General features: G+C 40.0%; 2 protein-coding genes across 8 annotated transcripts; both read right to left on the reverse strand.

The window, feature by feature from the left end:
* Positions 1-6,904: 6,904 nt before the first annotated feature.
* TBC1D4 (TBC1 domain family member 4) lies at positions 6,905-115,951 on the reverse strand. Of its 6 annotated transcripts, XM_048295592.1 has the most exons (22): positions 115,871-115,951; positions 107,658-107,751; positions 48,595-49,197; positions 47,139-47,228; positions 43,857-43,961; positions 41,185-41,317; positions 39,270-39,361; positions 38,389-38,499; positions 37,612-37,731; positions 34,018-34,092; positions 32,815-33,041; positions 30,787-30,936; positions 24,616-24,776; positions 23,478-23,687; positions 21,570-21,572; positions 19,755-19,913; positions 18,269-18,427; positions 17,580-17,824; positions 14,706-14,865; positions 12,617-12,786; positions 10,767-10,943; positions 6,905-9,175 (listed from the first exon to the last, which is right to left on the reverse strand). In XM_048295592.1, the coding sequence occupies exons 2-22, from the start codon at positions 107,712-107,714 to the stop codon at positions 8,948-8,950; spliced, it is 3,435 nt and encodes a 1,144-aa protein (XP_048151549.1). In that variant the 5' UTR covers positions 107,715-107,751; positions 115,871-115,951; the 3' UTR covers positions 6,905-8,947. The 6 variants fall into 6 exon arrangements, with proteins under 6 accessions (XP_048151549.1, XP_048151545.1, XP_048151547.1 ...); XM_048295588.1 differs by lacking the exons at positions 107,658-107,751; positions 115,871-115,951 and adding an exon at positions 103,300-103,876; XM_048295590.1 differs by lacking the exons at positions 30,787-30,936; positions 107,658-107,751; positions 115,871-115,951 and adding an exon at positions 103,300-103,876.
* Positions 113,295-120,881, reverse strand: COMMD6 (COMM domain containing 6). 2 transcript variants are annotated; one of them, XM_048295596.1, is made up of 7 exons: positions 120,812-120,881; positions 120,552-120,610; positions 119,931-119,996; positions 119,685-119,761; positions 118,267-118,435; positions 117,026-117,178; positions 113,295-116,010 (listed from the first exon to the last, which is right to left on the reverse strand). In XM_048295596.1, exons 1-7 carry the CDS (start codon positions 120,858-120,860, stop codon positions 115,960-115,962), a joined length of 624 nt encoding a protein of 207 aa, XP_048151553.1. In that variant the 5' UTR covers positions 120,861-120,881; the 3' UTR covers positions 113,295-115,959. The 2 variants fall into 2 exon arrangements, with proteins under 2 accessions (XP_048151553.1, XP_048151552.1); XM_048295595.1 differs by lacking the exon at positions 120,812-120,881 and having other exon boundaries at positions 120,552-120,744.
* Between the last annotated feature and the right edge of the window lie 2,885 nt (positions 120,882-123,766).

The raw sequence follows: 123,766 nt of genomic DNA on the forward strand, positions 1-123,766 counted from the left end.
GCATGCTCTATCTACTTAAGGCAGCAACAGGAGCAAATCCTTCTCCTTCACCTTGCCCTGCAGCCCCAGGCAGCAGCAAATCCTCCTTCACCTTTCCCTCCAGCTCCAGGCAAAATTTTATTGCTATTCATTTTCCTATTGCACACAGGATGGACTACAGTTTATTTCTGTGTTCAGAGGTTTACACTGAGACTCTCTTCAGACTCAGACTCCTCTGAGATGAGGGGAAAGAAAAGGAAGAAAATAAAAATAGTAATAATAAACCCCCCTGGAACTACTTGCTCAGATGACACTGCGGTTGAAGAGCAGCAGTCGTGGCATGTATGGAGAGAGAGTGACAGCATCACACGTCCCTCTTCTCCTTTTCCTGCCCTCCCCAACTTGGTGACTAGAGATCCCAACTCTGGGGTCTGGGAGCAAGAATGGGCTGTAAAGTCCTATCAGGATTGAAGCTCACACAGGGGAGGGAGCACACTCAAAGGAGCAGAGGATCTGCCACGGCCCAGATAGCCTGAGGGTTCATGTTTTGTTTAACAGCATGTTCATTATAATTTCCCTCAAAGCATGCCATAAATGGAGGTGGGGGGATGGGGGAGAGAGGTTCTGTAACTGAGATCCTTTGGGCGTTCAGTCATGCTCATTATTTGAATCTCCTAAGTATAAGAGTAAACAAAGAGGCTGTGGAAGCTGTCCATGTTACATGTTTCTGCTGGTGGTTTTTTTCCAAGATGCATTTTTGACCAGAAATATGGCTTTTTGTTTCCTTAACAATTGGGCTAACCATTAGGCTATTATATAGAGTGAAAAGAGGTGCTGCACCTGTATGTTTCTTGCTGGTATTTGCAGTGGATGAGAGAGAAGGAAGGAGTAAATGTTTTAGGACCCAGATTAATCAGATTTACTCTTTGCAGGTGTCGCTACAAAGCCAGTGTTGACCCAAAAAAGCTTGATGAAGGTTAAATGAAATCATCCCACCTCTAAAAACAGGCACTTACAATACAGTGGTACGTCTGCCTAAACTGATCATAATTGCCCTGGGCCAGTGCTGCTCTTCCCACTTCTTTGATTTAATGGTAAATTTTTGGGACAGTGCTCATCTTTTGCCATCTTACGAGATTGATGCTGTAGCATCTCTCTAGGCTCTGTTACATCACAAATAAATACAGTTTCCTAAATGCAGGATTCTCCTCTTAGCAGCTTTGCACCATTAGAGAACTTTGGCTCATTGAGTGCTATGATCATTTCAGGTGGTGCTAGGAAAAATATATACTTTTTGTAAAGGGTAAGTAGGACAAATGTCAAGAAGCCAGAATTCCTCAAAAACTGACATGGTATAATGAGTTTTGGTATAAATAAGCTGCTATAAAAGCAGAAGTGTTTGTCACATCTACTTTATGATTTCCTACCTTAATTCCATTTCTTCCTGCCCTCCCACACACAACCGCTTTACACATCTCCAGCCCCCTCAGCTGAAGTGTCCTTCAGGGCTGTTTAACTTCATCAGGCTTTCTTCCACTGACAGACAGTTCAAAATAAAAAACCCAACACCTTCATATACTAGGGATGTTACCAACATCCAAGCCCTGGACCTTTTAATGAGTGGCCAGCTGTGGCCAGGCATAGGAAACATCCTCTGGCATTGCTTGTGCCCAATTTCTGCAAGAGCATGCAAACGAATCCCAAGGAACAGCCACACAAGGCTCTCTGCCTTTTCACGAAAGATGGAAAGCAATGTCACTGTCCATTGAGCTGATGAAAATACATTTCTTAGGAAAACACCAGAGCTTTGATGGAAATACATTTCTTAGGAAAACACAAGAGCTTTGATGCTATGGTTCTCCAGCAGGCAGAGGTTGGTAAGAACACCACGCACAAGCCAAGGAAATGGTCAGTAGTCTCACCCTTCATGAGGAATGCAAACAGGACTACAGTGGCTACACATGTGGGGGCCAGCTGGAAAAAAAAAGGCAGCAGGATCCTGTCCTCCTGCCAAGGATATAAAGTACTAAAAGCAGTTATGCCACTGTAAGCAGTTTAGTGGCTCGGCATTCCTCATTTCCCTTCCTGTTTAGAGTAGGAAGGACATAGCTTTTACTTGTCTAGGGCAAAACATGATAAAATTATGTTCTTCCAAAAGAACTGCTACCTTTCCTCCTTCCACAACATGCAATACCAAAACTCAGGGCAAAAATACCCATTTCAGCCTATCAAAGCCCTCTGAAGTTTTTCAGGATCACCGCAATGGAAGACAACACAAAGGTCACAACTTTTGGTTAGGATAATGGCTTGACATGCATCCAGCCTCAATAGCTGTGACTGCTCAGCAGGCAAAGGGCTGCAGGGAATCACTTCTCCCAGGACTGTGTAACCCCATCCCTGGGACTACCAGGACCCCAGGCTATGCAGTATGAAGGCATGTCGGTCACTGAATTTTTAAGATATTCTCTCCCTCTCCAAAGCCTTAAGCACTACTGAAGTTAACGTTGTTCCTAATTATATCTTAAATAAACATGTGACATCAAAAAATTACCCTGTAGATTCTCCCTCATCTATATTTACTCAGGCATAATAGCAGCTGCCTACACGATTTTTGTCTTGCTAATGCACAGCAATAATCATAGAACCACCCACAGCCCATCTATTTTGGTAGAGTGCAGAAATAGACATTAAACCTATAAATGTCAGAACATTGCCTTCATTTCAGATGTTAGTATTATTTAAATTAGCACTTGAATGATGTTTCCACAATGTGATAGCTTTTCAAATGATGGTATATTGCACATGAAGTGCACTGGCCCTGCTTTAAGCACCTTCAACCCATTAGGCCCATCTATAATTTGGTGCTTTTAGAAATGCAAACGCATTGAAGAAGGGCTGTAGTCTCTTTGCTTATGCCCAGAGGTCCCCAGGGAATTGCTCATGCCATAATTACCTGAGTATGGTTTGAATATGGGGCTCTGGTCGGGAGGTAAACATGTTGTCCAGACCCATTTGGGAACAGCTGTGTCTGGGTGGTTGGAACATCACATTATCTGAACACGTCCTCACATCTCAGAGTGAGCACAGGGCTCCACTGCCATTGGAGGGAAAATGTGTTAACTGGAAAATGGAAGCAGCAAATCATGTTTTTTCTGTAGGTCTAGGAAAATTAGGAGCAAATCCTCCATCTTCCTTCTGACCACTAAAACCCAGTATGATTTAATTAAAAGAAAACCAGGGAAGAAGAACTGATTATTCAAGATTTAGTGGACATGGGGAAGTTTATGGCAAGGAAACCTTATTTTTAAAAGACAAAAAAAGGGTAAGTGTGAAATCAGACAGCAGTTAGACCAGATCAACTTGATGTTGCTTTCAAGAAATACAGATTCTGCTCAAACAGAACTGTACAAAAGGAGACACCTGGGATCAGATTGCTGGGAACAATAGATGCCAGTTTTAGGGTGAAGTGCTTCCATAATTCTCTTGCACAAGAGCAGAGATGAAACACTGTAAGACATCCGCTTCTGAGAAGGCCCTATGTGTCATTTAGTAAGTCCTCTCATTATAATAGAGTCTTTGACCACAAACATCACATTTTATTACAAACAGCATGCAAATAGAGCATCATGCTTCATCAAACAGGACACTAAGTTCATTCTCCTCTCTAAGAGCCACAAAACCACCAAACCGACCCACACACACGAGCTGCATGTACAAAACCAACAGTGACACCTCGTGGGCAATATTCAAGCACAAATACACTAACTACGATTTCTTCCGGAACATCAACTTTAGCAGATTGATCATTAAAAAAAATGAAGGCATATATTCTTTTTTAGCACTAGGGGGAAAAAAAAAAAAATCACCCTTTACTGAGTGCTGTACAGGATAATGCAGACAGCCCAGCAGCTCCACACGGAACTAGTCCTGTATCCTCCGGAAGCAGTACCAGGGGAGTCCTGACTGGCACTGGGGGCCTGCCCACAGCAGCATTTTTCATTAGAATCAGGTGTGCACTTCAAAGGACATCTCCCCCTCACCCCTACTTTCCCCAATTTGGTTGGCATCCCAGTGCTGTCCCAGCACACAACACTAAACTGGAAGACAACATTTGGGAGCACCAACTGCACGGGACAAATAGGCACTCAGTGCACAGGCCAGGCTTGGCCTCACCTGCAGCAAGGAGCCCAAACATGCAGCATGGAGGTGATGGCCAGCCTGCCCACAGACTGGTCCTGGCTGTTCAGCAAGCCAGGCTTTGCATGGTGTTACTGTGGCTGCTTCTGGGCTCCAGCTAGCCTGGATCTGCACTTCACTGTCCCCAGGGTATCTCTAGTCCCCATGTCTGCCGCTGGTGTCAACTAGGAGGAGCTGTGGACTCCCTCAAAGGTAAAGGGACATCTGGATAGACTACAGAAGTGGCCAATCACCAACTGTATGAAATTTAATAAGAGCAAGTGATGTATTCTCTACCTAGGATGGGGCAATCCTGGTCATATGTACAAACTGGGGGATGAGAGGCTGCAGAGCAGTCCTGCAGAAAGTGATCTAGGTGTTTGATGGCAAGTTAAATTTGAACCAGCAACAGTCATGACAGCAAAAGGGCCAACCACACTCTGGGGTGCATCAGGCACAGAATACTTTTCCCTGTGTAAGTTTCAGCAAGAAATAATGTATAGCACTTGTGTCATCTCTCAGCACATGCTCTGATCAAAAATAAAACCTATATAATAAAACCTTCTTACTTTCCTTTATCAGAGTGAAGACTTGAGTAAGCTGCAGTTTGAGCACAGAAACAGCCTGGATAAGCTGCAGGAGGAGTTTTTTTAATGGTAAGACTACAAACAACAATTCCCAAATCTCTCGTTAAAAGTGGCTGCTGAGCAAGAGTTCTGAAGAGTACAGTTAAGGACTGGAAGACTTCTCAACTCAAATGAAATGCCAACACAACGTTTTGGTAAAGGACCACTGCCAGCTCCTTCCTTTGGTCCACAATTAAGGTCAACACTAAAATAAAAGCAAACAGACCAAGTGCCAGTCTGTCCAGATTCTACTACACTGCAAGCCTGTCAGCACACAACCCATCAGCTGCTCAAGGCACCAGTCATCTTTGCTTCACTGCCCAGCTTTTTACTGTCACTGCAGAGTTCAACACGCTTTCAGACAGAGTGAGCTAACGTGTTAAACTTCAGGCACATGAACTCTCTCTTGCACACTGGACTAAGGATATAGCTAAATATTGGATATGTCTTTTTTGAAAAGAGCATTAAATTTTGTTTTTTCTAGTCACTAGAAAGACTGAGGAAGGAGAAGCATATGTTAAATGCATTCAATAGCTAACACTGGCAGTAAAAGATGAAGCACAGAATCAATTACAATTCTTCCAAAGGATGGTATAGCCTGGCATAAATCTTGACATGTTACAGCCTGCACATGCCTGTCAACACCCATCTATGACTACAAAGACTGACTGGATAATCACTATTAACACTGCCTAGGGTTATTCACCTCAGCACAGAAAAGGCTATTCACACTAATACCTATGTGGTTTCAGGTTTAGATTAAGTGTCCAGATGCAGACCCCCTGGATCACACTAGTAATATCAAATTCTTGGATCAAACTGCTGAAATTCTTTTGTACGTTACAAATTGTTCAGCTTTCCTGTAGTGATATTGAGCTAAGAAGTGTCATGTTGAAGACAGCAGAGTCAAACCACTCAACTAGATTTGTAATTTCAACTAAGGTCGATTTTCAGTAAAATCTAATGCTTTTTTTAGACAAAAGTGAACAAATGCAACTTTCAGGCACCTTAAATAAGCATTCCTCTTTTGAGGAGATAAATAAATACTCTATAAGAGAAGAAAAAAAATCCCAAGAAACAACTTTCTGGCCAGATTTTCCACCTGTAAAAGAAGCGAATACCAGAGTCTCCTACATTAGCCCTTCTTACCACACTGACTTATTTCAGCCTATTTATTCCTAGCCAGTTTGCTAGCTAGAAGGACATACATCTCTCCAGACTTTGAAAAAAAGCCCTCTACCAGCAGAAAGCAGTCTAAGTTACCTGTTTCTGAAAACAGCAGATACTTTTTCCTCAAGAGTTAGGTCTCCACAAGTTTAGTGCAAAAACTGAGAGCTCTGTTGTGCTTAGTTCAGAGAGAACAGCAGCTTTATTCTGAGAACTTTTTTCCAATCAGAAAAACAAGATACAGAAACAGAAGAGCAATTTGTCTGATCCCAGGAAATGCCCCTTCTCCCAAGCAATTATCCTTGCAGCTCTGCCTCTGGCCCACTGGACCTTAAGACCTCCCCCTCCTCACAGCTGCACAAGTGCAACTGCACAGAATAGCTGTAAAGCCATCTATACATTAGATAGATGGACTCATACACACATCCAGTTCAGTCTTCTAGATAATCTTGCTCGTTATTCATCTGAAGATGGTGTGGAGGAGAGCTGCTTGAGTGCAGACTTCAAGCTACACAGCCTAGAGATATCCAGTTACAAGGCACTCTTGGGTTCAGCATACAAACACTATCAGAAGTGTCCTGACGCCATGAGGCACTTACCCCACTGTGGTTTTACTTCTGTAGTTTATTCCCATGTGTTGTTGCACTCTCCTCCCACTTCAAAGGTAGATACACAAAGTTCATCAAACTACTATTGTCAACATGCATGTGTACTAACTGAACTGCTACAGAACAAAAATACCTTTTAACAATTTCATCTTCAGTTAAGAACAATGCAAGATTATTCTCCCTGAGAAGAATATATATCCTTGTACTCTGTGTACTTCTACAAATCCTGCAGGTTTTCTTCCCCACAACTAGAAACTAAACCCAGATCCTTTTCATATTTCATGTGAACAGTATTATTGAGAATGAGATTGGTACTTGAAGTGTAGAAAAATAAAACTAGCCAGAGGCTGTGGGAAATGCAGCAATGACGTTTATTGGAATTTCTCCAGGCATTACATGAAAAAAATTTAAAGTGAAACAGACGATAAAGCTCATTCAGTGCATCTTCAAAAAAAGATGTACCTGAATAATCTTGATTCTTTGTAATAGATTCTGCTGCAGTTCCTGGGATTAGTTTTTTATATACACATCAGATAAAACTCACTCTTGAACAAAACTGCAAAGAACTGCCTTGTCACTTGGCATTTCCCCATCTAGTACAATACGACATTCTTGAAATATCTAGACAGATTCCACATAATTTTATACACAGTGTTAAGACCTTTCACCCAAAATGTAAAAAGAGAGACTGTTAAGTAAATCAGTATCTTTAACCAAATAAAACATCATGGAAGTAAAAAAACAACAAAAAACCCAGGAGAGCCAAAGCCCCTAAGTTCCACAGCAGTGTGCAGCAAATAAGCACTGTTGTTGCTCACTTTTATGGTAACATAAAGCGTAATACTTAGAAAGCAGTGATATTCAGTCCATGCTTTCTAAATTGGACAATCTTATGCAAAAAGACACTGCTGGATTTGGCACTTTGCTTAATTGGTTTTCTTACTAAAAAGAACAAGTGTTTCCTGAAATACAGTATAAAGGGAAAGAAATAACATGAGCCACTGTAACACGCAATTAAGGGTTCAGACATGCACTCCAAAATACTTGTCTATTACACATTTGTCTAAGCCTTCTCAAAAATTCACTTGAAAACATTTTCAAATCTATATGCAACTTTTTATAAGTTTACCTCTATAAACATAATTTCTCCCTTGAAATGATCAGAGTTTATCTCACCTTCTGTCCAGAACACACAAATTCATGACTTTTGTTTTAAAAAGAAGACCACAAAGCAGTATTAAAACAGGAATAGCCTGGAAAGCATTATTAAAACTGTGCCTGTACTTCAGGATCCCCTTTGAAATGTATAGCCACTGTATATGTGAAAACTGAAAGGTACATAATATCTGAGACTTGCTTGGTCCTCTCTTGTGCACTCATGCTTAACTTCCTGCAACCTACCTCAATTTTCTTCTCAAATAAAATTTAAAACAGCTTTCTGCATCCCAATATAATTACACAAGGCTTCTTGCAGCATTTCTTTGGTTAAATGAGAACCCCTTACACATCTAACTTACAACAGGCAAATCTCCGGTGGAAAACTAACATCGGAATGAATCCCATCCCACTGCTGGGCTTCCTTCCTCTCCTCATCACGATCAACCCCAGCACAGGTGGAAGCAAAAAGGCCAAGAAGGGAGCAGCAGTCACCAAGCTCTTGCCTTTGCGAGCTCTGTGAGTGCGTGCAGACACCTATTCCTTAGCTCTGGGTGAGGGAGGTGGAGCTATGATGCAATGCTTTTTTGTTTCCAGTTCCAACATGCATGTGGAATCACACTGCTGACTGGGACAGCCCAGGCAGCGGATGGCACTACAGCTCTTTCTGTGCAAAACATGTCATGACACTTTTTCTGCTTATTGGTCTGTGCTCACAATGTCAGTAGAATTAAAAGAGAGGCACGCATGAGTTCACACAGATTTTCCACAGAAGATGTGAAACATGCTGCTCTTTGGAGGGAAAATTACATTCTCCTTTTTCTTTTTCTTCAAGTATTATTCAACATATTCAATATACAGATATAGAAAGACACACTATCCTCATTTCACTACAAGACAAGCACATCCAGAGTGAATTTGCAGATCAGAATTATCTTTCTCTACTCCAATTCCTCTTTTTCTTTAGGTCAACTCTAAATATACATCTACTCATCATAATTACATGTGAGAATCCTTTATTTCCCCCTTGTGATTTATTTACATAACCATAAAAAAATTAATAGCCTGAATTTGCATACTGACACTTGAAGGCCCATCTGTAGCTATGAGTGTCCCAGCACTATTTTTGGGTAATACCATTGCCTATTGCTAAGTAGTTATTGAAAAAGCAGCATACTCATTTTTTCATTCCTTTTTTTTTTTTTTTTGAAGAAATGCTGCCTAGAAGACCCTGGCTTATGGCTTACTCCATATTTTATTATTTGGGTTGTAGTTTACTTCCTTCAGGAGCAGTTCACAGTCAGACAATGATTCCGCTGGCAAATACTTCACTATCTGCTCAAGAGTCTTTTGATATGTTATCTTCTCCTGTTCCAGGGACTGAATTACAGTCTTCATTTTGTTCTCCCGAGTCAAAACAGTCTCCAGGCTGGCTTCCAGACTCTGAATTTTAGCATGAGCAACCTGTAAGTAATAACATCATAATAAATTTATAAATGGGGAATAGTTTTCTTTTAATATTATGATAAGGTATCTGTTAAGGAAAGAATTACATAGCTACTTCTAAAAGACATCTGTGTAGGCAGACAATACAAGGAATGTGCATTGTGTATCATACACCAAACCTCCTCACAGTGACCAGATCAATCTGAAGGATTTCTCAAAGCTTTACAGAGGGAAGGAGACCTACAAGTTGCAGCAAGCAAGGGACAGCTGAAAGTAACAAGGAACTGGAGCTGGAGGGGAAAAAACTAAATCAGCAGCTGGAGTAGTACTGGAAGAAATGACCTGTGTGACAGTGATGGAACAAGGGGAACCCTCTGTGATAAAGTTAGAAGCATGGAGAGGCTGGAGGGAAAGAGAACCTCAACATTAAGTCTAGAAGCAGACTGTGTTTTCTATTGTCCAATTAAAAACCTACAGCTTCCTCTGACTAGTCAAAGAAACCCTTTACCACAGCAGTAGCAGTTCTCTCTGTGGGAACTGGAAGAATTTTGATTGTTCCTAGGAAAGGGTACAAGCAGAGGAATGAAGAAGTTACACAAACAAAAAGGTGAAGAGGTTAAGGAACTGGGAAAGATGCATTATTGTAAGGCACTCTGAAAGAACAGAAAAGCTTTGATAGAGCCTTTCAAATCAGCCACTCAATTATTCTACGCCTTTGGTGCATTTTCACAACAAAGGTAAAAGCCAAAGCTGCAGTAAATAAATAAAGAAAAATAAAAAAGAAAAAATAATAATAGCAAAACATTGAAGTGATTCCTGTTTTCAGTATCAAAAGAACACAGCACAGCACCCTTAACCCATGAACACAAAAATAATGAGGACTTCATCTTTCCTTTTTTTCCTTCCTTCTATTTTCATGTTTCAGAAGCTGAAAGTGCTTTCTGAGCTCTTTGCAATGTTTGTTCAAATTAACAAATATAACAAGAAATAGCCTGGTGATGAAAAAACAAGAACTTGCCTTTCAGGAACATGCAAGACAATACATATTGCAACTGAAACAAGTCTTGGCCAAGCTACAGGTGAACAGTGAAGGAGGAAGGACTTCTTTAAAGCACAACTTTATCAGGCAAAGTCTGGTGGCTTTCAGATGTAGTGAGGTCTGCTAGAAGAGACCACCTTCCAAAAGTAGACTATGAGTTTCAGCAGAAGGAAACAAAATAACACTGCCTACAAAGGCCTGGAGGAAACAAGTCTGCTGCATTATGGATTATTTCTTAAAACTTTCCAACAGGGAACCAAAGAGATGAAGGGACAGAGAACTTATTTTTCAGTAAGACACACAAATTTTGCCAACAGATTTTATGGAAGATAAGGGAAGAGAGGCTTTGGGAAAAAAGAAATCTAAATCAAGAAGGAAAAGTCCAAGGAATGACAAAGGATTTAGAAGTATGCTTAGCAGAAGTGAATCACTATAATTAAGAGAACTGCTCAACTGCACAAGGTCTTGCAGCAAGAAGACTTCTCACACAGACTTATAACAACACTTTCTCCACTATTGGCTGAATCATAGAAATGACTTCTCCATGAGTTTGTAGCCTAAGTCATTTACCTGTAGCTTCTCCAACAAATCCATGTTTTGCCTCTTCAGATGATTGTTTGCCCTCTCCAGCTTCTCCAGGGGTTCACCTTCATCACAAGGACTCACGTTTTCCTGTAGTTCATCTTGAAGAACATGGTACTCTACTTCATAGGCATGGAGCTGTTTTGAAATATCCATCTCGAACACCTGCCATGAGAGAAAAAACATTTTTAACTACAATAGAGAGGACTTATTCCACACGAATGTTTGACTAAGAGTCAGCTCTTCTGGATTAATGCTTTTCCTGTCCCCTTCAAAAAAGTGTTTAAGGGGATGTCTACAGTAAGAGCATTATAACATCGAGAGTTGTAGCCATAATAAATCATAGACTTCAGAAAAAATTGGATCATGCCTTTTACAATTACCAAATACCAGCTCTTACTAGGAGATGTATCAGCAGGAAAATCTTATTCAATCCAAGAATTTTATAATATGACCAAGTTTTATGGACTCTTGCTCAGGAATATTAAGAAGTTCAAGACAAAGTTTTTAAATCTGGGATTCATCAGATCTCTGCCTTCAAAACTGGATCCCTTGACTCCAAGAGCTCATTTACAGACTTCTATAAAAACATTCTGCACAGTTACAGATTCCATGTGCTCTATCTCTGCATGATGACACACTACCTTCTTATTGGGATACTTTAGGGATAAAGCATTGTGAAGACTACAGAACTGAGCCTCTAACAGTGAATGGATCGCATGACCCTTATCTGTTCACACATCTAGTCACAGCCTCTCAGCCTTGGAAAATTACCAAAGATTTTTAGACTAGGATTGGAAGGATGTCTACAGTGACATCTTTTCTGTTCCTTATCCTAGAGATCACAAATATTCCACCAACACAGACACACATAGATTCCCTGAAAAACCAAGTTCTGTATTACTTTCACTGTTCTATTCTGTTCAAATGAGATAAAACTTTAAATTTTGTAGTGTTCAAGCTGGCTAAGTACCATTTTCCTCTACATAGCTACCCGATAAATCACCTGTGTATTACAGATCTGCATGATGTCTACATTTTTCTTTCATTACCCATTATAAGGGGATGGTCCTGGGAACTACCAGAGTGAGATAGCCAAACAACTGTCCCTGCAGCCAGGCTAGGTAGGAACAATGGGATACAGGCAGTCTACACATGAATGCAGATCTGGAAGGCTGCTCAGCATGAGACCACACCACAGGCCAGCTGAGCTGAGCTGAGCTGACCTGCGTGTAACCACATTCAGCTCTGCAGGCAACATAACCCGTTCTTTACTCTATCAGACCTGGCTTTGCACAAAGCCATTTCTACCATGCCCACACAGCACAGCTGCTCTGCAACCCATGCAGTATTAAACTACCATCTCTATCACTGCCAGAATCAACAAGTTGTGACGACAGACATGAAGGTGCCTGACACAGGTTTAGCACAGCAGTCACAGTCAATGCAACAAGGAAATGAAGATTTACATTGTCTAAAACTGAATTCTTATCTAAAAGCACCTGAAAGATTCAAACCTTAACAAGCCACAGGAATACGTAAGTGCTCACTCACACACATGGTTTTCTAGAGCTCTTCTGTTATCTCTGAACTACCACTTGAAGGGGGAGAGCTGCTCCCAGGTTCACAATTAAGGTACTAGACTGAGGCTCATTCTCAATTTGCAGCTTCAGCGCAGAGGAAGTTTAGGTACAGAGATGAAGATTCCAGCCAGAGACAGTATTTCTCAAGAAGGTTTTCATATCTTCTTCTGAGAAGACTTTTGCTTATACTGTAGGCATGATTCTTTTAAAGTAAAATAAATGGGGGAAAAAAAGAAAAGCGAAAAACATCCTTACCTGAGTAATAATTTTTTCCATTTGAGGCTTAGTCATATCTGGAATAGTGGTTTTAAGAAAATCAACAATGTTCTCAAAACTCTCACATCCCATTATAGATGTCTCTTGACTGCTAAGTAGGCTCAGTGCTACTTTAAATATGACTTCTGTTCCTTGAAGAAAAATAATGTCTAAAAGAGAAAATAATTACAGTACCTTGAAAATGGGAGCTAGAGTCATTGGATAAATACATATATTTGCTGGGATGTTCTTCTTTGTAATCAATCACAGTGCAGATATATTCAGTTCAGAAGTGCAATGTCTTATTTCAACAAGAGGATAAAGCATATTAAAGAATTTTCTTTCATCTTACAGATGTGAGAGAGCATTAAAGAAAATACTGCATGCTTGTTATGTCTGTAGCAGTTATCTGCAATAAGCATTTCATCACTGTCTGCCACAGACTGTTAACCAACTGCTAACTGGTTTTAAGTGCTCCTGTGACTGAAAAGCTACTGGGGAGCAGATCACAACACAACTGTTTTTCTACAGGCAGAAGCTAGTTCTTAAAAAACAATCATGTAGATTCCATAACGGGTTATAATATTTTCAAAATTCATGGTAGTGATCTTACTGGCTATAATGTAAGCCCCAAACTCTTTGAGGTATAATTACATGAATAAGAGAGGAAAGTCTGGGCTCTGAAATTTCTGAAATTCCCCCTTCTCAGGTCTATGATGGACATTCAAACAGCATAAATATAAGTATATAATTTGTGACAGGTAGGCAATAGCCATTTGCTCCTGGTATATTACAATGGCCCATAAGACACTGAAAATTCAGGAATTCAAAGCATTAGGAAGTAAAACAATACAATAACTTTGCAATTTTAAAATGGGAACATGCCTTGGTCAACTTATTTACAGAGAATTGACCACCAAACCTCTTTCCCACCTTCCCCCATTCTTAAAAAATTCATTTAGGAAAAAAAAAAAAAACCCAAACAACAAAAAAGAAAGGAACATGAAATGCTCAAGTGTCCCAGAATTCAGTAATCCCAAAGGGAAAGAGATATTCACATGACTGGTACACCACTGAAAAAGAGATACACCAATCATTTGTTCATACAGACAGCAGACAGAAAACATTTGCTGTAAATGGAAAAAACCCTGTATAACGGAGAAATCATTGGGTAAGAAAAAATTAAAAACTTAAAACCAAACCCAAACAACCAAAACCTTCTTCCTGCCCCCAAGACAACACACCACACAAACTGAGAATCTAACACACTCCAGTATTAAAACATGAGACGAAGTCAGGTTGAATTTCTTAAGAAAAGACAAAAGGTGCCATACAAAAACAAAGATCAAAGGGAAAAAAGTATCTGATTTAAGAGGAAGTACCTTACACGTGCATTTAGATTCTTGGTGCATATACAAGTACAGTGAGTTTTGCATTAACAAATAACTTTAAATTTAAAAAACAGGTACATTACTAGAGATTTGACTAAGCTGGCAGTTCTTATGGACAAGAAAAGACGACAAAAAACAATTACTTGACATTCTGATACTGTAAACACTACCAGGCATAATCAATATTTAGGTTTCTGTACTACACATTACCTGAAGAGGAGCATATAATGAAAAAACCTAGCTGAATGAAATCAGAGGCATATTAAGACTTGGAAATTGTTCAATATATACATGAATACCTAAACCAGCCTTTAAGTTCAAATTTGCTTGAATTTTATTAGAAAGCACTTTAGAATCTGAATTCAGAAATGCATTTTCTTTTTTCAGTTTGCAAGTTGGCCAAAATGAACTTTTCTATAGATATAAACTGAATACATTTGCAACAATAAACTTTCTGCTGTTTACACTTCAGGAGTCTCTTAGGTAATAAGAGAATACATAATTATTTGCTCAAGTCTGATGTTTCAAGGAATACCCTTTGGATTTTCCTCTTCAAGGAGCTGACACCCCACCATGAAAAGTGTTGCTACTTGCCACCCACAACAGTCACCCCAAATGTCCCCAGCATGTAGCAAACTACTGGAGAGTTTCAAAACACAATGGGCTGTTTATTATTGCAATAGAATAAGCTTTCTTACCAAATACTCTGGCTACAAATCCTAATGGAAACTGAGATGCGAACAATGTAAGAAACCACGGTGCAGCATAAAGACTAGGACTGATTTCATTTTCTTCAAGATGATTATACAGGTCTCTGTGATAATCATGTAGAAGCCTTGAGAGCTGATACATCTGAATCTACAGTGCATGAGGGGGTTGGGGGGGAAGGAAGTAAAGAAAGAAAAGTTCAGCTTTACTCAGTTTTCCCAATCATTCACATTTCATTCGAGGGAAATTAACTGCAGTACAGATGGCACGGTAAAATGAAGCTTAATTGCCGCCTGGGGCCTCGAGTGGTATCCACTCACATATAAACAACCTGCCACTACTGAATTAAAATCAACAGGGTAGTCAATAACAAAGAACAGTTTGAACCTGATTACTAATGAAGTATCATTTCAGATTCACAGGCTTAAAGTAAGAAGGGAATATATTGCTCCAACTTTGTCAACAAACCAGAATTTTCAGTCTCACAGCAATGAAAGTACAGGTACCTCCAAGATGTCCAAATTCTCCATGAATTACTTCTGACTGAATTTACACATTCCAGCTTTCATTCTCTAAATTTTAGCCTTATTTTTGCTGCATTTAAAACTCTAGTGCTACAGTCATCACTTTAGATAGTTTCTGTACCCACAGAACACATTTTATTTCCCAGAACACCTCCCAGTGGTCCTGAGGAATTTAAGATACTGGTGCAAAAAGTGTTGCTATACAACCTATAAAAGGTTGCAAGAGAAAATGGTTAAAAGGTGCTATTCATGGCTAAAAATATCACTCTGTGGTAAATTATTTCCTTGTGACACTTCTCTCAGAAAGCAGACATATATTGATTAGTTGTCAGGCCCAATTTTGTTGTAAACAGTGCTTTATGCTTAAGGTGAATCTGCTCCTCAATAAGAAAATGACTCATTACATCCAGCTATTTTCCTACTTCTAGAGTTCATGCTTGTTCCCTACCAAAAGCTGAGAGCCCTTGAAGCTACCTGTTTGTCAGCACTGTGTACATGAAGAGGGATCATTCATTTAGGCAAATCAGCTAAATTTGTGCATGCATTTGAGTCCCTGTTTTAATTGCAAAAGATACCAATTAAGCCCAGTTTGGACAGTGCCAATACAAAACACACGTGAAGTCAGAATTGCATCACAGAGTAGTAAACCAACTGGGACAGTTCATTATGAACTAAGGATCTAGATTACTACTTTTTCCAGAAAACAACTAAAAAATCTAAGACAAATAAGTTTTCATTATCTTGAAGAATCATCCAACATTTTTCTTCTACAGGAGTGAAGCCAATTCTGCATAAAAGCTTGCTTGTGTTTCACTACTGTAAATGCAGAAGAATTTGCAATACTCTACTCCTATTAGAAAACAACCCAAATATAGTAAGATCCTCTAAGTCTTCTTGTTTAGTTTGTCTTGAGCAGACAAAATTTGACTTTAACAGAAGAACTGCCTAGGAGCAAACTGTGGGAAAAGACAAGCCATTTATTTTAAAAGGCAAACAGTACTACAAGTGGTAAACCTCTCCAAATTTAAAAGTACTCTTACAATGAAAGAGTCACACTCATTTAAACTATAATGTGAAATCCTGGACATGTGAATGCTCTCAAATCATCAGATGTTGGAAGTCTACAACTGCAGTATAACACACACACACTTAGAGAGCATCTACTAGGGAAAAAAAAACCCCACAAACATGCATTTATCACACTTTTACCCTCACTGGTTTAAAACGTATTTGTGGGGGGAAATGGAACAGGAGGAGGTAAAACAATGATTTTTATGGCTGTTCACAATTCATCAACAACAAACTTGTTATAGCATACTTACATCCACAGTCCTCTATCACTTTTAGAATAAGCACATACAGTTTCTCTAACTATGATCTATTCCATTGCTCTGAACATTTTCCAAATAAGCACCTAAAGAGACTGGTCATGAAAAGTGGGCTAAAACTCTCCCTTAAGTTTTACTTAATTATACCTGTTTGCAGGGAGCATGGGGAAAAAAAAGGAGACTTTTGTATCTGCTGCTTTGTTTTCTCTTCCTCCTCTGTGGACTATAAAAACTCATCAGTGGTATATTCCTTTACATTATAAGGGGTTTATAAAATATAATTATTCAAGTCAGTGGACAGTTGCATGTCAAGGTGAAAGATTTCTCAAACTTTAAACCCTGAAATTCATACAGATCTGAAAATTTTTGTCTCCTTCCTAAACAGTCTTGAGTATCTATAGCTAGCTGCTAAATAATATTGCAGAGCTTGCATCATTGCATAAGCTAATTAAACGATTAAAAATTCATCTGTTTTCTATCTCTGAGCGTGATGGAGTAGAAGACAATGAGAGAAAAAGAGGTGAAACGATGAGTACAAGGCAGGGCAGCCCCAAGTACAAATGCCTGAGGAATACATTGACTGACCACTGTGTGTCACTATTGACTTGACTTGGCCTTACAAGACAGACATCTACATCCAAGTGCTCATGGACTGAATAAAAACAAAATCGAATTAATTTTTAAACTCTATCCATGCACGACAAAGCGTATCAGTTTTTTTCTAGCATAAGGAAGAGAGCAATGAGGAAAAGAAAAGGAAGGGCAAAATAGCAGAAATCAGAATTTCTGAAGGGGAGATGACAGGGATGTGCAACAGGATAAAGTCTGCAAGTTTTAAACTTCTCTGTTTGCAAACTGAGAGGCAGAGAGGGGTTTGACAATAAAATATACATGCACCTTACAACCTCCAAAACAGCGTAAGAAGCTTCTTACGGCCCTGGAGAACCTAAGCAAGCCCTGAGAGCTCAAAAGTGATTTAAAACTCTGGTTTGCTCCAGAAGGACTGACTTACCTGTAGCGACATCATGTCTGGCCTGTACTGTTTACGGAAGCCAAGGTCATACATGAGGAATTTCAGCATTTCAAAGGCCTGTTCTTCACTCATATGTAGAAGCAGCACTCCAGCTACAAAGCTTATACCTTGACAGTAACCCACTTCTTTGTCCAGCAAAGAGTATGCTTTCAAGAGATTAAACAGTGATAGCTGTCCTGCTCCAAGGTGGGCGGAAAAGTAAGGATGCGTAGGGAATGTCCGTCCTGATGTAAAGAGAGAAGAGTAGTTGATATTCAATTCTTCTAAAGAAAACCCCCAAAAAAAACCCCAAACAGCATCTCTCCTCTCTCAGACCATTTCTCTTTTCTTTCATATGCAGTTTGCCTTTAACCAGATCAATCTGTATCTTAACCACTGATTTTAGACTGTACCTTTTGATCTCCTTTAATATTCTCATCTGCACAGAACTTGCAGAAGCAACTGCCTGACTTCTCTTTTCAGACAGATGCAGAAGGGCATAAATATGAATGGCATAGCCTAAGAAATCATCTGCTTACAGGACTCTAAATGGCATACACAGAATGTATCCTGGTGACATAGAAAATGGTGTTCATAGAGCAGCATCTATCTTCAGCAACAGCTTCTATTTTGACTGGTGTGTTTTTCACTGAAAGACCCACAAAACCAGTCAGAAAGAACAGACTTACCTAGATCTACGAGGATGGCATGCTGTTGAGCAGTCAGTTGTTTCAGAAGTTCTTTGTAAGAGATGTCAGGAGGCTGCTGCTTGTTTGGCAGCCTGTGCCTGACTCGGTGTTGCACAGCCAAAAACTGCCAAATTTCTCCCCGACGACTTTTTGGTACACCTGCAGGTCAGTCAAAAAAATAAGAGGCCTAAGCAGGGGGATACTTTTAGTGCTACAACAAAAGAATTTGCTTTGTCATAATCTTGGCTGAACCACTCTGGATGATCCCTTACGAAGTGAACTCCACTCTGCAGTGTGTTCACTCAGTAGCCACAGCTCAGTCCCACAAACTAAACGTGAACAACAAACTTAAGAGCAATTACCCTGAGCAGTATCTTGGGCAACTGAGGTACAGATATCCCTTGCTTTGCCACTTCTGAGCTGTTAGCCTCCAGCAGGAAAAGATGCACAACTACACACAGAATGTAGAACAACCTGTTTAGGAAGTCTGAACTAAATTCTCAAGTGTAAAGTACAGGGAAATCCACCTCCTCTTTCCCTTCTCAAAAGGCTGCTCATGTCAGTCCACAGACACAGAGAAATACATCTCCCTTCTATTTCTCCCTTTCTATTTGAAAGTCAAAATGTCAACTCTGCTAATACCTTCTAGGTAAATAATTAAGAAGAATGCAAGTTTAAAATACCATATCCTTGTTCCCAATTCTGAACTGCTATCCAACAGCAGAAAATAGGGTATCAAGATAAGTAATTTGTTGGCAGACTTCTGAAGGACACTAATAGGAACTGCTTTATATCTACTACAATTTACTTTGGTAGCAATTTAAACCTCCCTTCTGTACCACAGCCAGATCAGGCTGAACTGTTTTTCAGCATCTGTAACACAGATATGATATTCTATGGAAGAGGGCAGAGCAGTGCAATCAGGCCCTACATCTGCATCATAACAAGGCCCTCTGGATACCCTCTTGGCCTATGGCTAGTCCACAGGAAGATCTACTTCAAGACAAAATCCCCAGCCTTTCACTCCAGGAAATGAAATACTAAGTGACCGTATTCCAGGACTCTCCAAAACTTGGCTCTGATTTCCCTAGGTTTTGGGCACAGACCACAGCAGACATTATGGTCCAGCCTTCTCAGTAAGCAAGTAAAATCAGAGCATCTGAAACTCAGAGTCAATTGGACCCACTGATCAGAAACCAGAAGTTCAGAGGTGCAGAGGCTCCTAGTTCAATCTTGGATGTAATGATACACGGAAACAAGATGCTACTTTCAGGGGTGTGACTGTACATGTTTCTGCATTGCTGACATTGCAAGCTGCAGACACAGCAGAACCTATTTTCTGTTTTGCAGGAGAAGGTGAGTGCCTCTGAAAAGAAGGCAATTTTTTGCTTCTGGAAGAAGTGTATTGCTGGCAGATTTCTGTTGGATCAGAAGAAAACAAAAAATATCTTCAGACTTCATAGCTGAAAGCCTCCTACATAAATACCTTCTTTTAAAGTGGAATGAATATCTTCCATGTCACATCGGATTTTGGCTCTGCAGTTTAGTAACTTCTTATCCCAAATATTTATGGCATCTTTCTGACATGTGCCAACTTCATCATAGTCCAGTTTTACTTTTCGTGATTGGAGCTCATCTCTGCTTGCTAGAACACGGAACAAAAAGGAAGAGCACACGGAAAACCAGAATATCAGAAAATTACAAGATAACAACAAATGCACAAACCCCATTCAAGTTAGATCTATCTATCCAATAAGCTGACTGGGGATAAATACATCTACAATTCATTAGTTTATAGCTTAGATGGGGACAGTTGTTGTAAGATGCTGCATGTAACAATTTAACTTCTCTTACTGGGTCATGAATATTAGCAATTCATGAAGCACATAAAAACATTTTTTAAAGCTTGGGGCAAAAAACCCCACATTCAACAAAACCTCACAGCACCTGCTCTGCAAAAACACCTTTGATCATTTTGTTCTTGTTTATATTGAACATTACCATTGTTTTAGTATGGAAAGTCCCAAACATATGAATGTTTGTATTAGAGATTTAGGCAAGCAAGCTAAGCAAGTCTTCTGAACTGAGTCAGTCACACTGGTTCCAGCTCTTACATGTCCCTTAAGAGAGCAAGAAAAGCTCTTGGCACTGCTACCTGGCATCATCGGGCTGAGCAAACAGAATGAACCAACATGAGCCATAGCCAAAAAGATACATTTGTGCTGAAGCACAGAACTCTTGATGTTATAAACTAAAAAGCTTTGCTGCATAGGACTACCTGGTACAAAGTATTTATTACACTACTTCTGAAACAAAGCTGCATTGTCATCCTGGCATTTCACTGAGAAGCAGCTTTCATTTCCATTACTAAGAAATTAACTCTGAGTATTGTATTATTCATGATGCATGTGCAGAAAAACACTTCAATTCCTCTAACTACTGGTACAAAAAACTGAAATCAAGACTTGTACGTGTCTTAATTTAGAGAGATATGTTTAGTTGTCACTGGAGTGGAATGTACATTTCACAACTTGACCTCTGAGCTGAAGTTGATTTTATCCCAAATTTGCCTTGATCTGTGCACAATACTCCTTGCAGAAGCCTCCTTCCTCTTACAAATGTATTCCCTTCCCCACCATCACCTCTAGGTAAAAGCAAACTCTCACTCACATTTTTATACATCCTGCAAAACAAGACAATCTGTTCCTTCACCTACTCACCTCACTTCAGATAGAGTTAATATTGGATCAGTCCACAGGATCATTGCCTAGCCCACTTCAAAAATGACAAATTATTTCCAAAAGCTCTGTTACACCTCTGAGATATTACCCACTCAATACTACAGGGGCCCCTGCAGAAGCAGGTATGCAATTGCAGTATACTGCTATAAAAATGCAAATGTGATCTTACCACAGGAATTTGCAGTTCAGCTGGGGCGATTTCAAATGCTACCCTACTGCTGTACGATTTCACCCAAGAATTCTCACTCTTGGAGGCAGCATGCAACTCAAGAGAGCAGTAACATACTTCAGTGTGACAACAAACTCCCACATTAATTGTGCAGTTAACCCTAGCAAAAGCCAGCAAGTTTGCCCATTGATCATACCTGCTCTACCTACTACACCATCCTTGGTTGTTTTCAGCCATCCTTACATTTTTCCTAATCATTGCTAGGTGGCCTGCTACTTTTTGCAGGTCTTATATTTCTAGATGACCTACTGGAAAAAGGAGCTTCTAGGTTCTCAGAAAAAAAGAAAGGAAAAGAAAAAGAAAGCAAGTTTGCGCAATTGACAGAACTTACCTTCTGTAAAATAAAGAACTAATAGCATTCAAGTCTCCTCGACAGCAAAAGGAATAGGAAAAGAGGTTCTATTAATATTTTGTACATAAAAGTCAACAAATGATTAACAGAAAAACCACTAGAAACAGTTCCACAGCAATTCCAGTCTTAAACCAGTGGAATATATACAACTAATAAATTCACAGCTAGGAACCTGGCTTCAAGTAAAGGTATTTCTGCATTTCTGTTACTACATTTCCCTTTCCTGAGATGTACATTTAATTGTAAGGCCAAGAACCACCTGAACTAAGGCTTGTTTGGAATGTATCAGCTCTGCACATGTCCTGTCCATAAAATGGCCCATGTTATAACAGACCACAGGAAGGAAACCTAGATAGGTGCTAGAATAGTTTACTTTTCACCCTTTGAAAATAAGATGATGAATTCTAGGTAGCCAGAGCACCACTTTCACTAGCAGTACTTACGAACCTGAAAATAAGAATGGAGACATGCTCCTTGGAGCACAAACCAAGAACGTGGGCTGGCAAATGAGTGCCAGTTTGGCATCTCCACTGCCAACACTCCTGTTTTCACCACAAATGATCAGGTAGGAAGAACCTAATTTCTACATATCCATTACAGAATGGAAGCAACTTGTAACTGAGTCTTAAAGGAACTGGACTGATTTAACAGTTTTCAGTACCCTTAGCCACACAGGATGGGTATAGCAAAGAGTTTATCCCTCAGCAGCTTAAAATAACGGAGGGAATAACATGAAATTAGTCACCCCGGCAGATCTCCAGCTTCCTCACCCCACAACAATAGACTATTTGCTAAAATGGTTTATGAAACGAAGATTTTGGCTGAAGTTCTCTCTAGATGTTCCCTATGAATCTAGGAGTTTCCACAGAACTGTGTGCCAACAGGGAGACAAACTGTAGAGAGAAATGGCACCAAGAAATACTCTACGTGTGCAGGAAATACATTCAAGGATGTATGCTTGGAGGGATATGGGAAAAACTTCTGTCCTGATGTTTTTCTTTCCTCTCCCTGCCTTCCCAGTAAGCTAGTCCAAAGAAGGCCAAAGAGTTAACTGACCTTAACAAGATCATTATGTTTTGTCTGAAGACTCAGACTACCGTATATGTTGTACAGCATAAAGGAGAAGATGAAGGCAGCAACTGCAGAGAGGACACTTGGAATTTTCAACTTGCACCAAAAGCTTGCTAGTCTATTTTACTGAAGAACTTCTATATGCTAGGACAGACATTGCATCCTATCTTTTATTTGTGTGAGTCTTGACCAATCATAATAAAGTATCTTAGCCAGAAGCTCAGGCAACTGACAATCAGAACAGTCAACTTTAGACCCCTCACTAACAGCACTCAATTTTCAGTGTACAGTGCTCATGGTTCCAAAAAATAGAACTTTCTGACATACCTCAAGAGCCAGTTGCTCAAAAATCATATTTGGATTCAAGCATTAATAAATTACCACTGTGACGTGGTTAATGAAGAACAAAAAGCCTGGAGAGAAAGGCCATGAGCTGCAAAGGACTGAAATGAGATAGAAAGGGTAAGGTTTACCATACCTAAGTGTTCACACAGCTCCTGTTCTCCTCACTCCACATTACAACTCCTGGACTCAGACAGATACAACAAAGACTGTAGCATCCTTTGTCTAACATGCACTCAAAAAGAAAAATTTATCACTTTCTTCTGTCACTAAGATTACTCATTTAAAGTCAGGTAGACAGAGAATCTGGTAGACTGTGAGACAGGACTAGGAGAACACAGGTTTTTTCTAGTACTGTTAACTGAAAAGTTACAGAACCACATCTCTGTTTGAGGTGCCCAACACCAGAACAGTTTTCATCTTCAGGCAGCAGAATCTGCAATAGCTTTTAGGGGTATTTTCTAAATAGCTAACCTTCCAGCTTCTGGTTTTCTTTTTCCATTCGAAGTAACAGAATTTGTTGATGGATGGCTTTTCTCCACAGACTTTGTAGTTCTTCTGAGTTTCTCCTCTCTCCAGTTTTATCTGGACCATCCTCATTTTGCAATACTAGAACAAGAGGGTCCTCCTCCAGGGGTGGAGCAAGGGGGGATAAGGGTAACAATTCACTTCCATCATGACCATCTGCAAAGAATCAGAAAGCTATTACAGGAAACTCAGATTGTTTGACATACAAAAAATCTATGTCATAGCAGAACAAAAATAGCTGTCTTTTACATTCAGCAGTGAGTTGCTGATTCCAAAGACAGAGAAAATGCAGTTCAACAGTAGAGGATTCTTTTTAAATAAGTGTTTTGCTTACATTAAATAAATTTATATTAAATGAAATAGAGCTAAATAAAGGGTCACCCAGTATTTCAAACCTTTCCCCTGCCAGCTCCTTCCACAGGCCTTACAATGAGGCATTTATCCATAAAGTCTCCTTTACAGCTGAACTTGTTTACTGCTGTGATTTACCATGGGTTCTATATAAAAAGCAACCTTTTCCATCTGCTAACCTACACTACAGAGAGTGCTGTAGCACTTTATGCTCACTAAACATTGAGTTTGTCATTTGCCTATGGTTTTGAATTCTGCCAAACAGGACTTTATCAATAGCATGATTTCAGCTACTTCAGAGGTTTCTACCTTAAATGGCTTAAAGCTGTAACAATTATTAATACACTCAAGAGGTGCTATGTACACCACAAGGACACGACATAAAATTTACCATTTTCTGCAAATACTCCTATTATGTACACAGGCTAGGGTAAAAACTTCCTAACTGTTAAAAAGATTATCTTTGTCAGCAAGAGACCTGTCTTAATTTCCTTGCTACAGCAGCTATGGAAGATTGCAATTCATTTGATTTTGATGCCAAAGGCCTCTCTTCAAAGCAACAAAAACCTAAATAGTCTAAAGCCAAATGAGCACAACTGATCTCTGGCAAGGTTCTAGCATGAATATTGTACCACACTGAGTCCCTTCTCCCTTTCACGTTATCACATGTTGCAGTTCACTACAGTATTAAGTAACAACTGCTTGTTTATTTTCTTTAAAAGCACACACAGACCTGGATGCTGCATCTTGGAAGGCGATTTATTCATAGGTGAAGCTACCTGCAGGAATATTCTCCGCCGCCAGGAGATGCGGCAAGGTGTGAGCGTGGCCCCCACAGCATTTAGAGATTCACTGCTGCAGAAGGTTGATGTTCTTTTCTTTCCCTCCCCATCACTGAAGGAAAGAAAAAGCAGATGGGGTATTTAAAGTCAGTATTCCTTGTAGGGGAAAAAAAAAATCTTTATTAACTCTGTCTAATGTATAACCAAACCTGCAGGAGCATTTGAGGAGAAGCTTAAGAAGGCAAAGCATGCTGTGTGTGAGCTTCACCTTGAATACTCAAGCGCCCAATTGTTTTCTTGTAGCACAGTGCTGTGAAGTTTGCACTGTATACCACCAGGAAGCATCCATAGCATTCATACAGGGCTTAGCTGGAAGCTTAGAATAAAAGCTTAACTTTTGGAGAAGCTAAGAGAGAAACATGGTAATACTTAGCCTCTAACTTTGACAGCAATGGGTTTTGTTTTGCCATACACAAGTCTTCTGGGAGCGATCTGATGTAACACCCCTAAAAGCAGAGATGGTGCTCCAGTGGAGCACAACACTCCATTTAGAGCCATTTTAAATGTCATGCTGAGCTCACAGGTGAGTATTTTATTGGAGACAATGTTCTGCCTTCTCATACAGTCTCTTTCCTAAGCTTCAAGAAGTGGATGCTTCACTTGGATAAATGGGGACAGATGTCCTCATGTTTCATCAGCATCTCCAGCTGTAGGAACAGAGCCCCTGCAAACAGAGGGCAGATCTTCTCTCCAGCTGCCATGTAGAAATATAATTACACATTAATTTTAATAATATTTTATGCTGCTGGAAGAAGTAAGGAGAGGACAGAGGAAAGCTTTACTGGGGGGACACACCAAGCATACCTTTCTACTGACTACTGCCAGAGAAAAAGACATTTAGCTGTCATAAGTACTTGATCCACTTTCAGAAATATTTCAAAATTTTGCATTTGTGGTAGTAAATTACGTGCAGAGATATTATATAGCAATGGGTACATTGATTATCTGCCACAAATCCTTTCACATAATGTCAACAGCACAATTACAAGCTTTTAGGAAAAGAGCATCAAACAGGGGGAGCTGTTTATGCAGCTTCACCTTCAATACAGGGAATACTGATGTATCAAAACAGTAGCCACACTTAAACCTTCATCCTGTAACAAATTTCCATGCTATAATGCAAGGATCCTAAAAAGTTAGATGAAAGGAAAGCCCAGCATGTTCACTATGTTTTTAGTGGTAAGGCAGTTGCAGATGATTGCAGTTTGCCAGCTACAGTCCGTCCCCCCACATCTGGCTTGCACAGGAGAGATCTGCAAGGGAGGACTACGAAGTTTTACCTATACCAGTCTGCCAGCTACACTATCTTAACCAGCACTTCATAAGTAATACTCTGTGCTGAATGAATGTGCCGAATTCACCAAGCTAGAACCGGCCTTTTTGCTGACCAAAGCTGTCAGGATGCTAATGATCTACAACAGCTCCCTGATATTCGCAAGCCTGAGTGACCAACTGAACTCACTATCATACCAAGGTATAAGACCCTCCTTTCATATCCTGGTGGAGAAATAACCATGACTTCGTATTCACCTACCCAGTACAAGGCACCACCCCTCCTCTCCTCTAAGAACAGTGCTACTGGTTGGGAGCCCTGAATAACACACAGTCTGAAGTGTTCTCCACTCCTGATTTAGCTTCCGTAGTGCCTCAGCTCCCTATGCATCACACTATTGGTGGGTGGCCTTTGAAGATCCCCATGTTGCATTAACCTAAACAGCAACTGTGACAATCTTCTTTATCTAACTCCGTGTCTGATGATGGGTAACCACTGCCTGTGGTAGCCAAACACAGACTACATAGACTATAACACTAATTCTGAACCCATAGGTGCTGTTTTTCAAAGGTATTTCAGTCCAAAGGCTCCTGGAAATGGGATACTGACTTTGGATATGTATAATTCTAACTTATGTTTCTATAAATAACTGTAACAGAACTACTGCTTACTGTTTCAAGTCTTACATATCATCACGTTATAACACAAAAACTGAGTCATTCCAGGGCTTACTAAACAGATGCTATATAACAAGGGAATGAAAACTTCCTTTCTACTGCTATGTACAAAAATCCATATTCAGCTACTGTGCCTCTAGATAGTCCTAGGAATAGTGTTCAATTTAGAGTAGCAAAATTCACAGAAAAGTCAGAATAAGAAGGTGGCTATTTTAGGGTATGAAACTAAGTTGTTTACACCATTTGAGTCATGGAGTTTACATTGGGATGAACCAATCATGTACGCTACCTCATGAAGCGTGCAAACCAGACAGTTCTGAGGACCTGTATTCTGTTGTTAAAAATCCTCTCTCCACAAAAATCCCCAGTCATTTTAGGCAACTAGTATTAATCACCTCCTCTTTCAAAGAGCTGTCCGATAAGTGATTAGAGGAAAACCTCTCCAAGTCTCAGAAACACACCTTGTCATATTAACCCAGGAAAACACCAAGACTTAGGAAAGGGAGGGTAGAAAGGGAGCAGAGAAAGTTTCTTCATTTCAAGACAGACAACTCCTAGCTTAGTATGAGATCTGAAGATGTGAAACAATACCCTACAAAGCAAAAGCAGGAAGAAGTCAGAGTAAAATGGTAGTGTCTCCTACCCTAAAGGAAAGATTCAGGAAGTTGGTGCAAAAACCAGTTTCTCTAAACAGAGTGGGGGTAAAGAAAAAAATTAGCTATCAGCTCCCAGCAAAATGAGAGGTTTATTAATGTGAGTGGAGAGACTAAGAGCCAAAGCATCTCCAAAACAAGAAAAACAACTTCTTAAATAGAGTTCAGTCATTGCTACTGAAAAGCAGAGCAGAATTTTCACTACCACCTAAGCAGACATCTACATGGGAAACGTGCTGCAAGGTCACCTAGCAGAAGAATCTCTGGAAAAAGGTGACAATGTAATACTCTGTATTTAAGATATATGCATCACAACTCAGTTTGGAGAATAATGCTTCTCTGTAGGGCTACTTAGCCTACGCTTCTGACCCAATACAGAAACCAAAATGCATTTAGCAGCTTGTATACAATAAAAAATGAACAGCTGTATTCAATATAATGCCTCAAATATTTCAGTCTGTACTTTTATCCTTAAGCTGTTCCAAGCAATAACCCAAGTACTCAAGAGTACTGATCATCTAAGGTTTTATCTCTGGTTTTAACTGCAACTCGGTTTCACCCATTCACTATTCTATCAGATAATGCATAGCATGAAGATGAGACAGCTACTTCAGAGAAAGAAAAAAAAAAGAGAAGAAAGAAGAAATCTCAAAAAATTGGTCAGACTACAAATATACTTCTTGCTTGGTTTTGATTAGCTAAATCTCTTTCCAGAACTATTCTTTAAAATGTACCCGAAGACTGATGTTTAAAAAACCACAATGCTACCCCCTTTCTAGTGAACTCTTCACATAATACTTACCTGAATTATTTTTCACTTGAGTCCATGAAAGCCAACTGACTTGTGAATAAATACTGTTGTTGTTCATGCCAAGACTTGTATTTTTCCCCATTTTGCTTTCATTTCAACTTCTCTTCTGATTGCTCTAAGTAGCAATTGAATCAATGCAACCTACTTTGCAATTTGGAGGCTGAGACAGTACAAAATCCCCCAGATCAAGTACAGAATTCAACTTCCCAGCACTTCAGCTGGCAGAAGCCTGTACGTAAGACTAATACATGAAGCATTCCTCCCATCTGGGAAGAAGAAAAACCAGTTTCTATCAGTTTACACCCCTCTATTCATTCTCACTCCTGTCATATATTTTTATTCTGAATAATTACTTTCTGCTATTTTGTTTAAAGAATATTCTCAAGTAGTTTACTTCCTTCATGAGACATGAAGCTGTTTTTAAAAAAAGGAATCTGTTCAAATTCAAATTCAGCTTAAATTATCCTTGCACAGCAATGCAATGAACAGAGAAACTGTGGGCTATCAAACCTATGCTGAAGGTTGTTCCATTTTTAAAAGTGCTGCTTTTACGTTTATATTAAAAATTCTTGTTTACCTCTATGTTGATCAGACCTTATTTTTACTCCTTATCTGCAACTCTGTTCAATATTGAATGCTGCACAGCACACTTGTGAAAAGTCAAGACTGTGTGGAGATCATTTCCATCCTAGCCTTCTCTCCAGAGAAATGTATTGACAATGCCATAAAAACATTCTGAAGGCACCTAAAAATATTACGGTGATGCCAAAATTTTACTATACTGTTCATTCCTTAAAGAATGGAACTGTATGGGAAGCTTCCAACCCAAACCATTCTGTGATTCAATAAAAAAACCACAAAAAACAAATTAAAACAAACAAACAAAAAACAACCACAAAAAACCCAACGAAAAATCCTATGCCATTCTATAGCATTCTCTTTGCATAGGCCCATCTGGCTGCTACAATTCCAAAATCTTTCTAAAATGAATTCCAGCTGAAACTGTCTCTGCTCCTTCACACTGAAGATTGCCAGAACACCAATAAAAGCTGCCTGCTGCATCATGTGTAGTCTCAAAGCTACATGATAAAGAAGTGAGACTCTACAGAATTCTTCTCTGGCACAACAGGAATTCCACACTTCATGAATGCATAGTAACCATGATTATTCTGGAAAATGCACTGAAGTTTTAATTAGGGTTCCTAACAGTCAAACAGTTTATAGTTTGCAGATTGCAAAGCTTAATTCCAACCTAACATATACTCACTCATATGAGAACGCTAAGAACACCTCACAGTGATCCTACTGGGATAGATGGTGGTCCTCTGAGAAAAAGAACAAAAGGGAAAAAATCCCAACAAACCAAAGAAGAAGCCTACAAGAAAAAAACACTGTAAAACATTAGAACTTCCTCTCATTCCTAAACCTGATGGCATAACATACATTCGCAACTTTTGGCCACCATCAATTGGACAATATATTTCATTCTCCATTAGCCAGATGAAGTGGATTACCTCAGTGACCCTTATCACATCAGCAGTATTCACTTGGCACTTCTTTCTGACCATACTTGTCATATTCCCTCCACAAACCCAACTAGATGCTAACTGCGCACTCTTGCTACTGCAATTTCCTCACCATGACAGTTCAGGCTCAGTTGCTCCCAGCAAGACCTATAGCTAATGAGATCCCATTTTCACAAGAGTCCTCATACAAATTAAAGACCAAATTGTACCAGGAATGTGTATACTGTAAAACCTAAGTGAAAGCATGGTGGTCTTCTGGGAATTACTCCTTGAAAATCTCCCCTCCTTAAGAGTTCAAAACTCCACTACAATGAAACACAGTACCTTGACCTGCCTGCACAACCAATTCCAAAAACAGTATCTCAGAAATTTCAGTTTGGAATTATGTGGCAATAAAGTACAGTTTTCATACAATACTCAATCCTTCATTCTCCAGATCCAAAAAGCTTGGTTTAATGGTGTCCACTGCCTGTACAAACTGACCTGGGCATTGGTTCAGCTTGGATCAAGTCTGCTATCTAAAAGGAACACAGAAATAAAGCTGGAATGGAACCCAAAATAGAGTGGTCTATAAGAGACAGGTTTGGGGTATTTTTTGCCACTTCTCATACCTTTGCTTCTTCCCAAATCCTCTTCAACTAGAAGTTATTTGTTAATTCTCTCTGAATGTCTCACAGTTAGTATCACTCAGTTAACTTGGTGTTTCCCCTTCCTCATGCACAGGCATCCCACATTAGTACTGTACACTCTTCACACTGCTCTTTTCTTATTTTCACATGCCAATGATCATGGCAACACATGCTGGTTTGCATTCAGCAGAGAAAGCGTTAAATTGGCATAACACTCCTAAAATCCACTGCATTTCACGTGACAAATCAATGCAGCAGATTTGCAACACTACAACAGAAATAGGTTAATAGCTGCTAGGTGTCAGCATAGAAGCCTCTGTTTTTAACAGGCTTTTTTATCCAAAAGCCCGCTTGTCCATTTGCATCACGGAAGTCTGTTAGAAATGCAGGAGCACAAGGTGGAGTGGGAGAGATGCCATGTGCTGCATTCCACTGGGAATCCTGCTGTTAAGCTGGTGGCACTGGAGAACTAGCCAGGAGACAATGCTCTCACCTCTTGGAGAGGTCACTTTCTGAGTGCTGGAGCAACCTTCCTGAGCCCTGGTAAAAGCTTTTCAGGAAAGAAGGGGCAGAGAGAGAGGAGGGGAGACCAGGTGACGCAGATTCACTCTCACTGAGAGCGCGCCGAACCCCGACCACAGGACTGTGCAGGCAACAAGAGAACACAGCAGATAGGTCAGCATGGATTTGGATACAACAACAAAACCACCAGATTAAAGACACTGGCCAAATACCTCATCTTGGCTTACATTAACTCTGTTTCCCAGATGATAAAATGTACCATGTGCACGCCCTTGGCAGCTTCCCTGAGGATATTGATTTTGCTGTTACAGCTGATTTCTATTTAAGAACTTTTCAATGACATTGCAGAACAGGGAGACCACCTTATTTCTTTAGCTTTATTTATTCTCAAAGCAAATTTAGAAAAAAGAATCTCTTAAACATTCAAAAAATATCTTTAGAAACCTTCTTTCAATAATATGAACCTCATTGTTTCTTCCCCTTCAGTTTTCTTTTCCTTTTGTAAACAACACATTAGGAAGTAGAGATTATTTAAATGCAGTCTTTCTGGACAAATTTTTGTGAAGTAATTAAATTAAGAAAGGTAGTCCTACCACACAGTTAAATATTACTTAGCAGTAGTAACAAGTATTGGAGGGGACATAAAAACTAATTCAGTTTCTTTTGCTTAACATTTATGACTAATCCTCAAAAGGAAAGAATGAAAAATCTCAGCCTAGAACCACACTGCTACAAACTGTTTTGACTAAAAATCTGCTGATGCCACTTAATCAGTGACTTCTTACAAGTTACTACAAAGAAATGTAGTCAGCAAGTCCTTCACTTTGAACACGGTTTCCTGTTTGCATACAACACGGGCAGTGGGAAAAAAGTTTATCTCAGTAAAAAACACATTATCTCCATCGAAACACAATTTAACAAAGGCTAGTTTCTTACCCTTCACTCCCTTCCATTCTCTCAAAACAGAATAAAATTTTTTGCCCTCCTCTACTAGCTGGTGCAGCATTCACACTGATATTTTAATGTAGACATCAAACAGGTGACAAATTACTATATAAAGCCATTTTTAGAAAAGAGCCCACAAAAAGTACTATTATAGCCAAGCACTGAAACAGACAATAGATTGGAGAATGTGATCCTCCAACAGAAAAAAATTCGGCTCATCTGGACCTGAGTTTTGCAAAGGGTTTGGAGTTTGTAGAGTCACTTACTGCAGGTAGCCAGCAGCCTAGAAGTAAAAAAGAAGGTACAACCAAAGAAGCCCACAATGAACTCTGGGGACCTCTTCTGCTGAGTGAAGGAACTCCTGAAGGAACAGTGTTCCATATGTTAACAGTGGGAGAGTCTCCAAAAAGGAAGGAGAAAGAAGTTACAGAGGGAAGCTACAGAGGGAAGCTCTGGAGAAAGGCAAATGGGGAAATCACATGCCTCAGAGTTCAGTGGATGTGTTTAATCCTTTTGTCTTTTTGCAAGACTCCTCACCAGTTTTAAATCTGGACATTATCTCTGTGAGCTTTGACTAACACAGCTACAGACACTTGAAGCTGTCAGTGCCTTTTTCATCCTGGCATAAAAGTTTCAGGCTGCCATCTCTGCTGTTCAAAGCATGGAGGCCCTCTTCTCCAAAGGGTCTGACTACCAAGACTGCCAAAAAGGCTCAGCTCAGAGGTGACAAATAAATAAATCAACAGATCGGTGCTGGCATCCAGCCAAATCATCAATTTGATGTACTGATGCCTCCCCCAAACCACTAATTCAGGGATTACTGAGTTACTGCAAAGTACCAAACTACTCAGAAGCAGACAAGATAGGCTGAGAATAAATAAATAAATGAATGAACCAACCCTGGAGAAGTGCAGAAACCAATCTGAACTAAGCTCCTTACATACTTTGTCAGAAGCAGGGCTGTCACAGCCTCCGTAAGGAGGGCCACGGGTGAGGCTGGAGCACGGGAATGGCAGGGGACCGCGGGCGGGTGGCACTGCATGCCCCGACTCACCTTGCCGCCTCCACGCAGTTCTGCCGCAGCAGCGGGGACCGGGCGCTCTGGGACCTCCCGTTCTGGAAGGTTATCCTCCGTCTGGCACTGGAGGGCGGGTGGCTGAAGGTGTGCGCACGCCTCCTGAACTGAGGGGAGTCCGAGCCTTCCTCGGGAAACGTCTGCCAGGCCGAGGACACGGGGGACGCTGGAGGAGTAGCTGGCGGGGAATCGCCCGGCGAAGTGTCCTGAAAGGAAGTGCTGGCGGAATAAGGCCTGAGGCTCTGTGCCCTAGGAGATCTCTCGCTTAACCCACGGGCCGCCAGCACCGGGGCACCAAAGCCTCTCCCCCTTCTGGGTCACAGCCTATTGTATGCTAATATCACCCAAACCAGACATCCTTTGATAGTTCACTCCAAACCAGCAGCGTCCTTCTTCCAAAAAGGGAAAGCAGAGGGAGGAATAAAAATGTATACGCAACACAAACAACATACTAATTATTCCAGGCATCCTCTCACAGGGATTGGCATTCCAGCTACCAGACTTCTGTCTCTTTCGGGAAAACACAGGAATGAAAAAGACTAGGGAAACTGCTTTTAGCTAGTTTCCTCGACATATCGCGAGCATACTTCCTGTACCGTCACAGCAACATCCTGGAAGAGAGACTGTTATTACACAGCCAGTTTACGAGTAACTGTAGCAGGAAAACCATAACAGAATCTTCACCTCCTGGGAAAACCAGTAACCAACCCTCATGTGAGGTAGAACTTTAAAAACAGGAAATAAAAAGAAAGTGAACAGAGTTCCGCCCTCTTGCTACCATACAGCATCCCCAACAGCTGGGCTCAGGTCAAAAATTCTTACTTCCCTAAAGCAACTATTACTTACAGAAAGGATTCTTCACCTTCAGAGCACTTCCTTTTGTTGAGACATGACCTTACTTAATTACTTCAGTAAAACAAGGCAGAAACCAGAAATTCCTTGTTTTTTGTAAAAGCAAGGGAAGTGTAGGAAAAAAGGACTGGCAATCAGATTAAAGCCAAAGCTTCAAGTCAACATAAAGCCCAGCTTTCTTATACCCTCTGCCTCCCAGTGGAAACATCTTTGAGTTTTGTAAGTTGATGTGCTTTGTTCTACTTCCTTCAAATTAAAGCAGAGTGCCGTATTTACGCTTCACTGACACCTGTGTATGAAAACACCAGTTTAAGCTAAGCTCTTACATACTCTGTCAGAAGCAAGGCTGCTGCAGCGCTCAAAGCTGTCCATGCTTCCCAGGCGGCCTCGCATTCTGCTGGCTCCCTGCAAGAAAAAAGGCAAGCAATTTAATCTGGTCTTTTTCCTCTTTTTCTGAAGGTTAGGCAAAGATGGCAACACCTGTGCAGGTGAACATGGGACAGTTCAGGCATGCGACACGTCTGACGTAAGACCACAGATCATGGGTCAGGCACTGAACTTCACAAAAAATGACACCTTTAACTGGCCAAACTGTATCTTCTCCCACAGTGCTCCCAGGAGTTTTAAACCTGCAGCTCTATTGTTTGAGGCAAGTGAGTATTTCCTGACTAGACCGAGGCAAAATAGCTAAGTCGGCTTAAACAGCTGAGTTCAAAAAACTCCAGACTTCAGTACTGTGCAGGCACTGCTCCTGATGGATGCACCTGACACACCACAGTCCCATGAGACACAGTTTATCTATACCTAAACATTTCAGACAAATTAAGTCCACCTGAGCCAAAGGAGTAAAAGTACTAAAACTGGGAAAAAATGCTCTCTTGGCAGCAAATCCAGCCAAATACCACCAGACAAGACAAGACTTTTCATTTATAATGCAGATAAACTTGATGCAAATTTGCTAGAAATTTATGTTAAAGGATCTTTGCTGAATCTGTAAGTGTCCTTTGGTTTCACAAGGGAAGGCAATAGATCCGCAACACTTTTTACTACCTTTCACTCCTAACGTTAACTCCCTGGTGATGTTTGTTGTTGGACACTTCTGACTGCTGAAGCAAGTTGCTTTCAGTACTTTATCAGGAGAATAACAGCCTAGGTTTTAGGAAAACTATAGACAGAGCTTCTCTTGATATGCTTGCAACTCCAGGGGAAGTTTTGTCAACATCATCAGAATTTACTTAGCCTACTTTTTCCTGGTAAGAGCTATTTCCAAGACTTGGAGTGCCCTTTAAGTACATTATCCCACTCAAGTGCATTACCAGTAAATACTCTGCCTGAAGCATCTCTTCACTGAATCTCCCAAAAAACCACAAGCAAAGTATAACTCGGAAGTTTCTCACTACCTCTGAAAACACACAATTTTGGCACCGTAAAAAAGACTTTTTCATTAAGAAAGAAACAACAACAGAAGAGGTTAGTGCAGCGTGGACTGGATGAAATCCGTTCAAGAGGTCAAAGAAAGGTTATATTTATTTCTCTGAAGTACCTCATTAGGAAGCCTGTTTTTGGTTCAAAACTCACAAAAATAAGATTGGTCCAGCAAAACAAACAAGTGAAGAAGTGACATTCCTCTGGGACTATGTGAAACCAGGGCACAGAAACTAGCATGTTTCCTAAGGCAAGTAGTGAGTGGCTTAAAATGTCCCTTGATGCTATTTACCTAGCTAAGAAGCCATCCACTTAAAGTGCTCCTAGATACTGGTTACATACTCCTTTCTTTCTAACTTTCCTAAGATTGAGGCTGTCTAAGAGTCTCCCCAACTTATACTGACCTCTAACTTTTATTTAAAAATTTTTATCTATAAGAAGATGCCAAATGCCACCTTAAAACAAAACGAGTATAAGTTCTTTCTTGGTCACTTTGTTACTAAATGTACTTTTAAATAAAGATGGCAACTTACACATAATTAGCTCTACTGCATCAATACCATCTGCACTGGGCTTAAGGAGAGGAAAACCCACCACACCAATAGGTATTTAGTGATTAAATACCTTTAGGAATTAACCATGATCCATTAGGCTTGTTGTAATAGCCTGATGAAGACTAAGAACTCCTGAAACAGTCATTGCGTATCACATGTATGCACATAACACACAGCACACCTGCACAAAGACACTTGTATGTACCTGCTTTAAACAAATAATTAGTGCTTGAACTGCACTCTAAGTCATTTTTCTTGGTCTTGCATTGTGTAACCTTTAAGTGGATCTGCAAGGATGAACCCCTGATGTTTATCATGACTCACTGCAATATACTGCTATTCCTGATCTACCGTGCTGTCAAGTTAAAGATGAGACAACCTTTCTTAAAATCACAAATCCACTTCATAAACAGCAAACTTGAAATGGCCCTAATTCAGATTCAGGTGTCCCCTTCTCTTGAACTCAATTATGGGCTGTGGTAGATCCTTATATTAAAATATGCAGCATGTCTCAGTGGCCCTGGGGAGAAGAAATACACTTTACCAAAAAAACCCTGACATCTACTCACAAGAAACTTCCCTTCAGAGACTTTTCAATTCAAGCAGTGTATTTCCTCCAAATGATTTTTCCTTGACATGACTGGAGTGCCAGCATGGCTGGGCATGCTTTGCTGAGTTATTTCAGTGATATAGGCTTCTTTCACAGCCACCACAGGGTTAGTGACCCACCACCAAAGCTACATCACTTGCCAGTCACATGTCCCTTAGATGTGGAAAAGAAACCAGACTCATCAAAGGCACAACTGTAGCTGTCACCATTTGATGATATTCCAAACTGCTGAAATTACCCAGATCTTCTGACTGCTATCACTCTTTTGCTCTCTTTCGCATACATTCTCTCTTTCTCTCTCTCCATATTCACACCAAGTCCCTAGTTTGTAAAATCTGCTACACCACAGAGGTCAAATTTGACCAGGAGAGTTTTACTGCTAGTTTCAGTCCTAGATCAAATTGACACCTACCTGTAAGTTCTAAGGATTCTCTCTGGCTAAGACTTATCTGTTTCCTTTACAGGGAACATCTGTGGCATCCTACATTCGTAGGTTACTTTATGACGTGTCCATGTAAGCCGCAGGACAAGTGCATCTTAGTGCTTTTAAAGTTACTAGCAAAAGGAACTTAATGTCACTGGTCCAAATTATCCTGTACTCACAGCTCATGACATTTCCTCTATAGTGACACACTGGATCCCAGGCACACAGCCTTCTTGAGATATTTCCCTATATGCCTCTTCTCTGACTCACCCTTCTGAGCAAGGGACACTAAGCAAAACTTGCCATTCAGACTTCTTTACTAAAAGACTACTTAATGTAAGAGACTTTCAGTGATAATCTGCAATTTCACATCATATCTGGCTAGGAACATTAAAATGAAGATCAACCCATTTTTTACGACTATTGCTTTTGTTTCCGCCTGCAAAAGGAACTTTTGCAATTTTTTTTTCTTTTTAGCAATTTTTAGCAATTTTAGCTATGAGCTGGAAGGCATTACTTCTCAGAACAGAAAGATTTCCCATATATGCAGGCATATTTACTCACACTGTGAAAAAACCAATAATGTCTCTTTATGGGATCATGCAACCATCCTGATTAAATTTTATTCTGAAGCAACACATCCAACAATACTCAGCTAGCTCACTTGCCACCTACAATGAATGTTTGTTATTCACAAATTCATCTTTTTTCCCCTCAGCATGTGTGGCCTTACTGTAAACTTTCTAGTACAGTTAAGACACAATCAACCCAGCTGTAACTCATGGATTTCACAACGGGGATATTACTTCATTAAGCATTTATCAGACTGGGGACAAAACAAAAAGTATCTGATAGGTCATTATTGTCAAGGGTATTTGGGACAGCTGATGGTAATGAGTTGTTAAACTTACCCTTGAGAAGATATTTTCCAGAGAGCTAGTCAAGGATTTCTTGGCCTTGTTTTTCAGAACATCAAGTTTAAACCTGCCACCACTGGTGGTGCTTTCTGGAATTGCACTGTTAGAAATGACCTGTTGAAATGAGCAAGGACACTATTCACCTTTGCCAATTCTTCTTTTAATTGTGAAGACTATTTCCAAAGACTAGAGCTGAACCAAGTTACATAAGAAACAAAATACCCTTGGCCTTATTAAAAAAAACACCACAAACATACTACCCTCCTTCAAAAAAAACAAACCTCAAACAAAAAACCAAAACAATCTCCCAAACAAACAAACAAACCCACCGTTAAAGGCACATTCCATCCCCAAAGACGATATTGTAAAAGCATACCAATTTAACGATACTGTTGCCCATTTCCTTTGCAAGGTAAATTCACAGTTTAAACTGAAACAAATGCCCTCTTCATTCCTATCCTCCCTAGATATTATTGCTTAGGAGTGGGGATCAACGGGGAAAGAAAAAGAAGAGTTATCCTCACAACATAAGGAAATATAGACATAAAAGTAACTGGGTGTCTTTCTTTCTGTTGTGTCCCCTCAACTTATAAAACCCAAACAAGCCACTACAAATTAAATCAGATTTCTTTTCCTGGACAGTCCTTTCTTAATTACAATACCCAGCTTCAGCTACTCCTGAAGAAATCTAGCAGTGATCCTACTAGTAATTAAGACAGCATTTTAACAGGGTGGGAAGAGGGAGAGGAATAATACAAAACCAAGCTTTACCGATGGTGCTTCACCAATGTGGATGTGCGTTTTCTGCTTAGTCTCACAGAGCTGACGGAGATGTAAGATCACAAGTTCATTTTCTTCCTGGTCATTGTCAGGCTTCATTTTCTGTCAGTAACAGCAAAGAAAGGAGTTTGTCTTTCAAGTCATGACTTGCTTATTTTCCTTCCTATGTAGGTATTCTTTAAAATGAATATACTGGTACCCCAAACGCCAGAGTGCACTGTCACTATGCTGTATTGCAATTCTGTCTGTGCGCCTTCACACTCCCTAGCAAGATAGAACAAAAACTGAAAAATGTTGCAGGCTGTAGAGAGAACGGAGTCTTATGCTCATACATTTTGTTTTCTAAGATTGTCTGTTACTATACAGCCTTATGTGTGGCATAAGGAAACCAAGCCACTCTATTCTTCAGGAATCTATAGAGGAGCACAGCCTTTGGAAGCCTCAATCACTGTAACTTCATCCACTAGAGTACATCTGCTTACACCAGAATGTTGTGCCAAAGTAAGTCAAAAAAGACAAATTCTGAAGATGCCAGACATGTTCCTGATACATGAATGTCTCTCCTGCTCTCAGCCTACTCCCACATCACCTTCAAGCAGGGAAACATGTTTGCAGATGAAAAACTAAGCTCAGAATAAAAAAACACACTGCGTAAAAACACACAGTACCTCAGCAAGTTTGGGAAACAAAACTTTTCCAACAGCAGTGTATCACACATAAGGTGAAGTTGGAGCATGCGATTTCATTATGATGTTTGGTGGGAAAATAGTAAATTCTAGATCAACTACATAACAAACCAAACATAATCAAAAGCAAAAATATCTAGTCCATTTTATCATTGTCCTTTTCAAATTAGGAAGAACAGCTTCTACCTGAACACGTTCAAAAATGTCTGCTTGCTCATTATCACTTAGTGATGACAGATGTCTCTGAATTACAAGTTTGGCTCTTGGTGGATAAAGTCCTGGGAAAAGAAAGGACCATTAAAGCTTCTAGAGTCTCAAAAGATCTCTCAAAAAACATTCAAGCAAAATGACAGTAGAAGATATAAACCTGTACTTAAGTTTATACAAGTTATATGTATGACAGTTGTATATCCACTGTATACATGATACAAAATAATTGAGGTTTTGCTAAACCCTCTGGCTTTGTCCCCTTTCTTTATTAGCAAAAATATAACCAGCAGCAGCTAAGTGGCTGGCTCCTGTGTAAAAGGTCGGGCTCCCTACCCCACCAATGGCTTCTGTCCTAATACCAAGAGATCACTGACAGCTGGAAGCCTGACAAGTGAACAGGAGAGGAGGAGGAAAGGAACAGATCAGGGTAACAACTGGAGAGATAACCAATGCATAGGATACTTGGAAGCTTTTAACTGAAAAACTTAAGACGCCTTTCTGTCCAAGGAAAGGATAGGGTAGAGGTCATACCAGAGAAACGAAGACACTTTTAAAAGCAAGAACAGCATAAAAGCTGTAAGAATAAAGGAAAGAATTTCTGATACTCAATAAAGTGCACGTTTTGTCACAGAGCTCATTCTAGGAAGCTACAAAAAATGTGAGCAAAAACAAACCCTTTGAACTAGATAACGATGTTTTTTCTAAGATACCATTCACAGAAAATTGCAATCAGAACAGATAAAAAATTTTTTTCAAAGTCATGCAGCTTTAGGTTTGATTTTGCTAAACTTCTAGACTCAAAACAAAGCAGATGGATTAAAAAAAGGGACACTAAAATAAGTCTTTCAGTCACTAAGTAAAAAAGGTTATGAAACTACCATTACAGTACTCTAGTTGTTGCCTTAAGAGAGATTTTATTTTGATACTGGGTACTTATTATCCCGCAAGCATCTGTGTTCAAGTTACCTACACTGCCTTATACAGCAGCCTCTATAGCTTATCATTTACAGAAAACTTCCCAGCTAAGCTTTACCACTTCTGAACACCTGTTGTTAAACCCGGAAACTGTAAGTCTCAGCCTAACAAAATTTCACCCCACTAGGATTTTACACTTCACTTTTCATCCACCAGAGGGAAGTAAGTTCAGTGAAGCTTCAATGAATGGGAGAACTGTAAATACAGAGCACCATGATCACTAAACCAGAAGATACAAGACTATTTGCTTTTTGTAACATATATGCTTTTTTTTTGCATAAAATACTTTGCAAGGACACATAGCAGAGTGACTATAAAAATAGGATTCTTACTTTTTTTTTTTAATTTTGTCTTGTAAGACTTTTTGCATGTGTTCTGGCATACTTCACTTCCAGAGACAATACAAAAGTTTGTCTATTCATATCTGAAGTTGGGGAGTTGCCTTAACTTTCTTCATTAGATATTAATCTCCAAATTTAAAAATTTATTTTCCCATAATATAACTAGATTTTGAAGTGTGTGAGGGAATAAACACAAAGAAGGAAAAAATAACCCCACACAGGAAAGAAGGAACACACAGGAAAGAAAGATCCTTTTTGATCATGACTGTCTTTTTATGAATCATTTTGAAAGCATGCAAATTAAAAAAAAAAAAAAAGCCAAACAAATGGAGGGTCAACTGGTGGGCTTTGCTGCTCTGCTTAAGAAAGGTATGAGGATGAAAGAGTATGTATTTATAACAGAAGCCATACTATTTCTGTCACAGTATCACTACTGCTAACACTCCACCTAAAGAGAGAGAATGCAAAGTGACAGTAAGAATTGCACACTGGGATACTTTTCCTTCTGTTCTTACACTAAGTTATTCCTCTAGAAAAATCAGCAAACAACAATAAAAAATAAACTCAGCTGCTACCTTCAATTCTTTCACAAAGTTTGTGCAATGAATGCATAGGGCAGGCCTCACACAGTTTTATCTGTGTCTTGGCATTTTGCAGAGCTGCAGCAGTGCTGAAGGCTTGTTTCAGGGTCAGCATTACCTCATCAACCTATATGGGACAGAGGGAAAAGAGTATATAAACAAAAATGCATGCCATATACATGAAATTAGATTTATAAATCACATCACAGGTGCTTTAGAATTAAAGAAAAAACCAAAACCATACAAACCCATTTTCTGTTTTCTAAAGAGATCAAAGTTGAATTCCCAGCTTTCTACCTTTTCTGTAGATGGTCACCATCTTTAAGTTCAGCCAGACAGTGTAATTTTGGTATCTAACTGCAGCTAGTCAAGCTTACTGGGAAGGCACCCACCGTTTTAAGAAGCTGCTAGTGGGAATTTTTGGGTTGAGTATGTGCTGGCTAAATAAAAAGCATTAATTTCTTTAGCTTCAAGTTTCTCCTGTAAACTGCACATGCTCCCTCTTAACCTCTGTCTTCCCACCACTAAACCATTTTAGCACCAACCCCCACAGACCCATCCCTGCTGCCAGACAGGAGTTTCCCATAAGAGTTCACTTTTCTCCCGGATACCAGATTGCCTACCAGCTTCATTACAAACACCACGTATCCTTAAGTACTGCTGGCCTGCCCTGCAGTCTGCCCTGATCTTTCCTCTGCTGCTGCCACAAACACAGCAGTGCTATGTTCCCACACACCAGCACTGGAAAAGCTCAACTTGTATCTAAGGAAGGCTGAGCTCACAGCATCTGTCCTCATTCATTCAAATATTCTCCCAGACCTTGCATACAAAGCACTTGGAGCTCCCCTCTCTGTATTTCAGGGGAATATAATGCATATTAAAAGCTGTTTGCTGAGTCTTAGCATTAGCAAGGAAAGAGAGAGACAGCAGCGTGAGAACAATTTTAGGAATGAAATCAGTATTCAACTTCAGGATCAGGTCTCAGTCTGCTTTTTTTATAAGCAGGAAGAAAAAAGCTGAAATATTTGAGACCAAAATCATGCAGTATAACACTGGAAACATACAGACTTTTTTGAGGGTCTGTCACTTGGGAGAAAAAAGAAAAAAAAAGTAGGAAAGGAACCTGAATGTAGAAATTTGAACTAGTTTATGTCCCAGTATGTCTAGGTTTGTTTTGTTTGCTTTAAACCTCGCAGTTTTACGCATTACCAGTAATTTCTGGGTGCTTTCTCTTACTAGCAATAAATCAGCAGGACACTGAACAGTGAATGTCCATCTTACAACACGGACTGGTAAGTTTTTTAAGTTGGCTACAATCCCACTCCAATGCAAGATCCATAGAACAGTGCTAAGCCTATGGATTATGACTACACTAAAATCATAATAACTATAGCACAAACTGTAACTAGGAGCAAATATACACAAGCCTCCCAACACAGCCTGTCTGGCAGTGGAGAATCTGGAAAGCTCTGCCCTGTCACAGCCAAACTGCCACCAGGATCTGTGTGATTGCATCTGACAGTAGCTCAGGACTTTTGATTTCATACTGCATTGTGGACATACCCACACGTATCAGTACTAGAATAGGCAAAGAGGTTCATAAAAACATGGGGGTTTTATAGACCACTGAAGTCTTTGAATTATACATGGTCAGATTTATCAATAGGTCAGATGTAACATTTCCTGTTAGTGCAATGATAAAGCTAATTTCATAACAAGCTCCCATTTTGACAAAAGTGCAGCCTCGGCTGCCATTGTACATCTAGAGCTGTTAGCTGTTTGAAGTTCTGTTGATGTAAATCTATTCACTCTCAAGCTGGTCAATGGATTAACAAATTGCATTTTCAGCTAGCTAGAAAAGTGATTTTTAGGTTTATCTGAGAAAGTGCTAGCAGCTCTTAGCAGAGCCATCAGAAACAAACACATTTCAGAACAGGAAACAACTTCTTTTTAAAGTGTCAGAATTTTAAAATAAAAATGGAACAGTCAAAATAATTTACTGTATGCATCTCGCACTATTAAGCTACCTGTTATCAGTAAAATCAGTAGCATCTGAAACGTCTGTTAACTGATACATACTTTATACAATGTCCTATGTACTTTTCTTATAGTTACATACATGCACAAGTACTATGGTTTTCTTCTTCTGTGATCAGATGCTGCTGTTTTCTTCTCCTGAGGAACAAAACAGACTACAGGGAAAAAGCTAAAGCCAGATGTAGGCTTAAGACACATGCAGGATCAGCCAATAGTTTAAACCCTACCCTGAAGGGTATGTTTGGGTTTTATTGTCAGCTTTGTTACCGATTCAATACATGTCTTCACATGTCTAATGGGGAACCAAGTCTCTCAACAGTTAGAACTGGAAGAGTTACAATCAAATACAGAGCCCAAATATGCTCACAGTCTGCATGCATAAACACACCCATGTGGATTTATCTGTTACTGATACAGGCATCAGCAGAGTAGCAGGATACAGCTGTGCACAAACGGAACGCATGCGTTTCCTATTGCACATTTGCATAGGCACAGCTGACATCTTGCACCTGAGCAGATGTGACCACTGAGGCTCAGCTGACACAGCAGAATAACAGAGACTCCTGTTGTTCAGGAAATGCCTTGGAAATGCTCTGATGAAAACGTTAGGATCATTAATAAATACTCACCAGAGACTCACTTGCACACTGGAACACATAGCAAATGTACTGGCTTAACCCAGGTTCCACAGATTCCCGGCAAATGAAACCAAAGTGATCAACGTGTTTTATACCCTAAGAGAGTTTTAAAACAGCATTAGGGAACTATTTTATAAACAGGCTTAGTTTCCAAAAATTTGAGAAACTATAAGTTCATACTCCTAATGATTTATTTTACAAGTAGTATTGTTTAAATTGCTTTTTGTATTTAAGTTATATAAAGATCTTTATACAATCAAAAACAAAGTTATACAGCAATAAATCTGGATCTGAATTTATTCCATTAGCAAAACCAGATTTTCAGGGAAGCAAACTAAAAACTGCTAGATTGCATTTGGAATTGCCTCCACAGTGAAAATCTGATGTAATAAGCCCATGCTAAAACACAGGATTGGAGAAGTATCAGGGTAGCAGCAGACCCTTACTTTCCTGTGATACTACACCAAAAAAAAAAAAAAAAAAGAAGCACGGAATAAGTGGCCACATACAGAATTCCAACCAAATTCTGAAATAAATTCTTTGAGACTGAGTTGCATACCAGAAATTTCAAGACATACTACACATTACTACTGATACTTTCTTTCAAGATCTTAGTATAACAGCTTGACAGGGAATGCTACCTTGCTAACAACAGTGAGAAGATCAAAGACAGCTGCTTCCTAAGAAGCACTGTATTCCCAGTCTCAATTCAGGGAACATGACTCACTATTGTTAAAGCTTTTGCCAATGTTTTTATCATCTGAGTATGGTAATAGTCAATTTTCTCAAAATGAAAGCCTAATCCCTCAAGTTCAAATACAACCAAAATCAGAACACGGCTGCTTGGATCCATCTCCAAAGAAAACACCTATATCATAAAAGAGAGGAGGAGGCAAAGCAACTTGCCTGTCACTACAGAAAACACTCTAGACAAAATTGGAAATGCAGTACGTGACAGACTGAACACATTGTCGCTACACACTGTTGTTTTTAAAAACAAAATTCCAATAGTCACATTTGTGCCACTTAATAGGTGCAAAGGGTCGCTAAGGTGACACAAATGCCATTAGGTGAGCTATGGTCCAACTAATCTTGACTTCATTTTCTCGTGACACATGAAGTCTTCAGAAGCATAAAATAAAAAACGTCAGATACATACACATGTTGATCTATAGTACAGTGAAGTGCTGACCTCTGTTTTGCAAGAAAACATATTTACTAAAGGTGGCTTGGTGAGATGCCAGTTCCCTCACTGCTGACAGTGCCTGAACAAGTCTACTGCTGTCTTGACTTCTCAGTCTCCACAGGAGAACATTTCAGGGGGAAAACGGATGTGACACTTGCCCTAATGAAGCACAAATAGCACGGTATGTTCCTAAATCAACAGTACTTCCATCACATTTCTTTAAGAGGGTGGCTGGACTTGCCATGATGAGAGAGCCAAGTTTTCTGTTTTTCTGGGTTCCCTTAAGGGTAAGGCTGCAACAACAAAACTTCTACAGCTATTTGATATCTGAGTTTAGACTGCACACACAGAGGTTTATCATCAATTATGTCTGCTGCTTGTCAATTTTAAGGAGCGTGGATAATTAATTGAATGCAGCAGCTCAACCATGCTTAAGCTTTAAGATAAAAAATACCCTTATTAGACCAGACTAAGAGAATCCAGAATGCAAACTGACGATAACATCTCCTTTTCATTGTTTGTGAAGCTTGAAAGGACAAATATTCCTAAGCCACAGTCCCACAATACATAGTAAATCACTGCTCTATAAATCCCTAACAGAGTAGCCCTGCCTGGGGCTAGCACCAAGTTCTTAAAGGAAATAAGGATGAGGTTTATGAAACTAATGCTTAGTCTTGAACAAAATAATATTTTATTTCTATTGAACACAGAACCCCCTCGACTTCTCTGAAGTAACTGCTTTTCATTAAAAAAAACCAACAAAACAAACAAAATCCCTGAAGTATTGTGATTTCTTCTGTGCCTCTGAGTTCTTCAAGAATGCAAAGTAACAGAAGCTTTGCTCCAAATGAAAGCAAAGAGGTGGAGTGAAAAACACACCCAAAGCCCAACACACAGAATTACCTAACACTGTTTACTGTACAATGTTATTTTCCTGAAGGAAAGCTGGGCCTTGAAGGTCTTCCATGGTCTTATTGGTCAGCATACTTTAAAGTCAGCAGACAAAAATTGTCCCCACTTAGGACTGTTTTGTTTGACTATCATAAGTATGTATATATACAACCTAGGAGCTCAGTACCTAAAGCTGAAGTGTCACTTTTATTAGTTCAGTACACCCAAAAAGCAGGAGAAGACCCAAGTCATCTGCAAATTCTGCTTTCCATACCCCTGCTTTAAGATTTTGATCTGTATTATAAACCTATTACAACACTGTTTGATTATACTGTCCCATTCTGTATTTGCATTAGCTTTTTTCCTCTACCAAAAGCAATACAAATTGTAGTCAAACAGTAGAGTCAATTTAAGGACCTGGACCTTTAGTTGGTAGCTCAAGATTCCACTTGAGTTACAAGTATTGCCTAAATCTTAATTTTTCTAAGCATTGGTAGCCCAGTCATACAGGAGCAGACTTGTTATTATCATTAAAATGAAAACACTTGGAGGAGAAATACAGGTTTAGAGAACGCCAAAAGTGTACTTCAAACTAGAATAATCATGTTAAAGGAGGCCTGAAGTGATAATGTGGCATGGCAAATGAAAGGAGATAATAAAGTAAAACCTCAAACCAGAAAGTGTCTGTAGTAACTGGTGCTGAACAAGAGCAAGATGGAAAGGTGAACCTCTTAGCCTTGACATTTAACTTTATAAGAAACATTTACTACTGAACATAGCTAGGTACACCTACTGCCATATTCTCCAGAAGAAATGATGCAGGTGAAGTGCTGTTTTTCTGAAGGGTTGATTTGATGCTCTCCTCCTTTCATTCTGAAGGATTTCAGGAGCTTATCTGCTCAGAAACAGCACACTCAGAGCATCCTAAATAGAGATTAAACTACTTCCAAAAACATATCCCATACTCTCCCAAAGCAGAACAGTTTATACTTTGTTTGCTGACCAGTGATCAAAGTTGCTGCTATCACACAGCTCAGACTGGTTATTTTGTACTCATATTTTCTGGACTTTTCTGGAAATAGAATTCTACATTTCTTTTTTTCTCCTGCCTATTGACCAGTGACGCAACACAGCTGAAGAACAAATAAAATCTTTTTCTCTTGATGGTCTACATACTGCTTCTCTTTAGTGCTTACCTGAGAACATGAGGAGATATCTTTAAAATTCTTTTCAAACACAACAGATTTGGTGTCTGGACTGATGAGGTTAACTTCAAACCTTCCAACCTGAGGGGGAGGAAAACAAATCTAATTTATGACTGTCTTGGGGGCACAGCACTGACAGCAACAAAAATGCCAGAATCTAGCCCTTTCTTGTTCACATAGAGCACCTTTTGGCACAACCACTTACTCAGCAGGAACAAGGGTGCCAGGGAGCCATAATTCAGCCTATGTTGAGTAAGAATATTTCAGCAAGAACAATACACTCAGTTGAATAAGAAAAAGACTTGGAAAGAAGACAGCTTTTCTTCCCCTCCCCCACCTTTTTTCTTCAAGTTATTTTAGTCCAAAGATCACACGTTTGACAGACAATACTAAAACCTTTAGGAAACAATGTGGCTAAATTAAAAGCCACAGGAAAAAAAAAATAATTTGGGGATTTTTGGTTTTTAAATTATACCATAGATAAGCTGAGAAACTAAGACAACACTTTCTGGTTTGTACTAATTCTAAATGAGAAAGAGCAGGTTCTGCAGCAAACTACCTTTCAGCTTTCCCAAACTGTTTCTTAAGCCTATGGAACTTAATGTACAGACCTCAGAGATTTTTTCAGCTAAATCCTTTTAATTACTAGTGATAAGCTGTGGCTTTCTGAAGGGCAATGCATTCTTGCTTCAGTTATCATTTCCCCAAGAGAATAAAAAACAAGAATGATCTTTAAAACAAACGGAAAGACAAAATCCAGGCATTTAGCCTGTCGTTATTTTAAGGTCCAAAGATTTTTCCTTTTATGGGTCACCTCCTTTATGTGTCCTTCTGTTTTCTCAAAACAAGTTCCAAATATATGAAATGCACTTCAGGCAAAACAAATAACCACTGGAGTCTGAAGGAAGAAGCCTTCAGTGCACAGATGTTTGAATACTCATCTGGGAAAGAGGAGATATTAATACAAATTATCAGAAAGAGGCTGGCTCAAACATAAGGCTGTAAAAGTCTTACGTGAAGTTGTGAGTTTCTTTTTAAGTGCACAAAAAAAGAGGTTTTGTTTGCATGGTAGTCTTCACTGATTCTCTTTTTGAAAGAATATTCATGTTTTTCAGCTAGGTTCTAGATATTACTAATACAGACAATCCAAAACTGCATATAAAAGAATTATTTCTCTAAAAACGCTACTCTTTTGAGTGATTACTCCATAAATACTTTTTTTTAAAATTTGCCTGAGCTCGTGAGTTGAGGTGACTTCCTTAAGAAAGTTCAACTACTAGTATTCCAACCATTTATGAACAGATACAAAAATTTTTACAACAAATTCAAATAATGAAGCCATACTGGATCCATATTACTTATCTTGCAAAACTTGTCTCAAACTGCACAGAGGAAAAAGATATGGTACAGAACCAACAGGAAATTAATTGCTCGTCCTAGTACACACCTGGAACAACATTGTCCTGTTCTTCTCAGAGTCAGAGGGCTGAACATGACTGGGTGCACTTGCGTGTCTTCTGCGGGACTGTATTTTCAGGTTTGTGTCATGAACCCTTCTCTGCATCACTGCAGTGACACTGCTGCACCGGGAGCGAAACTCCTGCTGCTCATCAAAGCCAGAGTCCTCTAAAATCCTCTCTGGAAAGAAGCCACGAGTGCTGGCCAGGTTGGTCAAGTTGGTCTGGCTGCCAATTGTAAACATTGCAGCATGCCCCGAAGTGCTGTTTGGGCTGTCCAGCTCCTCAAATGGGCTGTCCAGTGGAGAAGCTGGCACATTTTCTTCACACAGGGGCAAGTCCAAACTCGACTCATTATTCCGCTGCTCATTTAACAGTTTCAGGCGCTGGCGCTCATGAAGGCTGAATTTCTCTATGCAGTCATCAATTAGTGTGGAGGGAGCTTTCTTGTGAGCCACTGTCACCTTTCCACAGTACAAGACCTCAAATTTTTGAGAGTCATAGAAGGCATCTTCACCATCCTTACTTGGTTTGGCATCTTCTTTCAGTGCTGCTTTAGAGACTTGTCTTATGCTGCTGATGACATCAGGAACCTAAGGGGACAGTGTGAAAGGCTTTTTTAGTAACCACAAATGAGACAGCATAGACAGTGACGTGTCAAGCATTTGTTAAGGTAAGCAGTTACACATGCTGTTTCTCCAGCAGAGTGCCACAAGCTTCTTGGCAAACAACATAAAACCAGCAAAGTCTAAATTCTGTATGGACAATTGACGGAGTGGAAGCAGAGCAAATAATTTCTAATTTTTTCCTGGAACGTCTTCCAATACATAAGGTTTTAAATTACATAAGGTCGATTGGCAAATGTTCACATTTTTTTAAATTTGTTTGTTTTTACTGAGACTACCTTCTCTTTTCCATGGTCCTCTGCCCACATTGGCATATTTTACTGCTGTATTCTGTAAAGGGCCATCACTGTTCCTTTGTTTTTATTTTGCAGAGCCACTTTTCTATTCTTAAGACTGTTTTGGGAACAGTTTTGTGGAAAAGAGACCAGCAATCTCCATCAGTTTCAACTGACAGTTTTGGAATACAGGTAGCAAGAATATGGACATTTTATTGAAGTACCATGTGCAATTGCATTAGGTCTCACTTATTATTAACTATAAAAACCTTGCCCCATCCATCCTATGACACAGTTCACCTTAAGGTCACACTTCTCTGCTGCCTCAGTCATTGTGCAATTAAGCAGCACACACAAATCTCTTTTCTCTTCCACACAGACCCCTACTATATATATATAGTGTGTGTGTGTATATATACATATAAAATATATATATACACACATACACAAGGCCCTACTACTGTAGGGCCAAACTGAGCATCTCCAGTAGAAACTCACAATTTCAGCCCTGTATCACGGAATCATTCACAGACACCTGGGTCTTCCTCCATTTAATCCAAATCACCCTGAGAGGAGTCTGCTTTCAGTACCAACATATTCAATACCTGAGCTTGTTTTTCATTTTGGCTTCACTAAAGAAAACAAGGACTTACCCAACTCCACTAACTGCAGATCCGAGTGACAAAAGTTGCTCTTTAGACAGTACCTACTCTTCTGAACCATGCCTCTTTCCAACATGTCCCATTTTCTCTCGAAGTATAATGAATGGCATCACACTACATGCATTGGGGAAGTTACTGCTGACAATAACAGAGAGACAATCTATCCAATTTTCTTTGCAAGAGAAATCAGATCTCAACATGCAACTAATCCGATATAATCAAACAACAGCTTTTGTATTTTATACAGCTTTCCACTGTGTCTGTAGTATATGATATTTTTCAAAGAATTTTTCTATTAAAAAAGGTAACTTTAAAGTCACACCTTAGTAAATAATCCACGCTCCCTACAGCATTTCTTTCTTTCAGTCACATGATACACCTGAAGCTTGCTACTGAGGCAGCAATCTCATATACCAATACTTTTGCAAGTCACAGTGGAAAATTACCTTATCTTAATCCCCTTCTCCTACTACACACTCCTCATCCCTTGGGCATTCAACTCAAATCTGCTTCCAGTTCATTTATTGCAAAATGAAGTTTGATTGCGCTAAGGTCTGCTGACCATTTGGCTTCTATCCCTTTAGATGCCATCACCATCTCAGTTTTCAGTGAGGTTAAAGCTAAGTCTATCTGACACAGATACTAGAGTGTAACTATTCTTTCCTCATTCTCACTACCAGGCTGCTTTACCATCACCCAAGGTGCACTTCCTCCCAGCCATGCCAGTTCAGCTGGACGTGCACAATCCTCACTTGGCACTTGCCTGTTGTATTCCAAGACACAGCTCTTTTTCCACTGATCGATCTCTTATTCTCTCCACAGCCTGTGCTTAAAGAAGTTCTAGAGTTTAAATTTCTTAGTTCTCTATTTTAACAGAATTCACAAACTAGCTATCTTTTAACTAAAACTTCCCTTTTTAGAATCCAGAAGCTGTTACAGGGCAATTCACATACATTTCTACTCAAAGTACAGTGACAAATGATAATTGTATTCAAAATGCACACGCTTTACACACAATCAACTAGAGCAACCACTGTCATCTGTTTAATCAGCAACTTAGATTTTTTTTAAAGGGTACCCTCACTTCCACTCCAGTAACTGAGTTTTGCCTCTTGCTCATCACCTCTAAGAGAAAAAAACTGGAAATTCCTAAGTTTTTCTAAAAATACCCAATAGCCTCCTAACACATCCTTCCCACTCTCTCCCTCACCAGCAAATGTCCAGATAGGCTGACGATAAGACACCACCAATTCTACTCCAAAGGAATACCCATCCATCCCCTCTTCAGTCAGACATCTCCCTCACAAATACAGAGTTTTAAGTTATCCCAATTCTACTTAGAGAAACCCATCATCCTAAGTATCCTGCTCTTTATCACTTTGTTTTATTTCCATACTTTCCAGACTGTGTTTAGTCTTTAGACATTAGTATTTAAGTCACAATTATTATTTCAGAATCTCTGCTCATCAAAAAGTTATTGCATCACATAAATTGCTACAGTATTTTCACTTATGCATAGAGGGATCCTACCATTAGAGCAGGGGTTTCAGCTCATACAGCCCAAACAATCCTTATTCCCTGCTTTGTTTAGGTAAACTTTTTTAATAGGTTATATTATTTTTTTGGGTGCTCCCTCATCAGCATTCACTTTTTTCTTCTTTTCAGGCTATAGACAAAACCAATGTGAAAAGTTAACATTTTGAGACCTGTTTAATGTCTGTGGTTATGAATACTTTCCTTATACACAGATGAAGAGAAAAACAATGTAATCCAATACAGGGATGTCACAATTGATAACTAATATCTGTCAGACAGCCCAGAACTAGTTCCAGATGCTTGTTGGTTGTTTCATGGGTACTATGAGTGGCATGGTGTAAAAAACAGCTTCAAGTATAACATTAAAGACAGATACTAACATTGCCAGGCTATAAGTTGTGCACATGGATTTTACTGGTCTTTAGAGTACAGGAGTACCTGTGTGCTGTTGATGATGTACCCAATGACTGACAGTGTGCCAGCCTGTGCTGCTAGACCTGACCCTCTTCACTCCCAGAGTGACGCCTTCTTATCAAGAACCAGGAGCTACTTCTGAGATGTACCCGAGCAGAGTACAGCATTTTCACATAAAGATTTGACTTTGAGCTAAATCCCTAAGTGGGATCAAATGGAGTCTAAACAACAGTTTGCATCTGTATTTTCCTGAAATGCAATATACAGGAAAAGTTACGTAATTATCAAGCATACATCCCAGTATGGCTTTTGACACATTTCTTTGACATATATCATTGGTTTTTGACATTTTGCTCCTCTGTGTATCAAGAAATCCCAGTAATAAAATTTCACCATCAAAGTTGTGTAACTTTTTTGGAGATGGATATTAGCTTATTATCCGTTACTGTCAAAATTTCAGGGCAAAGTTAGACAAGACAATAAGCAGAATGGAGCTTTTAAAATACTGAATTACCAGAATGAAAATGCCTAATTACTTTTAGAAACCAGTTTAGGAAAACTGATTTTAGGAAATCAGTTTAGAAGACAGACTCCTGAAACAGTGAAAACTTACTAACGTATTTCCAAGTTCTAGTATTTCCCTGCAGAAGTCTAATTAAATTAAGCAGCCGGAGGGCAGAAATGGGATTCTTACTCCTGAAACCCATAGGACCATTGACAATCTTCCTGGACATCTACTACCAGCTGTTACAGTAGAGCAAAATTAAAATGTTAAATGAGTTACTGCATAGGTTTTCAGTAGTAACCAAACAATGCCCCCAAAGGCAAGAGGTCATTAAGACATGGATGGACAGTGGGTACCATAAGTATGAAACTAAACCTGTGACACTAGTTTGGCTCTTCAGTGTGAACAATGCTACAAAACTTGATTGAGAAAAAAGCAAACCAAAAAAACCAAACCCCAGTACCAAAACCAACCAAACAAGACTGCGAGTTAAGAGGCAAATAGTAAGTGCTCTATAATGTCATCCAAGAGGCAATATTTCCCTCCCAGGAAATATATTTATCTAATAAAAGCAATTTAAGAAAAAGAAACAACCCCACACTTGGGAACCCAAATCAGATTTCTTATTCACATTTGAGTAGCCTAAGATTATATGAACCAGTCTTCACCCAAGCAGATCTGATTTCATACGTGGCGATTCAATAAGGAAAAGTTAGCTGTACTCAAATCAGAACAGATGGCACAGGCCGAGTTCTGCATCACCTAAAATTAGATCCTGCTCTGAAAAAACAACGTAAGAAGTAAAGCATGACACTGCCACAAACTCTGTTTACTACAGGCAGTAGTGTTTTGATAGTTGAAACTAACGACAGCACCAATTTTAGCCAGATAATCCTCCATCTCCTCTATCTGTACCACACACCTCCCCCTATGGTCTTGGCTAGAGACCTTTTGAGCTACTGCACCACATCATTCATTTGGCCAGACAGCGTAGAATAACATGGCAGCACTCAGCTAACTCCTGCTCTGCAATTCAAGGGCTAGATCTAGCTCTGTCTCTTGTAACTAGACCTGTAATAGGGTCAATGCATAAAGGAGAACAAACAAACATCTTCTGCATGCATTAGCAGCACACCACACAAAGGGCATGTGATTAGCACTGCCAAGAAATATTCTACTATACATCAAGGCACTTCACTGCATTCTATGCAGAATAGTATTTTCATGTTCAAAGAAACATCACTTTAACCGATATAAGTAATGCAAGGTCTTGTTAAAATTAATTCCAACTTCAGCAGCCCTTAAAACTTCAAAACCAGAACTTCAGTTATGAGTATTTATCATCAATATCTTGAAGCTGTAAAACAGCAAGATTACTGAGCCTACTAAATCATGGCTGCTGCAGCGTAACACTAGAACACTGTCACAACTCTAGAATGGGCAGAGCATCTCCATCATAATACTACATGCTTTCTTGAACAGCAGGGACAGAAGTGGGAGGATTAAAAAAAATAATAATAATCCCTTTGAATTTACAAGAGCCTCCAGTGAACAAAGGTGGATGTCCCGTTTTTGCTGGAGTGATAACTTTCAGTCCATCCCTTGGTAATTACTAAGCAGTGCTTTCAATTTTAATCCAAACTTAGAACTTGAATGCTATGGATATCGCAAAGAACAAAATTCACTGGCTGTATTTCATTATTTTCACAGATGAACAGAATTTCCCTGCAGAGAAGCTGCAGTTCTTCCTAATTTGTGTCTAGCTTCCACATGGAAAATTTCAGTCTGGAATTTATTAACAAAGCAAAGCCCGTCTTCATTCCATAAGGCTTATAAACATTAGTGTGACTGTGAAGTACTAATCTAACAAACATGCCTAACAAATCTGGCTACTTAATGACAGCAATTCTAGCAAGGCAATTATTTTCAAAACAAGGAAAAAGCTCAACCCCTCTTACTCCATCACCACACAAAGTGCAGTGGCAGATCCCTTCCACCATACGCAGAGATGGGAGATGAATGAACTTCACACACACACGACAGGAGCAGTCAGTACCTTCTGGTGTGAGAGCCAGCTCAGAAGCAGAGGCATGTCCAAGCAGAACTGTCACCAAACCTTAAGTGTCATGAACATGAAGACTCTGGAACAGATTCCTGGGATAAGTGAGAGCAGAAAGGATCCCCCACTCACAAAGGGCTGGCAGTGCCGTCACGGCATTTCCTCAGGCTCATTTCATGATATCACAGCAGAGCCAGAAATCCGTGCAGCAGCCGTTATTCTTCAAAAGCCAAGTACTTCCTGACTTGAGGCTGGAAGCATCCACGCTGCCTCGGATTTGAATAATGCATCCCACTCATGATCAGGCTATGTACACTTAAAAGCAAACAAAAGAGAAACAGGATACTGTTCAGAAATCAACACCCTGCGCTTTGCTAATTACTGGGAGTTTGACATCTATCAGCTAGAAAGCAGTGCAATGTGAGAAAAAATTAGGAGCAATTGGAACGACTCTCCTTTTGTTAGTGTTAACTTGCATATCCACGAGATAGGAGAACCCAGCCACAACAGTGAAACATGAACAGAGACAAAATAAGCCGCATATCATATCCTGCTATGTACCAGCCATTTGACATGGAGGCAAAGTTCTTATCTTACATAAAAACACACCCAAATGCCACCCAAAGTGCAGGTATCTGTAACTATTCTCAACTAGAAAGAAGGGTGGGAGAGGGAGAGAACTGTTTTTCTTTAACTGCTATAAATGCTTTTACTGCCATCCAGTTAGTCCAACGCTGATCATTCAGACCTGTTGTACTTCTAAAACTACTGCATTCTGCTGCTTCCCACTCTGGTGACAGTGTCCCACTTAACAGTTTTCACCATTAAAAATTCATCTTTCCAATAAAGAGATAAAAGACCAGGTTGACATGATTCAACTTATGCAGTCACACAAGCAATTTGCTGACTTTGTTTAAAGCTAGAGGTATTTAGAAACTAGAATAGAAGACTCTGCCTCCATCAGCCGACTTACTGCTGAAGGAATACTGACCGTCTTCTGTTTTACAGGAATAAGGAGGACTTGTAGCCAAGAGAAATGCTATCACAAAGGGAAAGGATTAACAGCCAAATTACTGAATATTTCTATAACCCATCTGCACTTAGTGTACAGTCTAAAAATACAGTTTAGAAAACTCAAAGTCACAGCAGGCAATAATAAGCATCTGCCATCAACTCCAATTCATTCTGCTGCATGTCTGGGCCAACACAACACAAGCCTAGTAGCAGAAAGCTGGAACACAGGCAAAGAAAGATTCAGTGAAACAGCTAGTGCTTTCACATTTCTGCTCATGAGTTTAGCCAAAGCTTAAAGCATCAGAAAACACATTAAAGGATTGCATAGAGGAACATTAAAGGATTGCATAGAATAAAGTTTTGCTTTCAGGAGACAGTCTTCCTCCTATTTGCCTGGCCTATATTTTTCCTAGGTGATTGGTCAAGACCCAGCTAGCTTTGCTTCTAAAGAACTGCCTACAGAGCAGTGCATGTATTTTACTCTGACATTCAGCCTCACACCACATACTGGGGAGATCACATACTCCTGCCGAAGGCAAAGCTGAAGACTACTACTACACCACCTTAAACAGAGATCTATTTTTAGATAGGTAAGCGAAAATAAAATTAAATTCAGTTTTCAAAATAATTCTTATTCAAGATCAACTCAGGAATTACTTACACTGTTTAGTTTTTGATACAGTCAACAAGCAGAAAAAAGTGCCAGAGTTGCACAGCATACACTTAGCAAACCATCACAGTTCCTAATTTGCTGCCGGAAACTTGTGGATCACCGAACACATTCTGTGCGCTACACACACACAAGACACTTCTATGCCAAATATCCAAATTTAAATAAGCACTATAATGACACAAAGTGGATCAAGTTACTTAACAGGAAAGAATGTCTACGACTTACAAGATGGTTTAGATGCCTGAGCGGACAATAGGTGCCTTTCTTTATACTTCTATGTAAGCACTCTACCGCGGTGTATCAAAGTTAACTTCAGTGATGGCAGTGACAGCACGGCACAACAGGAGCAGTGCTTAAGCAAGGAAGGGTCTTGCACTCAGTATTTTGCTCCTGTGTTTAGGCCAGTCAGGCTTGATACTTTTCCACCTTTCAGATACAGCTCACACTCACTCAGCTTGAGTACTCTGCAACCCACAGCAGTGTCAGTACAGAGGTCTCATGATGATCCTTATCCTCTTTGAATATGTAGATTAGTAGAACTCAATTCATCAAGTTTAGGACATAGTTCTCAGTGAAAGACTTAGCAAAGAACAGCTTGCCTGGAACAGCAGTTCTTAAACTTCTTTAAGCCAAGTTCTTACAAACTATAAAAGCACAAATTCAGATATTAGCTAGGAATTTTCTCCCAAAAACTGCATTTTAGCTTAACTTGGCAGTTCTAGTAAGAGGTTTATTAAAGATGTTGTTTTCAAAACTCCATCATGTTTAACACATACCCTGTTTTTAAAAGGGCTTGCCTGAGAAGATAAGGCTGTCACGTGGACAGTCCCAAACAATTAATACATTCTCTGCATTCATTTCCTTTTGGGGGGGGGGAGGGGGGAGTTGGAGAGCTCATTTAAGTATTTTGCCCATTTATGGTCACTACTCACTTCTCAAATATAGATCAGAAGACCATGAACTTCATTTTAGCAGATTTAAAGTGGTAACACTGAAATAAATGCTTCATGCACCATGTTTAAGAAGGCGGCAATTTTTTAATTTTGTAGTTTCAGATAGACGTTCCCAAGATTTTAAATTTAAGAGATTAACTAACATGTTGATTCACTATGAAATGAACACACTTTGGAAAGTCTGTTTTTCCCCAGTCACAAGATCAAAGTTTTGGGACTCCTACATGGCAGAACATGAAGACTCCTAAAGTGAGTATCATCCCAGATTTGGTTGAAACCCACTATGATACCCATGGATGACACCACTTTTATAACTCATTTGCTACGATAACCACCTTCTTCTACTGTCACTGAAGGAGAAGATGGCAAGTGGTTAGTAATTCAGTGCTGACCTGGGAGATTGGAAAAGTTAGATTCTATTCAGTCTGGCAGATCTAGCACATGTGGATATACTTGGTCCAATAAAGTGAGGCACTGCAAAAACTTCTAGCTCCCTTAATGAGGCTAGAAATTCCTCAGTGACATGAAACCAAGGAGGTAGTTCTTTTCCTATTCAATGTTTTCCCACAAACTCTCAACTGCAGTGGGAGGTTTCAGACTACACACTTTCCTTAAAAAAGGCTCTGCTTACAGAAAGTTGGACACCAAAGCCAGTGTCAAGCAGCAGATGATACCGCGGCAGAGACAAAAAGTGTTACTACTGGGTTCAAGGCTCCTTTTCTCAAAAGAACATTCATTAGGAAACTGTGAAAGACAAATGCACATGGTTCATCAAACAATGTGCATGGAGTATAAAGAAAATAGATTGCAACTTAGTAGCATTTCAACAGCTTCTCCACACCTGCCAAATAATGTCCACTAGTTTTCTAGTACTTTGGAGATAACACACCTGTATATGTTCCAGCTTGTTTTCTAATCTCACAGTTCACAAGAGCAACTGCACTGTCTTGTGACAGTATCAAATGCCTGAGCAACCAGTAGTACAATTAACTCTTCCCAGATAACAACCAGGAAAGAACCTAAGCATAAACACAGCAAGGAAGGATTTCAAAGCCATACTCTTCCAGATGCTGAATTACCAACTGTTTTGAAATGAGGTGCTGGGAAGAGCAGGGAACTTCCACCTAACTAGACTTCCTCCAGCACTGAAGTCTTGAACCACCACTTTGCCTAGGAGTCAGAGGAATAATGAATACCATGCCTGAAGGCAAAGTTAGCACAGCACAGAACACTAAACACTACTCTCCCTGGGAGTCACATTAGTCTAATCTAGTCAATCAGTAACTGTTTAAAATACTAAGATTTCATCAGCTGGTTATGGTAGCTGTGAAGAGAATTATATCATTAGATAGTTATGGTGTTCAAATGTAAATCCATACAGACACAGCTCGATGGGCAAGTAGTTCAATTTAAGAGCTGAAAGTAATTAAATGCATGGTCCTTTTCCTTCTCAACACAGAGAAATTCTAGAAGAGCTACAGAGCTACTGTTGCTACTACTAATAATAAAACAAAAAACCAAACCAAACCAAAAACAACCTACAAGACCCAGGATCAACAGAAAAGGAAATGCTTTCCCAGAAAGCTTTGATATAAAGGAATCAATAAAGTAAACAGTGTAAGGGCCTTTCAGAGAAACAGCTTTATAAGGTGATTCTTGCACCAATAGTGACATACATGAAGAGTAAGCTACGGGTGTGACAGAGACCCATGAGACTATTTATATATATTTCAAAAAGTCCGTGAGAGCATTTTGTTTTGGTTATGAATATGGGTTCCACAAAACTGAAGGGAAAAAGGGAGCACAGAGGCACTTAATCACTGTGTAAGTAAGAAAGCACAATAGGTATATAGAGTCAAGATGGGCAGGAAGAAGTTGTTTCTGAGATCATCGGGGAAGTTCTGCTCATTTTTTTAAGCAACATTTTCATATACATCAGGTAAAGTAACTTTTGCACTGCTTCACTAATTGCTACTGGCAGATGCTACTTATTTCAGCACAGCTGAACTTTATTTTCTGAATTTATTGTGCCTGGTATGTGCTAGGTATTTCTACGCCAGCAGCTGCACAACACTGCCTAACAGCATAAACAGTAAGATTTTGGGCATTTGCTTGAGACCACACAGGTAAGAAGAATAGCTAGGATAAATTAAATGACTGCAGCTAACTTTTTGATAACAACATTCACAGAAAGAGTGGCACTGGCTTTACGATGTCCTAGCAACACAACGACAAATTAACCCAGGATTTCTGGCAGTTTTGCAGAGCAAAGCCCACACTGCTTCACCTTCTGTAGCAGTATCTTCATTTCAGTAGTTGTTCTGGGTTTGTGTGGCAAGGTTTTGGTAGCAAAGGGCACTGCAGGGGTGACTTCTATGAGAAGCTGCCAGCGTTTCCCCAACATCCAACAAAGTCAATGCCAGCGGGCTCCAGGACAGACCCACCACCAGCCAAGGCTGGGCCAGTCAGTGATGGTGGTAGCCCCTCCAAGATAATGTATTTGAGAAAGGGAAAAAACCTGTGCAATGGCAGCTAGGACAGAAGAATGGGAACACATGAGAGGAACAGCCCTGCAGACACCAAGGTCAGTGAAGAAGGAGGGACAGGAGCTGCTCCAGGTGCCAGAGCTGAGATTCCCCTGCAGCCCCCCTGGGGCAGACCACGGTGAAGCTGCGCCCCTTCAGCCCACGGAGGGCCATGGGGATGTAGAGATCCACCTGCAGCCCATGGACGACACTACACTGGAGCAGAGGAAGACCAAAGGAAACTGTGACACCATGGGAAGCCCACACTGGAGCAGGCTCCTGGAAGGGACTTGTAGATCTGTAGAGAGAGGAACCAGCAGTGGAGATGGTTTGCTGGCAGAACTCCAGCAGGAGACCCACGCTAGAACAGCCTGTTCCTGAAGGACTACACCCTGTGGGAGGGGCCCACACTGGAGCAGCCTGCTCCTGCAGAACTGCACCCAGGGGAAAGACCCAGATTGGAGAAGTTGGTGGAGAGCTATCTCCTGTGGGAGGGGCCCCACACTGGAGCAGAAGAGTGTGAAGAGTCCTGCCTCTGAGGAGGAAGCAGCGGCAGAGACAGTGTGTGATGAATCCCCATTCCCTGTCCCTGCACTGCTGAGGGGGAAGAAGGTAGAGAAAATTAGGAGTAAAGTTAAGTCCAAGAAGGGAGGGGTGGGAGGAAGGTGTTTTCAGATTTTTCCTTCTCGTTACCCTACTCTGATTTGATTGGTAATAAATTAAACTGATTTCCTCAAGCTGAGTCTGCTTTGCCCATGACACTAATCAGTGAGTGATCTCTCCCTGTCCTTACCTTGACCCACAGGCCTCTTGTTTTCTCATCCCTGTCCGACTGAGGCAGGGAGTGAGAGAGTGGCTTTGGTGGGTGCCTGGTGTCCAGCCAGGGCAGCCCCCACACCAGTACTATTAGCACGTCTTAGCTGGATACCTGTATAGTAAGGTATGTTCCATGCTTGTAAAGGAGAAGGGCAGCATTAGTTCTAATGTCTAGGGCTTGGTGAAAGTATACTTAGATGTAACACGGCAAATCCCATCATGTGGCTCCTGTCTGGCCTGGAAATAGAAACTCCTATTTCTGGTCTGATGGGCAAGCGATGAGAAGGGAAGAGTTATTTTGTCACAGACACAACCGTGTTCTCATGATATTTAAGTAAGTTATTTAGAAGGATAATATAAATCCCATTCACTTCAGCTTACTACAGGAGTTTCTTAATAATTTCACTAAGGTATGACTTGTCATACTCAGTGGCCATCAAAGCAAGATACACCTTCAAGTAACTTAAAGTTTCAGAAGTAAGTATGTGAGTTGTTCTTTCATAGAAGGCAACAGTTTTCTCTGGACCGAGGAACTTAGAACTCAGTTTATCCACAATTTGGTCATTCTACAGCTTAATTTTTACTTCCAATATCCCAGATTATGAAAGATTTCTCTCTGCAACTGGTGAGAGTTAGCAGTGAACACGTATTAACAAACTATTAACCGAAATCAGAAAAAAGGTCCCCCAAGTAGTGAACTCCATTCCTTCTGCTCATCAACTCTCCCTCCCCTGGGGGAGCTTAGTTGATCTGGGAATTATCTATGCTCGGAATCTATTCTTGTTCATGTCTGAATGTCCTGTTCTCACTGAAGTCAAGGCTGAAACTTGTTTTGCAAAGCCAGTGAGGAAACATTGTATCATAAAAGTTAAGCACATTTCTTAACTATCTTTTCTGTGATTCCCAGCATCCTATCTCAGAACAAAGGTATGTCTTACTCACCAAGCTTCAGTCATTTCTCAGCTGTGACACCTACAAGGGCTTCCAAAACAATTCCATACATTTCTATATGGTAGATGTTGGTAAACTTCAAGAAGAAACAACAAACATCTCAACTTCAGAGGTTATGCCAAACATGACAGAAATATACAGCACTAGTTAGATTTCGTTATTCTCTAGGGAATCTTTAAACCATCTGGCATCGTCCCAAGTGCTGTAGTTTCTGTTTGTTCAAGAGCTCTCAGGGAGCTGAAGCTAGCATAGGACACAAATTGGATCATTTCTGTGTGTTTTTGTTCTTGTAAAAACTTAACATCTTGCATAAATTGAGTAACTTCAAAACAGTTATAAGGAAGCAGATTTAATAGATTCATATCTTATCAAGAGAACTTTATTAGAATTTATAAGGGTTCAGAAATTAGTATGGACTGTCAGCTAGAAGCAAAATCTGAAAAATACATAATCCATTTGAGAAGCCACTATGGAATTTGTTAACCAAGATGTAGCTCAAAGGGATTTACATGAACAGAAATAAAACTGAATATATTAACATCTCCATCCATATTTTTTCATAAACAGAAGCCAAGTCCACCAGCGTGTAAATTTTTTTGTTCGGGTATTGTTTATTTTTTTAAGGGGCAGAGTCTTTCATGAGAGGGTTAGGAAGCATTGGAGCAAACAACGACAAAATCCTAAGTGAAAGTAATAGGAAAATGTAAGAACAGGCATGTTCGCTCCCAAATCCAGTACTTGGTACATACACAATTTCAAAGTGCCAATTGAGAGCAGCTTCCTGCAGCATTACAACCTGCCCAGCTGAGGCTGCTCCCCACATGTGCTCAAACCTATATCCCATAAAGAGATTTTAACATCCTATTTTCCCTCATGGGAACAGTGGGAATGACTATCTCAGACTTGGATGTTCAATTTAATATCACACTAAAAGTACTGCACCTCCTCTCCCCAAGCAGAGAAGTACTAAAGGAGCCTTTTTATGCCACAGTCCTTATGTTTACCACAATCCTTGTTCAGTCTGTTGGACTCCTTCAAAGATACATCACACATAAACACCAGTCTTGGAATCAAGCAATTTGGAATTGCTACCAGCACGTAACATGTAAAAAACTGTATTACTTCCAGTTAGTAGCAGCTTCATGATCACTGTTAGCCCAATTTATTTAGATGATGCCAGCTCTGAGGCTGACCACAGAGACAGGGGTTCTAGAAGGACACAATAAAGCAGAATTGTTGCAAGGAACTTGTAAGCCCCAATAGCATTTGGTAAAAAACAGCTACTGAACAGCAAATTTAAAACTTGTGCCCTCTTTTCGTGTTAAGAACACAAGAGGAAAGCAACCCATGAAATAAGAGCTAATCAAAGGAAAAAGAAAGAAAGGGGAAAAAAAGACTTACACACAAACTCAGTTAATTATGGGGACGCAGAAGAAAGCCTGTTACTAGTTACTGGATTGACAGGTCTGAAATTTTTATGTACAACCAAGGAGTAAGAGTCTTTTGAGTCAAAGAAACTAAAATTATCCTAAATGTCAGAAGTTGTCACTTCTGGAATCAGTCACTGGTTTAAGTGGATAAATTGCTAAGTAGGAGGATGATTTTAAGGCAGCACTTCAAAGAAACATATTAGGTAACAACAGATACATGACATGTAGTAACATCCTGGTATTATACCATGCTCATAAGTGGCATGAAGCTGAAATACAGGGTTTAAGACACCAAGGGTTTATTTCCAATACACAAATAGTGTAAGATTAGGACACAGGTGAAGGACAACTGGCAATCACAGTATTTTATTAGGGTTTTTTTCTGTGTCTATGAACAGAGGCAGGAAATCAAGATCAAGTTGAGGTCATGTGGGTATAATACATGTTGACTGTAACAAGGATTTTACCAGAAATAAAAAAGGCAGAGTCATCTATGAAAGCAACTTTTGTCAATAATCCTGTGTTGTTTATAAGCTATACTGCTTGTTGTGAATTCCCAAGCAGATAAGAACTGCTCATGATGCACAGACTTCACAAATAGCCCCACCTCAATAAAACTTGGGGGATGCACACCTTCTACTCAGAAATTACGATTCCACTCAAAATTTAAGTTACAGCTTATTTCATAATCTATAAATTTACAGTAAAATATTTTTCAGTTATTCTTCTAAGGAAAAAAAAATGGATCATCATTTTGCCCAGTTTATAGAATATCCTACAATTTCATTCTGCAAAAAAACCCATACAGACATTTAGAAAAATATTTATGTAATTAGAAGGATTTAAAAAGAGGATTTTAAAAAGAGTGAGCTGCTAAAAACACACACTTGATGTCAATCCAACACTGAAACTCCCAAGCATTTATCAAAACTACAGTGCACAGCCTAAATGTTTCTTAACCCATAATTATATGCAGCAAAATTGGAAAGCCTCAAATTTCAAGAAGAACTACCCAAGTGGTGACAAGATAACAGAAGAAACTCCTACTGGAAGACGAAACACCCCACTCCCCAACAGCTGGTCCTTAGAAGGGTTCGTATGTGCAGCTGGAAAGGAAGAGATTCATTTCAAAGTTGAGATGCTGAAGAGCTTCCCTGCTACCACCTCCCCAGTATTCTCTCAAGATATCACACCAAGAATAGTGGTGAACCTGAACCAGCACTAGGTTACTAGTTGGACTTGGGGATCTTAGAGGCATTTTCCAACTTTAACGCATCTATGACTTATCCTGATAGCTGCATACAAATAGGATTGCAGACATCATTGTATTTCTATAAAGCTTGGTTGGATGCTCACACCCACAGAAGGTAAGAGTGTACAAATTTACATGTGTAATGTACAAATGAGTGTACTCATTTACAAAAAACATTCCATTTTGCCTCCCCAGCTTTACCCAGCACTTTCACAGGCTTTATGAGCAGACTTTCCTTGAATACAAAGAACTGAGCTGAGACTCTATCCAGCAGGTGCTGCTCATAAACCGACAAAACTGAAGCTTCAGAGCTTTTAAGTTCCCAGATAATTAAAAAATATTTCATAAACTGAGTAGGGAGGGGGAGCTGCTTTTTACAACACACGTTAAGAACAAAGCTGCATTTATGTCATTTCACTGCTTATCTGAACACCACCCTCTGCTATCTAACAAAACACACACTGCACTTTCCTGATAAAACACCCTGTGCTAAGGTAGCTGTACCTCTCCACCGGGATGTGAACATGTGTCCTGAGCCCTATTACAAGCAGCACAGAAACAGATTATTTCAGGCTTTATGTACTCAGCTTGGATTTAATCAGCAGCCGCACAGTGAAGCCTCTGCACGCCCACAAGCCTGAAAGAGCACTGGCTGCCATTGCTTTACTTTTATTCTAACTTGAGATCTTGTCATCTTAACCTTTACCTTCTAACACCATCAGCCACATTAGGCTGAGCACCTTAGCCAAGAGCTTCCCATCTAGACAGCCAGAAAACAGACTGCAAGACTTTTTTCTTTTAATGAGGTCCTGAGGTCATCAAGGAAGGGTCCAAGCAACACCCACATACAAAGGTGCACTAAATTAACCTTGCAAAAATGCACAGAGTGCTTGGCTCTTGGAACAAAGTGTGGCCGTGAGGCTGCAATGCTCACCCTCATTTGTAATGTTTTGTCAGATTCTTAGGCTCTGTGAGGACCCTCTGCAAATGCTTTTAATTTTAAAAGCAGAAGATAGTAAATTATTCTTTATTTTACTCTGGAGGGGAAAAAACCAAAGAAAATAGTTTACTACAGTATTCATTATATTTACAAGTGCCATTTCATGTCTTTGGCAGATCTCTCAAGTTTACCACTAAAAGGATAAGGTCACAATATCGAATTTGCTACAGTGTAACTGCTTTCGGGGGAAAAAAAGAACTTGCTTTTCTGAGACACTCAAGAATTAGATGAAAAATTGAGACCCCTGGCAGTAAACTGTCCCCTGCACCAGCACTGTTTCTCCATTACTGTAAAAGTGAAGGCTTTAATCTCTTTCCTTCCACAGCCATGCCCAGAAGAGTCCAGATAGACTGATCAATCAGTTCTAGTCAGCAGGGCTCTGTGAAAGGGCAGAAGGTCTTCCTCTCAAACCAAACTGCAAGATCAGTTTTAAATGCCTATGAAGGTTCATCTGATCTGATGGACGTGGTAAGTTTACAATGAAGTAATTGCAAAGGCTATGCAGTAGAAAAAGAAAAAAGAAGAAAATTTTTGTACGAGAATAAGTACCACTTTTGTAAAAGTTTGTTCTGTATCAGAATGTTTAAATAAGAGCAGGTTATTTATAAAAAAAGGAAAAAAGAAAGAAAAAGAGTTTTTATTAAGTCTTGTAGCAAATAATGAATAAGTTAAATCTGCACAGGGAGAAGGACGGAAAAGTCTCTCTTCCAAGAACTTGAACCAAATAATGAAGTCCGTCTTTCCCAAGAAGAAGATGACAGAAGACAAAGCTTTCCCTCCGTGTCACCTGTGTCATTTGTACACTCAACTGCACGGTGACACTTCCCAAAGCAGCCAGGTTCTAGCAAACAATACAATAGCTCACACAAGGTGAACAAGCAGTGTCCACTCAGTATCTCTGTTAAGTGTTTCTGAAGTCACTCCTGCCAGCATCATTTTTCTACACATTCAAGGAATCTGATGGAAGACGCCAGACTCTCAAATTTCAGCAACAGGAAACAGCCACCATCAAATTTCTTTCTTTTTTTTTTTTTTAAATACAGCACCGAGTCTTAACGCACCAAGCAATCGAAAACATGGCAACAATACAAGTTGAAGGTGAACTTGGACAGATAAGATATAAGGTGTTTTACAGTGAATTCTGGCTGGAAACACTTCAATGCATTGCCAAGCATTATCAAAAATTTGGTGAGAACTGCATTAAAAGAATTAAAAGCTCTGATTTACTGAAGTTATACTCAATTTATATCCAAGTTTATTTTTAGGCCTCAAGTTCTTTCATACTTCAAAAAATGAGATTTTGGATACTTCATTCACTAGTAAAGATGATTTACATTACAAAGCACATAAGTAGCATGAAGAGCATAATCTGATTTGTGGTGCCTCATGAACGACAGACAGGACATTTATACATGCTACTTAAAACTTCATCTCTCAGGAAGGAAGTTATTTGCAGTTCTTCAGTCGAACTCAACAGAGCTGGGAAGAGATTTAGTTGCTCTCAAAAGCTTGTTTTGAGGATTCAGAAACAGGGCAACATGGTAGGCTGTGTCTGCACATCTTAACTTTTGTTGAAAGCATAGCCAGCTTAACCATTCCTACAAGCAAACAAGTGCTTGTAGCAACAACTACAACTTGATTTATATTTCATATAAAGTTTATATGAAATTCCAGTGCAGGAAACAAGGCTGATCTCTGCTTACAAAGCATTATCATTTATCATTTCACAGAATGAACTTATCAAATTAAAGGTACAGTGTAACAGACCATAACAACGTGCTTTTTCTTTCCTTTTTGGATAAAACTAGTGTTTGGAAACAGGACTGAGACTAGAATTCCACACTGCCTGTCTTAGTTCTGTTCTTAGATGAGCCTAGTCTATCACAGAGGTCCTTCACTGGGGGACAGTCAGGGATATAAGAATGCTGCTCATGTACAGACAGTTGTATTTCATCCCCAGCATCATGAGGAATGTCAGGATAATACTGAGAAATTACATCCTCAAGCACAGACAGAGCAAAGGTACATTCAGTGGCCTTCTTTTGCTATGAGCTACCTGATGTGCAGCATTTAAACTTCATTCCTTGCTTCAGATACCTGAACCTCCAGGGAAAAGCAGAGCTTCCCAGTTCCTAGACAGCAAAAGGAAAGAGTGTTTGCAAGGAAACACCTACTGTTTAGAAAGTAAGAGTGAAAGACCTTATTGGGAGCTCCACAGATAATCTGGAGGTGCCTGATCTGCCTTTGTAAGGGATCACAGTGTGATCACGGTTCTCACAATGAAAGCGTTGCATGTCCAGCTGTGAGACTGGAAGAAATAATCACAAGTCTCTTGTGAAACATCAAGGACCATCTACAGAAACCTTGTACACCTCATTTCCTAGCTAAAAAAAAAGGCTTCTGAAATCACATCATCAGTTCCTTGTTGTCTTCTCCATTCTCACAAGCACCTAAGGTCCATGTTTTCCACTGAATCTGACTGCTATGTCTACCTTTAGAGTAACCTTTGCTGGGGAAGGACAAGTAGAATGTGTAGAAGAGAACATGACCAAGTGGCTGTGTAAAGCACAGACGCCCACACAGAGCAGAACTGACAAGCTTATACTGAGGGCAACTGTTCTGCTCGGCTGGCCAATGCACACACAAGTGTGGGCACAGTAAATATCACTACAGCTGGCATAACACACTGTTTCTTGCCAGCAACTACCTGAGGACATAGAGCAAGCTGAAAAACTGAAAGACTGTTTAAAACAAAGAACGTGATAAACTGCTTTATATGAAAGAAATTCTTATTGTGCATTTTATTTGTGTGTTTTTCCATGCCCTCTTACTTCTGCTCCACCTCATTGGACAATTTCATGTTCATTTTCCAGGAAATGCTGAAGGCCTAGCTGAATCTTCTGAGGTACCCAGCACATTAGATCTTTCTTATCTCTTTGAAACAGAAGGAAATGGATCAAAACAAGAAATTCTGTAACTCATGAAGTGGCAGGAGTGTTTGTTCTGCAGCAATCTGGATTTTCCCAATTTGTGAAGGAGAAGCTGTATTACAGTTTTATATAAACACTAACACAGTGTTATTTCAGGCATGATGAAGATCACAAATTGCATCCCTCCTTCCTACTCCCTCTTAGCCATACACACATTGCAGCCTTTCATCAGTTGCAGTCATAGCTCTCTAGAGTTATTAAGCCAAATGTTTCACATTAAGACTACATTATCCATTATCTCCAATGCTACACCAATTTCATGTGTTTAAGCTCAACCTGTTCCTATTTACACTTTGCAGCATGTCACTGAAACCACCCACTATTTAAGAACACTGAAAACATTGCACAACATTTCCCTGGCTCAGATACTGCCTCCTAAGCCAAACTGCTGACTTAACAGCTGAACTTTACAAGAGCAACAAGACAGAGCTGTATCCCCAGCAGGACAGCAGAGAGCCTAACACACCTCCATCAGCTTGTCTCACAGGGCACATCCAGAGCTTCTAGATGGTAAGACTTCAGGTTTTCCAAATGCCTAAGAACTATCCCCTCACCTCCTTCCACTAAGTATTTTTCAAGGGCATTATACTGACAAGCTGGAATATCTGTTATGTGTTTTCAAGGACTGAAATGATTAGGTGTTTGAACACAAAGAGTGTTACACAACCCTCATGCACAGAAACAATTCTTCAACCTTGGAAGAGACAGCAAGGATTTTGCCATTCTGTAAGATAATGCCACAGCTACCTAAGCTACCATCAAATTCATATTAAAAATTAGTAAAGTTGACTTTTTGGCATATTTGTTTTCAACAGAAAGATGGACTCTAAGTAGCACATAAAATGCTAGTGTAGAAGTATTGTGTTTGGCTAGTCAGGAATCTTCAAATCCTAGGTAGCTATGTAATATTTAACTATTTCGTCTTATGCTGATTGTCTTTTCTAAACTGAGCTAAAGCAATTCATGCATACCATATTTCTGTTACTGTCAATCAAAACACAACTTTCTCATGCTTTAGGCAAGACTATTTATTGTGAGTGAACAGACAAGATTAATAATTTAGTGGGTGGCTAACAGAAGTTGGAGAGGAGTTTTACTACTCCATGTAAGTGAGGTACAATAGCCACCTCATGTAGGAGATGGAACTTAAACCTGTAGCTGAATCGCATCCTGCCTTGCCCCATCCCCAAAGAGATTTCTGTTTTTCCCCCCTGAAATGAGTTTGACTGAAGAATCTGAATTCTCACAGGAAAAACACAGACAGCAGAGTGCCCTGCATCTCGATGACATCTGGTCAGGCACCCCAGACTGAATTTGGTAGACCATTGCCAACTATAATGTGCCAAGTGTAGGTGCCTATGAATAAACTCAAAAGCATGAAATAGCAATAGAGAGAGAATCCACTTACAAGCAGCTCTGATTTTTATCATCTCTTCATATACAAACCCCAAGGTTACTGTCTAAGCCAAACTGGCAAGAGCTACTTCTGAACACAAATAAATACAGCCTTCCACTTTCCAGTTGTCCTGGTTCTGTTCAGGACAGGGTTAAGTTTTGCAGTAACCACATCAGAATCAAGTTTACTGAACCCGATCTGGTATTTCAAATTATACTGAGCAGATTAAAACCTTTCCTTTACTCACCATTCTCTTTGTAGTTATTTCCTGTTACCTTCTTCTCACTTGTAATTTGACTTGTAAAAGTCAAAAATTAATGCTTACTCTTAAGAAATTTATTCCTCCTAAAGCAAATCCTTCGTAAATTCCTCACTGATACCATTTAAAAAATGGATTGAGGCAGCAGGGGTATTTCCTAATATCCAACTATCTAATTATGAGAACTTATGTACTTCAATTTTGCCTCCTATCCAGAATTTAACTTTCTTTTCCAGGTATGACAATAATTCCATTAAAAAAAAAAAAAATCCATCATATATTTTTCCTGTAGTTCACTATTATCCGAAAGGTTCTTTAACCCACAAGCCTGGCTAAATGAGCAACCGACATTTGAGCTTATTGACCAGGGGTACCACTTGTTATCATCCAAAGCATCAACAGCCAGGAAGGCAGAACATGTCCTATGACATTCAGCACTATCTGAGAGATGTATTTCGAAGGCGTCCACTTTAGTCTCAGGCCACAAGTACCCTCTAATACAAAGAAGGTCACACATCCAGACTCCAGTCCGAATATCAACTTCCTGCCCTACCACCTCCACCACACCCTCACGTGGCCATTAAGAGCTTGTTCCCTTCTTAATCCATAAGCCCAAAAAGAGACATTGATTTCAGAGGGAGCAGTGTCCCTGCTACCAGCTCTGGATCCTTTCTGGGCAGAGTTTGTGGTTAGCACGATAAATCCTAAGGAGGCTTATGCTGATTTGTGTCTAGCAAGCCTGGGATCCTCAGGGAGTCCCATCCCAAAGCTCCAGTGAGTTGCTACAGGATCAGCTCATGTGCATTTACTGAATAATTTATCACACACACTTTGACAGCTCTGGAAGTTGCAGAAAGCCCTTACAGCCCTTCCCTTCCAGCAGGGATTCTCTAGCTTCCAAAAAATCCTTGCTCAAGTTTTAGATATTAATCAAGGTTTTCTCGATGACCTTTGCTCACAGAAAGCAACTACACATTTTAAAAGCAGTCTGAGACACAGACTCCCTTCTGATGAGGAAGCGGTCCTGCTATGTGCAAATGGTTAACTTTGGGCAGCAATACTGATTAAAAAGAAAGACATTTAAGGAGTATGCCCAAGGTTCTTTACGCCAGACCCTAATTCAGGGACCGGCTTTACCAAAACTGTGTCTTGCACTGACAGTTTTCTGTGAAAGTGCATGAACTTTCAGAAAACAGTAGAGTCTACTATAGAAGTAATTAAATGCAAGTTGGAGAAAAAACAAATCTGTCTAGAAAGTTGTCAGTTGTACAAAGAAGTCCTCCTTTGTCATTCTACCATCCTATGATTTTGCAGAAAGGCAACTTTACAACTTGGTTCATAGCGGTGATGAAGTTATGCATACAAGAAACTTTTTGCACCCCAAAGCCAACTTCCCTGCTTGAGGAAGACATACAAAGAAACTTAACTTCCTGGGCTGTTGTGAGTTTTTACTATTTTAGACAAAGCAAAGCATACCAGATCTGAAAAGAGAAGCTCAAATACTGAGACTCAAAGAGTCCTGCGAAAGATAAGCGCTTGCCAGTTGCATGTAACCTCTCTTCCAACTGGTTCTGTCTGAACTACTAGAGCAAGGAAAGCTGATTTTTCATCTATATTTGCTGAAGGAAAAAAAATTAACAAATCTGTATCAAGGTTCAAATCATACAAAGGGCTTACAGTTACCATACAGGAGAGATCATCTTCAGCAATTTGACTTCTGACAACTGGAAAATTGTTTGTGGGTGAAATAATGCAAATGAGGTCAGAGAGAGTCATCTGCAAGTGATGACAACAAAGTAAACTGTAGGAAACAACCTGTTTGCTGGAAGTTGCACAGCATTGTGAGGGCAACCTGAACACCTTCCAACGCCATCATCTGGGAAACAAGGTATTGCTAAATCCCACAAAACCAAGCTACATTATATCAGTTGATTCTTGGCTAGTAAGGGCCATTATCAAAGTATTTAATCAAGTGTAACACCACCTGTACTAACTTAGATTCTCCCTGCTGCTTTTTTTCTCCTGCCCCAGCTGTGATCTAAAGCATATTATCCAAGAAATTACTATAGCTATAGAGACAGTTGCAAAGAAGAAACATTTGGGTAAGAGTGAAGAACTTTAGCTTTAAATACAAAGAATGCTGTTGGAGTGATACAGATGTACATCTTTCACATGACAGCTTTTCATTAATTGTGGCAGGAGTCAAAAGATATTTCTACGAAGCCTGAAAAAATTAGTAAGGGATTTTGTTCATGGTGACAAAGTAGAAGAGCAGCAGCTAGCATTTTCCCAGTGCTTTGGGGAAAACAGCACAAGCAGTAGTAAGAGCTCTTCTTTAGTGAGAGCCCCTTCCAACGCGAAGTGGGCAGAAGTTGCTCTTTACAGCTCCTACTTAAAAGGACCAATAAAACAAACTTAGAATATACCCTGTCAACCATACATCCTACAATGGAAAAACCCTTTATTTTGGTCACCATTGCCAACTATCACACCATGAAATATTCCAGAAGAGGTCAGGATTTTTTCCCAAACTAAAGCTCTAATGGAAGAACAGCATTGCTGCTGATACCTAGGCAGACACTACCTGACAGCATATAACTCCCTACCTAGACTTTTTTCCTGAAAATGGCATAGAGCCAAGGGAACTATCTTGCAGCATTATAAAACACTATTGCTACATTAGTGATTCAGTCTGGCAGTCTCTCCAAAGCCATCAACATAAACAGAAGAGGCCTTCTGTAGAGCCAGTAGACATGCAGACAAAATACTGAACACAGTGGTTTCCACTACAAAATGCAAACTAGATGAACGCACCCAGAACAAAAATTGTTTTCAGATGGCCTGAGACAGGGCAAGTTTATTTTTGTGGGTGTAATATTTATTCTCAGGCATAAGACTCAGACTAGCAACTTACCCAGATCCTAGTATCTGGAACCATAAAGGCAGAGCAATATGTCACCAGCCAATGGATATTTTAAAAATCCTTTGAAACCACTAACTGAAAGGAAGCATTCAAGCACTACAGGGGAATGAATTACTAACTTGAAATAAATGTTTAAAACACTCAAGAGATCACATTAGAAATCTTATGCATGTATGGGGTGGTAAGTCCTACTATGGATCAATTCCTAATAAAGAAATCCCTCTCTAACCCCAACTCCAGTCCCTTTGTATCCAACTGTACTACCATAGAGACTCAAAATCTTAATGGGAGACTTAGAAATGCTAAGTGTCTCAATGACCAGTTAGAAGTCAAAGTGTGCACATAACAGTGCACAGTTATCAGGCAAATGCCACATTTGCAGCTAATGAGTGACCACATCACCCTACCCAAGCAGAGCTCCACATGCTCACCTGCTCTCTGCACAGCATCTCCCACGCTGGCTGTGCTGACACCTGGCTGAGGTGGGAGGGAAGTGCTGTATGCCTGCTGTGTTACCACTCCAAGGAAAACACAGCTATGGCAGAGCTACTGTGGAGATGTCAGCACTTGAGCTCATTTCCCTGCACCTTTTCTGCAAAGCAGACAGGTCTTAACAACAGCTGGAACACGTCTCGTGCTCTGACCTGCACCTCTAACAGTCCCAGGGGTGGTCTGAAGACTTTCCACACCAGTGCCATAGCCAATGAATGAGAGCTTGGGTTTAGTGGAAATGTACTCGAAGGCACACTGAACCAATTAACAAGATATGAAAGCCTCATGCTCCTCCACTTCATAAAGCATCAAGGTAACAGTGTACCTAAACCTCAAAGAGTTTCAAATTATTTTCTATAAATGTAAAGAAATAGATTCCTTTAACTGGGAGCAGGGGAGACATCATCTTGTGCCTCCCTCAGAAATATCTTTGTTTCTCAAATGATCTTCATCCTTTGAAGTCAGAAGGATTTTCACCTAAAGTTTAATTAAAACCATTTGTCTTAAGAAGTGATGTTACTCTTTCTAAGCATGGTTTGTGGCAAAAACAATGTGAAGAGAGGTACAGGAGGGAAGAGAATGTTCAGGATTTTAGTTACTTTAGTTACTCTTACTAGGAAGAAACCAAAGGGAAATAACCTGTACCTTCTTTTCTGTTAAAATGTACATGCTCTAAAGCACAGGCTAGCACCACTGAATGCTAAAAAAGCTTGCTCTGACTACACAGTACAAATGCATCACCCATCAAATGTACACTGACAGTCGTTCAGTAAGGAAATTCAAATTCATACTGTCACAATCTGCCAGTCATATATTCCCTACAAGCTACCCTCCTTGGGGCAGCAAGCAGAAAAACACATCCTTTAAAAATTACATTTTTGCATGTGCAGTGTAACTCAATACCACAAAGAGAGAAAAAGACGGTGCACATCAGTCTGCAGCCACTGCTAGCATTCACCAACAAGAATCCCCTTCCAGGTCCAGAGTGTTGCCAACATTCTGGAGTTTTGTTACACAACTGCAAGAACTGCTTCAGCTCCCACTGAGCAATTTTCCCCGGTAGCAATTGTTAAAGGCTGTTTTTCCTGCTGTGTTATGGAACAATGGGAATGATTAATGTACCCAAGAGCAATATTTGAGTCAACGATTATTGATATCAAGTGTTGGTGTTTGGCATGAGATGAACTAAGTTCTGTTACATTACAGACAACTCTCCTCTGCCAAAACCCTAACCTCATTTTTGTAGAGGGGAAAAAAAAAAACCCAACTCAACGTAAGTAAAAACATTTTTAGGAGGGTTACCCACTTAAAAAGATATAGCTAGTCCCATTATTTGTTTAGTATTGGCAGTAAAAGATATAAAACTAAACCCTAACACATTTGATCTGACATTTAGAAAAACTCAGTAGTGTGAAGACTTTAGCTTTACCCATAAATTGTGTCTTCTAGTACAGGGCAGTAACTACAGTCCCTACTGTGTTTCAGTCCACTTTCTTTTTAATCAAGGTTGTTTGTTTGTTTATTCAACCCTTATGAGCTGGGTGAAAGTACGGTTTTGCTTAGGTACACTTTGGTCACCATCAGCTCTCCCCTAGGAATTATTGTTCATGACCACAAAATTTTCTTATCTTAGTATTTCAGTATATTCTCCTATTTGTACTGAACATCCTTTTAATCAAAAGGTACAGATACCGCTGGGTTCTTTGAAGCACTTCAAAGCTTCCCTTTTTGAAAGCAGCTACAGAAGCACACATGCAGCCACAGCTCACCCCTGTGAGCAGCGGCTTAGGGAGCCTCTTTCATCCAGCATGACAAATGTCTTGCAAGGCCAGGCCTTGCACACTCAGCTCTGGTCATGGATAGATAGGTGGGAAAGGGTGGGGGCTTCGAAGCAGGAAAGACCTAACGTTTTTCTACATAAGGGATATATTGCTATGTGAGTGTTTATTGCATTGATGATAAATGCAAGCACTTGAGTAGTGAAATACTAAACACATGCAAGTTCTAAAAAGTAGATTCAGAGTGAGGTGCACAAGTGCAGAATGTGTTCCAACTAAGGTCTTAAGATTTTTGATAAATGAAACAACTTAATTTGGGGCCAAAACCCTTCCATTTTTACCATTCTGTAAAATGTAAGCATTAAAGTAGCCAAGTTAGATCTAAATCACTTGTTTGTATATGACTGCACACAATTTCACTGGGTTTTAGTGCTCAGGTTTAAAAATGGCGAACATGTGGAAGCTTGGCACCCATTCCATGAGCACATTGTTTAAGGAACTCCAAAAACTACAACAGAATGGACATAAAACTTTTTTCAAAAAAGTAATCTCCCGCCTTAATAGAGATACAATCCTCACAAGTCAATGGAAAAACACAATTAATTAATACAGGGTTACAAGGAGGGAATAAGACTTGGGGGTTTTTAAAAAAGTTTTGTAACAGAGCTCCAAGACCACAGAAATTACATAGAAGAATGCAAAGACACACTGATGCAGATTATTTTTTCTCCTCAGACTATTTCAACTCTTCCTGCAATAACAATCCTTCTGTCCCTCTTATCTCCTCTAGCATTGTTCTAATGTGTGTAGTAGAAGCATCTTACCACTGCTGGACCACTTAAACAGTAAGCTTATGAATGGAATACTTCTATTTACATTTCTTTAAACAGAAACTGCTGGAAGAGTGGAAAGAGTTCAGCATACAGCTGGGTCAATGAAACAATGACCTTAGGTAAAAATACACACTCCTTAGGAAGCTGGTGGCTGCAGTTGTGGTGTACCAGATTATGGATAGCAGTAGCATGTGTCCAGGAAGTCTGCGTTTGTGCTAATGTTATGTGCACTCTTAACCACCAAAGCAGCATGAACCATCTTTGCTATTGAGTGCAATCAAGTGGAGGAATAAAGAGCAGGGGCAAAACACATCATTTCTAACTGTAACAAAGCAAAGGAGACAAAAAAACCCCATATATGTTGTAAGAAATAATGCATGTTTCATCTGGTTTCCACCCCCATTCCCATTACTATTCCATTTTCTCAATCCATGTCTGTAGCTCATACCTAAGTGCAGTCTACATCATCATTTGCACAACAGATTCTTTAGCTACAGCTTGGTTTCAATACCTGACCTTGTAATTCCTGCAGAACATTTGAGCCTTACTTGCCTACCTGCTTTAATAAGCCAGAGAAATCATAGTATCAAGACAGCATAGCAGAAAACACCTTAAAAACATCTTAAGTACCACTCAGGTTCTACACTATTAGAGAACAGTTTAGTTCTAAAGACCTGAAGATCTTAAATCAGTATTTTGCATTTGCTGTAATTTAATAATCAGTGATGCATGCATTTCTTCTTGCAAGCTCTAAGAAACATGCATCAGAGAACCCAGAATACAAGTGCCTTGCAGAACCTCAGCACATGGCTGTGTTTGCTACTGTTGGACAATGACCTTTTTTAAAGTCAGATAGTAGTTTTTAAAAAAAAAAAAAAAAAAGCTTTACTCCATACTCACTCAGCAACCATACAGAGCAAGAGAGCATCAGCTCTGTCAGCAACCAAATGCCACAATCCATAATCACACCCAAGCATAAGCTGGGACTCTACAGTTTGACATTTTTTTTTAGTCTGGCATGGAAGCGATTTCATTAGTGATATTAAACGGCAATGCAAAATTTCACAAATCCTGGCGGAAAAGATTACGTTTTTTCATCATGACACTTTTAATCTGAGGGCAATTTAACAACCCTACTGTGGAAACATTAGGGAAATACTTCTGGTTCTGCAATTTGGAGTCTAGGTTCAATTATTAATTAAATACAAAGGCAGTGAAGCATCATATAAGCATTTAATCATTCATTAAGAGAAGCATTGGCAAACTCCTTATTTGACACAAATAATAATCCAAGGAATTTACAACACTTTTTTCATATTCCTGCATAATACTGGAAATAAGTTATAAACTTATAAATGCATAGATAAATTTTCTTTAGGAATAGCTAATTCATTTACTTAAAGAGGCATTCTGCTGAAGATAAATAATGATTCACAAACATTCTATTTTGTGCCAATAAAAAGAACCATTTTTTAATTACCTACTTCATGCGTAAATGGAAGGGAAATGAGCTGTAAAATCGGATGCCAAAACTGCCACATTCATCAGAACGAAGACGATGGTCCAACATCACCCATTTGCTCTCTACAGGAGCTCCCTCTTCCTAGAGAAGCTGCCTCTTCATCAGTTAAGACTACTTAATTTACAAAGGTAAGTAGACACAGTTGCTGTCAGATGTGACCAGCTTCCCATCAACTAACTCTCCCTACACACCCAGAAGCTTTTCTGGGATCAGTTCAGTCATTTTCTTCTCATACCACCAGTCTGAGTGGCTACAGCTGCCTGTAAGCTCCTCTTGAGAAATGCAGCAGTCAGTCAAAAAAGGTCTCCTCACACCTGCTTTCCTTTAAAAAACCCAGATCCTCAACAGTTTATCAAGTCATTCAGCAGCTTTCTCTCGTTCACCATGGATAAGCTGCTGGACAAGAATTTTCACTGATGTTCTTAAGGCCTTCAAAATAAAATTCCTTGAAAATGCTGTTTGATTCCTTTCAGCCTGCCACTTGCTTTGAATTTCAGTCCAAAGTCTCATCCCTGCTCACCCACACTGTGGATACAAACTCACTCCCAAGTACCCTGTTGGCTTTCAGCACCTCTCCCCGTTGGCTTGCTCAAACATTAAGGATTAAGCCTAGCACCACCTCCTTGCAGGGCAATACAGAAAAACAGTGAGACTGCATCAAATCTGACCCTTTCTTCCCTTATATCTCCAACATTTACATGCAAGTGCTGCTTTCTGCCCTCAGCACCCCCTACTATTCATGTAAGGAAAAGGCTCTTCACCCAGCCGGTGGCTGGGCACTGGAAGAGGGTCCCCAGGAACATGGTCACAGCACCAAGCCTATCAGGAGCTCAAGAAGCATTGGAAAAATGCTCTCAGGCACATGGTGTGATTGTGTGTAGGGCTAGGAGTAGAACTGATGATCGTTGTGGGTCCCTTCCTACTCAGGATATTCGGTGATTCCACGATTCAGCCAACTCCCAGGACATGACAGAATCACTTCAACACCATGCCACTGTGTCACTCCTGCGACTGCCAACTCCCACCTCATGTTTTTAGCTCCCTGAACCATGCAAAGTGACTACCCATGCTTGGAGGCCCTGTGACCACAAGAGATCCGGATAAAACTCCAAGAAGATGCTGGCCAGAGTGGACAGAGCCAGTACCCTCTGGAGGGAGCTAGCTGGGCAAGTTCAAACACAAGACTCCCATCTGTTTGATGCTGGAGTCAAGAGCCACCTCCCAGAGCCTTTATCAGATACCTTTATCAGGATATACACCAATTGAAATAGGAAACTCTTCAAGGACAAGATCATGTCTTTATTTATGCTTGCACAGCTCCCTCTGCAATGCAGCGCTGACTCTAACTGTTCAGCTGTGCAAGAAAGACTGCAACTGTTGATGCCACCAGCTCCATGCTAATTAGATTAAATCTGCCACTCAAAACTGTACTTACAACACTTTAAACATCCTGCAAGGCACAAGCTGTTCGTTGATGTCATTATCCTCCAATAATGTTACAACTAGTGATGCCTTCATATGCTTCTTGGTATCAATATGTTTAACATTTACTGTTTCAGCAGTCTCTTCTCCAAGAATGACTGATCCTCATCGTAACACACTGAATTTAATGGGAGTGGGTTCACAACATCATAACACATCTAATACCTGCTCCAATCCGATCACCGAAATGGTGTTTTGGTAAACAGGTGCACCTTGTATCACTGATGGAGGTGTCCTTTCAAAATGGTAGTATTTTGTGAAATACAGTGCAGAGTCATAGGATTTTCACTGTTATCTCCCACTACCTCTCAATATGAGACCCCAGCTATAACATGAAGGTACCTTTTGGATAGAAGAAGGTAACAGCCTGATGCATAACTTGGTGCACTAAAGCCTCTCTCTGTGTAATACAGTGAATTTTTTCCCCCAGCTTTAGCTTTCTTCTACCACAACTGAAAGAACATCATAATCAGACTCCACCTTAGCCCCCCAGATGTTTGGGGAATAGGACCCATTGCCCAAAGCAAGCCTCCTTTCCTTTATTTCCCTCACTTTCATAGATCTCTGAAGCACTAGTTCCACAGCACTGATGTCTCAGCTCCATCAGACACAGAAACACTATATACATTAGAGATCTCAGTATTTAAGCAACTTATAAATCTATACAGATCATTATGCTATAATTTTTGCACTCTTCCATTGTTTTTTTTTCTCATCTCCATTCAAGTTTTTATCCAGGACAAAGTCCACCCAAAAATAATGGCTGTCCCAACAGTGTAGCTATTCTAATCAGAGTCTCCTATTGAAGGCTAAACCATTTTAGAATTTCTCTCCAAAGGGACTATTCCAGATGACATTTTAAGTACAACCCACATGGCAACCTGTTCTGAAGAGCCAAATCTGTCATCATCATCCTAAACAGTTTTACTCTCAAGGCAACACCACAGAACTCTCGTAACAGCATACATAGAGAAAGAAAGGCAAGTAGATGAAAACAAGCAATAGTAAAACTGGCAGAATACAGATTTTGCATGGGAAAACAGGAGCTCCAACGCAGCCCATACAAATCACCTTCATGTGTTTTAGGACAAGTGCTTTTTTGTAGCTTAAAAAAAATAGCAGAGACAGTTCACTTTCTGGTACTTCAGTAACAACCTGCCTTTCATAATCCAACCATTTTTTAGTTCCATTGGTAGTTCTGGTAACGAAGCTTAAAATTAAAAAATCAAGTACTATTGTTTAGTTGTTTTGAGGGGAAGATGTATTTTTTTATGCTGACAAACAAAATGCAACAGCAAACTTTTGCCTTCGTTTGCACTACCTTCTCCTACAGCTGCAAATTTTGTCTGGAGTTTTATCAGGAGTCCGGAGTTTCATCAGGATAACTGAGGGCAGAGCCTACAAGCTGAATGCAGGTAACCTTGCTGGGAGGCAGAACAGGTCCACGGGACACCTGCTCTGAACTAACATTTCAGTTAGAAACATGTAAACATTCCTGGTTAATGACAAAACACGCAGGAGCTTTGACTGTGCGTGAGGAACATAGCAGCTGATTAAGGTGTTGATTTTGTCAGTCACTGGCTCCCACGGAAAAACCTAGCCAAACTTTCCATTATCTAAAGTAAATGTTAATCAGCCTTTTCAAATACTCAGCAACATGAGTTGAAGCCCTTAGTTAATTTAAATTATATTGATTTTTTTTTTTTTTGCACCTGCCTGTCAAGACCTGTCTGATACAAGCTTTTCAACTTGCAGTGAAATAAAGCACTGCTGTAGCCACAACAAAAAAAAAAAAGGTAAGACTACAGACCCGTTGTAAGATGATGTCCCATTCAGAACAATGTGCTTGGATGGAAGATGCTTAACCATTTAGCAGTTAAAAGAAAAAAAGTCAGGGAATGACAGCATCACTTGTAAATAGTGGTCTGGATTTCTCTTTGTCTGTAGCTTTCTTGTGGAAAGCCATAGCAACTCGACCAATGGATATCCAAACTTAGATGTGAACAGCCCTGGAACCCTTTTCCCTTTAGCCGTTCCCAAGTTGTTTCTAGCAGTTCCTGGTGCTGTTTGCCCAGTTCTTCTGCAAGACGTGCTTCTATCCCCTTAAGAAACATTCAGGTTTATTTTAAAATAAAAGCATTATAACAGACATATTTTTTAAAAAAAGCACTGTAACAGAAATTATAAAAACTTACAGTTTTCTTCCTTTCTGAAAGAAATGTTTTCTTGGCTGTTTTTTTATAATGGTAACTAGCAAAATGCATGCTTTTGTAGATTTCTGTTACTCAGTTATGCTACTGAACATTAAGGAACAATTAGCTAACAAAACTGAGAGTTACTCTTTAGCACTTTCTAATTAGGGAGGAGAAAAACGTCTCAGAATATGGAGTCTAAGAACACAGCTGCAGGCATAGAAGGTGAAGGAGCTTTCAAGTAGCCTTAATTTGTAATTCATACCACATTTAACAGTCTGCAAATCCAGATTCCTCAGCAAATACCCACATCTGCTAAAATTTTTGTCCAACCACATCACTTCAAAGCTTACTGTCAAAATTAATCCTTCCTGTCACTTATGACATATTTTATCTAATATACTAACCCTTTCAGGAAAGAATAGCACAATGTTACTGCTTTAAAGCATCATATTTTTACTCCTTTATTTCTAAGCTACTGGAACTTAAATTGCAATACAGTTAAATATAGAAGCAGATGAAATGACTGTAGCAGAAACATCTTCCCTGTTTATCTGTATTTTACAGGATTTAGGGTTTAAAAATTTAAGCTGCCTTCCAATGTATCTAGCTGATGTGACATCTTCAGCCAGTTTGGTAACCTTTCCGATAGCCCTTGAACAAGTGAAATTAAAGTTAAGCAGCTGAAACAAACAGTTCAAGAAATATATCCAAGAGAGCTAGCTAAGGCTTTTGCTGAGACTCAAGTGCTTTATTGGTGCAATTAACATCATCGTTATAGCAGATTTAATTTGTGAAAACCTTTGGAGGAAGCTTTAAATAACTGACATCCTTCCCCTTCAATTAAAATGTGACAGCTTAAACTATACACAAACTGAAACACTCTGGATAACAGCCTGCTGACTGCTAGAAATACTAGAAACTGAACCAGGACAGCTTTACAGACTGCCTTTGCACTGGAAGGGAGCCTGAAGGGAAGTAAGTCCAATGATCCCACATTTGCAACCTCCTCCTCCAGGTGATGTAGTGCCTTTTTAAAGGCATTTTTCTCCTAACATCCTTACCAATACTTCGCACTCCTCCAAAGGAGAAGCAGCATATGGCTTGTGAGAGGAAAAGGTTTAAATATAGGTAGGAGTAGGAAGCAAGGTAACACATGCTTGCTGTGGTTTCCTCTTCTCCTGCCAGGGCAGGACAAAGAAAACATCCTCAAGGCCACAGCTTCCAAATACCTAATACTCTAATTTGCTTCTGCAAACTAGTTTTTGTTGTGTTATTTTACATCTAAATGGGGAGGGAAAAGGTGGCCCTGGAAGTAGCCAGATTGTGTGCCCAGGAGGACGAAAAAACTGCAGAGGCAATAAAAACTTTCTGGCATTTAAGGGGGCGCTGCATGTGAGAGAATGCGAGTCCTACCATTCTGGGACAATGCTAAAGCCTCTCTAATGTATGCCAAGGAGCAGGGTTACATTTAACCTCTGCCAAGAAACCTCCTGAGTACAAATTGCAATCTCCTATTCCACTTCTGAGAGTTAAAAGCTTATTTGGACTACGAGAGAACTTGTAGTAGCTAATCATAAAGCATAATTGCTGAGAGCTTAAGCAAACTCCAGAAATAAGCATAACCTTGGTTTCTGACTGATGAGAGATGCAGCCAAAAAAAGGTTCAGCAGAATCATGCAGTCTTGCACTACGCTTTCCCCAATTACATGGGAGCATTTTGTTTTGGTTACAAACCATGTGAAATATCTGAGCTTTAAAACTTGCAAGATTACTGAAAAGTATTTGGAAATCTTAGGACTCTGCTTTCAAGTCGTGCTTAAAGAAAACCCTTCAGAATGCATCACTGGAACTGCTACTGCTCATCATTTCCTTATTGGTTTATGTGCTTTTACGGTATTTTTTTGGTCAAATTTAGATTGGGAACCATAAAATGCAAATTAATATTCCAAAATGAATAGTAACGGTTTCTCAGCCTATATACACGCTAGATGTCAAAGAACATTTATTACAGTCATTGCTTCCTTAGATTTTAGGTTCTTTTCTACCGCTATTTAAATGTGCAACAGTGGAAAAGTGAAGGGACAGATTTACTTTTTTATTTAGTAATAAAGATGAAAAGTCAAAGAAAAAAAGGTCAGTCACTGTAAACAATGCATTTCTTTAAGAAAAGTTATAGTCCTGACAGACTACTCCAAGGACCAATGTCTGGCTATAAAAAAGCAACCTTTAGATCTAATTTGGGATCTCTTAAAAATAGGAGTATTAACAAATGGAGAATGATTTTTACCTTATCAGCACAGGATGTTTATTCCTGATTAACTTTATACATCCATGTTAATCTTTAATACATTAAAAATAGCTCTTGCATAACACAATACTTGTCCATGGTGCCTGAAGGTTATGTTCCACAGAAGTATTTTGGTGTTTCCAATAAAGGCTTAAAGGACTGTGTGTAGATTAGGAAACCTAAACCAGAAGGTTCTACATGGTTGACCTTGAGCCACTGTAAAGTGAGAACGCATGTAACTTTTTTTTTTTTTTTTTTTTAATCAATTGTATCATCTGAGTGATGGCCTGGATGGAATTCTCGTGTTCTGATTCACTGCTCAGAGGACAGGCTCAGCGCTTTGGGGACTAGCCTCAGCTCCAACTAATCAACAGATCTAGGATGCAGCTTGGCTCTTTCCACACCAGGAATCAGCAAGCAGTCAGCTGCCAAACATCTGCTTTGAAAAGGCAGAAAGCAGCAGAAAATAAATGTTCTGGTAAGAAAGCAATTCCAGTTTCTGAGGAAAAGGGGTTTTTTTGGTATGCCTGGTTTCCAGAGGCAGATTGTGACCCTCTTCTGTAACACATGCCAAATGACTCTGATATGACAGAGGTGAGGCCATTCCATGACGCCCTCTGGTCAGTGAGGTAGGTTTGCTCTTCAGACTGAGGAGACTTCTGGGGCGCAGCACAGCTCTCCTCCTGCTCTGGGGGCTCTCTGTCTAACGATAAAAAGTATGTAGGACGCAGTGTGAACCTGGACCTTATGTCATGGACAGAGTAAAGCAGAATCACAAGCTGAAAACCACTCCTGGTCTCTCTCATAGTACAAGTACCAAGGAAGGACCTAGTTTATTTTCTGACATCAAGAGACAATCCCAGTGGATTTCACCTTGTAAAGACAAATTTGTCACCTACCTTTGATCTGAGAACTAGAACAGTGCAATTTGTGCAGCTTATTTGTGCAAAACAGAGCAATTTTGCTGAACTCGTGTTAGAGCTATACAAAGCTTGCACTGAACAACTAAAATAAACTGGTATTCTGATGGGTACGTGAGGCAATCTCCCATGGAAACTTCCTTCCTGTTGCAATCCTAATTGAAACAATATGAGAGTAAATAACTGTTGAACACTCAACTGCTCCCATCACACAGTTTGTTCCAAAGCTTTCTGAACCTCCTTGGCTCTTTAAGAGTCTTAACAAATGGAATTTCTCCTCTCTTTATATACCACACTTGGGGTGTGTGTATATACATGTATATAAATGTAACAATGAGACTCATGACAGTTTTTGTCCCCAGTCACTTTCTTACTCAAAAGGCGAGGATACAGTGCCCCACATCACCAATTCCAACCTTCTTGAAAAGTTAAGAAAACTGAAGGACTACCGTCCATCACGTCTGTATTTTGTTGTGGTGTTTCAGGGTTTTTTTAGACACCACTCACTCTTTGTGGCATTATGTCAAACAAAAGCCAGACTCCATGATCCTCTCTGTGCAAGAGAGTTGTATTTCAGCTTATTTCTGAATTTTTTATGTTCTCATCTAGTTAGGTTGATTCTTAATACTCTTTTGAAGTGCAGTTTAGCTGGACCTGTAAAGGCACAGGATAAACTCCATTTGATAAAAACAGTTAACAACCAAAATCAAATAAAATTGGCTGCTTCTGTGAAGCCTAATTGTAAAATAAAGCATATGGTCCACAATGCTGTCCCTTTAAAGTGTTACGTTTTTTAACAGACCTCTGTCCCTGTTAGGCCCATTTGTTTCTGCCCACAGCTGGCAAAGAATTTTGATCTTCGCATGTCAGCTCATACTTAAAAATAAAGTATGTTTATTTTAAACCTATTAAACAAGTTTGTAATACTGAATGGATTCAGGGCACCAAATCTGCTTCTGTCTCAAATGCAGCCTGTCCAAGCTGATTGTTTCAAATTCAGAAATGCCTAAAAGTGATTAAAAACTGCTGCAGTTTCTCTACTCTGTAAAGAAAATTAAGAGACCAAGAAGCCATTACCAACAGACAGAGCTGGAAACTTCAAAGGGAAATAGAAGTGTGTGTGGACAAATTAACCTGTCTTTACAGGTAATCTAGGTGTTAATCACCAAAAAGCCATGGAAATCTGAAGAAATGCCACAATTTTTTTTCTAAATAATATGTATCTCAAAGGGAATTTCACATTTACATTTAAGATAAATGGTGATTTTTTTAAGAGGTGACAGACTATTCATCTCAAAGAGAGTCATATCTGCCCTTAATACATGCTACCATTCTAAAAAGTAGTTGCTGCATATTCAGCGTGGTTACTAAAATTAAGGCTATAAAAGCCTGTCCTTTAAATTCAGTAAATGAGTAATCATTTCCCTTCTGAAACTCTTTTTGATAAACAGATGCATTTATCAGGAAATACCTTCTCAAAAATGAGATCAGTCACTTTCAGCTATTCACAGCCCAGTCTAACCATTGTGGTCTTGAATTCAAATGCAGCTGAATGCATTTTTCACAGATGGTAATAAAAAGGGTAATGTTCTCTTTACTACAGAGGCGTGACTGAATTCATTTAAGCTGTGAAATTACTTCTAATGCTATTGGAAGGCCCTTCTCTTGAAAATGAAATTACTTTGACTGAACTGCGCAAGGAATTAATAAACTCTAGTATTTCTTAACATCTCTGAATTTACAGAAATTGACTAGATTTTCATCTACCTTTCCCATAACATCAGGGGAACATCTATCACACTCCTGGCTCTAGATGCTTACAGCCAAGACATGTAAGTACCTCCTAGTTTTACTCTGACCTGAAAAGCATCTCCTTAGGGCTCTCTTCTTGCAGAAGCAGGCTTAGCACTGGACTGCACACATATGGACTTCACCAGCTCTCCAAACGGCACACAATATCTAGCCCATGTGTCCTGTCTTCACTGTCTGCTCTTAAACACATAGAGGAGGACCAACAGCTCTGCTGAGGCTCACCTCTTCATAACCCTAACACTGCTGTGCCAGGAAGATGCTCCGCCTCCCATTGTTTGCTCAGAAGTAAGAATATGAGACCATGAGTAAAGGATCAGCTAACTGCATCAACATCTTCCATCCTTCTTGAAGATGACCTTAAAATGACCTCTATTTATAAAGCCACTCCCATCCCCAAAGGCTAGGGTTCCTCTCTAGTTCCTCTTGTTGGTCTGTCAATCCATCTGGAGGGAAACGACAGTGCACCAGTGCTTAAAATACAACAGAAAACACAATATTTTTATTGAAAACATGAATGGAAGTAATGCTTCTGAACATTCAGAATTTCAAAAGCACTAGAACCATGCTGCTTGTAGAAAACTGAATGTTTGAGAAGTGAAGCACTAACATTTCTATAGCAAAACCAGCTGCCCACCAAATTTGTGGATCTTAAGTCATAAAGGTCCCATGTCCTGGTGAGCTTAAAGGAAACAGACCTTTCTGCACATATTAAGCTCCATTCCTTTTTCCCCCCACATTTTTGGTAGTTTGGTAGTTCTCATCACTTCTCAGCCAAAAATATCTGACAGAAAGAGACACCATTCCATATCTCCAGCCCAGAAAATCCATGTGGAAATGCTTGATGGCACTTTCAACAATGTAAAATAATGTCCACTCTTCTAAGGAAGAGCACCACCTTGGATGTTGGCTTCTCCCCAACCAATAGTTTTATTTTAAAAGTTACATGTAACTCCTACAATTAAAGGCTGCTCAAATGAGGCAATAGTTCATGACACAATAGCTCTGTTTTCAGATCACAGCTTTCTCAACCTTTCTGGACTGACATCTGCAAAAAAGTTCAGCCACTGCTAAGAAAGAAATACACTTTTGCCTGGGTTTTGGATTCTGTTAAAAAATAAAATCACCACAAGCAACTCTTTCAAGGCATCTCGAAATGCCTTGTGCAAATTCTTCAGTTTGCCCTCACTCTTAATGTCTGTGGCATATTCTAATAAAACTGCTTTTTCCAAAAAACCCTGAAGTTATGAGAAGGTCACATAAAACTGTAATCTACTACAAGAAGTACTTGGAATAAAAGATCCAATAGCACATTCTTCAGTTCCTAAGTTTGTGGGAAAACAAGTAACAGCTTATTCTTAGAATGTTTTGAAATTACTTGAAGTTTCTACTTCATAGTAAAGTATGCCTGCTGGAAGAGGATAGGTGACATCCTACACACTTTTCTACTAAAGCACATTTCAAACCAGCTCATGAATAAATGAAAGAACATTTGCCTTGGTAAAAATCAAAATTTACAAACAAGCTTTCATCTGGAAACAAGACCTAACCATAGCACTCTTCAGATTAACTTTCCCAGTCAAATTTTGGGCTTGCAGCCAATTTCAGGAAAATTTCTACATGAGCCAAGTCCCTGAAGTCAGCCAGAGTTGTCCAAGAACACCTGAAAGGCCCATGCCTTTAGAAATCAGCTTGGAAAGAATCACCACTTCTAAGTTTTTAAGCATGTAAAATCAGCAGAATAATGTAGTTCTGTGCAAGAACTGGCATTTTTGTGCCAGCCCAGCTGTAACACTGGGCAATTGTGTTCAACCAGGAACTGCAGCTCACAAGGCGGCGGCATGACTGCAAGGTCACAAAGGTTGTTTACAAGCTGGGAAACAACCTGAAGTAAGGTACTTTATTAGAAATTATAGCTATGATCCCATGTTCTCAGCAGGGGATCTAGAAGGAAAGGAACTTATCTATGCAATAGAGAGCGAGCCGGACATTTAAAGATGATCTGGCCCACAAACAGGAGGTTGACGTTTGCTGAAATAGGACTTGTGTTGTTCAAAGCAGCCATCAGCACCATAGCTGCAGATGCCTTTATGTGAAACTGCAGAACCAGCTACAAAAAATTCACTTATGCTTGATCACATCCAAACTACTTTACAAGGTCTAAGTGTTCCCATGTATCTTTTTTTGCGAGGCATGGATGTTTTTGCTTTATACTACTGCGTGTGGGAATTCTTGGGATACACAGTGAAAGATGCAACATATAAACATTAGATACTTAGACTCTGAAACAGCAAAGTAAAAGCCACTTATGCTTGAGAAAATGTAATTATGGTGGAAACTGCAGGGAAATTGTACTGAGACACAATCATCCTTCACTGAAAAGCTGGAGAAATACACAAGCATTAGAGCTCCCCAAACACATGAAATAGGCATTTTTGTTAATCTGGACTACTAAAAATTGCCAGTGACTCAAATCTATTCTTGAAAATAACTGACCTTGTTTATAGTCCTAATAAGCATTCTGCACATAAAGCCAACCCACCTCTATTAGCACCTTTTTTTTTTTTTAATTTACTCATCTCTAAAACAACCTACATCTAATCCAATCATATCAATTTATTTCCAACCTATTTCTGAGGCACAAAGAAATAATGCTTTTATGAATGGAATTTCCATGCTTGAGCTATTCAAAAACATTTTCAGGCAACAGCATCTTTTAATGAGCAATTTTGATGCAGTTAATGTCCCCCCGTTCCTTAGCCAACACCATCTGTTAGTTTATACTCTGGAGGTTCAAGCAAGAGGTGTGCACTGATGCATTCTGGCTGAGACCATCCAGGTTGACAGAAAGAAGCTACTGGGTAACAAAGAACTATCGGAGCACTCTGAGCTACCTGGTCAAAAGACAGGGGGGGCATGTCTCTGGTTCTCTGTGGGACTCGAATCTGTGAGTGCCTAGATGTAATATGCTTGAAAAAATTACTACTGTGTTTGGGGTTTTTTCCTTCATGTTATTCAAACTATGCAGACAAGTGGTAACATGGATAACAGGAGGTATGACGCCCAGGAAGGTATTCAGATACTGACTTAAACTGTAAACTTGTAGCTGTAGTGCTACATCTGTAAGCAAACCAGCAACTAACTGTGTTTGGTGTTAGAAATAGCATGATTCAAGAAACAGAAGGAGTGTATCTGTCAGAGTCACTGGTTAATTATTCAGGAGCCTGATTATCATACAGGACACTAAAAGCTTGCCTTTCATATGAGTGGCCACTAATCACTCCTCCAGCAGACTCCCATGGAAGCACTACTATTCCCCCATGGAGCAGGGGAATTGCCCGGCTTTTGCCTTTTGTTTTAACCTATGTTGCTGTCCTCTCCGAAATGGCACTCTGAAATTTTGTAATGTATAGTTTCAAATCACATCAATTTGCTAGCTTCTTTAAGATCAGTGAAACAACTGAAGGATTGTTAAGAACTTTACCTACTCACCCTTTGCCACAGTGCACTAGGGCAGGGCTTGGGGCTTGCAATTATTCTTGATGCTCAGTTTTAAGTCTGCTTGCTTGTAAAAAGCAGCTGGGAGGCAAAGTCAAGATTAAGGAAGGTAGAAGCGCTCCTTGCCTTAAAATTAATTAACTAATCTGTCAAAACAATCTTCCAAAGGACATGATGTTCAAAGATAACAAAGTGAATAGAAATTTTTGAGCAGATTAATTTTACGTAGTTGCATACTCTGAGGCTCATATTAAACACATTCAAACCTTATTACATAGACATGACCATCAGCATAGTGACCTACAATAGCAGCCTAGTACTGCATTAAGAAGCAGAAAAGCAATATTCAGGAGACTCCCAAGGACAGATATCAACATTATATTTTGATATATGAACCCTACCTGTATTAACAGTAAAAAAGAATGTGTTCTCTGCTACTATTACTAGGAGACTGACAGAGAAGAATAAATTAGAAATTTATAGTTATGTCAATGTCATAAGTATGTCTGCACATTTGAAAACCTGAGGCACTAGAAAATGCTGTTGAACCAATTAAATGTTACAGAGATTAAAGTATGCTTATCTGGAGTGTACTTTTCACAGCAGTTTTTACCGGATTCAAGTTTACTTTGCTCTTAACCAGGCAATCCACCAGCTGTAGCAGCAGCCATGCAATAACAAGCATCCTTCAGCAGCAATTTGTCTCACTAGCAGCTATAAATGACTCAGCTGTTCATATTAGGCTCCAGGAGTTACTTTGCTAATACTGCAGCCTTTTACCATATAGCACAGCATACTTTCCCTCTATAGTAGAGGCTGGGGTTTTTATTTGTTTGAGGATCTTTCGTTACTCATACCTTCCTTCTGAAACACAATACAACTGTGTTGGTTACCAAGGAGACTAGCTTTCACTGCTCATCGGCCATTGGCAGTATGACTTAAAAATAAATTTGTGACAGGTCATGTATTTTAAAAAAAGGGTGTGAAGGTGAAACTAAACTTTAAATGCAAAGGAACTTAGAGCAAGTAAAAACATTAGACCAGCAGAACAGCTCTATTAAAATTATAATGAACATCATGCATTTTCACATAAAATTTTCTGTTTAAGTTGCTATTCAATAAACAGCTGTTACCAGAACATACATTTTAAAAAACCTGTTAATATCAATATAAGAAAACAGAAAAAAACCCCCCAAAAGCAAAAAAAACACCAAAAAACAAACAAAAAACCCAAACAACAGCAACAAAACCCCAAACTAGTCTTGGTGATACTTCTAAAATTTGAAACTTGGAACAAGCAGTATGAACAGGAATAAAGTTAAAATTTTTATAAACCTGATAGCTGTATCTGAAAAGCTCAGCTCCTGGCAGCAAGTAACCAAAATAATGAATGACTGCTTTTTTTCCTTTCAAGTTTTAATTTGGGGCCGGTGACCTGTGGGAAGTAGTAGGGTTAAAGGGACTACTATCTTTTTCCCCTATGGTCAGAATCATGACTCTTCATGATTGATAATACTGCATGCAGTACCAACAACTCCTGCAAAAACCAAAGATTATAATCCCGGATTGGTACAATTTCAAGGAGCTGAGAGAAACAGAAGAGCAACAGATACAACATAAGAAAACAATAAGCAGTGGACTTCTATACCCATATGGTAAAAAGACTGGAAAAGCCCAAAAATTTGAAAAGTAATGCATCTGTTAACAATCAGTAAGGGATCTGTGTTCTTTACTGTTCTGCAGGCAGCTCTGATTTCTGTACCACATTCCCCATTACCTTCATGGTGCAGTTCCCAATCCCACCCACACTGTGATCACTCCCAGGTGATCTAGAGAAAACTGACAGGTTAACTAGAGAAAACATCCCTTCAAGAAGTGTGCTCCCAAAGAACACTCCAGGTGCATACCAGAGTCACGCAAACTTCTATTGGCACGTAGATCTGCTGTTTCCTTAGGTCTACAAATGACAATAGCAATCCATACTGAATTAGAAACCTGTCACATCCTTACTCACCTGTTTATTCAACTGAGCTAAAAGATATTTTCATATTTTAATAGGAACAGTACAGGAAGAAAAAACTTTCAGAGTATTACTTTTATGACGTAGTAATAGTAAGAGACTGCTATATTTGTTAGTAGGATGACACTTAAAGCAGTAACAGAGTAGTGAAGTAGTATTATCTTCTAGCAGCTGGTGATCCTACAGGAAAACACTGTGCAATTCTGACAATGATTTGCGTGCCTTGGATCCTATTTCAGAGCAGGGCTCTCTGGACAGAGTCTTAAGCTGTTCACTGAATAGCTCTCTGAAACCAACCCAAAGCAATTAAACCAGGGATGAAAGCATGAAGCAGACCCTGCATAGTTTCATGCAGGGCTCTTGTGGGTGCATAACAACAGCCCTTCCAAGAGCAGTGATCCATTACAATTTGTGTACACTGCTCCCTGAAACATGGCTGGGGAGCCCACGTGGCAGCAGTATGCTCAAGTGAATTCACTGACCTGTGTAACAGGACACTATTAAGCCTACTCTTTATTTCTAACCAAGCAGCCCAGGACAGGGCTGGGTGCTGTGTCTCCACAAGGACAGCAACAACCTGTGGGACTCCACAGAACATTCTGAGCTTTCCACAGAGCTACGGTAAGAATTTTAAAATCCGCAACATGAGTGTCAAAGCTAGTGGAACTCTGCCAGTTTTTCAGGTGATGGTAAACTACGTGTATAAAGTCTAATAGTAGAATTGCAAAGCATAACAGCAGGACTAAATAGCTAAAAGAATCTTCAGTATTACAGGCTGGCTTGGCAAACAGTGAAATAGCACTCCAATGTTTCATTTTGATACTTCAAGCTTAGCATAATAGGAAAGCCTATGATAATCCAGATAATAATGTGAGTCTTGCAGATTTGTTACTTGATAGGTAATGAACAGCAGCATATACGTATACATCCCTGTCTTGCTGAGGTTGACACTTCTAGAAGTAACATCCTAAAGCATCTACTCTGTTATGCTGCAGAAATACAAAAATTGTCTTCTCAAAATCTAACCTTTTATGGTGGTCATGTGAGAACTCAGGGCAGAAGCATATCAAATAGGTTGTCAAATCTTAAAAATTTAAACTCAGATAAGAAATAAAAAGGCACCACAGCTAAGCTTCTGTTCAGCTTACTACTGATGGTATTGTTAAAAATGGGTTTTAACCTCTAATTTTCACTAAACATGAAGTTCTCTTTCAAACTCCCATACAGCTACAACCAGCAAGACTATGATTTTAAGTAAAATGCAGAACAGTAAGCAATCATACAGAAATAAAATACTTGGTTACATAAAGAAACACAAAACTCAAGCAAACATAGCAGTCTGGGCTGGTCTCCATGTTTCTCGCACTCACAGCTGTAATGCTATATATTTTAAGGACAACATACATATTGAACAAAGGAGAAAAAAATTCCCTAAAAAACTCCACAGCATTCATACAGATTGATTGATAGCTCTATATAATTTTTTTTTTATATCACCTTCTTCTGTGGTGATTTCTGCAGACAGAAGGTCAATATGGAAGAAACTGATTCATTTTGTAAACTTCACACTATCCCACTAAACTGCCGATATTTTTAGTTCTCCCTAGCACTAAGCAGACAGGGAATCCAAGGCACAGTGCCAGGATGTAAACCCACTCCTTCTGAGCTGGCTTTAATCATGTTGCCTTGCTCCCACTCTGCTTCCATGTTTAGGTCAGCAAATTTTCTCAAGGCTAAATCTGAATATATGCACACATATGCCATGGATAATCTGGGTGTGTTTCTTCATGAATAACTCAAATAAAAGTATGGTGTGTTGCTCCTACTGAAAGGCTCACTTGATCTTCTTTTGGCATGGTTCACCCAAAAAACTACTGCTGAAGAAGAGCCAACATCTTGCATCTATTTATAATGTAGTTGGTTTACAAAAAAAAGTGTATCCTCTTTACAAGTTATTTTTTGTACTGCTGAAGTTTGCAGTTGTGCTGCACAGAAAATGAGGCCCTCATTGAGTATGACCATAAAGTCAGGTCAGAAGTACTGTCTACAAAAGGCATACTTGTTTGAAATTGTTCTCCCTAAAAAAACCAAGCCTTGTACACAAGCCTAAACCAAATTTTACAGAAAGAGCAATATTTTCCATAGAAAACTGTCTTACCAGTTGCTATGGGATCTGCACATCAGAGCAGCATTTTGGGATCTTAAGATATGTTCTTGTTCTTTTGTTTTTGTAAAGCATAGTTACAGTAGCCTGTTTGGCAATTTGCTTAGATTGCCACAGAAGTACCATGACACTGAGGGCAGCCTGGTATTTATTTTCATTGCCAAGTACAGCAGCAGGTCATACACACAATCCCTCCACCTTCTAATCTGCACAAAAGCAGGAATTAATTTTTTCACCTTAGACTACCAAAGCTATAATTTTGCACACTGTGACAGAGCTGGGGCAGGCAGGAATTGCAGACCTTTGCATCTGCACAGCACCTGAAGGTCAAACATCAGCTTTCAGCACAGGGTTTAGCTGGAGCTGGTGTGATGCTTCATTTCTGCCCTTCAGCCAAGCAGCAAGCAAGCTGAAGGGCAGAAATGGTTCCTCCCTGGCAAATACAGCACTGTTAAATATATATTAGCCTACTCTATTTTTATTTAGAAATCTTACCGTAACTTGAGATGGAGTTGTGAGAAATAATCAAGCCAAAACAAGAAACAAACTATGAGCAGGCACATAAAAATATGCTTCAACAAGTTAGCACTGCACATCCTAGCCTTTCACTGCTCTGTTACTGAATATTTACTGTTTCAGAAACACTTAAGAACCCACAGACCACTGACTGTTCCCAAAGTACCAGGGACATTGCTGCTTTTTGCCCTTTTTCTGAATTAACGTAACAGGAAACCCATATCTGCGTCACATAGTACATGAAATATATTTAACATCAGCATTCTAAAAAATAAATATTTATTTATCTTGCTAGGAAAAACAAAATCACAAAGAGTCTGGAAGGCAGTCACTGCTATGCCCTGGAGGATAGTATTCTGACTTCCCTCAACATGTTTTTCAATGCTTCAGGGATCTCTAAACAGCACTATGTAGATACTGCTACATGTTCCTGCCAGGAAGAGTAATGAAATAAAGCATAACTCCAGTCATTTTAACAGAGCAAGCTCTTTGTTAAGGTTTATCAACATACAAAAATTAACTTCATGCCTGAAATACACCCTTAAAGTCAGCTGTAACGGGAGAGGGAAAACTGCAGAGCTAGGGATGGTAGAGCTGGAAAAAGGCCACACTTTTATGGTATTGGTTTTATCTTACCCAACAGCTTCTACAAGTCTTTCACACTGGCTTTGAATAACACTCTCTCATGTTTGCATTTTAAATTAATTTAATCCTTCAGAAAAGTGCCACGTGCCCAATACTATGCAATCCTACCTATCTTCAGCAGTTCCAGAGATGAAGAACAAGAAAATCCTTAGCATATTACCCTTCCAAATTTCTAGAAAATATTTTTCATAAAAGCCTAATTCAGAATACATAAAATGATTTTAAAAAAGGAAATTATAGATTCCATTAGAAAGCAACTTGATTTGAACAGAGATGAAGGCAACTCACTACTACAAGTAGCTTATAAACTCAGATAATGTGGTTTAATAGATACAATTCCTCCAAAGCACCAAGCAGAGTTTCTGAATAGCATTAGAAGTCCAATAAAAATTTAAAAATGAAAAAAAAGTTTTCTTTTTTGCAGTGGTTCAACTGAAGTATTTTGCCACTCTTATAAATGATCCAAACTGAAAGGAGTTGTAACACAACTACGCAATTATTAGCTCATGGCATCTTTTTGAGGCTCTGAACAGAAAAATAAAATGTAAGACATGTTTTACATGTATTTACTATATTCCATCTACCTTATCTGAACTTCATGCTATGACAGCCTTTGAAGTACATGTTGAAGGTTTTTGTTCAGTTGACTCAACTAAAACCACACAAAAGGACAGAAAAGCCACGTTTAAGCACTGAAACTGAAGTCAAGACACCAAGTCTGATCTTGGGAAGATAAAACGATACCTAATGGTCTTGCTGGTGCCAAGCTTTTCCTTTTTTTTGTGCAGAAAGAGTCTGCTAGGGGAGCAGTGGAAATCCTGACAGCACCACCCTCTCCAGAAGAAGACCAAGTAATTAACTTCTCACTCTAAATCCTAATTCCCTGCAGCAGGGAGAGGGGGCGGGGGGCTAAGCAGCCCATTTCACTTAAGAGGGATGGCTTTAAGTAGGCTTTGCCTCCAACAGGGGGGCACAGTTGCTGTTCATTTCAAGCAGTGGCTGCTAGAGAGAGGTAGAGGCAAGGAAGGGAGAGCGGCTTGAGACCGTGGGCTTTGTGCTGGTAGAGCATGACTGCATTCACAGTAACAGACTGTTATTATAACAGAAATAATTATTCTGCATTCAGAATAACAACAATGGATTTTTCAAGATACACAGTTAACTTTTATAAAAATATAAAACTCAAGGGCTACTGTGAGCCCTTTCAGTCTGTGGTTTCAGCATGTGGTTTTGTTTGCTTGCTTGGGTTTTTATGTTCTTTTCTCTTCAGTCTTAAATACACTATCAGAACTAAACCCACCCAGCACAAACAGGTTTACCTTTGACCGATGCCAAGAGGAAAACTGAAATACCAGAGTAATTCACAACTACAGGACCACCAAGAATATTTATTTGTCCAACTCATTGATCTACCAGATGTCACCTGATTAATACACCTAAAAAGGCGTAAAAAAACCCAACATGTTCATGGATGAAAACAGGCATATCCAAAACTTATGCATGCTCTCTGGTACCCAAAATAAATCACAAAATAGGAAGTCACATAGTTCATGCATCCCTGGTGTAACCACTTCCATATTTTTATCCTGCCCGGTGACATTCAGTACGGTCTTTTTATACTTTGACCTCTCCAAGGACGATGTAGTTGTTTGTGAAATGATCATATGCTATCTTGCATTGGTGATGCTCCACTTTATTTTGGAACCCGAACCCATGTAACTGCATATGATCTTGATGTATCTGCTAGTGTCAGAAAATTAGGTGATAGATACTATATTACAGGCGATACAGAGCAGGAAAGCACAGAGCCTGTTTCTAAATTAAATCACTTCACTTTGCTGCCTTAAATTTGGTTTACAGCAGCCCTGAAACATCATATTATTTAATGACCTCTACAAGTAGATTTTTACCCTTAAAGGTCTTGTAGGTATTTTTACCTCCTTGTGGTCTCTAAAGGTGCCTCAGAACAGGATGTAACACAAAGGTGGAAGATGCCACAATGCACATACGTGACAAGTGACAAAAGCCACATTGGAAATAAACTCCTTTTTTTTCCTCTTGTCTTGAAATAGTATCTGAAACCACAAAGGAAACAAAACCAAGTGGCAGAGGACAGCTGGTACCATGAGGGGACTGTGCCAATGCTGCTGAAAATCTGCATGATCTACAGACCAGACAGAAATCTCTGAATTGTTCCCAACTCACTGCAGTATTCATTCGCCACTTCACCTCAGAGAAACTCAAGATGTCCAGGGAGTTTTAAATGGGCAAGATCGATGGAAGAGATGCAAAGAATGGTGATCTGTGCACATCAAATGCTGTACCAAACTCTAGCAAAGAGCAGAGATTGATAGGCATCAAGAACACCACTATTTTGTAATGACTGTTTAGAAATGAAATATTTTCTAGAATTCACTTTTATAAATAACCACCTTCAACCATTTTGGTCTGAGATTTTCATCACCCCTAAAAATCAGACTCTCCTTCTTGCCAAGACACACATTACCTAGCCAAACCTTTTTTAAGACAGGTTTCTATTTAATTATTTTTAAAAGAAACTGCCCCTACATTGAAAGACAGAACAAAAAAAACCCTGTAGAAACAAATAATCAGAAGAGAAGCCTTGATTTGGTATTCTCAGATACACACAAGCTCCTTTCTTTAAGACAGCCTTATTATCTGGTCATTGTTTACCTACAGCCAGTCTCAGTGAGCTTACATAATTTCATGTATTTTATTTTGCCTTTTTTAAAATACAGTCCTCTGAGACATTGCTTCTATTACTCAAATAATGGGTGGTTTTCATGAACTGCAAAAGGAAATATGAATTAATTCTTTCTACAAACACAACAGATTAGGGTATTTAAAACCATTCCCTTTCCCCTCCTAAACATTAGCCAGGAATAAAAAGGCTACATACCACCATTTAGAAACACTTAACAATTTTAATGTTTTTATTATTTCTTCTGTTTGTGACGTAGAAAAAAACTATTATGGACAAGATGTTCAAAATTTAAAGACAGCTTTACAAGCCTAAAATGACAGGTACTCCCATTTTCAGGAAAAAAAAAAGTGCCAAATCTATTAAGGAAATTAAAATGAAACCTTAAGCTCTCAACTTTCATTTTCAAAAAAAGGGAGTGCAAGACTTTTCATCTGAGGCTGTATAGCCCATGTAAGCTAGAGACAATAAAGCTGCTCACCAAACAATTCTGCATTCACTGCTAGCTCTTAACATCCATGCTTTGTTCTGAGTCATTCCTTTTCAGTTTCTCAACCCATGAACGAAATTCTGACCCCCACAAACTTAGAAAACATTTCTTTTTTTTTTTTGGTCCCTTCAAGACTTGTTTTCTTGGTAAAAACTGGGACAACCTATCTTTCTCATGGAAAATCTTTCCTCTGCAACCAAATTGTGCTATCAACCAAATGTTATCTCTCCCATTTCCTACAGAATCCTTCAAAACCTAGAGCGTATCTATTTTGTCATGTCTGTTACACCTATTCAAAACACATCTATCAGACAACTCAACCAGTGCAATACCTTAATATGAATTCCAGCAATGCTGTATATAGGTACTTCGTACACCATGACTTTATTGCCATTCAGCTCATGCTCCTATATCACATAAAAATCAAAGGACAACAGAAATACACATGGAAACTTGACAAACTTTGTTCTTCAAACATTTCTAACTTACATTCTCCAGTAAGAAACTTTATGTAACATGATATTAATACAGCATAAAAGCCTCCTTTGACTAGACTTTGTACTGATTGCCCCGCTTTTCCAGAACAATTGTCTTACCTCCTTGCTTTACTGAAACACATTACCCAACAGAAAAGAAACACATTCTTGGAATAGACAAGTGTTTCTGACAAGTGAGCTGTCTCCGGCTCTTGTCTCTGTCCTTCTGTCTCTTCAGTTCTTATCACAGCTTTACGCTGTCACTAAAAAGGCTCCATTATTGCTGCTTCACCTTGAGAAAGTCTAGACCCTTAATACATGGGTGTAGCACAAAGACACAGCCACAGATGATACCCACAAGAGCTGAATTCAGCTGAGGTTTGTCCACCTGAACATTTTGTTTTTTTCACAGCCAGCCTCGATTACTTTTGAAACCTTGTAACATTTTCATCATGCTTATAAGTTTAAGAAGAGAAAATCAAAAGGTATGAAATGAGTTCTTACTTAACTGGAGGAAACAACTATTTTCACTAATAAGAATCAAGTATAGTATAATTTGATTTAGGATGCCAGTTCAGGTTAAAAAAAGCCCTCTCAAAACAGGCTTATTCATGTTTCAAGCAGGAAACACGCAATCTAGATCAGCATGATAATAACAATTTTAGAAGTGCAGAAAGAGATCATACCATAAGCCTCTCCCCCAGAGAAGAGGGAACTCAAGGCGATTGTCAAACTGCATTGATTGTTCCACACAATTAAAATCTGGTTTACAGAATAAAAATCGGTATTTCATGGTAAAAATGTGTTAAAGTTGAGCTTGAAAATACCAATTAAACAGCCTTTTCTCTGTGACTGCAAGAAGGGTATGCCTGCCATATTTATAAGCTCCAACTTTTGGGTTAAAAAAAACCCAAACCTGTTCCCAGGATTGTAAAGAAAATCTGTCAAATATAAAATGAGACAATGCTGTCATCTGATGTCTACATACAGTCTGTGCATATCTGATAATTCTCAAATGACAGCAACACAAAACTAAGAAATCTTTGGCTGCTACTCAGAAGCTACCAGGAAACACTGAACAGACAACTACCCTTATCTACTCCAGCTGGCTACTGCTTTGAGCAGTTACAAGAAGCAGCAAACACTGTAACAAGTTCTGGGGGGGGGAAGGGCAAAAATTTCTGTTCCCATCTCCACCAGTCAGATGGCTTCAGATGTCTCCCCTTGTAATTGAACAGCAAAAGAAAGAGGCACACACCCACACTGCCCCTCCAGTAAAAGCATCTCAGCATCCATTGCCATGCTGACAAGCTCTGGGTTTGACACTTTGCCAAAGTACTACTCCAGAACAGGAGTCACCCCACTGGCTCCTACTTTTCAGCTCTGACTAAAATTTGCAAGCTTTCAAATAAAATATGAAGGTGTTTCATACTACTATGAAACTCTCTCATTTTTCTCTAGTCACAGTAAATAATACTAAATGATGTTATCTTCCCACCTGACGTCATCAGAGCACACATTGCATTGGCTTTCTGGTAAAGAAATTTGCAGAGAATGGCAAGAGGCGGTGTTTTTTTCTATGAATAGCAGCCCTTTTTGTGGTCATAGTGAATGCATGTGCACCCTAAACATTGTGCAGTACAGCTGGTGGGACAAAGCTACAGGCTTGAAGCCAAAACTTTCATTCTCACCTGCACTGTTTTTTGAATTATCATGGTAGCATTAGTCCCTTGAAAGTCAATCATTAACCTCTCACTTTTATAATTAACATCCACCATTTAAAATTATGGCTAGCTGTCCTCTAACTCAGAAACCACAAGACATCTCCTGTACCCTTCCTTCATTCCAGAGTTACTTAGTGTGCTGCTAAACCTAATACTGCCAAAATTGACAATACCATGGCTTTGCAGTCATCTCTGGCTACCCTGAAGTCAGCATAACTTCACAGGATCATAGAATGGTTTGGCTTGGAAGGGGTCTTAAAGACCAGCTAATTCCACCCCCACTGCCAGGGAACACCTTCCACTAGACCAGGTTGCTCAAAGCCCATCCAACCTTGAACAATTCCAGGGATGGAGTATCTACAACGTCTCTGGAAATGATCTTCTCTAGAACTTCTGGAAAGGCTATCTGACCCTTCCCCTTCTTGGCCACTCATTGATACCTCGTGCCTCCAACCCATCTGTCTTGATGTAAATAGTTATTAGGGTTGCATAGTAAAGCAAATGAGGGAAGTGGTTTGGAAATACTCCAGAGAAGGTAAGGGAAAAGCAAGCTTAACACCAGTCAATTCCCTGATCCTGTTTGCTGTATGGCTGCACAAACAGTTGTGCTGCCATGAGGACAAAATTGAGAGGAAGAAACAAGGGGTTGTGGCTTGAAGAGGACAGGATCACTTTTCTCAGTAGCTGTGCCAGCTTAGGTTGGCTGAAAGTCACTGTAGCCTAAGATGGAAAATGAGGTCGTCTTAAAATAACAGCTGTGAAAAATACTTTCTAAGCTAATACACAACATGAGGCTCATATAACCACTACGAAACACAAGTGTGTAAAAATCTTGAAAGCATGCAAGGACAGCATCAATTCTATAATAAACAATTAAGAGCTTCGAAAGAAGATTTTTAGAGCTAGTAACCTGCAGCTTGACTTCACCTGCTCAGGATCAAGCTTTAGCACAGACCAACAGCCAGATACCTGGACAGGCTTAGCCAACCAAGCCTTGACAAATTGATAACAAAACTCGGAAGAGGGAAAAAAATCCACCTCTTTTCCTTTTGGTACCTTAAAAAAAACCTGTTTGTCAGACACTTGTGAATCACATCGCTAGCTCTGCATTTACTACCCTCACTGTAGTTCAAAGTCATGCGATGAGTAACGCAACTGGGAGGGATATATTCTTTATTAATGATAACGAAGTTAAAAAAATCTTGACAGGTATAGCTAAAGACTGAACAAGATATGCTCACACTAACAACTTCTTTCAATAGGAAGACTTTACCTACAGAATCAGTTTGATTTCATTCAATGCACATGGGCACTTTCCCCATAAGGAAAGAAGGAAAGACATACAGATAAAGCTTTAGTCAGAAACAGCCTTCCAAAAGTAAATGTATGTAGTAGCTTGCACATTCACTAGAGTACTAGGGATTCACTATCTTAAAGCAAGATTGGTTTACAAACTCACGGTACCAGTACAGACCTACCCCAGAAATAAATTTGATTCAGCATCTTCTGCCAACAGCAGGAACCTTAGTTTGCCTCAGTCCATACTGCCAAACTCCTAAAAGGACATTCAAGCTCCTTCCTTAACAGATATGATCCCCTCCATGCTCTTGCTTCGTGCTCTCCTGGCAGAGCACAACCCATAGCAGTTGCCAACAAGTTATGCACAGTTATCTCCACTTGGGATACTGCCTGTCCTAAACCTGTCCTTAAGCCACAGCTATGAATGCAACCTAAACACCTCCATGTTCTCTCTGGCAGTATGCTGCCATAAATTAAAGTTAATATACTGAAAACTTTTCAGTAGTTTTCTTAATACTTCCTACCAACCTCACTTAAGAAAACCCAAACAAAAGAAACCCGAGCAGCTGTTCAGTACACGCAGTAAGTCAGCTATCTTCTAATTGCAAGAGTTTTTCCTCCAGTTTATGAAAACTGAGAAGGTATTCTAACTTACTCAACCAAAGGACTGCTATCGAATGGCCTTTTTCTTGCTGTCATTGTGCTAAATTGATTATCCAACCCACTTGTCCACCCACTATTGCTCACATACTCTAAACAGGGAAGAGAAAGAAGTCTGCTGCATATTTGATGTGTGAGCCAAAGCCAGCTAGATAGTCAGGAAAATATAATCTTACTGTTAGGTCTTTTTTTCCAGTTGGCACTTTATCAAAAATGTCCCCACCCAAACCTAGCCTTGTTTGTAGCACTACTGCATGCGCCTGAGCACGGCCAGGTGTCCTTAGTGTGACCCGTAAGCACAACAGGGCCCGCTGGTCACAAACGATGGTTTCTGTACCACGGGGGTCTGAGGCAAAGCACCATCCTCCACTATTCGACCCCTGTCCAACGCTGACAGCACTGCTGGGACGCTTTTACACAAATCCTGCTTTCTGCTCGTGGAGCAAACCGTGCCCTTGCTATTGAGCTGTTGCAGGATGCGAGGCGTCCCCACGGAGGATGAACCGGGAAGAAAGGGGCTCCATCTCGCCCTGCACTGCGTTCCGCAGAGCTTGGTACTCCCAGCCTGCCAGGGGCTGGCAAGGCACCCCATGGCCACGCGGGGCTCTGTGCCCCCACTCCCCCCCTTTCCGCGGAGCCCAAGGGCGCTGCAGCCGCCGGAGCTGGAGAGGCAGACCGGGACGAGCCCGGTGGGCACGGCCGGCCCCGGGCGGGCTCCCCCCACGCCGCGGGTGGGCGTGCGGGGGTTGCGGTCCCGTAGCGCCCTGCAGGCATCACCCTGCCCCGCCCGAGCAGATCGGACCCTCCGCGGCTGCGGAGCGCAGTGCCTGGGGTCCCGCCCGGCGAGGAGAGGAGCCAAACGGGGAGACCCCGGGCAGCGCCCCCGCCCCTTGCCCCCACTCGCCTGGTTGGGGTCGGTGGCCCGGAAGACGTGGCAGGCCATGGGGGAGTCGGGGTTGTCGGGCTGCGCCTTGATCAGGTAGGCGAAGTAGGTGAGGTCGTGGCTGTTGTGGATGAAGCGGGCGATGTGCTGCGCCTTGTGCTCGAAGATGAAGACGGCGGGCGCGGGGCTGCCGGGGCCGGCGGCGGGGCCGGGGCTGGCGGGCACGCAGCGCAGCGTGGGCCAGCCCAGCAGCAGTAGCACCTCGCGGGCCGGCACCCCGCTGCCCGGGGCGCCGCCGGGCTCCTGCCGCTGGCTGCGGCGGCGGATCTCGGCCACCAGCCAGGGCAGCATGGGCAGCGTGGTCCGCCTGTCCAGGCACGACGAACCCACATACCACAGCCTGAAGCGCTTCTCCGCCGGCGGCGCCGGCTGCGGCTCGGGTTCGGGCTCCAGGGGGTGGGAGAGCGGCTCGCCCTCCCCTCGCTTCTCCATGGCGGGTGTCAGGGCGCAGGACGCGGCTCTCCGCGGCCGCTTCCCCCGGCGCCAGGTGCAGCCGGCGGGGCCTGCGCTCGGCCGGGGCCGCCGCTAAGCGCACATCCCGCCGGGCACGTCCCCACCGCCGCGCCGCCTCCTGCCTGCCCGCGCGGGGTCAGCCTGCGGGCCGGGGAAGGACGGCCGAGATACCCCACTCCTCCTTTACCTCCTCCTCCTCCTCAACGCCCCGGGGAGGAGCGGCGTGGATACGCCCCAAGCTGGCTCCGCGTCCCGACCACCCCCGGCCCAGGGGCGGGACAGCTCCGCCGGGCCGGGCCCTAAAGGAAAACACAACGTGCGCTCCGCTCCGCTCCCCGTTCTGCCGAGTGCTGCCGGCCTCCCTGCGGCCGCGGGCGCTGGGCTTTGCCTGCGGCTCGCAGCGTGGCGGGCCGTGCAGGGAGAGAGAGGAGGAAGGAGGTCTGCAAGGGGAGGAAGATCGCCGAGCGGCGGAGAGAAGGAGGTGGGGAGGCTGCCGGGTCCGCCCCCCCCCGCCCCGTTTGCAGAAGCTCCCAAGCGCTCTCTGAGTTGGTTTTGATTCTGACGAGTCGGAGAGTCGCTGGTGAGAAGGCTCCCGGCAAGGAGTCCGCGGCCGGGGCATCCCCGCCCGCGGCGGCTTCTCTCCCACGGCCGCCCCTCCCCCGGCTGGTTCTCCTCCGCGAGCAGAACCAGCCGTACCGCGGCCGTGCTACAGCAGCGTCCCCCTGCACTGCCTAGTCAAGAGTTTCGTTACGGCTGATTTTAATTTTCCTTTTTCCCTAAGCTTCTGTTTCCTGCTTGAGCTTTTAAGGGGGGGGGGGGGGGGGGGGGGGGGTCCGCATCGCTATCGCGATAACATTTCTTGTCTACGACAAATCCGCCACCTACTGTAGATGTTAGTAACTAGTCTCCTCTACCTGAGAAAGTAGCTGGACAAAGCTTTGCCAGCCATACAGCATCCGTAGCCTTTTGGTAATTACCAGTTGTAGCGAGTGCCCCCCTGTTTAAATCCGTAGCTGCAGCGGCGGTAACTCCCAGTACACGTTGTTACGGCCACCGTTTTAACCCTGCCTACAAATAGAACATCTGTAGCTTGAGCTGAAGAGCTACTCCGTGTAATTTGAGACTGCATGATTATTTGTGCAGAGAAGGGTCATGTAGCACTCCGGTCACAGCCCACAGTAGTCTGAACTGACAAAAACTGTCGCATTTGCGGTATTTTCATACTGTTACAAACCACTCTGCTCATTTCCTGAACAAACAACTTTGCTCTTTTTTTCCCAGTTTAACCAGCTACTTTATGCATTCTGGTTTATCAGTTGTAATTTTCAACTTAATATTGTTGCTCGGTAAGACCTCAAATATATATTCTATCATGGCATCCTACAAGCCTTAAGGGACCTCCTACAATGTCCCTTAGGACAGGGCAGCTAATGCACAAAGTCTTATGCAGGCTGAATATGTTCATATGAATATGAACCAGCTTTAATATGTGCTACAGTGGTACAAGTTAAAGCCAGACTGGAATTGCTTTCCCAAACTGACTGTTTTCACACACTTGATCATCTGAACTGCATTGCTGTACAGTAGATTTTACAGCCAGGGTAATTCGAAAAATAAGGGCCAAATTTTGTGGATCACAAACCTAAAAAATTTCTTGTCCCTCACTCTGCACAGTTAGTACTAACCCTTTGGCTGAGAATGGCATTTAAGATTTTGTGCAACAGCATTGCAGAATGACAATTTGTGAGCCTCTTACCAGTGCACCTGGAAGAGGAGCTATTTGGTTCCTGGCAGCAGTGCTGGCACTGGTTCAATGCTGCCAGTTCAGTTCTGTGAGCTGCCTCTAATTTAAGTGACAGCACTTACAGAGAGCGCTGTTGGCACAAAGGGAGCAGGAATGACTCCTCGGGGGTGAAGAGGGCAGCAACACTACTCGGCCTTTTTGGGGATGCTTGGTGAGGCAATTCATCTAGAGCGTGAAGCTGCAATTCAGTCACTTGAGCGCAAAGACCAATTTAACCTACCTGGGAAGTGAACTAAACACTGGGCTTGCACTAGAGCAGCAGTAAAACCCCTGCATACTTTCTTTTGCAATGGTTTCAGATGGGATTATCATTAAATGGCTCCAATGAAGCATTGCTCCAATGAAGCCTAAGGGGGAGGCTGCAACATACTGAATAGCTGCGGCTGCTTACCAACACCATCTCTGGGACTACTAGATCCCTTTTGTTTTATGTTTGTATATGACCTACCAAAACCAGTTTGTGGACAGCCACCTAGACTTTTAGGTGCTATGGCAATACAAATAATTAATAACAATCAGAAAACTTGAAGACAGTCATGCAAACACATTAAAATAGCAAAAAAAAATCTTTTAAGCAATTACAGATGCCTTGATGTTCTTGCATCATACAAATGCAACAAGAAGTCTTCACTTGAAGATGTTACAGAGCTGTTTTCAGCTGATTAAGGATGTACTTCAATTATTGCAAATTACCAGGTAGAACTTAAGTTCTAAAATTTGAAAAATGAATGTGAAATTCTTCAGTTGTCACCATTGTACCTGTTTTGTAAAGCTATTTGTTTCTTCTTTCTGTTGGGTAATTTGCTTAATATGATATGAGATCTGGTTATTTTGACTTAATTTATTTTTATTACTGAATTCTTTATTCAAATCCCTTAGAAGATGAAATTAATTTATATAAATGCTACCACTAATATTTTAACTACCTTCAAAATCAAATTCTCAGATGTTAATCCAAAGTTTTCGTGCTTTCTTATTGCTTCAGCTTATGTCTCTATGAATTGGTTCTTCATAGTAATCCCTTTTAGCTGTCCATTACTTTTATCCATCTACTTCATCATTTCTTATCCTTTAATTGCCTAACACTTTATATCCCCCCTTCTCATTAAGAGTGTTTCAGTAGGAAGTCAGTCCTTTTGTTGTATAACTTTTCTTCTTGAAGTTGGTCCCCTTTTCCCCTTTTCTCATTTCTTTTCAGTTGTAAGATTTCATGCACCTCTAAGTTTAAAATTCCAATTTCTCTCATACTGAGCATAGTATTCCTTTGCCCATGACATCTGACATGACTCTCATGTAATTTCTAGTGTTTAAACTATAATGATAATGAAAAAATATCTTTCTCTAATTCTTTACAAAATGTAGTTAGGAATTAGCATAAAATATATAATCCTTATAGCTCAGTTCATGGGAATCAAAAACTTTGGGACAGAGAAAAAAGCAACTTTCCACAGCCCTTTGAAAATATAATAATCCACAGAGCTTTGAAAATATGTCTGTTCTTGATGAAAAAACTGTTTCTCTCCAGATCATCCCAAACAGAAGTGTAAACGCAGCACCCATGCCAGAGACATGACAGACAAAGTCTCTGGTGAAAAGCCACAATTTTTTAACAATTCCTTTTTTATTATTATCATTAGCGTTAGCATTGACCACGCTTCTTGAAACAAACTGTAAAATCCAAAGGCAACACTGTACTGGAAGATCTGAAGTACATAAAGTACTATGGGCAATAGTGGCCATAGCATGTGCTGCAAGTGCATGCTTAGTTTGTCAAGTGAAACCAACCACAGACCTAATCAGACTTTTTTGGATTGCTGATAACCTGCCATTGGCTTTTGTTCCAAACATAGACTTTAGATGTAAAACCTCTTAAATTAAGGCATATTATTGAAGTGACCAAACACAGATAAAGTTAATTAAATGTAAGTGCCTCTGAACATTTTGGATTTGATATGCTTGTCAATGGAGTATTACATGTAGGGGTTATTTTTCCAAATAAAACAGAGAATGTATTTTCTTTCTGTTTATTAGAGGATGTATGTTTAGTTCTGTAAGACCATACCTTGATAATATATGCTGTTTCTGCACATGGCACCACAGCAGCCATTTCAGATACCATATCTGGATCTTCATACTCAGTGTTAAAGGATTTAGACCTGCAAAATGGTAAGCAACCACATCTCTCAGTAACTTCTTAAGCAGCAGAGAGACCTCAGCATCTCACATGATCAGACTGTTAATTGCTAGTAATTATCCATCCCCTTAAGCTTTCTAGCCACAATTTTAGTTGCAAAAAAAATAGCAAGTTATTAGAGAAGCTGTAGGCTTGACTTTACAATCCCATAATTTATGCATAACTTCAGTCACCTTCGACTATTATTTCAGTAATATGCCCTGAAGCTGAAATTGCTTCTGATTCAATTGCTTTTCTAAGAATGATCTCACTTAGCTGTCTGAGAATTCAAGGTCCATTTCCATATTTGCATTAGTTTAAACTAGTCATATTTTATTTTACTTTAAGATCACCTTTTTGTAAGATCTGAGATACAGGCATTTTTACTTTTAAAACCATTTAATTAATTTCAACTACTGGGGCTTATTTGAAGACTGTAATGAAATAACTTCTGGAAATATAACTGAAGTACTGGAAAGTTCAGTAGACTGGACCTATTACCAGGGCTTTAAGCTTGAGCTGCTAAAGAAACTCTGGTGCCTCCTCTTTTAAAGTACATAAAAAACCTCACTAGAAATAACGAAAATTGTGTATTTGGCAGGATGTATAAAGATTACAATAGATAAAAATGCAATGCCAAAGTTTTGAATAAGACATATGGGTCTTGTAGAGATATGTCAATAGCAGGGGACAATTGCTGCAGTTTGTAAACAATAAAAATGATGAAAAATTAATCTGATAAAAGGCGGGTTGGTGTTGGTGTTTTCTTCGTAAATCACACTAATCTTTTTTGATCAAAATGACAGATTAGAATTTGTTCTGCCAATAAGACCCACTCCAAAACAGATTTAGGGGAACTGGAATGAGCAAAGTTCGTAAGAGAATAATTCCTATCTAGAAATTTCATAAACATCTCTAGAACTTAAAGCAACCTGCCACATTTTATGTCTGTGTTCAGTTATTGTTATTCCATTTAATGCAGCACCGATTAAGAGAGACAATGCATTAAATTATTTTATTTCCTCTTCAAAGAGAAATTTGATTGTGGAAAGATTCTTACTTAAGTCATTTTTTCATATCACAGTCATCCCATGAAACTTTCCAGGACAAAAGACTTTGAATGCAGTGAAGAACCACAATGCATTTTCTTTAAAACTAAGTTTTAATCTGGAGTCCTGTGTGATCATAGAATCTTTCCATGTGGAAACATTTGAAATTTGTTGGGGTTTTTGTTTTGTTTTGTTTATAATAAGGCCCCCGCCCCCCAGAAGTGTGTCACATCATCTTACTACAATCCCTGTTGTTGAGGTAATACAGAGTTTGGTGGCTGTCAGCAGCTCAGATCAGCTGCAAAGTTAGTTACTGCAGGAGGTAGAGCAACTTCTGCAGCAAGAACTTCCCAATTATTTCTGCTTTTATAAAAAGGAGCCATTTACTTCTCTACTATTCCCCAGCCACTGCAGTAGCAGTAACATACAAATAAGAGAAAAAAATGAGGAGGAAGAGATGAAGTACTGTGACTGCTGCACTCTACTTCTCTCCGTAACAGTGCCTACTACATCTACCTCATTTGGGATTTGGAAGGGATCCTGGTCTGCTCCAACTCTCTAGCAATGGAAACTAAGAGAATTTCTTGTCATTGCCAAAGCTAAAAGGACCATATTGATATTTTTTCACAAATATATTATGATGAACACAAAGGATGAACCACAGGCTAGAAAGGTTAGCAAATCTTGAGTAGAGTGCAGAAATCACATGGAAGAGAGTTGCTTTGGAAGGCAAGAGTACTTCAAAGGGCACAAATTATGTCTCCTCAAGAGGAAAATGCAAATTCCATTATGACTTCAAGTGTACCACTATTAAAGTGTTATTGTAGCTTCTCCACTTCACACTGTATGTGTGGTAAAAGAAGGTACAGCTTAGCATGAACAACGGGGCACTGGTAGGCCCAACACAATACCAAGAATGGTGCCAGTGTATCTGCTAACATAAAAAAAGAACAGATGGGAATCCCTTAATCCTCTTTCTCATCGTCCTTGACTCTCTCCTAGGTAAATCGACATCTGTTGTCTTGACTCTGTTGACTGCTGAGCATCTCTCATCTCTCCCCACATTCCCAACTGCGAGAAGCAGTGTGGCACAGCACACCAGTGATTCATGCCAGACACGCGACTGCATTCCTCATTTTAAATGTAAACTTGAGTACCATTCTCAAGCTTCATGTCTGGTTGCAGCATCCTGGACTTCCCTGTTCAGAAGTATCACTGGGAAGGAAGCCTGTCTTGCTTTCATTTGGGCAAGCTCTCAGATGAATATTTTTTTACAAACACCTGTAAACTGCCAAAGACTCAGCAGCAATGACATTCATGGGAAACAGAAAAATTATTTTCAGCTTCAGTAACACCAAGAACATCTGAACATGACTTTTCAGATTCAGAGGTAATTAACAGGGGCATTAAGCTCCCAGGCCACTTTCAGTGGCTGAGAAGCATACTCCTAAATGTGGCATAAAGACACTGATAACTAGGCTGCATAACAGAATATGGAAGAAGGATTTTAGAGTGGTCAAACAGCATGAAAACCTTGGATAGAGAAATGCATATGCTTTTTCTATGATCAAGATACAGATCTAGAAAAATCTCCCTGAGAGATGTATAAACTGGGAAGAGTAAAATGAGAATAGGCCCCAAATGCAATATACTATTTAAAGAGAAAGTCATAATGCAGGAATGTCAGTATAATTAAGTTACTGATTTAAACTGCTGCAAATATGCAATATAAGGTATGTATTGTTATCATTAAAATGCTGAATGTTGTTTATGTAACTGGAAATCTTTGTGCTCATCTTGATAATAATTAAAAGGGAAATTAGATTGTTTCCCTACAATGTTAGAAGTGGGATGGAAGTTATGGTGACATGAATTCGTACAGTTCCAGATCCAAGCTACAGAGGTCCTTATCCCATAGACATGCTGTCAAACGATTGCTGTGAGGCAAGACTGTATGCAGCAGTGCCACCTGGTGACCGATGCTGGGACAAAGTCCTCTGGAATTATTATCTAGCACAGAGATGTATTGTATGAAATAATAGAATTTCCTTATTTTTCCAAAGCTCATTATGTGAAGTAAAAAAACTGACATTAAAACTTCCAATTTATATAAATGTAACAATATTTGTAATGTAAACACTGACGGAGTATTTGGAAGCTACAGCACTTACACATATCAAACAGAAAGTGTTCTCAAAGTAGGGAAGCTTTGTAATTAGCCATTGCAGGTAAATGAAGTTTAGGGAAGAGAAAACCCAAAAGTACTAAAATTAGCCTTCCTTCATAGAGAAGATCAGCGATCTCAGCTTCCTTACTTGCTCAATGACACAAAGTCATACATAATTAAGAGACATATCCCAGTAACTCAGCTAAATGCCAGGTCATTTCTCCAACTTCTCTCAGAAAAGCCTTGGAAACAAGAAGCAGGAAGCACCCAGGACTGGGTATGAGGAATGCCAAGCATCATCCTTCTGACTTGTGTGCTTGTGTCCTGGTTTTGGCTGGGGAAAAAATTCATTTTCTTTACAGGAGCTAGTAAGGGCTGTTTTGGATTTGTGCTGGAAACATTGTTAATAATAGTTGAGATGATTCTTTTGTTGCTGAGCAGTGCTTTCACAGAGCCAAGGCCTTTTCCACTTCTCACACCACCCCACCAGTGAGGGGGGATGGTGCATGAGTAATTAGGAGGGAACAGTTGATCCCAACTGACCCAAGGGATATCCAACACCATATGACATCATGCTCAGTATACAAAGTCGGGGGAAGAAGGGGAGAACAGTTGGCATGATGGTGCTTGTCTTCCCAAGTAACCCTTACAAAGGATGGGGCCCTGCTTCCCTGGGGATGGCTGAACCCCTGCCTGTCCTTGGGAAGTGGGGAATGAATTCCTTGGTTTGCTTTGCTTGCCTGTGCAGCTTCTGCTTTACCTATTGAACTGTCTTTATCTCAACTCATGAGTTTTCTCAGTTTTCAAATTCCCCCTCTCGTCCTGCAGAAGGGGACTGAGCGAGCAGCTGTGTGGTGCTTGGTTGTCAGGCCGGGTTAAACCACAGCACCTCATACGCTAAAGAGCCAAGAGCAGATCTGTATGAGTGAGTATGGACACTGCTGTACAATAAAAGCAAAAGCAAAGGAAGCATTTGGCCAAAATTCCACAGTGACAAGCAAATGCAGTTACGAGCTGGCTGAGCCTCAGGAAGGAAGGACTGCAACAGCATGCCATGCAAGCTGAGGTTGAGGCACTCAGGTCAGGTACTGACCTGCACCAATCCAGCTTCCTAATGAAGCGAATGCCCAGCAAGTTATCAGCCCAGCCAATGGGTATGTAACTGTACTAAAAGTCTGTCTGGGAAAGGAGCCCTACCATGATCAACCAGAGTCTTGGACAGGATAGAGGCTGCTCAGTTTCAAGTGCTTCCCCCCATAGCCCCCGGCCAGTAGTAGAGGTTCTTCAGAGATGTGGCATTTTTTTTTCTGCACGTAGATCAAATGACTCAAGACACGTTTTTGTGGTTTTTTAGTACCTGCAAGGTCTTAACAGAACCACCCTGCATGCCTCTGCAAAGGAGTGGAAATTACCCTCTCATTATACCTACAGACAAGAGGGTAATAAAACATTCAAACAGGGCAAACAGGAAAAAGAAACATTCTTCCCTCAATTTATCACCTCTTTGCCTTTGTTTTTAATTGGTCCAAGGCAATGTGTCTTCAAGTGTTCATATGGAGCACAAAGGCTTAAAAAGGTGAAAAATAAAGGGGGTGGGCTCATGATGAACAAGAAGGTCACATACCTTCAAGATGTGGTTAAAGAAAGGCAGTACAATTTTATGGAAGCAAGAACAGAGACATGCTTTTACTTGGCCAAAGTGTGCAGAAGCTAAACATATAAAACACTAGTGCACAGACATGCTCCAGCCATTTGTGCACTCCTTCTATGGAGCTTTCTACAAAACAGCTTTCAGCAAGTGGGCTGGTGTGTTTGAAATTTATGGGAAAAAAAAAGTAATGAAGTCATGTGATGAATACAACAGTCATAGCTAGGACTATAATGAATTCCTTCATTATTCCCTCCCCTGGATTTGCTGACGGTGCAAGATCCCACCCCCCCTTCCTTCCTCTGCTCTGTTCTAGGCAAATGTTGAAAAAAATAAAATGTTTACTTGTCTCCTGAATACTGCTAAGAAAATTAATGAAATTTTGCAGGAAATTACATTAATCTCATATGTCCTCTGTCTTTTCCTGGTTCAATACAACATCTTGTCTAGCTTTAAGTAATTGATAAGAAGAGTCCTTGCAGCCTGCAGTTACCCATTAACTCCTTGGTACCCCATCACAGAGAAAGACTGCATATGTCTGAACTACATCCTAATTTAATAAGGAAAGAAATTTAGTCATTGTCTAGTCCTGAACTTTACTCACTGCAGTATTTACAAGACACACTTCCATGCAGTAGGCTTAAAATAAAACACAGACCAGCTTTGTCTTTGTTACCTACATGTTTAATGACTGTCTGTGGACTTACAAAAATATTCATGTTATACAATTTCTATTAATCAACAATTAGAATTAGGAACACACAAGGACTCCTGATTCTCTTTGAAAAGATCTGGTTTCTACACATATAGACAAACAAATCACCAGCTTCTTTGGACATATTAGTATTGCTACCCTGAAAACTGTTAAGTTTTTAGTTTGGTTTCCTTTTAACGAAGTACTTAATTCTTCCATTACTCAGTAGAGGAATTCCTGCTGATAGTGATCAGAACACATTTCAAAAGTTTGAGTACATAGCCAACTTTACATCATAACTCCTCTGAAAATCTCCAAGACAGTAAATTGGTATAGCATACATGTCCAAGCATCTTCCAGGCAGAATTACATGCTGGAGTTCAGGGACATTTAAAAAAAATATTCATCAATACTTCTAGAATATCTGACTTGACAAAATAAAAGTCTTTACAAAGGCTGACAACTTTCTCCTCTTGCTGATGGAGCAAGCAAAAATGGTAATTGGAAGTTTCCTCATTACCTTCCAACATCTACTGAATTGTTAAGACATGATTAATTAAATCTTCCTTTCCATGCAGTTCCAATGAAGGCACAAGTTATTTCCAGATATATGAAGAATTTATGTGCATTAGAACACATAGGAAGTTATTTGTAAGCCTCCAGCTTTACTAAAATAAAAAAAACTTTTTCTTTTCTGGAATTCTTGCATTGATGTAAAACAATTAATTCACTAAGCCAAAGCATGACAACGTTTTCCAGTTACAGGAGCCTTACACTTCAACTTCTGCAAATTAAAAAACAACAACAAAAAAAATCAGCTGCTCACATCACTTTTCCATACACATTTGTTTGCTCTATGTTCAGTCCTGAGCCCTTGCAGACAGACAAGGGAAAAGGCAAATCAGAAGTCTGCTACCAAGAGCATTTTGTGACACTCCACTGGGAGGGTCCCAGAAAAGACCAATCTGCTCTCCCCAGCCACAAAGCAAACACCTCAGACTTCAACCAGCATAAGGGAAGCATCATCCAGATCCAGGGCCATGGCCGAAAACTTTTGTCAAAGCCAACACTGTTTCACTTTTTTGGGTTTCTAATGAATTCGAAGTACTGTTTTTATGCATCATGCATAATGCCTGAAATAGGGGCATTCCTGAAAGGATTGTAGCATATGCAGCATGCACAATGTGCTGCAGTTTATTTTCATAGTGCAAAAAGGCAGGCATAACCTGTATCAATGACTTTGAGCCAGCTTTTTAAAAAGTTAATTTTAAAAGATTTGAGTTAGAAAGGTAGAGTAGATGTTCACATCTTAAGTGGGCCTGAAATAATTTGAGGACCTGTCCCAGCAAAGCTGGTACTCAGTCTCTACCAGCCCGAAGTTGAAGCATAAACTTCAATCTGCTTATCAGTGTGAATTATCTCTCTTCAGATTTACTTGTTCTACTACATCACCAGCACATCTGGTGGTGGAGATGCAACAGTACTGCTTTTATTACATCCCACAATATTTGCAGTGTGTGTTTTGCTCTATGGAAAATTCAAGGAAAAAAATCTAAGAAGAGCACACGCAAGCACATTGGATTTATCATTCCCTTTTAGAAATGCCCCCATAGTTCAACATGAAAGTCAAAATTTTGTTGGTTAGGACACCTTCTTAGGGCAAGTGTGCAGAGCACAGTCCAGTGGTTGCCTGTTACAATGCAACATCCAAAGAAATGTTTTAGTGTGGTCCTTTCTCTGATGTGTTTGTCTACCTCTCCAGCCTGAATTTTCAAGTTTACTCTTGACTTTTCTAGTTCAGAAGGTGAAGTGAGGCAACTGCGTCAATATTCTAATTTAATTAGAAAGAACACTGCTGACCAAAACATCAAGCAGAATGCTTGAAATGATGAAATGAAAAAGCAGAAGCACACTAAAATACTTTTAAATTAAATTTGCCTTTCTAGCTTTACATAAAATTAGCCCCTGGACTTCATTTGAGAGAATTTTGGGTCTCTGGAAAAACTTAATGGATTAATTCAGTCTTTATAAGCCTAGGTGGTGGGAAATAAATATTTGAAATAAACAAGCTGTTAGGACAAGTACATTCTCCAGTTAATTAAAAGACTGGAAGCCAGATCTGCAAATAGCTGCAACCAACTACCTGACAATGCTATTGTTCAAGAGTAGCTGTATGCTTGTTACACGTAACTTCATATTCTCCTTATATGTAGTACTACTGTTGAGTCCAAGCCCATCCCAATTTTACAGACAAAAATATTAACATGGGATTTACACTTCTCTCAGTATCTTCCCAGTCAACATTTTCAGGTGTCTTTCTGCACTACAGAGTTCAGTGTGTAGTTTCTTACTCCTGGGTATTAGGAAGTCTACAGAGATGCTTCTCCATACACATCCTGATATTTTGTCTACCGGACGAGCAAAGCTGGACACGTTTTCACAAACACTGCAGAGTTGGCTTCAAGTAATCAAAAGCGAAGAAATCTTCACAGCAATGCAAGGGTGATGCTGACCAATTCCTGTCAAGAAGACAAGGATACATACCTTGCTGAACAATGGCACTTTATTCCCTGGTCAGGATGGAAAGTTTACTTGGTCTTTCTCCAAAATGTCACTGTAAATACAAGTTCCCTTCAAACTGTTTCAAGAACAGATGCCATTTCCTTGAACTGTCTGAAGAAGTTCTAAAAAGCAAGAATTGAGACAAATTTCAGTTGCTTGAAGAAAAGCTGGAACTGACGTTCAAACTAGTGTGTTAGATAAAACACATTGTCCCTATTTCTCACTTTCAATGTACAGCTTGAACCTGAAAGTTTCTGCTTTTCCTTCTGTGGGCTAGTTGGCATTTGAACAGATTAACAATTAAATCTACAAAGGTGATGCCTATTAATAGGAAAAGATGCTACATAAGAAAAATACAAAGTAGCTGTCGTGCTATAAAAAATAAAATTCTTAAAAAAATCCACCTTTCTCACATGAATGTTTCTACTCCCAGCTGAAATAATCCAGACTTCTCAAATGTAGCATTCATTTCCTAAAGTAGCTGAACAACAAATTATTAAATAGGCTTTAACCGGAATGAATACATTTCACAGCACCCAAGGATTCAGAATATCCTTCTCAAATATTTGCCAATCAAATTCCAAGGATCTACTTAAGTTTGTATGATAGTCTAGGTGACGTACTAACCCTTTAAACAGGAACAATACAAAGGCCACATTTATGCAAAATTAAAGTTACACCAATTCATAGATGGAGACATAGCAATTAAGAGTCAGCAGTGACAAAGCAGACTGATCTCCATTCCTAATCATTAGCAATTGTTAGGCTTAAGCCAAGTTTTAGATTTTGAGGCTGGGGAAGAGTTCCGTAGATGAAAAACATTCTACAAATTTTTAATATGGCAGAATGATAGCTGGCAAGCTCTGAAAGATGTTGTCTTTGGTTGTTAGTTTATTTGTAAGAGAACTGATCAATTACTGTTAAATTAACATTTTCAGGTAAGTGATGTAGAACTAAATAATATGAAGTAAGTGTTTAGCTTCTGTGTTTTAGTTATTTAATGCTTCATGTTTGCATGACTGTATGAGTAAACAAGCAGCACAAACGTATGCATCAGGGTATACAGCTGACCCTCACAACAATGGCACTGTTGTTTTTAGGAGACTGAGTAACATTCAAGTAACACTCACTACAGACCTTGAACTGTGGGATCGTCATTTCAAAAGATTTGTCTGTTATTTGTCCTGAAGGGTCTGCCACTCTTAGTGTCACTGTGACATAAGGGTACTTCAGAGACCTGCAGGTGTCAGAGCTCATCGCAACTCCCAGTTTCCATTTCAGATCTACAAACTACAGAGATGAAAATCATTGGCAACCGCATCAAGGAAAGAGAGCTATCCTCCCACTGCTGTTCACTTGGAGGGATATTTCACAGACAATACAGAACACCTGGAGTTCTTATCCAAATGGAAAGCAAACATAACCATTCAGGTATTATTGTGAATATGAATCATCTGCCCTTCCCCTTAATGGTGAACAAAGAAGTAATTTAGCAAGTTATTTCACTTTATCTGTTTTCCTTATTCAGGTACAATCGATAGTCAAGTACACTCTTTAAAATTCTAAGTAAGAGAAGCTTAAGCCACAGAGTTCACCCAGCTTGTATATCATGCATGGGGGTTTTTTGTCATGTTTTCTTTTTTTCAGAAGCTTCTAAATCAAAACCAAAGTTTTTAAGTCTAAACCAAATAATTTATAATAGCAATGACAGAGAAAATTCATGGCATTTCATAACTGCATTTTAGATAAACCAAAGTATACATAGCAGATACATTTCAGACAAGTAAGTTACAATTTTTAACCTTTTGTGAAGAAGGGCCTTTAGAAGCTGTCACAACTCAGAAAAAGATTCTCTTTTCGTAATTGTATACTCTTTTAAACTGTTGTCAGAAAAAAAAAAATCTTAAAATGTAAACAGACTGCTAATTTTCCATTTAAAGATACAGAAAGTATCTTTAAAAATAATGTTTACATTTAAGGGAGACAAAGAATAAGCAATCAAGTGCTGGTGTTATCAACTTTAAACCATTTACACTTAAAACAGATTTACATAATGAGCCAATACAATAGTCTGCCAGACTGACTGCCATTCATCTTCCCTAAGAGTACTACAAAGCATGAATTTTTAAAAAAGGTATGAAATGTGAATTTATCATCCAAACAATAATATTAGAAAACTGTTCAGCAGGCAGACAACCTTTATTTATATGCTGCTTTATCTGGATAGATTTTTGGCAACACGTACATGCACACACAGGGAGGAAAGCTTTCAGCAGTCAAAATACCATTGCCTGCCTGACAACACAAGACACACAGTGAGACACCGACATTTCTGAAATGTTCATCATTAACTCAGCTGCACTTTGTCATTCAGTTACCTGCCCCACTGTGGCCATACTTCTTGCATCCTCTGACACAGCAATGGCTTTGCCCTGCTCATTCCACACGTGACGAATAACTTGAACTGCATGTTTTGGCAGCGTGCTGCCAGCACTGCCCAAGGTGGTGATGAGTTCGTCAGTAGAGAGATTGTTTCTGGCTGCTGTGCTATAATAGATACATCCAGAGATCACTGCATCAATTTCATTCTCCACAAATTTAATACCATTTCTCACTTTACCCCAAAGAGCCAGTTTTTATTTCTACCTTAAGTGTACTTTAAAATAATGCAGCAGCCCATGATCACCTTTTTTCCAGAACATTACTGATCTTTTGTATCCATGTGCAAAAAACAACATGACTTTAATACGTCTTAATATGCAGAGACCTAGATTTGCTGGGCTTGCACAACATCAAACCAAAAATAATCACAGCCTCCAAGTGCTGTAGCAACTGGAAGGCACAAGTCACTGAGGCATGGGTGCGTAGAGCAGTTAAAGAGCATTATTGCTTTAGAAACAAGGTAATTTAATTAAATATTCAGCAGGTGGAGTTTAAGTATCACCAAAAGTAAGGACTTCTAGGTCACGGTATAATGGGTACTAACAGGAGTCAAATGATGCCATAAACCCTTCAACTGAAAAGGCAGCAAGTCTAAAGGACTTGATTTCCTCTACAGAAATAAGTAAACAAAAAAATCCTACTCTATTTGTTCATGCAGGTTCATTCCTCTTAAAGAGGCATTAATACAAGAGAAAGTGAGTTAGTCCTCCAGGTAGCACGGTCGAATATAAGTTCAGGCATTCTATTTTATAGATGGAAAAGTAGTATTTTAAATTTCTACTGGTATATTTTCCTCAGTTGTATTAATGCTACATAAAATGTTTAGATACTGGATATTAAAAGAACAAGCAAGACCTTGAAAATTTTATCTTTCTAAAAATATAAATTTATCAACTAAAAATACTACCTAAAAACTCAGCTCATGGTACAATGCAGTATTATCGGCTCTGTATCCTTCAAAAAGGCACAAATGCTGATTTCTAATCTCCAAGACACAAGAAGTTTTTAAAACACACTTTTTCCAGGCAAAGGCCCAGCTAACTTGGATTTAAAAGTGAGCTTAACTTCCTCTACTTTGCCACTAGTTCTAGAGTTTGCAGACAGCATCTTGGAACAACTTCCTCTCTTTTTTTTTTTTTACTATAAAAAGTGATACTACATATTAAGTAACTACACTTTTTAATGACACAAACTAAGCCAAGGAGTTCTTTTTTGTGTAGTGAGATTTACAAACTTTTGCCCTTTTCCCAAATCAGTTCATTTTATACCTACATTTAATATAACTTCAATACCACCCTTAAGTTGTGATGGAAGGAAAAAAGACATGGTGCAAAGTAAATTATTTTGTGCTTACCTAAATAGAAATGAAAGAATGTTAGCTATTTTTGCCAGGTCACCAATATTAATCTCAACCCCCGATGTCTGAATTCTCTAGAAACAGAATATTCAAACAATTACAAATAATAAATTACGCATAAGTAAAAGCATCTTTGTATATATACATATACACACAAGAAACCCCACATCCACTTGGGAATTCTATCCTTAACAGCAGATACAGCTACTATACTTGCTTACAAGTGCTGGTGTGCCAACTTACCTGACACAATTCAGCTGTATTTACACCTGGGATCTTATGGTTCAGATGTTGAATTATTTGTTCACACTGTGAAGAAGACATGTTTGAAGACATTCTTAATGCATATTTTAATACACGAGACAAAGATAATTTGAATACTTGGGAGACTACAAAACAAAAAAGAAAACTATTAATACAAAAATGGACAAAAAGAGTGAAGAGTGCAGAGTAAAGAATGAAGTAATTGAAGTGACTGATTTTAAAATTCCATCAAATACAAGAAAAAAAAATGAAGCACATCAAGACTTTAGTTTCTACATCACTATTGCTAATTAACATACCAGTTTCGTATTAACTGTTCAAGTGCACACTACAGTAAACAAGCCAAAAGTTTTTTAGACAAGTTACCTTCATATATCATTTAGATGATAGACAAAAATAGATTTTTATAAGTCTTCTGTGATAAAAACAAATTTAAAGCAAACCCATTGCTCTTAGCAGGACTGGTCTATTTTATGAGTAAATTCAAGCTACAACATACATAAGGCTCCCTTTGCAACACACGAAATCCAGAAGAGCTTAAATAAAAAGGGTTCCTAGATGCCAGAAGCCCTTTCCCATCCCATTTATCGCTCTACTTACCAGCTCTGCAAAAAAGTCTTGAGGTATTAAACGAATCTTATCTGCTGCACCACCACCATCTGAAAAACAGTAGCGATAAGAAGAAAACACCTGAAGTATTACAGTAATAAATCTAATCTTTCTCTGAGAAATGCCTAGGCCATCATGCATGCATTTACCCTCACTTAATGCAGCTAACTTTAACCTGTATGTACCTAGAAGAAGCCCCCGGCTGCCCGAGCCCCCCCCACTCCCTCACCCCAGTTCCCCCCCGCTCTCACCCAGCGCCCCCAGCGCCCGCGCGAGCGCCCCCGCGGAGCCGGCGGCCATGGCGCCGCGCGCCCGCCGAGGCCCAGCTTCCGCCACACAGCGCTCGCCGCGCTGATTGGCTCCGAGCGCCCCTAGAGCGAGGCAGCGGCAGCAACGCCGCGCTGATTGGCTCCGAGCGCCCCTAGAGCGAGGCAGCGGCAGCAACGCCGCGCTGATTGGCTGCGGCGCGGGGAGCACGCGCTGCTCCCGCCCCGCTGCGGCTGTTCCCGCCCTCGTGGAGCGGGATGGGGGTGGCCTCGGGGAGCTTGGGACGTACAGAACCGCCTCGGAGGGCTTGGGAGGTGGCGGCTCAGTCACACTCGGTTGGTGCAACACGGTTGGTTTGCTGAGCTTGGTTTATTGACAGGGTTTTCTTGGTGCTCGTTGTCAAAGCCTCAGGTACGCAAATCACAGAACCATAGAATGTTAAGGGTTTGAAGCAGATCATCCAGCCCCAATCCCCTGCCATAGGCAGGGACTCCTCCCACTAGACCAGGTTGTCCTATCCAACCTGATCTCGAACGCTTCACGGATGGGACATCCATGACATCTCTGGGCAACGCATTCCAGTGCCTCACCACCTTCGCAGTAAAGAATTTCTTCCTAATATCTAACCTAAATTTCTCCACTTCCAGTCTGTACCCCTTTCCCCTTGTCCTGTCACTACACTTCTTGGCGAAGAGTCCCTCTCCAGCTTTCATGTAGGTTCCCTTCAGACACTGGAAGGTTTCCATAAGGTTTCCACACGACCTTTTCTCCTCCGGACTGAACAGCTCCAGCTTCCTCAGCCTGTCTTTGCAGGGGAGCTGATGCCTGTTCTGTGTGCATGCTCCACGTAGACTATATTGAACTTGGTACTGAATGACCATACTTTGTACAGGTGAATTGTGGAATCGGCCCATACACCTTCAAATAAACTTTGTGGGTTGGGGTGAGACTTGTGTAGGTAAACTATGTCTTCAGCTTTATGGGGAATTAGCCACCTTTTGTAAAACTACAAACAGAACTGCGTTCAATAAGCATTTCATACTGATATTATTTAAGTTTGGACTGTGGCTGGAGTACTAAGGCAGCACTGACCCTTCAGCAGTTTCACTTTTAAAAATAATATTTTTACACTTTTCTAGTATCAGTTTTACATTTACTTTTAACCTTTTAAATATATAGAGAGGGAATAATGTTACAATCTCAGTAGATCTATTCTGTGGCTGTGACAGTAGTAAAACATAACTCGTCCCACAGTAGTGCTGACTAATTTAAATCTATGTATTTTCAATGTGTTAATGAAAGAATCTAGAATATATTTCAGGAAAAGGCTAGTCATTATGGAACATAATGTGCGTTTATGAGCTTTATACATTTATGACCTGTCTGATCTTGGCCTCTCCCTTCTAAAGTATCTAATTAAGTGTGCAAATGATTTTTAGTCTGTGTTTTTATGACCTCATGGTTGTCAAAATACTGGCAATGTATGCATCACTGAGATCTGTCTCTGATGCTGAGGACTTGACTTAACAATCTCTTTGTTCTTAACTTCCCTAACTCTAATACATACTTTGTTATCTAGAGAACTCCACATATTATTTTATATTACAATTTCATTAAGTCTCTCAGTAGTGCCCTTAGCACTATGACTAATATTCATTACTTTTCCTTCTTACTTTCTTTCTCCAAGATGTGGCGATGGGATGTGAAGTTTAGTATCTTGGTGGTTAGGTAATTACAAAATCATTTGCTGAAATTTTAAAATATTTTGGGTTTATTTTCATTGGCATATAAATACGCATTAAATTTTTTTAATTTGGAACAGAAGGTGATGAAGTATGGATTGATTTTGGCTTGTCTGCCTATCCACAGAGTTAAACTCTGTATCTTTAGAAAATTTTGCCTTCTGGAAGTGTTTTCTATGAAAATTTTCACAGCAGAGAATGTAGATGCAGGCTATGATGTGATCTGACATTATGGGCCCATCTTTTAGCTAGAGGAGGACCAAGAACTTCATATGAGGAGACATTAGAAGACAAATGTCATGAGCTACAAGTAGACTGGATAGAGAGATGCTACAGTATTGTTGATAGGCCAAAGCAGAAGCTTCAGGCATAGGCATGTAGCATTACCGTAGTCCTAAGTAATTACAGGGGGTGAAATAAAATAAAAGCATCATTAGGTAATTTACTTCATTTAGTACACTTAACATTTACAGAATGGGACATAATTTACATCAAAACTCTGTAAAGAACTACACAAAATTCTTCAAAAAGCTCTTCAGGCACACAGGAGAAAACATATCTGTTAACTGGGTCCTTCAGTGCTTGGGCCTCCAGTGAGCTTTGTGATATCCCCAACACTCTGCTCCTTCTTAGCCTCCTGGCACTTGGATACTCCCAGGTACCACAGTACCTGGAAACACCATTTGCTCCTCACACTGCACTCCTTCCTTCTCTCACAGCACTCTGATTTACCTGTGAGCTGGCAAAGTCCCCAGCTTTCCTGCACCTTCTCTGCTCACCCCAGATGTAGATTCATGCTCAAGCACCTATTTCCCATTGCCCCAGCTCTTTCTGCTCACATTCTGGGCAGCCTGGGAGGCCCAGCTCACAGACTTCTACAAAAACCTTGTCCAAATATGTGCTTCTGAAAGCTCAAGGCCCTGTGCAAGTGCTGCAAGGGGCTGTGAAGGTCAGCTGCATCTGTAGAGAGTGGTGGGCAGCAGCAGTTGGGGACAGCTGGGGCCAAGAAATCACAAATCAATTAGGTTGGAAAAGATCTCTGAGATCATCTAGTCCAACCTATGATAGAACATCCCAATGTCAACTACACCATGGCACTCAGTGCCATGTCCAGTCTCTCCTTAAATGCTTCTAGGGATGGTGACTCCACCACCTCCCTGGGCAGTCCATTCCAATGTTTAATCACCCTTTCTGTGA

The sequence above is a fragment of the Corvus hawaiiensis genome, chromosome 2 (genome assembly GCF_020740725.1).
Source record: "Corvus hawaiiensis isolate bCorHaw1 chromosome 2, bCorHaw1.pri.cur, whole genome shotgun sequence".
NCBI classification, from domain to species: domain Eukaryota; kingdom Metazoa; phylum Chordata; class Aves; order Passeriformes; family Corvidae; genus Corvus; species Corvus hawaiiensis.

Excerpts from the sequence above, each read along its gene's own strand:
- TBC1D4 (XM_048295588.1), bottom strand. The coding sequence starts at position 103,770 with ATGGAGAAGCGAGGGGAGGGCGAGCCGCTCTCCCACCCCCTGGAGCCC. Across the intron at positions 23,688-24,615 it reads TTCCAAGATGCAGCATCCAG|ATGGTCATGATGGAAGTGAA; the intron begins GTCTGTGTGTGC and ends GATTCTTTGCAG. Across the intron at positions 9,176-10,766 it reads ATTTGTTGGAGAAGCTACAG|GTTGCTCATGCTAAAATTCA; the intron begins GTAAATGACTTA and ends TATTACTTACAG.
- COMMD6 (XM_048295595.1), bottom strand. The coding sequence starts at position 120,701 with ATGCATGATGGCCTAGGCATTTCTCAGAGAAAGATTAGATTTATTACT. Across the intron at positions 119,997-120,551 it reads AAGACTTTTTTGCAGAGCTG|TGTGAACAAATAATTCAACA; the intron begins GTAAGTAGAGCG and ends TCTTCTTCACAG. Across the intron at positions 118,436-119,684 it reads ATTCTTTCATTTCTATTTAG|CACAGCAGCCAGAAACAATC; the intron begins GTAAGCACAAAA and ends TATCTATTATAG.